Below are 121,896 nucleotides of genomic sequence, written 5' to 3' on the forward strand. Positions count from 1 at the left end.
TAAAAATTACGAACAGAACCGGTGACAAAGGGCAGCCCTGCCGGAGTCCAACATGCACAGGGAACAAGTCTGACTTACTGCCGGCAATGCGGACCAAGCTCCTGCTTCGGTCGTACAGGGACCTGACAGCCCTTAGCAAAGGACCCAGGACCCCATATTCCTGAAGCACTCTCCACAGGATGCCGCGAGGGACACAGTCGAATGCCTTCTCCAAATCCACAAAACACATGTGGACTGGTTGGGCAAACTCCCATGAACCCTCCATCACCCTGTAGAGGGTATAGAGTTGGTCCAGTGTTCCACGGCCTGGACGAAAACCACACTGTTCCTCCTGAATCCGAGGTTCTACTATCGGCCGTATTCTCCTCTCCAGAACCCTGGCATAGACTTTCCCGGGGAGGCTGAGAAGTGTGATCCCCCTATAGTTGGAACACACCCTCCGGTCCCCCTTCTTATAAAGAGGGACCACCACCCCGGTCTGCCATCCCAGAGGCACTGTCCCCGACTGCCACGCGATGTTGCACAGGCGTGTCAACCAAGACAGCCCCACAACATCCAGAGACTTGAGGTACTCAGGGCGGATCTCATCCACCCCCGGTGCCTTGCCACCGAGGAGTTTCTTAACCACCTCGGTGACTTCAGCCCGGGTGATGGACGAGTCCACCTCTGAGCCCTCATCCTCTGCTTCCTCAATGGAAGACGGGACGGCGGGATTGAGGAGATCCTCGAAGTACTCCTTCCACCGCACGACGACATCCCCAGTTGAGGTCAACAGCTGCCCACCTCTACTGTAAACAGCGTTGGTAGGGCACTGTTTCCCTCTCCTGAGGCGCCGGATGGTTTGCCAGAATCTCTTCGAGGCCAGCCAATAGTCCTTCTCCAAGGCCTCACCGAACTCCTCCCAGGCCCGAGTTTTTGCCTCCACAACCACCCGGGCTGCAGTCCGCTTGGCCTGTCGGTACCCGTCAGCTGCCTCTGGAGTCCCACAAGCCAACCAGGCCTGATAGGACTCCTTCTTCAGCTTGACAGCATCCCTTACTTCCGGTGTCCACCACCGGGTTCGGGGATTGCCGCCTCGACAGGCACCGGAGACCTTACGGCCACAGCTCCGAGCGGCCGCTTCGACAATGGCGGTGGAGAACATGGTCCACTCGGACTCAATATCTCCAGCCTCCCTCGGGATCCAGTCAAAGCTCTGCCGGAGGTGGGAGTTAAAGATCTGTCTGACAGGAGACTCGGCCAGACGTTCCCAGCAGACCCTTACAGTACGCTTGGGCCTGCCGAGTCTGTCCAGCTTCCTCCCCCGCCATCGGATCCAACTCACAACCAGGTGGTGATCAGTTGACAGCTCCGCCCCTCTCTTCACCCGAGTGTCCAAGACATGTGGCCGCAAGTCAGATGAAACGACAACAAAGTCGATCATCGACCTGCGGCCTAGGGTGTCCTGGTGCCACGTGCACTGATGGACACCCTTATGCTTGAACATGGTGTTCGTTATGGACAAACTGTGACTAGCACAGAAGTCCAATAACTGAACACCACTCGGGTTCAGATCAGGGGGGCCGTTCCTCCCAATCACGCCCCTCCAGGTGTCACTGTCGTTGCCCACGTGGGCGTTGAAGTCCCCCAGTAGAACAATAGAGTCCCCAGTCGGAGCACTTTCCAGCACCCCTCCCAGAGACTCCAAGAAGGTCGGGTACTCTGCACTGCCGTTCGGCCCGTAGGCACAAACAACAGTGAGAGACCTATCCCCGACCCGTAGGCGCAGGGAAACGACCCTCTCGTTCACCGGGGTAAACTCCAACACATGGCGGCAGAGCTGGGGAGCTATAAGCAAACCCACACCAGCCCGCCGCCTCTCACCATGGGCAACTCCAGAGTGGTGAAGAGTCCATCCTCTCTCAAGGAGTGTGGTTCCAGTCCCCAAGCCGTGCGTAGAGGTGATCCCGACTATCTCTAGTCGGAACCTCTCAACCTCACGCACCATCTCAGGCTCCTTCCCCGCCAGCGAGGTGACATTCCACGTCCCTAGAGCTAGTTTCCGTGTCCGGGGATCGGGTTGTCTAGGCCCCCGCCTTCGACTGCTGCCCGATCCTCTCTGCACCGGCCCCTTATGGTCCCTCCTGTGGGTGGTGAGCCCACGGGAGGGCGGCCCCATGTCGCTTGTTCGGGCTGGGCCCGGCCGGGCCCCATGGGGAAAGGCTCGGCCACCAGGCGCTCGCGAACGAGCCCCAACCCCGGGCCTGGCTCCAGGGTGGGGCCCCGGCTGCGCCATGCCGGGCGACGTCACAGGACACAAATTATTTATCATCATTAAGGGGTTTTTGAACCGCTCTTAGTCTGACCCGTCGCCTAGGACCTGTTTGCCTTGGGAGACCCTACCAGGGGCATATAGCCCCAGACAACATAGCTCCTAGGGTCACTCGGGTACTCAAACCCCTCCACCACGTTAAGGTGGCAGTTCAAGGAGAGGGATTACATAAATTTGATTTTGCCACATCATTCCCTCCTTCACATGTATTACAATAAACCAGAAATGTGTGTCTCTTCATCACAAATCCCATCTCAAACTAGATTGTGTCAGTCTGCCCTTGGCAGAAACATTCAAATCAGGAAGCAGTCAGTGGTTTCTTCACACGTATCACTCCAATCCAGGGTCTTATCAAATAAAAGCCACTAAACTGATGTTTGCTCTGATGACTTCCTTCAAAAGAGAAATCACATACAGTACATCTGTCGGAGACTATGGCTGGGTGTGTGTGCAGGGACGCCGACAGGAAGCCAAGGGCCTGGGACAGAATTGAACGTTTAGGACCCAAACTACAGGCCAACAAATAAATAAATAGTAATGATATTACTGTCCAAAAAACAGTTCATAAACGTTTTATTGTTTAATGTTTAAATTGATAATAACTAGGCCATATACAAATCACTTTGTTTTCAACACAGGTAATTTATTAGGCTATGTCACTTTCAATTCCTAACCTACTCAGTCACAATCAGCTGTTACTTAACTGGTACATATATTTTGATGTCCTCTCTTAGATTTGTCCTTCCGTTTCTGTCCATTTCTATTTTGGTTGCATGGTGGCAATGTTTGAGCCAGATATCTACTGTAGTTAGACACTTATGTTAGTTAAAAATGAACTTTTTATTTTACAGAAGTTGCCCTAGGTAGGGTTTTTTCAGTAAAAAACAATTACACAGTTTTGCATTTACTCCCCGGTCAGAAAGCAATTCCACACCAATGCCTGATAGAGAATGTTACGAATAAAACTATGAAAAATATAATTATCCAAAAACACACTAATTCAGAGTTTGATGTTGTTTTTTGCCTTCCTAGCGTTAGCTTAGGGTTCCTGGTAGCTAGCTACAGAGAGTTGGTCTAAGTCTTCTTTCGCTTCTTTGCTGTTTTCGTAGTGTATGCTGTAGTAGACAAGGGAGGAATTGACAGTGTGTCACCCTAATCTCTTGCTGCCAATATAGTTTCTTACTGGAAGGGAACTTTGCTCCCTATGGCGTACTTATGCTATATATTTCATCCAGGTAAAATGTGCATTAACAAAATAAGCCAAGGAGGAAAGCCTGCATCACAGAAGGCGATTGGCTGGACCAGAATTGTCTAGAAAATAGCGGCATGTTCATGGTGTTGGGCTATTACTCTGATTGGCTTTTGGTGTTAGGGTATCTCTGATTGGCTTTTGGTGTTAATAGAAAAAAACAATGGTGTATAAAAAACAGCAAAGAGATAAAACATGAATCCCTTGATCATTGCAATTCTTCTGTTTAATAACTGTGTAGTTCTCGATAGTACTGAATACTTACATTGAAATACTGACTAACAAATTATATTTAAGACAACCAAATGGGCCCCCCCAGGCCTGGGCCAACGTTCATGGTTGTTGTGTGTGTGTGTGTGTGTGTGTGTGTGTGTGTGTGTGTGTGTGTGTGTGTGTGTGTGTGGGAACAAGGGTGTGTTTTCGCTCACTGGGATGAAGGTCAGGGACTTACTCAGAATCCTCTCTACAGAAACCTTATCCCGTATAAGCGCACAAAGACACACACATAAAAACACAAATAAACACTCAGCCAACACTAAGATCACACACAGACATAAAGGCTATTTTATATAGATTGTACATGATGTGGTAGCTGAGCGTGACATCTTTCTGCTACACAATAAAGTGGTCTAATTTACTGCACTACAGCTGTGTCAGTTCTGCCAGGAGTTTGTAACAAATAAATAAATCCCCTGGTTGTCTGACAGTGTTTTGATTATATGAACTACCAGTTAGTAGAATCTACCAGCGTTTAGAATCTGACATGATATTTGTCATCAAGACTGTTGTGTCTATTTAGAAAACCGAAATATGTTTGGTCTTAGCTAAACAGCCCGGGTATTAGGCAGTCCACTAAATACTCTTTATGTCTGACCCCAAAGGTTATCTACTCTATTGCCTTTGATGATTTTCTGGGCATATAAGGCCAGTGGCACAGAACTGGACTAGCCTGTCTTGTGATTAGTTGTTTGGTCACAGAAATTGACAACCCGGCTATGTGATTTGCTGTTTGGTCTCAGAAATGGACTGACCTGTCAAGTGATTTGTTGTTTGGTCACAGTACTGGACTGACCTGTCAAGTGATTTGTTGTTTGGTCACAGTACTGGACTGCTCTGCTGTGTGAAACTGGCATCTGTAGATAATTCTTCAAATGACCTTTTCAGACAAAAACCCTGCTAATGCAGGATTCTCATTTGCTCTCTGCTCTTCCTCCTCTCTTCTTCTCTCCCTCACTCCATTTCTCTTACTCTTTCCTTTAAATGTGGGCTGTGGTTCTGTGGGATCTTCTCATGTAAACAGACATGTTTTACCACTCTGCTTTCTGCCAAAAGTACGTGTTTGTGGGTGCAGGGAGGCAGAGGAGGGAAGAGGGAGAGATGGGCAGGGATAAGTGTTGAATGAGGTGTAGGAGGGGGGCAGATGTGGGAATGGAATGTGGAGGAATTTGGAGGAGGGTGGAGGAAAATGGAGAGGTGGAGAAGAGATGGAGGGGTTGAGGTTTTTGGGGATGGAGTGTTCTCAGGGACCTTGAAGGAGATGAAGGTTTGTGGTCCAACAGACCCCACGGTGACTGCGGACATTATGATACTTGACCACATTTATGTTACTGTTAATTGATGGAACACGTCCACTAACTGTTAATTGATGGAACACGTCCACTAACTGTTAATTGATGGAACACGTCCACTAACTGTTAATTGATGGAACACGTCCACTAACTGTTAATTGATGGAACACGTCCACTAACTGTTAATTGATGGAACACGTCCACTAACTGTTAATTGATGGAACACGTCCATTAGCTGTTAATTGAAGGAACACGTCCATTAGCTGTTAATTGATGGAACACGTCCATTAGCTGTTAATTGATGGAACACGTCCATTAGCTGTTAATTGATGGAACACGTCCATTAGCTGTTAATTGATGGAACACGTCCATTAGCTGTTAATTGATGGAACACGTCCATTAGCTGTTAATTGATGGAAAACGTCCACTAGCTGTTAATTGATGGAACACGTCCACTAGCTGTTAATTGATGGAACACGTCCACTAGCTGTTAATTGATGGAACACGTCCACTAGCTGTTAATTGATGGAACACGTCCACTAACTGTTAATTGATGGAACACGTCCATTAGCTGTTAATTGATGGAACACGTCCATTAGCTGTTAATTGATGGAACACATCTAGTTTACACATTTATTAAACAGTTTTTTGGGACCATTGTTATCAAGCAAACATAAGTGCAAACTAATCACCTTTAGAAAAACAAATAACTGACTTATTTGTCAGTTATAATAACTGACAAATAACATATTGATACACAATATCAATATGACTTAAATAGGTATATTCTCAGTTGTCCTGAGAATGTCCTGAACCTCCCTGACCTGGTGTCAATGGGGACACTTGAATTGTTGATCCTGTATTGTTTTAAACCCATTAATTGTCAACCCACTAATTGCCCCGAATCCAACAAAACTACTAAAGGAGCTATTTCCTGTGCTAGGTCAGCCAATGTTGAACATAATGAATTGCCCCCTATCCTCCAGATGTGTACCAAACTCACAAAAAATTTAAATTAAGCCTAATTTGAAAAAATCTAATCTGGATCCAGACAGTCCGGTTTCAAACCCTATCATAGTACTGAGACTGCACTCGTGAAGGTAACAAATGAGCTTCTATTGGCCTCATACAAAGGTTTCGCTACCGTCCTGTTGCTTCTTGATCTTAGTGCTGCCTTTGACACGATTGATCACTCCCTTCTCTTAGAGAGACTGGAAACCCATATTGGGCTTCGTGGACATGTTCAAACCTGGTTTAAATATTATTTATCTGAAAGATATCAGTTTGTATGTGTGGATGGCATACCTTCTAAAAAATCAATGGTATGTTTTGGTGTTCCTCAAGGCTCGGTTCTGGGCCCATTATTGTTCTCACTAAATATGCTGCCTCTGGGTGATGTCATCCGGAATCACAATGTCAATTTTCACTGTTATGCTGATGACACACAGTTGTGTATTTCGATTAATTCATGGAGAAGTCCCAAAATTAACTACTATGGAAGCATGCGTTTCAGATATTAAGAAGTGGATGACAGAAAACGTCTTGCTTTTAAACTCAAGAAAAACATAAATGCTTGTTTTAGGACCCAAGAAACAGTTTTGTTGGCAGATCTTACTGATCTTATGGTCGTATACCAAAAAACTGTAAGAAACTTCATGTTACCCACAATCATAACCTCTCCTTTGATGAACGTATAAAGTATATCTCGAGTTGCTTATTTTCATAAAATATTTTTCCCTGTCCTTGTCCATCTTGTCATGCTTCTGACCTGGACTAGGTTTAATAGACTCTGGACTGATCCCACTTGCATTTATTAATTATTACAACTTAAAATGTTCACCCGGCACAACCAGAAGAGGACTGGTCACTGCTCTGTGCCTGGTTCATCTCTAGGATTCTTCCTAAATTTCAGCCTTATTAGAGAGTTTTTCCTAGCCACTGAAATTCAACAATGTTGTTGTTTTGCTCCTTGGGGTTTCAGACTGGGTGTTTTGTAAAAGCATTTTGTGACAACTGCTGATGTAAAAAGGGCTTTATAAATAAATATGAGTGATTGTGCGTAAACCATACATGCAATAATTTCTACGTAGAGTGTGGAATTTATCAATATGAACACTTGCTTGACAATGTTTGTACATTTACAAAAATCGATTTACGTGTATTCACAATGTTGAGTGGTGGAATACGGGAACTGCTTCTCAAAGGTAAAGTAGGTAATGTGGAAACTACATTTTACATTAAAATATTATAACAATAACTAATAAATGTGTAACTGTCATTGTTTTTCCATTGTGAATAAATTAAATGCTCCAGGCTTCGATGTTTCGTGTAATTTGACCACGTCAGTTAATTTGTACTAATAATAATTATGCAAGGTTTGCCATTGACTGCATTCACCCCAATTTAAGTATAGTGGCTCAGCAGACATTTTTCATAGTGTAGTGGTGATTTAGCCTGTGGACTTGTGAGGATGCTTTAGGAAGAAAGTGTTGTGGGGGGTGTTGTGAAGGGTCTTGCAGTAGGGAGTCAGGGGACTTTGGACTCTGCTGAAGAGGATCCAGATGACAGATACCTTTTTTTGATGAAGAGATGATTGTGAGGTCTGATGTGGTGTTACAAAAAACTGTGGGGTTCGACGACCGGAGTGTGAACAAGTGTTTCTGTTTGAAGTTTGTTATTGGTGTCACGACAGATGAAGGTTTTGGGAAACGTGGCAAGATTACTGATTTGATTTCCAAGGTGTTACGCTGCTATATTATTGTGCTGGGGGGTATGAGGGATGTACTTCTAACTTTTCTCAGTCTCCTCCAGTTTTAAATTTTAGGAGGAGATGAGGTCCTGGTCCACACCTGCGGATTACCCTGTCCTTGTCCACCTGGTCATACTTCTGACCTAGTCTAAAATCAAATAGACTCTGGATTTAGCCCAGAGAAATGTATTTATTATTCCAATTGGACTCTTAATATCTCACCCGGCACAGCCAGAAGAGGACTGGTCACCCCTCTGAACCTGGGTCCTCTCTAGGTTTCTTCCTATAATTCGACCTTCATAGGGAGTTTTTCCTAGCCACTGAAATTCAACACTACTGTTTGCTCCTTGGGGTTTAAGGCCGGGTGTCTCTGTAAAGCACTTTGTGACAACTGCTGTTGTAAAAAGGGCTTTATAAATACATTTGATTGATTGATTGATTGATCTGTGTCATGCCTCATAGGGTCCTTTTCTGTTTCCTCTCTCTTTTCTGTATGGAGGTGCTTAGGGTTGGTTCTCTTTATATTAATGGGGGAAGGAATATGAATAAGAGTGCTTGGGTATTACAAAAAGGTTAATGTTTTTCTACAGGAGAGGTGCATGACAGCAGTGGATAGTTCCTGCAGAAAAATCTCTGACTCCAAAACAGCTCTCTGCTCAGGGCCCAGATGAGGAAGTCCATGTAGTAACTGTTCAGCAAAGAGTATCGCAGTCCTCTGCCTTTTGGAGGGCTGGGTAAAAATCTACAGTATCACCATATCACTGTTTTAAAAGTATTTTTGGTGGTCAGTTGGGGGTGATTTCTATGAAGTACTATGAGAGTCCTTTCATGGGGGTTGTCTTCCTTTGTCCTGTCAATGAGCTGTGCGTTCATTTGACCAGTACCATAATTGTGTGCAGAACACACTATCAAATTTTCTCTCAAACAGTTTGAAGGTGCAGAAGTGAGTACACACTTCACATTTTTGCAAATACTTCATTATATATTTTCATGTGACAACACTGAAGAAATGACACTTTGCTACAATGTAAACTGTTATACAAGCTGTACACTCACTGCCCTATACCAGTCCATAAAGGTTTGAGGCAGGGTTGCCCGATCTGAGGACAAAGCTATTGTCTGGCAATTGAACCAATGCTTTGTTTCTTACGACACAAGGCTTGTGGTTTTTTCTGTGCTAGGGGTTGTTCATTGTCCAAGAATGGTGTTTGTATATGCAGTGATGACGTTGAGGTTCTCTGAGACAGATGATATGACGGTGTTCATCAGAGGGAGTGATGACGTTGAGGTTCTCTGAGACAGATGATATGACGGTGTTCATCAGAGGGAGTGATGACGTTGAGGTTCTCTGAGACATGATATGACGGTGTTCATCAGAGGGAGTGATGACGTTGAGGTTCTCTGAGACAGATGATATGACGGTGTTCATCAGAGGGAGTGATGACATTGAGGTTCTCTGAGACAGATGATATGACGGTGTTCATCAGAGGGAGTGATGACGTTGAGGTTCTCTGAGACAGATGATATGACGGTGTTCATCAGAGGGAGTGATGACGTTGAGGTTCAGTGGGGCAGATGGGCTGAAGACATTGAGAGTTTTCTAGGATCTGATGTATTTCAGAAATTAACTGGGAGGGTATTGTGGAGAGGGTGTGTGCTAGACTGTCTCGGTGGAAATGATTGCTACCTCAGGTATCCTTTAGAGGAAAAGGGTTTGGTAGTCAAGGCACTCTGTGGGTTTGATTCAAGATCTGCAGTGGACACTCAATTTCCCTACCAGGTGGGGCAGGCCTGGTGGAAATTTCTTTAAGGATCTTTACTTCTTGCCTTCAATGAGTCTCCTTTCAATGAGTTTGTGTTGCATGCTGGGGAGGTGTTGGATGTGTTCCAGTAGGACGACACGCCACCTGGATGGAGGCTTTTTCAAGAGCCACTGTTTCATTACATTGTCTTCCAAACGCATGATTTAGGTTCAGCCAGCCAATGCTCACATCTGTTGTGTGCAGTCTGTGAAGGACAATTTTATAAAACCCTTTATGTACTTTTACAAAAGCTAGGTCATAGGATGCAGAGTAACAGCAGGTCATTGGAGGAGCTAGAAGAAAGATAATCCTGCCTGCTAAGGAAAGTTGCAGGTCTGAATGTCGTTGCCAGTACCTGAACTTTAATCTGACTGACACTTGTTACTCGTACCAGTGGACGGAGGGAGCTTCTGCTCTCCTTTAACACCCCAGAACTGGGGGATGTTAAGGCCATGGGGAAAAAGGCAATGTACACCATTTGTGTAGAAGTGTGCTATGCTTCTACACACATTAACAAGATGGGCAGGTGCTTCATTTAGTCCTGGAGATTCCCTTATAGATCATTGGTGGTCTTTATATAAACTGATATTTGATAAGAGGGCAGCTGACCTCCAATGCGGGATTATACATGGAGCTGTAGCCATGACTCGCATTGGGTACACCTGGATCCTAGTGTGAATAACTATCTGTTACACCTGGATCCTAGTGTGAATAACCATCTGGTACACCTGCATCCTAGTGTGAATAACCATCTGTTACACCTGGATCCTAGTGTGAATAACCATCTGTTACACCTGGATCCTAGTGTGAATAACCATCTGTTACACCTGGATCCTAGTGTGAATAACCATCTGTTACACCTGCATCCTAGTGTGAATAACCATCTGTTACACCTGGACCCTAGTGTGAATAACCATCTGTTACACCTGGACCCTAGTGTGAATAACCATCTGTTACACCTGGACCCTAGTGTGAATAACCATCTGTTACACCTGGATCCTAGTGTGAATAACCATCTGTTACACCTGGATCCTAGTGTGAATAACCATCTGTTACACCTGGATCCTAGTGTGAATAACCATCTGTTACACCTGCATCCTAGTGTGAATAACCATCTGTTACACCTGGACCCTAGTGTGAATAACCACCTGTTACACCTGGACCCTAGTGTGAATAACCACCTGTTACACCTGGATCCTAGTGTGAATAACCATCTGTTACACCTGGATCCTAGTGTGAATAACCACCTGTTACACCTGGATCCTAGTGTGAATAACCATCTGTTACACCTGGATCCTAGTGTGAATAACCATCTGTTACACCTGGATCCTAGTATGAATAACCATCTGTTACACCTGGATCCTAGTGTGAATAACCATCTGTTACACCTGGATCCTAGTGTGAATAACCATCTGTTACACCTGATGGGGGCATGTTGCAGATTTCTTCAGTATCAGTATACTTCAGGTTCAGTATCTGTGGATGGGGAATTGGTGTTGTGCTTTTAAATTATGTTTAAATTTGTTTTTGTTTGTTTGAATATGTATTGTGTTGTGGGCTTCTAGACAGAATGTTTTTTTTTTTTTAAACTCAACTCTTACCTGACTGGCGCTGCCTGGTGCCATTGGTTTCAGAGGCCAGTGGGATATCCTGAGTCCTGGAGCCCTCTGGTGGTAGTCTGAGTAACTACACCTTGGACATCTCAGATTTCAGTGGAAAGCTTCCCTTGCAATCAGCAAGCCCTTCTCACTTGTATCAAGGCAGGTGTTGCAAGAATAATTGAGGCTGCTTTATCTCCCACCCAAGCTTCTCACAATTGTCCGGCTTCACTCTTTGAATCCAATTCCAAACAGATCATTGATGTGTAACAGCCTACAGTGCAAATAAATGTCTGCCAAATGCTTGCAGAATAATAAGACAAAATGAAGTACTACTACCTGAGTTAAAGTTTTCAATTTACCCAAATAACTGAGGGGACACAGAGCACTAATCAGTTGCTTTCACGGAAAGGTTCCTCTCTTTCCTTCTTTCATTTTACCCTGTTGCACTCCAAGTAATTAAAGCTATGCTTCCACACACACCCCTCCCTGCTGACTTGGGATAATTCTTATTAAGATGTGTATTCCAAAACAGACCCAATGCCGTTCTGGTTCTTGTCATGTTGCTTGCTCAACTTGTTGCTTGCTACATCAGAATGCTACACCAGAATCCTTACACGCATGAAGGAATGCACTCTCCAGTGTTCTATCTCACTGATGCATAAGCTGCCATTAGGAGTTGCTAAAGCACATTGAGGAAAGGTAAATAATCAGTTAAAACCCTCCTACCCGTATTGTACTGGCCTATTGCATTGACCTCTGTGAGCAACCCTGAGCTAATCTGCATGCAGGGTTAATACCTGGTTTTGCAATGATGCAGCTAAGGCCCCTAATAATTATATTTTGAATACCTTGGTAAGGTTTTCAAATACAAATTGAAATAGCAAAAAGATAATATTTGATGTCCCAGACCATCTCACTGACCCTAATAAATCAGACTTTGAGACGTGACACTTGATCAAGCCCGCAGGCTGAGATTGCAGAATTCATTATGAGTAGGCTGACTGGTAAGGCAAGACGTGGTAAAGTGTCTCTTCGCAGTAATCCACAGCTAACATCCAGGGATAGCCTGAAAGCAGTGTTTGACATCTTCAAGCGTAAGTGAACTTTCATCACCCCTCCACCACACTCCCCCTCTCCCCCTCCACCACGCTCCCCCTCTCCCCATCCACCACGCTCCCCCTCTCCCCCTCCATCACGCTCCCCCTCTCCCCCTCCATCACGCTCCCCCACTCTCCCTCCACCACGCTCCCCCTCTCCCCCTCCACCACGCTCCCCCTCCACCACGCTCCCCCTCTCCCCCTCCACCACCCTCCCCCTCCACCACACTCATCCCCTCTCCCCCTCCACCACGCTCACCCTCTCCCCCTCCACCACGCTCCCGCTCTCTCCCTCCACCACGCTCCCGCTCTCTCCCTCCACCACGCTCCCGCTCTCTCCCTCCACCACGCTCCCCCTCTCCCCCTCCACCACGCTCCCCCTCTCCCCCTCCACCACACTCACCCTCTCTCCCTCCACCCCTCTCCCCCCCTCCACCACGCTTCCCCCCTCCACTACGCTCCCCCCCTCCACCACGCTCCCCCCCTCCACCACGCTCCCCCTCTCCCCCCCTCCACCACGCTCCCTCTCCCCCCCTCCACCACGCTCCCCCTCTCCCCCTCCACCACGCTCATCCTCTCCCCCTCCACCACGCTCACCCTCTCCCCCTCCACCACACTCATCCCCTCTCCCCCTCCACCACACTCATCCCCTCCATCACATTATGTTTCTCACTGAAATGTGGCTAACAGAAGATTGTAGTGCTACTGTTCTTAACGAGACAGCACCTAAAAAATGTGGCTATATGAATACGTGTTGAAATGGTAGGAAATGAGGAGGAGTGGCTGACCTATTCAAAGATACATTCCAGTGCAAAGAAAATACACTAGGTCATTTTCTTTCTATTGAATACATTTCTGTGTGTTTTCTGAATCACTTATCACCCCGAATGTTCCAGTAAACTGTTTCTTTTAAGAAAAGGTACATTAATGAGATTACCAATGATCAGTTTATTGAAGCCATAGCTATCTCCACATTAATAAGTGCTGAGTTAGTTGATGTACTCCTGGATAATTGAAATGTCAAAATATTGAATATCATGGATCGTGTTGCACCGGTAAAGAAAACTATGAGCAAACAGAAAACACCATGGAGAACCACCATGATGGTAAGAACCCTGAAAAGAGAATGTAGGAAAGCAGAACGTAAGTGGAGGAAAACTAAACTTCAGATCCACTATGACATCTATAAACAAAGCCTTGGTAGCTTCAACAATGAGTTACACAGGGCCAGACAGCAACATTTATCAGGAATGATCAACAAGAATATCAACAATACCCGCACTCTATTTGTCATGGCCGACAAGCTTACAAACCCAATAAAGCAGACAGCATCAGATCCCATGTCCACTGTGAAATGTAATGAATTTGCGTGTTTCTTTATTGAAAATATTATATGTATTAGACGGAACATCAGAACAACACAGTCTAACAAGGACTCTGTACCGTCACCACGACCACCAAGACATAACTTGATTATTCAATCAATCAAATGTATTTATTATTATGTCGCATTTTAATACAATTGATCTAAAATCCCTAGAAGAAACAGTTCGACATCTTAAAGCTTCCACAGGTTGTCTTGACACACTGCCATCAGTATTTTTTTTAACTCTATAACAATGGACCTACATCAAAGAGTTAATAGCTCTCTACAATCAGTCAGGTTGCCGACCTCACCACAGTACTGAAACGGCCCTGATAAAAGTTTTATATGATATATGGCTGAATACTGATTCTGATAAAATAACAGTTCTGGTTCTATTAGATCTCAGTGCAGCATTTGATACTGTAGATCATAGAACACTTATAGACGGAAAATTAGGAAGGACTCTCCGGGACAGTCCTTAAATGGTTCAGATCTTATCTAGATGGCCGGAGTTACTATGACATGCAGAGTTCCCCAGGGATCAGTTCTTGGACTGCTTCTGTTCAATTTCTATATGCTACCTCTGGGCCAAATTCTACAGAACAACAACATTAACTACCGTAACTATGCCGACGATACTCAAATATATATTACTGTCGAACAGTAAGACAACAGCTCAATAGACTCATTGTGTCACTGTATAGAGCATATAAATACCTGGATGCACCAAAATTGGCTAAAGTTAAACCAACATGAAGCAGAAATTGTGTTTGGCAACAGAAATAAGAGAACTAGTATAAGTAAAGAGCTGGATTCTCTGGCCCTAAAAACCAGGTATCAAGTGCGTAATCTTGGTGTTCTGATAGACTCAAACCTCACATTAAACACTCATATCAAAGCAGTCACCGAAACAGCATTCTATCATCTAAAGAATATAGCCAGAATCAAAGGCCTGGTGTCCCAAAAAGACCAAGAGAAGCTCATCCATGCTTTTATCTCTAGTCGGGTTGAGTACTGCAATGGCCTCTTAACTGGACTCCACAAAAAGACTGTAAAACAGCTGCAGCTCATTCAGAATGCTGCTGCTAGAATGTTAACCAGGACCAAGAGAACAGAGCACATCACTCAGATTCTTAAATCTTTGCACTGGCTTCCAGTCAGTTACAGAATAGATTTCAAAGTTGTGTTTTTAGTTTATAAATCACTGAATGGTTTAGGCCCTGAATACATTTCTGATATGTTTGAAGAATATAAATTTGCCCCTAAACCCTAATATTATTCACCAGTAGTGATATGCGAAGTATACTAGGCTAGAGTGGGCCCTGAATACCCCATACTTGGAAAAAACTACCAATTCTCTTTAATTTAGGTTTCAACTAAGTGTTGAGCTTACATGTCTTACAGGCAAAATACAATAACCTCATTAACTTTCCCATATACAGTTGGGAGAACAAGTATTTGATACACTGCCGATTTTGCAGGTTTTCCCACTTACAAAGCATGTAGAAGGCCACTCCAGGACCTTGAGATGCTTCTTACGGAGCCACTCCTTAGTTGCCCTGTCTGTGTGTTTTGGGTCGTTGTCATGCTGGAAGACCCAGCCACGACCCATCTTCAATGCTCTTACTGAGGGAAGGAGGTTGTTGGCCAAGATCTCGCGATACATGGCCCCATCCATCCTCCCCTCAATACGGTGCAGTCGTCCTGTCCCATTTGCAGAAAAGCATCCCCAAAGAATGTTTCCACCTCCATGCTTCACGGTTGGGATGTTGTTCTTGGGGTTGTACTTATCCTTCTTCTTCCTCCAAACACGGCGAGTGGAGTTTAGACCAAAAAGCTCTATTTGGTTCTCATCAGACCACATGACCTTCTCCCATTCCTCCTCTGGATCATCCAGATGGTCATTGGCAAACTTCAGACGGATCTGGACATGCGCTAGATTGAGCAGGGGGGACCTTGCTTGCGCTGCAGGTTTTTAATCCATGACGGCGTAGTGTGTTACTAATGGTTTTCTTTGAGACTGTGGTCCCAGCTCTCTTCAGGTCATTGACCAGGTCCTGCTGTGTAGTTCTGGGCTGATCCCTCAACTTCCTCATGATCATTGATGCCCCACGAGTTGAGATCTTGCATGGAGCCCCAGACCGCGGGAGATTGACCGTCATCTTAAACTTCTTCCATTTTCTAATAATTGCACCAACAGTTGTTGCCTTCTGTGATGGCAATTTCTAAAATTCCAAAGTTCTATGAAAATGGTAGGTAAGACAGGAGAAATCAATTGCGCAATAAACGGTTTTAATCTTGCTTGCAAGGAGAAAGTATACAGGTTACAAAGTAACGGTGGATAGTTTCTAAATAAAAACATCATTTCGACAGTATTACATAGGAAGAAGGGGTGTGGTAAGATGCTGCCATCTGTTTCATGTCAATCAAACACCTTTCCCTTTGTTCTATCACACACGTCAAATGCTATCTTCCCCCACCTTATCCTTCCTGCAATAATGTTTACCCAAAGGGGCCAACTGACCTTACTGCCCCCTTGCTGTATCTTCTCCTATCCTGTCCTAAAACCCATTGATCTGCATCTGGACAGACAATAGATGTCCCCTATGCAAATACCAGGTCCCACACATTCCTGTACCTATCTTAACAGTGGGACTCAGTCCTTTATACAATCAGAATACATTGTATAAGAAATTTCCACAACACTTCTCACCAAGCTGTTTGCCTATTGTCCCGTAGCCCATCCCAGCCTTGTGCAGGTCTACAATTTTATCCCTGATGTCCTTACACAGCTCTCTGGTCTTTGCCATTGTGGAGAGGTTGGAGTCTGTTTGATTGTGTATGTGGACAGGTGTCTTTTATACAGGGAACTAGTTCAAACAGGTGCAGTTAATACAGGTAATGAGTGGAGAACAGGATGGCTTCATAAAGGAAAACTAACAGGTCTGTGAGAGCCAGAATTCCTACTGGTTGGTAGGTGATCATATACTTATGTCATGAAATAAAATGCTAATTAATAAAAAATCGTACAATATGATTTTCTAGATTTTTGTTTCAGATTCTGTCTCTCACAGTTGAAGTGTACCGATCATAAAAATGACAGACCTCTACATGCTTTGGTAGTAGGAAAACCTGCAAAATCAGCAGTGTATCAAATACTTGTTCTCCCCACTGTATTAATCAGACATCACATGCCATATACCGGCACATTGAGGTTTCTTTAATAAGCATATGGAAATATAGTCGTGTCAATTTCAATGTCATACCTCATAGGAATAATCCCTGATCGTCTTTATCGAACAACAAAACAACCATATGTAGTAGGCTATCAGCAGTTGTATGACGATTAATAAATCCAACATAGCCAGTGGAAATTTGGGCTTTTCCGGTCACCCAAATTGCTAACTGGTAGCTAATTGCCACCTAGCATACACAGTTTTCCCCTGAGCGCTCCTCTTAACTAAGCAGCGGGGAAAAAGTAACTGAAAATTCACTAGCCCTTTTATCCTTTTCTTTTTATTGACAATCTCTCTCACCTTCCCTTCCTGATCCTTCCCTCTCCGTCCAACCCTGATTCGCCAACAACATATTCTCGTCCAATCAGATCCCCTTACTACCCATTACCCACAGGTTAAATTGTTTTCGACCACATTTGTTTGGTAAGTACATTCTTAACAAACAACGAGAAAAACAGCATTATTTTAAGCAACAGTACTCTAGCAATAGTACTCCAGCAACAGTACTCCATTTTTCTTAAGTACTCCCTTTTATGAAAAAAAATTCACCCGGCTACATAAACCAAGCAGGACCTCTTAGATCCATGGACACAGGTAAGCTAGTAGAGTCCAAACCAAACATGGAGAAGATGTGTTTAGCAGTTATGCTGCACACAAATGGAATAAACTTCCAGAAGATCTTAGATGGGCCCCAAACGTTTCAATTTTTAAATACAGGTTAAAAACACTTCTCTTTTCACACACCTATGACTGAGCTCTTAAACAAAGCCTTACAGCTTTAATAGCTTCCCATGTTTTTATCACGTTTTATTCTTCTTCTATTTTCTTCTTCTATGTTTTATTATTATGATGTTGTTTTGATGTTTTCATTTGAGTATTTGTTTTTATGCAATTGTATTATTACATTTTTTCTTTGTAAAGCACATTGAATTGCTTCTATGTATGAATAGTGCTATATAAATGAACTTGCGTGCTAACCCTAAGTGTCAAGGAGTTTTGTTGTTGTGTGCGTGAAAAAAGGGAGCCAAACGCAGGGAGGTAGGTAATATAGCGGTTTCTTATTTTCAGAAAATAGCACGTATTGTAAAGGGCATACAAGTGCAAAAAACGAAAACGTGCCAACAGCTTACTCTTACAACACCAAACATAGAACAATACCTCACAAAGACGCCCCGGAACACAGGAACTAATATAGGTTACCTAACGAGGGAATGGACACCAGGTGTGTGCAATAACAAGACATGACAGTGCCGTGGGAGGAGGAGCGGCGTGACTAGAAGGCCGGTGACGACGCACGCCGAAACACCACGCCGGGGGAGAGGGCGTGTGTCTCCCTCGCGAGTCCTCGTTACACTAAGTTCCTAGTACTACTAACCCTAACCCTGACCCCAGGAGGAGAACCTGTTGCCTAGGCAGGGCTAAAAGAAATCCTCACAAACACAAAACTTTTTATTTATTTAGCTTGTAAATGTAAATAATTTGCATTGACTCATGTAATTTCAGCTGCCCCTGTCACTCCTGGTGATGTAAGTCTATCACTAGTTTCAGCCTGAATTCAGCCCACAGCCACACTGCTACATCGACTGCTGACATTTTAGGTTTCAAAAAAGAAAAATCACACACCCACTAAAATTAGACAGTTATGTTTTCAGAGAAGCATGACTTCTTAAACTAATACACAAACTAACATCCCTGAAGCACAACTAAGGTTTTGAAAATGAATGTGTGTGTAACCACGAAATAACAGAGTTGCATATCAATTTATACAGCTCTAAAACCTGTAATTATGTATTATGGTTGCATAAATACTGCCCTACCAAGAACAAGGACTTTCTGAGAAGCTAGATAACCTTAATGTTAAGTTGCTGCCATAAATTATGCTGCTGTGGTGAGATAAGCGTTTCTAAATAACAGGGTTGGGCTGTGAGAAACTTTGCCATAACACTGGAGCGTAGCGAGGGGAATTAATTGGTTTTGGTTAGGAATTTGTCAATAATACAGCTAAGCAAATCACCAAGGGAAACCCTGATGAATCTAACAGACTTCATCACAGATCTATTTAGCTTTTATTTGATTTAGTTAAATTACAGAATGGGCTTGTATTGATTTGATCTACTGAAGGGTTCACATGGAAAGTGTGATGTTGCTCCTCTCTCTCTGCATACGTGTGTGTGTGTGTGTGTGTGTGTGTGTGTGTGTGTGTGTGTGTGTGTGTGTGTGATCCATGTCTGTGTTGCTGCTGGGACCTGAATGTCCCCACAAAGATAGTAAAACATGACAAACATCCCTACCAAGGAAACAGTTGGTTTCTAGCTCAGGGGATTGATACAACTGGGCATTGTTTTAAAATTGGGGTTACTTTTTACGTTAAGGCATTAAGGTTAAGCTCAGCATTCAGGCATACATTTTTTTATATAGAGGTTAAGTTTAGGATAAGTGTAACAGGTAGGAAATAAGGAACATGGATTTCCGGGTCAGGTTTTGGTCTTAGATCCCAACAAAAATCTAAAGACATCCATCATCTTCCGCTTATCCAGGGCCGGGTCGTGGGGGCAGCAGTCTAAGCAGAGATGCCCAGACTTCCCTCTCCCCAGACACTTCCTCCAGCTCTTCCGGGGGGACACCGAGGCGTTCCCAGGCCAGCCGGGAGACATAGTCCCTCCAGCGTGTCCTAGGTCTTCCCCGGGGTCTCCTCCCGGTGGGACGGGACCAGAACACCTTCCCAGGAAGGCGTTCCGGAGGCATCTGAAACAGATGCCCAAGCCACCTCAGCTGACCCTTCTCGATGTGGAGGAGCAGCGGCTCTACTCTGAGCTCCTCCTGGGTGACCGAGCTTCTCACCCGATCTCTAAGGGATCGCCCAGCCACCCTGCGGAGAAAGCTCATTTTGGCCGCCTGTATCCGGGATCTTGTCCTTTTGGTCATGACCCAAAGCTCATGACCATAGGTGAGAGTAGGAACACAGGCACCAGAGACCTTACGGCCACAGCTCCGAGCGGCCGCTTCGACAATGACGGTGGAGCTCTGCCGGAGGTGGGAGTTAAAGATCTCTCTGACAGGAGACTAGGCCAGACGTTCCCAGCAGACCCTTACAAAACGCTTGGGTATTCCGAGTCTGTCCAGCTTCCTCCCCCGCCATCGGATCCAACTCACCACCAGGTGGTGATCAGTTGACAGCTCCACCCCTCTCTTCACCCGAGTGTCCAAGACATACGGCCGCAGGTCAAATGAAACGACAACAAAGTCGATTATCGACATACGGCCTAGGGTGTCCTGGTGCCACGTGCACTGAAGGACACCCTTATGCTTGAACATGGTGTTCGTTATGGACAAACTGTGACTAGCACAGAAGTCAAATAACTGAACACCGCTCGGGTTCAGATCAAGGGGGCCGTTCCTCCCAATCACGCCCCTCCAGGTGTCACTGTCATTGCCCACGTGGGCGTTGAAGTCCCCCAGTTGAACGATAGAGTCCGAGCACTTTCCAGCACCCCTCCTAGAGACTCCAAGAAGGTCGGGTACTCTGCACTGCCGTTCGGCCCGTAGGCACAAACAACAGTGAGAGACCTATCCCCGACCCGTAGGCGCAGGGAAACAACCCTCTCGTTCATCGGGGTAAACTCCAACACATGGCGGCAGAGCTGGGGAGCTATAAGCAAACCCACACCTGCCCGCCGCCTCTCACCATGGGCAAATCCAGAGTGGTGAAGAGTCCATCCTCTCTCAAGGAGTGTGGTTCCAGAGCCCAAGCCGTGCGTAGAGGTGATCCCGACTACCTCTAGTCGGAACCTCTCAACCTCACGCACAATCTCAGGCTCCTTCCTCCCCAGTAAGGTGACGTTCCACATCCCTAGAGCTAGTTTCCGTGTCCAGAGATCGGGTTGTCTAGGCCCCCGCCTTTGACTGCCGCCCGATCCTCTACGCACCGACCCCTTATGGTCCCTCCTGCAGGTGGTGAGCCAACAGTAAGGCGGCCCCAAGTCGCTCCTTCGGGCTGAGCCTGGCCGGGCCCCATGGGGAAAGGCCCGGCCACCAGGCGCTCGCGTACGAGCCCCAACCCCGGACCTGGCTCCAGGGTAGGGCCCCGGCTGCGCCATACGGGGCGACGTCACGGAACTCAACATTTTGCTCATCATTAAGGGGGTTTTGAACCGCTCTTAGTCTGACCCGTCGCCTAGGACCTGTTTGCCTTGGGAGACCCTACCAGGGGCATATAGCCCCAGACAACATAGCTCCTAGGGTCACTTGGGTACTCAAACCCCTCCACCACGTTAAGGTGGCAGTTCATGGAGGGGGAAAAAATAATTTAAAGACTATAATTTTTATTGATAAGGCAGTTTTTTGTAAAGGGTTAGGTTTAGAGCCAAATGTAAAATTGGGGTTAGGTTTAGAATTAGGGGTAGGCATTACCAGTTAAATAGTCCAGGGTGGTTTGGGGTGGGGGGATAGTACTGTGAGTATCTACAGCAAGTATAAGGAGATTACAACTCAGTGTAAACTGATGGAAGAACAGGCAATAATGTTTAAATGGGGAATATTGCTGACACACTAAACAATTAAGAAGAAAAATATTTGGAATATTTCAAGGGCATTCAACTTTGATGCCCCGTTTAGAAAAGTGTGTGTGTGTGTGTTTAATTTGTCTAAAGACAGGATGGAAAGGGGAGTGGGTAGCCTGCTTCATTACAACAGGATACAGTAAAACCAAATAAAGGACACTGACAGAGGTCTCAGTTTTGCCAGCTGACTGAATACACTACTAAATAACTAAGTAAATAACTAACAACTAATTCATTGGTTTAACACAGTTCTTTACTAGCAATATTAATACTTTGGCAATATTAGGTAGTAAACATCCATTGACAGAGAAGGTAAAGAACAGCCCGTTACAAACATACTTTTGTGTGTTTGTATGTGGGTGGAAATGTGTATGCCGCGTGTGTTAGCAGGACTCCTACAGCAGTCATGAGCACAAAAAGAGTCATGACAACAGAATGAGGATCAATGACACAACTACACGTTACTGGTTACAGTAATAACAGTTTATTCATCAAAATCTATGAGAATTCATGTCATACTGTTGAAACATGTACAATGCATTATTCTTTTCATTTTGTTGCACATTATCCACCCTTTAACAACAGGCTCCTGAATAAAGGTAAGGTTGGGGTTTTGGTTGGATAGTATCTTTGACAGTGATGCGTTTGGGGTCCCAGATGCAGTTCTCTTCCAGCCCACTGGGGACCATTCCACAGTTAGGAGGGACCCAGGCTGAGTCGTAACCATAGTCGTGCCACGTCTTCTGCCAACCTCCTTTGCAGGTGATTGTTTTCACTCTCCCAACATTTACCATGACTCTGATAACGACTCTCTGGTGTTCTGGAAGGTCCAGGGGATATCTGCTGGCTTTATCCAGGTCTCTGCTAAGATAGACACCAGGCCCCAGCATGCCGTCACTAGACGGACGGAAACCAGAGGCTAGGATTTGCGTTGCGCCCTGCCTAGAAGTGCCGTGGTACATTAGGTACTTTTGGTTATCTACTGGTTTGGGTTCAACCAGACGCCCCACCCCATATGGAAGAGTGAAGTCATCTTCAGCCCACATCATTCAGGTCCAAGCTGCTGTAAAGAACACACGTTGGTCAGCATTCTGTGAGGCACAACCCCTCCAGTTAGAAACTAGGGTACATTATGATGGTGTCTTAAGGAAAGTACAGCCCAGGGCAGATCTTTCAGGAGCTTATTGAATATTTTACAATTTGATGGTTCATCCCTCTCCAAGCAGTCTATGAGTACGAAAAGCTGAAATATATAATTGTTTTCTTTTAACAGCCTCAACTTAAACAAGTTCTTTTGAATTTGAACTGTTGTTTTTCATTGATTTCAGGTGACATGGACCTTAGGGAAACAGGATAGCCTAGTGGTCAAAACCTTTGGGTCTAAAGCTGAAAGGTTGCTAGTTTAAATCTCAGAGCCAGCCAGGTAACAAAACCCTGTACATATGCTCCACAGAAGTTGAAAAACCATGTCATGCCTTCTTGTTTAAAATATTATTTTAAGAGGTTCAGTTTGGCATCCTTTTAATCTTCTGAATGTTTTACAGACATAATTGACAAGACAAAGCAAGAATAAGCTAAAAAACAACCTAATGAACAGAAAAGGAGAAACAATAAAGAGAAATCATACCTAAGTCTGGAGGTGTGTTGACGTTGACCTCAGGAAACAAGTATGGTAATGTGACTCAACAGCTTTACATACATCATTTTATAAGTATACTTCAGGAAGTTGTGACAGGGGCGTGTTAAATGTACAAAGGAACAAGTTTCTACTTTTAGGTTTCGTTTCGTGTAGCATAGATTTTCAGGTAATGTAGTTGGTTTGTATATCTGGGGAAAGGCCACAGAAGACATCTGTTCTTTCCTGATATTTATAAATCATGGACATTTCTAACAAGCAGCAAATTATTACTTTCAAAAATAAATTACTGTATAGTGATTACAGATGGCTACAAATGACACTTTAACTTTTTTAATCTTAAAACATTGTAAGAATTAATATGTATGCAAAAATCTAAGCATTAAGATTTCATCTGCCTTTCAGATTGTTTAATTTTGTTGTCGATTTAGAGTGTGTGGAATTACACGCTGCCATGTCTGTAAAACATATTTTTGGAACATTAAAACTTTATTAATAATCAGATGAAACGCCTGCATGCGGGGTCTCTTGTGTGATTATTATACCTTGTCATTCATTCTTTAACTGCTTGCATGTTACAACGCTGCACAGAAATAGATTAGATTTATTCTTAATCTCTAGATTCCACCTCCAGTCAGGAGAAGAAAATGTTTCAGTTTCGGTTTCTCGTACACGCTCTGCAGCACAGAAAGAGTCATGACAATGGAATGTGGATCAATGACACAACTACGCGTTAATGGTTACAGTAATAACAGTTTATTCACCAAAATCAATGAGAATTCATGTCATACTGTTGAAACATGTACAATGCATTATTCTTTTCATTTTGTTGCACATTATCCACCCTTTAAAAACAGCATCTTGAATAAAGGTAAGGTTGGGGTTTTGGTTGGATAGTATCTTTGACAGTGATGCGTTTGGGGTCCCAGATGCAGTTCTCTTCCAGCCCACTGGGGACCATTCCACAGTTAGGAGGGACCCAGGCCGTGTCGTAACCATAGTTGTGCCACGTCTTCTGCCAACCTCCTTTGCAGGTGATTGTTTTCACTCTCCCAACATTTACCATGACTCTGATAACGACTCTCTGGTGTTCTGGAAGTTCCAGGGGATATCTGCTGGCTTTATCCAGGTCTCTGCTAAGATAGACACCAGGCCCCAGCATGCCGTCACACGACGGATGGAAACCAGAGGCTAGGATTTGCATTGCGGCCTGCCTAGAAGTGCCGTGGTACATTAGGTACTTTTGGTTATCCACTGGTTTGGGTTCAACCAGACGCACCACCCCATATGGAAGAGTGAAGTCATCTTCAGCCCACATCATTCAGGTCCAAGCTGCTGTAAAGAACACACGTTGGTCAGCATTGTGTGAGGCACAACCCCTCCAGTTAGTAACTAATGGTACATTATGATGGTGTCTTAAGGAGAGTACAGCCCAGGGCAGATCTTTCAGGAGCTTATTGAATATTTTACAATTTGATGGTTCATCCCTCTCCAAGCAGTCTATGAGTACGAAAAGCTGAAATCTATAATTATGTTTTCTTTTAACAGCCTTTCCAAACCTCAACTTAAACAAGTTCATTTGAATTTGAACTGTTGTTTTTCATTGATTTCAGGTGACATGGACCTTAGGGAAACAGGATAGCCTACTTGTCAAAACCTTTGGGTCCATAGATGAAAAGTTGTTGTTTCTTATCCTAGAGACAACCAAGTAAAAAACTCTGTCCAAATGCTCCAAAGAGCTTGAAATTAGAAAGCTGATGCTGACGCTAATTACTCCCAGGTCATTGCTGTAAAGAACAATGTTTTATTAGCATATTTCTTTGGTGAAATAACCTATTGTAGTGACTGCTTAAAATTAACTGAATCAAGGCCCACAGATTGGCTAGTTAACTTTTATTGTAAGGAACCTACAAAAAAAATTTATAAAATAGTGAACACTGTTATATTATATGAAAATGTCATAGGATATGTTGTTGATAAACATCTTATGGGCTAAATGTAACATGGGGTGTATTTGAGAATGTCTTATTCTTCTGTTCATGTCTCAAGAATTTGTCCTTTAGCAGAGAATTTCATGTAAGATAACTTGCAGTTATTTCAGATAGCAAACCCATGTCACAATCACAAATCAAGTAGAAAAACATTCAAAATATGGAAAACTGACATAAATTGTTTAAAATACTATTTTAAGGGTTACGGTTTTAGACCATTTTAATCTTCTGAACATTTTACAGACATGATTGACTATAAATAGCAAGGATCATCTAAACAACTTCATTACGAACAGCAAAAGGAAATCACCAAAAGCAATCATACCGTAGTAGGAGATTTCTTGATGTTGATCTCAGGATGCAGCTATTGTAAAAGTGACTGAACAGCTTTGTACGGTATATAGTTTATAACGTTCTACAGGAAACTTTAGTAGGTGGGGCTCAAATATGCAAAGGAATTTTCTACTTTTAAGTTTCGTTTCTAGAGTAGTGTACAGGATATTACATAATCAAGACTTGAAGGGGCCAGTTCTTACAGTAGATCTCATACAGAAGATGTTGCACTGTACAAAATCCCACCGAAGTACTCAGAGTACAACCACATTTCCCAAAAAAGTTGGGACACTGCCTAAAATGTAAATAAAAACAGAATTTAACAATGTGATTTTATTGTTTTTGGAAAAATACATGCCCATTTTGAATTTGATGCTAGCAATACATTTGAAAAAGGTTGGGACAGGGGCATGTTTGCCATTGTGTTGCATCACCTCTTCTTCTAACAAAACTCTGTAAGTGTTTGGGAACTGAGGAGACCAATTGCTTTAGTTTTGAAAGTGGAATGTATTCCCATTTTTTCTTGATATAGGATTGCAGCTGTTTAACAGTTCAGGGTCTCTTTTGTCGTATTTTTTGTTTCATAATGGGCCAAATGTTTTCAATCGCAATCAAGTTTATTTATACAGCACAATTTATACATAGAAGCAATTCAATATGCTTTACAAAAGAAAAATAAAATACAATAAAAATACAATCGGATAAAAACAAATACTAGAATAAAAACAATAAAACATCATAAGAAAACATAGAAGAAAATAGAAATAGAATAAAACCAAAATAATAACATAACTGCTAAATGCAGCTTTGTCATGTTTAGTTCGGACTCTGGGCTCTACTAGCTGACCTGAGTTCATGGATCTAAGAGTCCTGCTCGATTTCTACTCATTAAACAAGAATGGAAATGTAATCGGGGCCTAAACCATTCAGGGATTTATAGACTAAAAGCAACACTTTAAAATGTATTCTGTAACTGACTGGAAGCCAGTGCAAAGATTTAAGAACCGGAGTGATGTGCTCTGTTCTCTTGGTCCTGGGAAACATTCTAGCAGCAGCATTCTGAATGAGCTGCAGCTGTTTTACAGTATTTTTGTGGAGTCCAGTTAAGAGGCCATTACAGTACTCAACCCTACTAGAGATAAAAGCATGGATGAGCTTCTCTTGGTCTTTTTGGGTCACCAAGCCCTTGATTCTGGCTATGTTATTAAGATAATAGAATGCTGTTTTGGTGACTGCTTTGATATGACTGTTAAATGTGAGGTCTGAGTCTATCAGAACACCAAGATTGTGCACTTGATCCCTGGTTTTAAGGGCCCGAGAATCCAGCTCTTTACTAATACTAGTCTCTTATTTGTGTTGCCAAACACAATTTCTGCTTCATGTTGGTTTAATTGTGGACACTTGGTTCATCCAGATATTTATGTGCTCTATACAGTGACACATTGAGTCTATTGAGCTGTTGTCATACAATTCGAGAACCATATATATTTATGTATCGTTGGCATAGCTATGGTAGTTAATGTTGTTGTTCTGTAGAATTTGGTCCCAGAGGCAGCATATAGAGATTGAACAAAAGAAGTCCAAGAACTGATCCCTGGGGAACTCTGCATTGTCATAGCCACCCTATCAGATTCATGATTGCCAATGGTGACAAGGTAACTCTGGCCATCTAGATAAGATCTGAACCAATAAAGGACTGTCCCAGAGAGTCCGACCCAATTCTCCACCCTGTCCAGTAGGTGTCAAATGCTGCACTGAGATCTAATAGAACCAGAACTGTTATTTTATCCAAATCAATATTCAGCCGTATATCATTTGAAACTTTTATCAGAGCCGTTTCCGTAATGAGGTTGGAAGCCTGACTGAAATTTGTCCAAGAGACCATTTGAGTTCACAAAATTTCTGAGTTGATTGAAGACAACCTTCTCAATGATTTTCTTAAGTCTGATGGTAGTGTGTCGAGACAACATGTAGAAGCTTTAAGATGTTTCTTCTTGGGATTTTTGATCAATATTATTAAAATGCGACATAATAACCAAGTTATGTCTTGGTGGTCGTGGTGACGGTACAGAGTCCTTGTTAGACTGTGTAGTTCTGATGGTCTGTCAAATACTTTTTTTTCACTAAAGAAACACGCAAATTCATTACATTTCACAGTGGACATGAGTTCTGATGCTATCTGCTTTATTGGGTTTGTAAGCTTGTCGACCATGACAAATAGAGTGCGGGTATTGTTTATATTCTTGTTGATCATTCCCAGTAAATGTTGCTGTCTGGCCCTACGTAACTCATTGTTGAAGCTACCAAGGCTTTGTTTATAGATGTCATAGTGAATCCGCTTTCCTACATTCTCTTTTCAGGGTGCTTACCATCATGGTGGTTCTCCATGGTGTTTTCTGTTTGCTCATAGTTTTCTTTACCTTTACCGGTGTAACACGATCCATGATATTCAATATTTTGACATTAAAATTTAAATCAACTGACTCAGCACTTATTGTTGGAGGGATAGTAATGGCTTCCATAAACTGAGCACTGGTACTCTCATTAATGTACCTTATCTTAAAAGTGCCAGGGTTCTGGAGAGGAGAATACGGCCGATAGTAGAACCTCTGATTCAGGAGGAACAGTGTGGTTTTCGTCCGGGCCGTGGAACACTGGACCAACTCTATACCCTCTACGGGGTGTTGGAGGTTTCATGGGAGTTTGCCCAACCAATCCACATGTGTTTTGTGGATTTGGAGAAGGCATTCGACTGTGTCCCTCGCGGCATCTTGTGGAGGGTGCTTGGGGAATATGGGGTCCTGGGTCCTTTGCTAAGGGCTGTCAGGTCCCTGTACAACCGAAGCAGGAGCTTGGTCCACATTGCTGGCAGTAAGTCAGACTTGTTCCCAGTGCATGTTGGACTCCGGCAGGGCTGCCCTTTGTCACCGGTTCTGTTCATAATTTTTATGGACAGAATTTCTAGGCGCAGCCAGGGGCCGGAGGGTGTCAGGTTTGGGGACCACACAATTTCGTCTCTGCTCTTTGCAGATGATGTTGTCGTGTTGGCCCCTTCTAACCAGGACCTTCAGCATGCACTGGGACGGTTTGCAGCCGAGTGTGAAGCGGTGGGGATGAAAATCAGTACCTCCAAATCCGAGGCCATGGTCCTCAGTCGGAAAAGGGTGGCTTGCCCACTTCAGGTTGGTGGAGAGTGGAGGAGTTTAAGTATCTAGGGGTCTTGTTCACGAGTGAGGGAAGGATGGAACGGGAGATTGACAGACGGATCGGTGCAGCTTCTGCAGTAATGCAGTCGATGTATCGGTCTGTCTCCTCCCCACCGGGAGGAGACCCCGGGGAAGACCTAGGACACGCTGGAGGGACTATGTCTCCCGGCTGGCCTGGGATCGCCTCGGTGTCCCTCCGGAAGAGCTAGAGGAAGTGTCTGGGGAGAGGGAAGTCTGGGCATCCCTGCTTAGACTGCTGCCCCCGCGACCTGGCCCCGGATAAGCGGAAGAAGATGGATGGATCTTAAAAGTGAAATTCAACACTACTGTTGTTTGCTCCTTGGGGTTTAAGGCCGGGTGTCTCTGTAAAGCACTTTGTGACAACTGCTGTTGTAAAAAGGGCTTTATAAATACATTTGATTGATTGATTGATACTGGAACATTCAGGGTGATTAGTGATTCAAATACACAGAAATGATCACACAGGTCCAAGTCTTTAACGACAGAGGAAATATCGAGGCCTTTAGAGATAACCAGATCTAGAATGTGGCCTTGAGTGTGTGTGCTCTTTCACATGTTGAGTGCCCTAACATTAACCCTAACACCGCAACAAAGAAGTGGCTTCGTAAGAAGCATTTCAAGGTCCTGGAGTGGCTTAGCCAGTCACCAGATCACAAACCCATAGAAAATCTTTGGAGGGAGTTGAAAGTCTATGTTGCCCAGCGACAGCCCCAAAACATCACTGCTCTAGAGGAGTTGAAGTGTACCTATGATGAAAATTACAGGCCTCTCTCAGCTTGTTAAGTGGGAGAACTTGCACAATTGGTGGCTGACTAAATACTTTTTTGCCCCACTGTATGTTGCTCCAAAACCTGTATACATTGTTCAGCATTAATGGTGCCTTCACGGATGTGCAAGGATGTACGAGCTTGGGCCCAGAGAAGGCAGCAGTTGTTCTGGATCTTGTTTATATGTGGTTTCTACTTTGTACAGTAGAGTTTTCACTTGCGTTTGTGAATGCAGTGGTGTGCTTTGACAATGGTTTTCGGAAGTGTTCCAGAGCCTATGCAATGATTTCCACTACAGAATCGTGTCTTTAAAGTAATGTGGGTTCCTTGAGGGCCGAAGATCGCAGCCATCTAATATTGGTGTGTTTGACCTTGTGACTTGCATACAGAGATTTCTCCAGATTCTCTGAATCTTTTATTGATATTATGTACTATAGATAATGAGATCCCCAAACTCTTTGCACTTTTACATTGAGAAATGTTACTCTTGAAATGTGGCACTGTTTGCCCACACAATCTTTCACAGAGTGGTGAACCCCTCTCCATCCTCACTTTTAACAGATCCACCCTCCCTGGAATAATCTTTTAATAACCAATCATGTAACTAACCTGTTGTCTATTGACCTAATTTGTTGTGTGATATTTCACCAGGTTTAGATTTTTTGAATCACAAACCTTTTCTAGTCTTCTGTTGCCTCTGTCGAAAAGCTTTTGAAATGTGCTGCTAGAATCAAATTCAGAATGGGGAGAATGTTTTTACTGCTTTTATTGCATTGTTAACCATTTTAAAATAACAATAAGTGTTGTAGGATAGTGCCAATATAGGCATTCCATGATAAGGCAAGAAAATATACCACATATATAGCACAATATATCAGACCCCGAGCCATCTTTATGTTGGTCTGGGGGCGATAGTCAGGACCTGGCAGAAGAGATGCCTCTAGGCATCTCTGCACGTCATTTTTGGCTGTCCCCAATTAGAGGCAGATGCCCTGCGTTGCCTCTAATTGGCAACCTTATTTAAGTTGAGTTTGTCCATACCACTGGGTGGATTAATGTGTGCTGCAGATTGCGGTGTACCTCTCCTTTTTTGTTTTTGTATGAATGGAAGGAGGTTTCCCTACTCTTGCTCTGCACCTCGTGTCCTGCCCCACAGATGTGACACATTACCCATATTGCCTTTAACACATGTAACCTTTAACACATAACCTTTAACCCACAACATACAGACATAATAATCCTCACAAGATACCGACGTAATAATCCTCACAACAAGATACAGACATAATAATCCTCACAACATACAGACATAATAATCTTCACAACATACAGACATAATAATCCTCACAAGATACCGAGGTAATAATCCTCACAACAAGATACAGACATAATAATCCTCACAACATACAGACATAATAATCCTCACAACATACAGACATAATAATCCTCACAACATACCGACATAATAATCTTTAAAACATACAGACATAATAATCCTCACAACATACAGACATAATAATCCTCACAACATACTGACATAATAATCCTCACAACATACAGACATAATAATCCTCACAACATACAGAAATAATAATCTTCACAACATACAGACATAATAATCTTCACAACATACAGACATAATAATCCTAACAACATACTGACATAATAATCCTCACAACATACAGACATAATAATCTTCACAACATACAGACATAATAATCCTCACAACATACCGACATAATAATCCTAACAACATACAGACATAATAATCCTCACAACATACAGACATAATAATCTTCACAACATACAGACATAATAATCCTCACAACATACCGACATAATAATCCTAACAACATACAGACATAATAATCTGTGAGGTGCATATGGAACAGAGACACACTATTAACCAACATAATGAGTGATGGGGAACAGGTGTCTTTATGGGTTGTGTCCATGGTTTGTGTCCATGGGGTGTGTCCATGGGGTGTGTCCATGGGTTGTGTCCATGGGTTGTGTCCATGGGGTGTGTCCATGGGTTGTGTCCATGGGTTGTGTCCATGGGGTGTGTCCATGGGTTGTGTCCATGGTTTGTGTCCATGGGGTGTGTCCATGGGGTGTGTCCATGGGTTGTGTCCATGGGGTGTGTCCATGGGGTGTGTCCATGGGGCGTGTCCGTGGGTTGTGCCCGTGGGGTGTGTCCATGGGGTGTGTTGCTGCCATCACTTTCCTGCCAGCGGTTAGTATGCCGGGGAGGTGGAGCTCCAGAGAGGGAGAGGGCTGCAGCGCCACGCATGACAGTCTTTACAGTTCTCTCCTGACTTTTGCCTTATGATTTCGTTCACAAATCAAAGTGTATTATATTTAACAGTAACATGATGTCATTTCCTTGATGTCATACTTCTGGTCTTATATACAGAGGCTTTCAGCCAATCAGCATTTAGGTTGGGAATCAACCGGTGTATAATAAGTTGTGCTGTCTGTTAGCTTGTTGAAAATAATTCGTAACTTCCGTTTCGGTTACAATTGGTTACTATGTCTGTTAGTGTTATAATGGGTTGTAATATATATTTATATTTCAGTTTATGTCTGTTAGTGTTATGTATTTATATTTGTATTTATATTTCAGTTTAAGTCTGTTAGTATTATGTATTTATATTTGTATTTATATTTCAGTTTAAGTTTGTTAGTGTTAAGGGAAAAAAAGTACATTCTGGGGGAGTGTCATTCAATCACAGCTGAAAGCACTGTGACTGTTATATGAACCACAGTATTTACCTCCGCCACCAGATGGCGCCAATGTTCTGTGTTTTGTAAATCACACCAGCAAATACATTTTAGATCTGCAAAACATACAAACAGGCAAACAGGAAAAATGCTATCTGTGACTGTGACTCCAGGGTGGTGATGATAACTGTGACTCTGGATTCGGGGTGGGAATTATAGCTGTGATTCTGACTCCATGGTAGGGGTGATTGCTGTGATTCTGACTCCATGGTAGGGTTGATTGCTGTGATTCTGACTCCATGGTGGGGGTGATTGCTGTGATTCTGTCTCCATGGTAGGGTTGATTGCTGTGATTCTGACTCCATGGTGGGGGTGATTGCTGTGATTCTGTCTCCATGGTAGGGTTGATTGCTGTGATTCTGACTCCATGGTAGGGTTGATTGCTGTGATTCTGACTCCATGGTGGGGGTGATTGCTGTGATTCTGTCTCCATGGTGGGGGTGATTGCTGTGATTCTGTCTCCATGGTAGGGTTGATTGCTGTGATTCTGACTCCATGGTAGGGTTGATTGCTGTGATTCTGACTCCATGGTGGGGGTGATTGCTGTGATTCTGACTCCATGGTGGGGGTGATTGCTGTGATTCTGACTCCATGGTGGGGGTGATTGCTGTTATTCTGACTCCATGGTGGGGGTGATTGCTGTGATTCTGACTCCATGGTGGGGGTGATTGCTGTGATTCTGACTCCATGGTAGGGGTGATTGCTGTGATTCTGACTCCATGGTGGGGGTGATTGCTGTGATTCTGACCCTAACACTATCCATCTTTGTGCAAGTGTGGTGTCATTCTCATCTCACATTCTTACAAAGTGGTGTGATTTAGTTAAAAACATCACACATTGACGATCATCTCCCCTATAAAACAACCGATCAGACATCTATTGAAATAATGGATTCTTGCACTAAAAGCATCCCGCACCTGAACTTAACTCATAGATTGATGCATTAAAAACCTCACTCCCTCAACTGATGGGTTAACGTGTCAGTAGAAGTGGAGTCTGTTGCTGAACTGTACGGTGCTGTGGCCTCAGCCACAGAGATCAATATCTTTCCACCGGACTCTCTACAGCAGATCTGGATTGCTGCTTATGATGTGGTGTTTCAGATTCATTATGTACGATATGACATTTTCATCTCATCTCATCTTCATCCGCTTATCTGGTATCAGGTCATGGGGGCAGCAGCTCCAGCAGGGGACCCCAAACTTCCCTTTCCCGAGCCACATTTGCCAGCTCTGACTGGGGGATCCCGAGGCGTTCTAAATATAATCTCTCCACCTGGTCCTGGGCCTACCCCGAGGTCTCCTCCCAGCTGGACGTGCCTGGAACACCTCCCTAGGGAGACGTCCTCGGGGCATCCTTACCAAATGCCCGAACCACCTCAACTGGCTCCTTTCGACGCAAAGGAGCAGCGGCTCTACTCCGAGTTCCTCATGGATGGCTGAGCTTCTCACCCTATCCCTAAGGGAGAAGCCAGCCACCCTTCTGAGAAAACCCATTTCAGCCGCTTGTACTCGCGATCTTGTTCTTTCAATAAATTTTATTATACATTTTTCATAACAGTGTATTTATCTCTAACTCTAACTATGTCTGCAAACCCGATTCCAAACTCTTCTTTTTATAACAGGCTGCAAACGTCTGGGGACTGAGGAGACAAGTTGCTCAAGTTTATGAATAGGACTGTTGTCCCATTCTTGTCTAATACAGGCTCAACTGTCTCAACTGTCTTAGGTCTTCTTTGTCGCACCTTCCTTTTTATGATGCACCAAATGTTTTCTATGGGTGAAAGATCTGGACTGCAGGCTGGCCATTTCAGTACCCGGATCCTTCTTCTGTGCAGCCATGACATTGTAATTGATGCAGTATGTGGTCTGGCATTGTCATGTTGGAAAATGCAAGGTCTTCCCTGAAAGAGACGACGTCTGGATGGGAGCATATGTTGTTCTAGAACTTGGATATAACAGTCCGCATTGATGGTGCCTTTCCAGATGTGTAGGCTGCCCATGCCACACGTACTCATGCAACCCCATACCATCAGAGATGCAGGCTTCTGAAATGAGCGCTGATAACAACTTGGGTTGTCCTTGTTCTCTTTAGTCCGGACGACATGGCGTCCCAGTTTTCCAAAATGAACTTCAAATTTTTATTTGTCTGACCACAGAACATTTTCCACTTTGCCACAGTCCATTTTAAATGATCCTTGGCCCAGAGAAAACGCCTGCGCTTCTGGATCCTGTTTAGATACGGCTTCTTTTTTGACCTATAGAGTTTTAGCCGGCAACGGCGAATGGCACGGTGGATTGTGTTCACCGACAATGTTTTCTGGAAGTATTCCTGAGCCCATGTTGTGATTTCCATTACAGTATCATTCCTGTATGTGATGCAGTGCCGTCTGAGGGCCCGAAGATCACGGGCATCCAGTATGGTTTTCCGGCCTTGACCCTTACACACAGAGATTGTTCCAGATTCTCTGAATCTTTGGATGATATTATGCACTGTGGATGATGATTATGTATGTATTCAAACTGCATTGTGGGATTGTTGACGTGCTGTATTCTGCTTGTTGTTACCTACCTGGCTACCTGCCAAACTTTTTCGAATTTACTCTATATAAACTAATTGGTCAAAATTCTATTTTAAGAGTTTTACCAACGCAATATTTATCTGTTGACCTCTTACCCAACTTTACTACACCGGGACTCTTTTTGGACATAATTAACGGAACTACTCACCCCTGAACACCCGAGGCTAAGTATCATTACAATGCCTTATTACTGTAATTGTTGTAACAACAACACGGAGGAGAATGTTCGTCTTCCGTTAAAGATAGCAGAGTTAGAGGCTCGGCTTCTGACGCAAATGTCAGGCAAGGATTATGCTAGTGTAGAAATAGAAAAATCTGCGTCAGTGCCACCAGGTAGAAACGATAGTTTTGTTAGCCCCCCGGCACAGCTCCTGCAGCCGGGCAATAACTTTCTCTTGGTCACTGGGAAGAAATGCTGTCAACCAGTTAAACCTGAATCGTTGCTAAATCCAACTGAGACTTTGAACAGGTTTTCCCCACTGGAGTCGGAGTCAAGGCCCGAGCCGTCTTCGGAGGGGAATGATTGGGAGGCATGTTCTACCGGTGGCCTTGAAAAACTAGCAATGTGGTTAGATTGATTTCCTGCCTGTTGGGCCCTGTCCGGGGCCTCCCCCGAGCAGGGCCACAGTGTCACCGGACCCCCCCGTCTCAGTTCCAAGGTGTTACGCTGCTATATTATTGTGCTGGGGGGATATGAGGGATGTACTACTAACTTTTCTCAGTCTCCTCCAGTTTTAAATTTTAGGAGGAGATGAGGTTCTGGTCCACACCTGCGGATTACCTGGTTTGGGGGGCCCGTTGCTGTCCCTGTCCTTGTCCACCTGGTCATACTTCTGACCTAGTCTACAATCAAATAGACTCTGAATTTAGCCCAGAGAAATGTATTTATTATTCCAATTGGACTCTTAATATCTCACCCGGCACAGCCAGAAGAGGACTGGTCACCCCTCTGAACCTGGGTCCTCTCTAGGTTTCTTCCTAAAATTCGGCCTTCTTAGAGAGTTTTTCCTAGCCACTGAAATTCAACACTACTGTTGTTTGCTCCTTGGGGTTTAAGGCCGGGTGTCTCTGTAAAGCACTTTGTGACAACTGCTGTTGTAAAAAGGGCTTTATAAATACATTTTATTGATTGATTGATTTTTTGATGATAACTTCAAACTCTTTGTAATTTTTCTCTGAGAAACTCCTTTCTGATATTGCTCCACTATTTATCGCCGCAGCATTGGAGGAATTGGTGATCCTCTGCCCATCTTGACTTCTGAGAGACACTGCCACTCTGAGAGGCTCTTTTTATACCCAATCATGTTGCCAATTGACATAATAAGTTGCAAATTGGTCCTCCAGCTGTTCCTTATCTGTACATTTAACTTTTCCGGCCTCTTATTGCTACCTGTCCCAACTTTTTTGGAATGTGTAGCTCTCATGAAATCCAAAATGAGCCAATATTTGGCATGACTTTACAAAATCTCTCGCTTTCAACGTTCGATATGTAAATTAAATGTAAGTTTATGAGATTTGTAAATTATTCCATTCCTTTTTTACTCACAATTTGTACAGTGTCCCAACTTTTTGGGAATCGTGTTTGTACTAAAATATCTCATGCAGTCCAATCTTCACCATTAAGTTCCAAAATGTTGGCTCTGTTGCTGCTCCACAAAAACCAAACAGGCTTTTCATCATCATAACTTTAAACATTGCAATAATTAATACTGACAACAAATAACTTTAACGTGTAGGTAGCAGGAATTAAGAATGTAGTGTTTTCAAAGACGTAGTAATATTGATTTTTAGTATATCTTCAGAACTACCCACATTACACTACAGTGAATGTCATATAGAGGACCCGCTGTGTAGTCCAATGCTAGATAGCTTCCGCTGGCTTATGTTAGCCACTAGCCACAAACTGTGTTTTTGCATTGGAGGAGAACACATTCCCCAGCCAACAACCACTATCAAGCTCGCAGCCACACGGTCTACCACAAGGGGCACTAGAACTCCATCGAGACAAGGCAGCCCTGTCCTCCAGCCCAATCATCCAGCCTGGGCAGTGCAGAGCAAATTTGCACCTCTAGCTAGCTAGATCTGTCTTAAGGCTGGCTGTCTGATTCTCCTCTATTATGTCACATTATTTCTGCCATTACTTTGAAAATCTTTGCAATTCTGATTATGTAAAAACTGAGGTATGACTTGAAAATGGGACTTTTGGTGTGTATACAAAAATTGAGGTGTAACTTGGAATTTTTATGTGTGTACAACTGCAAACCAGTGTTACATGTGGTAATCTTATATATGACTCACTTTAGCCTAGCTGACAGGTTTTCCAGAAAGTATTTTTTTCCCCAAGAACTAAGGGAAAACCTTTTTAGGGAACATTAAGGGAACGTTTTGTGCTAGTTGGGAAACCATTGCAAGCAAGTATGTGCTGCCGCCCTGCGGCAGAATCGCTACTACCCTCACCTAACATTCAGCAAGCAGTAACACACACACACACACACGCTGTAGCCAGCTACATTGTTACGATTCCTTCTTCCATTTCCTGCAACATTCTGCTTTCATGTCAGAAAGGCGACGCTACATGGTTTCTACGCTTTGGACGAGAGATTATCCTGTTACATGGACACTGACTTATGGATAAATAGTAAGGCACTTTTTATTCTATCAACAGTACGTTGTTACAATGTTCTAACGAACACGTATAGTAGTCGGGGCTGTTATTCCGATGTGGGTGGTATAAGGGCCGAAATCCTTTTTAGTATATTCCTAGTCAACTTATATTATAACGCAGGTTGGCTATGTTCATGGTGGGGTTTTGTCTGCACGGCTAGGTACCTGCTCTAGGGGAGAAAATGAAGATTTCACTCGGCAGAATATACTGTAGTCACGTTTCTTTCTAGTGGCAGCGAGAGCTACTCCCGAACAGATACCAGTGGTGTTTCCTTGGCTACACCAAGCCTTCGAGTCCGCGGTGTGCCTCACCTGTAACCGACGATTGTACTAGGCCACTATTTTCCTTTTTAACGCACGTTATTGAAAAGGTGGGAGTGCTTAACGGAAAAACCATACAGAGAAACGGCGACGACTTGATATCGTGACGTTCAGAAAGCAATGTGTAGCTTCCCCGAAGTGATTTCTACATAATTTTTTTTTGTTAAATGCCTGTGTTAATTCTCTCTGTGGAACGTTTAACAGCTACACAACTGCACACTAAGCGTTTGCATTTTCCTATAGAATTGAAGGAGCGGATATGAGCATGGTACGCAGCCAGAGATCGTCGGGTAGATCTACCAGGACCGGGATGGGAGGCTGCTGAACGCCGCGGCATTGCGCGTGCTGCTGGATTGGAATCGTTGGCTCGGGAGCAAGGGTGCCCCATCCAACATGACCGGGTTAAACCAGGAGAATGTTGAGGACTATTACGAGATAGGAGATGAGCTGGGAAGGTATACTATATTAAATCCCTCTAATTATTCAAGATTTGGGCCGGGCTGTGAATGTTCTGCAGCTAGTCTGGTCTGTCTGTCGCGTCTGTCGATTGGTGTGCATTGTTTTATTGCGGCCCTTGCAACTATAAGAACATGACATTAGATGTGTGTTTGTATTTTTGTTCGATTGTGGCCACAGGTAAAAATTATGCAGAGAGCAACTCATAACTTCGTTATGCAAAGCTTTATGTGTTCTCCTGGAGTCTCATAACCTTGTCTAGATGTTGTTGTTACAATCAGAAAAACAATAGCTAGATGTTGATATTCAACCAGAAGAACATTAGTCTGAATTACATAATGAGGTGGTTTGTATTAATTTTGACCCAACAGTAACATTTTTGTTTCTCTAGTTTTGTGTGTGTGTGTGTGTGTGTGAGAGAGAGAGAGTGAGAAAGAGAGAGTGAGAGAGTGAGTGTCTGTCTGTTTTATGCGTGTGCATGTCTTTGTGTGTGTGTGTGTGTGTGTGTGTGTGTGTGTGTGTGTGTTAATAAGTGTGGTCTACTTCGACATGTGGTGCTTGCTTGGTAGATGAAGGTGGAATCATATGAGTAGAGGAAGGACGTCTCTACATGTAATTTATTTTCAGTGCGTATAAGAGCCAGGTCAGAGGGGGTTATGAAGCCACTGGTTTCAGTTCTCCTCAGGAATCTCATGTTCCTCTGCATGACCTAAAACACCAGGAACTCAATGTTCCATGTTACTATGGTAGTTATCATGGTTATGTTACCATGGCAGCAGACTGAAGCAGGGTTGTGACCAGATCCAGTACAGCTACAGACAAGACTCTTTCCTGTGACCTCTGCCAGGATTGAACTACAGTGCTTGACAAGTGGGAGCAAATAAAAAATGTTGCCTGTGTAAATGTAACATTTAAATGGTTCTGAATAGAAGGTATTCATTGTGTAGGCTGGTCTATCATTGTTATTGCATGGAAGGGGAAAAGCTGGCTACGTTAGTGCCCACGGCTAATAACATGTCCGCTGTCTGTCAGTACCTCTGTTGTGAGTCTTTACATCTCGCCGCATTGGTGAGTCTTTACATCTCACTATTGAATTTAGTTTTTACATCTCACCACTGTAGTGAATATTTACCTCTCACCACTGAATTGAGTCTTTACCTCTCACCACTGAATTGAGCCTTTACATCTCACGATTGAATTGAGTCTTTACCTCGCACCACTGGATTAAGCCCTTTATATCTCAACACTGTAATGAGTCTTTATCTCTTACGGCTGTTGTGAGTCTTTTCCTCTCACCACTGAAATAAGCCTTTACATCTCACCACGGTAGTGAGTCTTTACATCTCGCCACATTGGTGAGTCTTTACATTTCGCCACATTGGTGAGTCTTTACATCTCGCCGCATTGGTGAGTCTTTACATCTCGCCACATTGGTGAGTCTTTACATCTCGCCACATTGATGAGCCTTTACATCTCGCCACATTGGTGAGTCTTTACATCTCACTACTGAAATAAGCCTTTACTTCGCACCACTATAGTGAGTCTTTAAATCTCACCACTGAATTTAGTCTTTACATCTCATCACTATAGTGAATATTTACATCACACCACTATAGTGAATATTTACATCACACCACTGCATTGAGTCTTTACCTCTCACCACTGAATTAAGCCTTTACCTCTCACCACTCAATTGAGTTTTTACCTCTCACCACTGAATTTAGTCTTTACATCTCACCACTGAATTAAGCCTTTACATCTCACCACTGAATTTAGTCTTTACCTCTCACCACTGGATTAAGCCCTTTATATCTCAACACTGTAATGATTCTTTACCTCTCACTGCTGTTGTGAGTCTTTACCTCTCACCACTGAATCAAGCCTTTTCATCTCACCACTGTAGTGAATCTTTACATCTAGCCACTGTGATGAGCCTTTACGTCTCACCACTGTAGTGAGTCTTTACATCTCATCACTGTAGTGGGTCTTTACATCTCACCACTGTACTGAGGCTTTACATCTCACCACTGTAGTGAGGCTTTACATCTCACCACTGTAGTGAGGCTTTACATCTCACCACTGTAGTGAGGCTTTACATCTCACCACTGTAGTGAGGCTTTACATCTCACCACTGAAGTGGGTCTTTACATCTCACCACTGTAGTGAGGCTTTACATCTCACCACTGTAGTGAGGCTTTACATCTCACCACTGAAGTGGGTCTTTACATCTCACCACTGTAGTGGGTCTTTACATCTCATCACTGTAGTGGGTCTTTACATCTCACCACTGTAGTGAGGCTTTACATCTCACCACTGTAGTGAGGCTTTACATCTCACCACTGTAGTGAGGCTTTACATCTCACCACTGTAGTGAGGCTTTACATCTCACCACTGTAGTGAGGCTTTACATCTCACCACTGTAGTGGGTATTTACATCTCACCACTGTAGTGGGTATTTACATCTCACCACTGTAGTGGGTCTTTACATCTCACCACTATAGTGAGTCTTTACATCTAACCACTGTAGTGAGTCTTTACATCTCACCACTGTAGTGAGTCTTTACATCTCACCACTGTAGTGGGTCTTTACATCTCACCACTGTAGTGGGTCTTTACATCTCACCACTGTAGTGGGTCTTTACATCTCACCATTGTAGTGAGTCTTTACATCTAACCACTGCGATGAGTCTTCACCTTTCACAATAGTAGTTGTTCTTTATCTCTCATGACTGCAATGCTGTCTTGATCAATCACAGTTTTTACATAATTCCATGTCCATGTACACTCCATTAATCTCACCTTCCACTAGATATTTGTTGGGTCCCACATGGCACCCTGGTCCCTACATGTGCAGTACAGGTCTATGGCCATAGGGCTTCACAGAAAAATGGGTTCCATAATGTCTCTGGCTGTTTTTGTGGGGGGTCCCTAAAGAAGCATTTTGATTCCAAGGACAACAAGTTCTGGTTCCAGCTATAACATTGGTCTTATACTAAACCAAACCAGAGTTCACCCTGGAGCCAAATGGAGGGCCAGGGTGAACTGTGTGTGTGACTGTGTGTGTGATCCATTTCTATGTGTTGCTGCTGGTATCTGAAAGTCCCCCTAAAGATAGTAAAACCTGACAAACATCCCCACCAAGGATTCAGTCAGCAGTAAGTTACTATGTGTGTGTATGTGTATGGGTGGTGAGTCAGTACATTCTATACTGAAGGCTGGATCCTTGTCATGACACTAAGCAAAACCTCCCTCAAAGCATAGGAAGTAGAAGCCAACTGGATTTGGCGAAAACAATATTTGTTTTTAATTGAGTGCCAGTAAATACAGGGTTGCTGTAGGAAGCTTTCTCTGTAGTCAGCTGTTCCTGGGAGGCTTCTGGTTGGCTGTCTCAGAGACAGATATTTGAATATCTGGTCATTAGTTTTATACTGGATGGTGACCTGTGGTCTGGTCATTAGTTTTATACAGGATGGAAAGACAAGCCCATTTAATCGTTATTTACTTTGACTAAGTAATCACCCACAAAGACTTTCATCTAAAACTGGATTGTACCTTTATAAGTTGTGGGTCTTACTTTAGCCTCTCCTGCTAATTAAATCTGCTGAAGAAATTGAACATTTCATAATAAGTGTCAAACTTGTAGTGAATGTGGTGACCACAAAAACATCATTTGTTTTTGTGGTTATTTCAATCCTTAGATGAAAGAAGTTATTCATTTTCTTTCATTCAAATGAACATTTTCTTTCAAAAGTATTCACCCCCTTAGACTTTTCCACAATTTATTGTGTTACAGTAGGATATCAACTCCGTTATGACCCCCCCCCCCCCCCCCCCCATCATTACTGACTGCTAGGGTTTATTTTACAAACATGAATACTTCCACTATGAAAAGCATCTCATTTACATCTGTGAAATTGCTTTTCTAGTTTCATGACTTAATCTAAATGTATTTACACCCAAATAGCAATTCTGACGTGTAGGATCATTTAAACAATCACATATATTTTATAAAGCCTTTTCTTTACATCAGAAGTTGTGACAACAGATACAGAGCCTGAAACCCCAAAGTAGGGTTGCATGATATTGGAAATAACTGACATTGGGATATTTTGTTTTTCTGCAATATGAAAAAATACAGGATGTCTTCTGAAAGAGCTTTGGCTATCAACCTGACAGTATGTATCCTTCATTCTTCCCCAGCCCCATCCTCTACAATTAAAATGTATGAAACTCATGAAAATTTTTATATTTCAGAACAGGTTGCAACAGTAGTAAAATGGATTAGGCGCAATTGGGCATAATGGGATGGCAACTTGAGAAAAGTTGTTGCGTGATGACATTACATGTCACATTACTTGTTAAGCAAACGGATAATGTTTTTAAAAGCCTCTTTGGTAACTGTGTTAATTGGTACGGGAAATGTTATTGAATCTGTGATTTCTCTCTGCCGTTTGGAACCTTTCTCGTATGGTGTAATCCTGGCAAATGCATCCAAAATAGATGTGTGGTGCCGCCTTAAAGGATCGAATAAAGTACCTGTTCTTGGTCAACATCATCCCGTCTGTAGCCAAAATATTTCCATGTAATTGACAATGCATGTAATTGACGACCAAATAATTTGGTATTTTTTGCATGTTCCTCGCTCATCATTTCAAGCAGAGCCTGCATGTCAACTAAGTGCACCAACAAACTGTGTAATCATAATAATAATAAATAATATATTGTAGACTGATATATGTTTACCTTACTAAATCGCACGTTCTGTGATGTGACTATTGCAGATGTGTACATCGCAGTGTCGATGCTGAAACGATATATCATGCAGCCCTACCCCAAGGAGCTGGCAACAGGAATTGATGCATCGACTGCTCACACCTAGTCCCACCCCCTGTCACTTTGTTCTCACACCTAGTCCCACCTCCTGTCACTTTGTTCTCACACCTAGTCCCACCCCCTGTCACTTTGTTTTCACACCTAGTCCCACCCCCTGTCACTTTGTTCTCACACCTAGTCCCACCCCCTGTCACTTTGTTCTCACACCTAGTCCCACCCCCTGTCACTTTGTTCTCACACCTAGTCCCACCCCCTGTCACTTTGTTCTCACACCTAGTCCCACCCCCTGTCACTTTGTTCTCACACCTAGTCCCACCCCCTGTCACTTTGTTTTCACACCTAGCCCCACCCCCTGTCACTTTGTTCTCACACCTTGTCCCACCCCCTGTCACTTTGTTCTCACACCTAGTCCCACCCCCTGTCGCTTTGTTCTCACACCTAGTCCCACCCCCTGTCACTTTGTTTTCACACCTAGTCCCACCCCCTGTCACTTTGTTTTCACACCTAGCCCCACCCCCTGTCACTTTGTTTTCACACCTAGCCCCACCCCCTGTCACTTTGTTTTCACACCTAGTCCCACCCCCTGTCACTTTGTTTTCACACCTAGCCCCGCTCCCTGTCACTTTGTTCTCACACCTAGTCCCACCCCCTGTCACTTTGTTTTCACACCTAGTCCCACCCCCTGTCACTTTGTTTTCACACCTAGTCCCACCCCCTGTCACTTTGTGCTCACACCTAGTCCCACCCCCTGTCACTTTGTTTTCACACCTAGCCCCACCCCCTGTCACTTTGTTTTCACACCTAGTCCCACCCCCTGTCACTTTGTTTTCACACCTAGTCCCACCCCCTGTCACTTTGTTTTCACACCTAGCCCCGCTCCCATGTCACTTATCCAGTGCAGTTGCTGTTAGATTTATTTGCTGTTCTATTAGGTCAAAGTCAACAGATTGTTCCAGAGCAGATTCATGCTGCTGGCCTTTTTGTTTTTCAACATGATATTCTAATATGCAGTTCACTCAAGTATTTTGATCTAGAGAGCACAAAAATTAAAATGTTTTGCAGAAGTTGAGTCTTTGCTGGACTTTAGACACTGTGCTGAAGATTTAACACTGTTTTGGAGACAAGTTTACTGTCATGAAGACTAGACGCTGTGTTGGAGACTACTTACTGTCTTGAAGACTAGTTACTGTGCTAGGGACTAGACACATTGTGTTGCGGACTAGACACATTGTGTTGCGGACTAGACACATTGTGTTGCGGACTAGACACATTGTGTTGGGGACTAGACACATTGTGTTGCGGACTAGACACATTGTGTTGCGGACTAGACACATTGTGTTGGGGACTAGACACATTGTGTTGCGGACTAGACACATTGTGTTGGGGACTAGACACATTGTGTTGGGGACTAGACACATTGTGTTGGGGACTAGACACATTGTGTTGCGGACTAGATACATTGTGTTGCGGACTAGACACATTGTGTTGCGGACTAGACACATTGTGTTGCAGACTAGACACATTGTGTTGCAGACTAGACACATTGTGTTGCAGACTAGACACATTGTGTTGGAGGCTAGACACCGTGTTGGAGGCTAGACACCGTCTTGGAGGCTAGACACCGTCTTTGTGGCTAGACACCGTCTTTGTGGCTAGGCACCGTCTTGGAGGCTAGACACCGTCTTGGAGGCTAGACACCGTCTTGGAGGCTAGACACCGTCTTGAAGGCTAGACACCGTCTTGGAGGCTAGACACCGTCTTGGAGGCTAGGGACCGTCTTGGAGGCTAGGGACCGTCTTGGAGGCTAGGGACCGTCTTGGAGGCTAGACACTTTGTGAGAGAGTAGACGCTAGTTCAGTCTCGACACTGTGTTGGAGACTTCTAAATGTAGGGGCAGTAGACCTACTGTTGCTTATAAACTTTGAACGTTGTTTGTTTACCTTGCGTATTAGCTATGCTACAGCCATTGAGTGTTCAGCATTGCCGTCAGCCTTTATGGAATGCCCCCTAAATGACTGCTGCTACACTATTCACTTTGCATTACGTCCAATGGCAGCATCCAATCTTCACAAAATGCTAAGGTTCGATTCTTGTTCATTTTGTCTTGTGAATTTGGTTTTGGGGGCGGATCGGGTGTGTTGACTCATTACAAAACCTTGTGCTGGCCTATTATCTTGGGAAAAATGACTGATTTGTGGTAAATGTCTTCTTTAGATCTGTGGGCTACCGGTATTACTGTCGTCAGCCTGTTTTTTGGATGATGCTGCAGGTCAGCTGAGACACCAAGTTTGCTGTGGTAAAAGTTGATGATGAACGACTGATTATTGATGTGGTGAAGTATAGGCTTTTGTATGACCCAATTTACCCATTGTATAAAGACATTACCGTGAAGGAACAAGCATGGGATGGGATTGGCTCCCTCATTGGAATGCCAGTTAAACTGAATGAAGATGAATGAAGCCAGGACTACTGTAATGTAGCAAGTAGTAGGTTTGCTGCTAGCTAACAATGTTCACAATGTAAACAAAAAGCAATTTGTGTGTTAGAGGACGGTTTTAAAATCCACTAGGAGCAACGTAAAAATTGTGAATTGTGATATTTTACCTACCTATTATTAAAAATTAATCTTTGCACTCTTTGTAGCAGGTGAATCATCAGGTTGACGTGACACTGAATCCAATGCAACGCGTATAGTGTAGTTCATATGTTAGCGGATGCTTGTTGAATAATTTGGCAACAGATTTGGTCAGTACTGATACAAGATAAAAAGTTGTTGATGGCCCAGAAATAAATTTGTAAGCAAGATTTCTCAGAAATGTTTTAGACTTTTGATTCATAGTCTTTGGTTGGTTCTGGAATGTTGGCCAGGCAATGAGGCTGCAAAGTCAGGCATTGCAACCAAAAACTCCATCTTTGGCTCATCTGTTCAAACTTCAGAGAATATCGTTACAGTATTAGACCAAGTTTGTGCAGTCTTTTTGTGACAGTTGACTCGTGCACTTCAATATTGATTGTGGCAAGAGAGACGGGTAGATACTCTGCTTCTATAAACATCCTTCTGTCAGCTTTTCAGCTCAATTATCAATGAATGTGGTTGGAATTTAGCAAAAATATGTTTTCAAATATGTAAAAAAAAGGCTAAAACTATAAAAGGGTGTACTTTTTTACGTGACATGAACGATAAAGTCTCTCCTACTCATTGTGAGGTTCAGACACAGATAGCAGCCAAGTCCAGCATTTTATAGGTCACGTTAAGACTTGTAATAATGTGTTTTTCTCTGTGTGAGCAGGTCACTGTAATATACAGAATGTTGTCTCTGTATTTGTAGGTAACTATAATACAGTGTATTATCTCTGAATTAGTAGGTTACTGTAATACAGATAGTTGTCTCTGTATTAGCAGGTCACTACAATACAATGTGTTATCTCTGAATTAGCAGGTTGCTGCAATACAGTGGGTTATCTCTGTATTAGTTGGTCACTGTAATACAGTGGGTTGTTTCTGTACTAGTACTGTAGGTCACTGTAGTTTACAGTGTGCTGTCTATGTTTTACTAGGTCACTGTAAAACAATGTGTTGTCACTGTATTAGTTGGTCACTGTAATACAGTGTATTTTCACTATATTAGCATGTTTCTTTAATGCAGTGCATTGTCTCTGTGTTAGCATTTTACTGTAATACAGGGCCAGATCATTAGCTCTAGCTAATTGGGAGCCTTTTTTGTGTGTGTGTATGGGTGTGTGTGTTCGTGTGTGTGCGCAGTACACATGGAGGACTGAGCGGGGGGCTCCTGAACCCCTTTAAAACTCTCCCAGTAGTACCTTTAATGCTATGCATTTCCCACCCACTGACCTAGTTCCCGGACATGACAATGGAGAAGGCCTGGAAGAGGGCTGGGCCAGGTCTTTACCCCAGAGACTTGGGACTCCCGTCTCCCTGTCTATCTGCTTTGCCTGTCTGTGTCTGCCTGTCTGTCTGCTTTGCCTGTCTGTGTCTGCCTGTCTATCTGCTTTGCCTGTCTGTCTGCCTGTCTGTCTGTCTGCCTGTCTGACTGCCTTGCCTGTCTGTCTGTCTGCTTTGCCTGTCTGCCTGCCTGTCTTTATCTGTCAGTCTGTCTGTCTGTCTGCCTGCTTTGCCTGTCTGTCTGCCTGTCTGTCTGACTGCTTTGCCTGTATGTTTGTCTGCCTGTCTGTCTGCTTTGCCTGTCTGTTTGCCTGCCTGCCTGTCTGTCTGTCTGCCTGTCTGTCTGTTTATCTGTCAGTCTCATCCAGCCAGTTAATCAGTCAGCCAGTCATTCAGGCAAACAGTCAATTAGCCGGTCAGGATCCTCACAGCATAAAGTCACTGATGTAAAACCTCTGTCCATCCAAGCATGGAGGAGGTGGAGAGGAGTGTGTGTTAGCAGAGAGGAGTGTGTGTTAGCAGAGAGGAGTGTGTGTTAGCAGAGAGGAGTGTGTGTTAGCAGAGAGGAGTGTGTGATTGCAGAGAGGAGTGTGTGATTGCAGAGAGGAGTGTGTGATTGCAGAGAGGAGTGTGTGATTGCAGAGAGGAGTGTGTGATTGCAGAGAGGAGTGTGTGTGTTAGCAGAGGGGAGTGTGTGTGTTAGCAGAGGGGAGTGTGTGTGTTAGCAGAGGGGAGTGTGTGTGTTAGCAGAGGGGAGTGTGTGTGTTAGCAGAGGGGAGTGTGTGTGTTAGCAGAGGGGAGTGTGTGTGTTAGCAGAGGGGAGTGTGTGTGTTAGCAGAGGGGAGTGTGTGATGGCAGAGAGGAGTGCGCGATGGCAGAGAGGAGTGTGTACACGTGTTTGTGAATGTGTGTGTCTGAAGAACACCACAAACACACAATACCGATGTTGCCAGGTTACTAGCTGTAATAATGGGTTGATATAAATTCAGAGGATTTTCATCAGCTTTTAGAACATTGAAGTGCTGTTCAAGCTCACTCTGTCTGTATCTCAGTCTCTATTTTTCCATTTAAGTAATTTCGTAGATACAATGTGCATACATTTCTATATTTTTTAATTTTAACTACGAGCACCACGCTCAACAAACTGAACTATAAGCACCATTCTCTACTAACTGAACTACAATACAGTTCTCAATACAGTTCTCAATACAGTTCTCAACGCAGTTCTCAACGCAGTTATCAACACAGTTATCAACACAGTCACAATTCAGTTCTCAATACAGTTTCAATAAATTTCTCACTGTAGTCTCAATACAGTTCTCAATACAGTTTCAATACATTTCTCACTGTAGTCTCAATACAGTTTTCAGTAGAGTCTCAATAATGCCGGTATGGTATTGGAGCAATATTGAGCAACAGCTCTTCAGTCCACGCTGGAGTCAAGTTCAAGTTCAAAGTCTATTTATCAAATGCACTGAATAACACAGCGTCATCCTGCACAATGAAATTCTTGTGATATGGCACCCAACATCTATGAATTAAATATGTAAAGCAAAATATAGCAGCAATAATATACATACAATTGTATACTAGCGGCAATTATAAATAGAGTAGGAAGGGGAATATAAACAATAAGTGTAGAAGTGTTGAATATTATAGATACAGTAAGAGTGCAATATGCCCATGAATGGTACATACAAAAAATATTCTATTGTACTTTTAATGTTCATTGAAAGACATCAGAGCATCCATGTCTTTCCAGTCAAACTGGACAACTCACATGTTCTGTTTGGATTACTGGTCAGATTATCTAACCACCAGGAATCCCTGCCATCCCTGGATTCAGATCATCAATCTAGGAGGCTCTCATAATTCTCACAGTTATTTCTCAAAAGGGACTGCATTTTGAGTTCCTGGCAAAGAGGAGTGCATTGATGTTTGACTTTGAAAAGGAATGTATTTTGTTGTTAGAGGGACGGCATTGGCTCTTTGGAGCAGCTGCTTGGGCCAGAGACTCCCATCACCTTGTCTCTCTTGTAATGCTTCTTCTACGACAGACAACATGTCAGTGTAAAACCTACTAAACCAGTTTGTCTCTTAACTGTCAGTGTTGTGACAGAGAGGAGAAGCAGAAGGGGAGGATTTTGCCACCTGGAAATCAGGTAAAAGTCAGTTTCGGTATACACTAGCAACAGGGCGGGGCCTTTTCTGACCACTGTGAAGAAATAACTCTGTGGGTATGACAGATGTGTTGGGTTGCCATAGTAACTGTGTTTATCTTGGACAGCCTGTTGATACCATGGATACCCAGGTCTGCACTTTCCCTGATGTCCCTTTTAGATCCTTAATTTCTTCCTCTCTCCCCTTCACGCTCTCCTCTCCTGTCTAAAGTTCATGTTTAATTCTACAGTCCAGGGCTGTGTACATTTTTGACCAAACTGTGTTCTTTGTTTGTCTGATGTCCTGTGGACAGGGGCAGTGTAAGATCAGCTCCATTTGATATGTAGAAACATCAAAACTGGCTCACACATACGTTGTGTTTATATTTACTGAAAAATGTCTATTAGTTTGGTTGAAACCGGGCTTGGTTACTGGTTTGGTTTGAATCAGGGCTTGTCTACTGGTTTGGTTTGAAACTGGTTTTAGCTTATCTACTGGTTTGACAGACCTAAAGTAGTAGAACACTTTGACCTTCAGTAGTAGAATCACCTTTAATAGACTCCTTGCAGGCCTTGATCTGATGCTGACAGACATTCCGGAGTCGTTCCCTTTGAGTCCTGAGAATCGTATTCAAATCCCCCCTCCCTCTCTATCTCCCTGCTGGTCTCCCTCCCTCTCCCTTTCTCTCTCTGTCTCTCCCCCTTTCTCTCCCTCTCACCACATCTCCCTCCCTTCTTCTGCCTGGAGCTTCTGCAGTTGCTGTGGTAACTCCTGCTGTGGCACAATGGCGGAGTGAGGTGGCGTATGGTTATGTAATAGTAGTGGTTCGTTTGGCCTGTGTGTTGTGCTGTAGATTAGTGGGCGGTAGCCTCTCTCAGTCCTCCCACGACTGGACCACTGTCTCACACTGTAATTACATGTTGAGGGTGTGGTTTGTGTGGTGCTTCTCCCTGTGGTACCTGGCCCTACTGGCAGGGAAGATCTGAAGCTGTTTGGTTGTCTACTGTCTGTCAGTAAAAAGTAAGATGTTTTTAGAGCTGGCAGTGAGGAGTAAGATGTTTTTAGAGCTGGCAGTGAAGAGTAAGATGTTTTTAGAGCTGGCAGTGAAGAGTAAGATGTTTTAGAGCTGGCACTGAGGAGTAAGATGTTTTTAGAGCTGGCACTGAGGAGTAAGATGTTTTTAGAGCTGGCAGTGAGGAGTAAGATGTTTTTAGAGCTGGCACTGAGGAGTAAGATGTTTTTAGAGCTGGCAGTGAGGAGTAAGATGTTTTTAGAGCTGGCAGTGAGGAGTAAGATGTTTTTAGAGCTGGCAGTGAGGAGTAAGATGTTTTTAGAGCTGGCAGTGAGGAGTAAGATGTTTTTAGAGCTGGCAGTGAAGAGTAATATGTTTTTAGAGCTGGCAGTGAGGAGTAAGATTTTCTCAGAGCCCTCTGTTGGAGGTAAGGGTCAGTGTTTGTTCAGTGCTTTGTCTGCTGCCATGAATTAGGGTCTGGAGTCAGAACTTTGTCTTAGGAGGCACCACAAACAGCACCCTATACTCTGTTGAATGCACTAGGTTTCGACCAGGGCCCTGTTGGCCTAGGTTAGAACAGTGTACTATATAGGGAATAGGGAGGTATTTGGGATGCAAACAGATTCTCTTTGTATTCTCTGAACCAAACACAAATCAATTAACCAGAGCAGGGAAAGCACTGGTTCAGTCTGCCAAGTTACCAGGACAGTCCACCTAATAAACCAACAGCCTATCAAGTTACCAGGACCGTCCATCAAATAAACCAACAGCCTATCAATTTACCAGGACCATCCATCAAATAAACCAACAGCCTATCAATTTACCAGGACCGTCCATCAAATAAACCAACAGCCTATCAACTTACCAGGACTGTCCATCAAATAAACCAACAGCCTATCAACTTACCAGGACAGTCCATCAAATAAACCAACAGCCTATCAACTTACCAGGACAGCCCATCAAATAAACCAACAGCCTATCTGGCTGTATTGAGTCTCTCTGGCTGTATTGAGTCTCACTGGCTGTATTGAGTCTCTCTGTGTAGTGAGATCAGTGGAGTAGACAGTGGTATATTAAGCCAATATTTACTCACAATGTTGAGTTAAGCCAATGTTCAAACAGTAAGTGTTAAGCCAGTGTTTACTCAGACATTGTTAAGTTCAGCCAATGCTTACTCAATGTGTATGGGTGTTTGTGTGCACGCCTTCAGAGAGTGGACCTAAACCTCTCTAGAGATTAAGAACGCTTTGTTAATTATAGAGTATTAACAGGTGAGAAAGTAATTCTAATTTTACAGTTTTCTGACCATTTCATTTACGTTTGTATCACCACAGAAGCCTTGAGAGGTTTGAAAGCTGGAATTGAGCCGGTATGTGATCGCAGAGACATGACCTGCCCTTACCAGGTCTATTGTCCAGACGGCATTTCATAGCTCACATAATTAGCCTGTATAAGATAAATGTTGCTTTACAAAGCTGAATGATAACAGTACTTAATGATAACTTGCAGAGGCTTGGAGGGGTGTTCTGTGCCATAAACTAGTAGAATGAAGAGGTCTGCCACTACCACTCACTCTATTCTTGTCAAGAGTCTTGCAATAGGAATACTTCCTGTTTAACCAGCTACCTCATTGGGTACATACTTTAAACAACATTTAAAAAACCAACCCCAGGAGTTCTGGACCTGAGACATGTGGACCAACCCCAGGAGTTCTGGACCTGAGACACGTAGACCAGCCCCAGGAGTTATGGACCTGAGAAATGTTGACCAACCCCAAGAGTTATGGACCTGAGACATGTAGACCAGCCCCAGGAATTAGGGACATGAGACATGTGGACCAACCCCAAAAGTTTTGGACCTGAGACATGTGGACCAACCCCAGGAGTTTTGGACCTGAGACATGTGGACCAGCCCCAGGTGTTTTGGACCTGAGACATGTGGACCAACCCCAGGAGTTATGGACCTGAGACATGTGGACCAACCCCAGGAGTTATGGAACTGAGAAATGTAGACCAACCCCAGGAGTTTTGGACCTGAGACATGTTGACCAACCCTAGGAGTTTTGAACCTGAGACATGTGGACCAACCCCAGTAGTTTTGGACCTGAGACATGTTCTTTAAGATATTTGGGTAACTGTCTACAGCTTCCCTGATGACCCTCAGCAGATGCTCTCCTGTCTCCCGCCCTTCTTCCCTTCCTCATGTAGCTGCTTACTTCTGGTCTGACTTGGTGCATAGGGCCCCTCTGTGCTTACTTCTGGTCTGACTTGGTGCATAGGGCCCCTCTGTGCTTACTTCTGGTCTGACTTGGTGCAAAGGGCCCCTCTGTGCTTACTTCTGGTCTGACTTGGTGCATAGGGCCCCTCTGTGCTTACTTCTGGTCTGACTTGGTGCATAGGGCCCCTCTGTGCTTACTTCTGGTCTGACTTGGTGCATAGGGCCCTTCTGTGCTTACTTCTGGTCTGACTTGGTGCATAGGGCCCCTCTGTGCTTATTTCTGGTCTGACTTGGTGCATAGGGCCCCTCTGTGCTTATTTCTGGTCTGACTTGGTGCATAGGGCCCCTCTGTGTCTTGTTGAATGGAAGCACTGCAGCTGTTATTTACATGAGAAAGACCTCTCCATTGTAAGGGCTGTCTGTTTCCTTCTCCCTGCTCACTGTCTTTCTTCCTTCCTGCACCCTGTCCATCTGTCTCTCAATGCACCCTGTCCATCTGTCTCTCACTGCACCCTGTCTGTCTGTCTCTCACTGCACCCTGTCTGTCTGTCTCTCACTGCACCCTGTCTGTTTCTCTTCATCTCCGTATCCTGTCTTTCTGTTGGTCTCTGATCCCAAGCAGCTTTTCCATTGCTGTTATTTCCCACAATGGTGCTGCCTCAGACTCTGCCTTAGGCTCTGCTTCTATGTCTGCCTCTGTGTCTGCCTCTGTGTCTGCCTCTGTGTCTGCCTCTGTGTCTGCCTCCGTGTCTGCCTCCGTGTCTGCCTCTATATCTGCCTCTATGTCTGCCTCAGTCTCTGCCTCAGTCTTAGTGGTGGTCAGTCGCCACTTCCTCATAAATCTGCCTCTGCTAGTTGGTGTGGCCTTATCTGAACTAAGGATGGCTCCATTTCTTATTATATTTCAGAGGCAGATATTGTGAAACTGAAAGTACAATATTTGTGTCTTCCATTAACAGATTTCATAAGAATAAGCACTTGTATGTTTTCTCATTTTTCTCTCTTTCTGTATGTCTGTTTCCCCTCCTTCTCCCCCCATGTCTCTTGGTCTCTGTTTTGGTCAATCAATCAATCAAATGTATTTATAAAGCCCTTTTTACAACAGCAGTTGTCACAAAGTGCTTTACAGAGACACCCGGCCTTAAACCCCAAGGAGCAAACAACAGTAGTGTTGAATTTCAGTGGCTAGGAAAAGCTCCCTAAGAAGTCTGAATTTTAGGAAGAAACCTAGAGAGGACCCAGGCTAAACCTCTGGTGTTTTGTGAAGACATCCATGTGTATCCGTCAGGGGCGAATTGGTTAAGGGCATACTCAGTGTGTGACTGTGCGTGTGTTAACTAGTGCGTGTGTGTTAACTAGTGCGTGTGTGTTAACTAGTGCATGTGTGTTAACTAGTGCGTGTGTGTTAACTAGTGCGTGTGTGTTAACTAGTGCGTGTGTGTTAACTAGTGCATGTGTGTTAACTAGTGCGTGTGTGTGTTAACTAGTGCGTGTGTGTTAACTAGTGTGTGTGTGTGTGTGTGTTAACTAGTGTGTGTGTGTGTGTGTGTGTGTGTGTGTGTGTGTGTGTTAACTAGTGCGTGTATGTTAACTAGTGCGTGTGTGTTAACTAGTGTGTGTGTGTTAACTAGTGTGTGTGTGTGTGTTAACTAGTGTGTGTGTGTTAACTAGTGTGTGTGTGTGTGTGTGTTAACTAGTGCGTGTGTGTTAACTAGTGCGTGTGTGTTAACTAGTGTGTGTGCGTGTGTGCATATGTGTGTGTGTGTGTGTGTGCATATGCACGTCTGTCTGTTTACAGTTTGTGCTAAACGGTCTTGGTTGACTGGTCTTGGTTGACTGGTCTTGGTTGACTGGTCTTGGTCAGGACCAACAGCAGGGGAACAAGCATGATCCAGGAAACTCACTATGGAAAGTTCCAATGGAGCTGGAATGTCTGTTTGTTTAAAAACATGGAAAGCATAGGGGCTCATCCAGGATTAATTTAATGTCAGCTAGTTACAGATCCAAGATCTGATTTCAAGGTTATAATAAAAGCACCCTGCACATGACGTCTGTTACAGCATCAGAATTGTGTTTACAGCTCAAGTTTCAAGTTCCTCTTTCATCACGTCTTTCCTCATCCCAATGTAACCAGCTGAAACTAGAACTGACCTCATATAAGTCAGTACTGACCAAAATGTTTAGAAGAATCCGAATCACCTTTATTCGCCTCGTTCATTCATACATGCACAGAACTTTACTTAGTGTTCTGAACTCAAGCATTGTGCTTCTGAAATGTTTTGTGAACCCTTTTACACATTCAGAATGTGAATAAAAAATATTTGGTTAAAAATATGTCAAATCTGTTGTTGTTGGTATAACATGAAGAATACTCAGAACCCTGCAAGCACCTTGGTTTCAAATCAACAGCTCTTGGAACATTGCGTCACATCCTGTGGTGATATCGGTCTCTGGTATTTCCTACACTCCACAACAAGGGCACATTTCAAATGGAAACAAAGTTTAGCTTTTTGTGGAATTGGCTGGGAAGAGGAAATCAATCACGTTCAGTCATGAATTGGGCCAAGTGAGCAGGGTATTTTTAACTGAATAGAAAACATGTCTGATGTGGTGTGGGAATGTGACTGACTGATCCTATTTCTTCTACCTTTAATCTCAGTGGTCAGTTTGCGGTGGTGAAGAAGTGTCGTGAGCGTAACTCCGGACTGGAGTTTGCCGCCAAGTTCATCCGTAAGCGCCGCAGCAAGTCAAGCCGGAGGGGAGTGACCCGGGAGGACATTGAGAGGGAGGTTAGCATCCTGAAGGAGATTCAGCACCCTAATGTCATCACGCTGTACAATGTGTTTGAAAACAAGGCTGATGTCATCCTCATTCTGGAGCTGTAAGTACCCCAAACCCTGACCCCTATACCATGACCTCTAAACTCTAACCCTGACCCAATGTAATCACTGTACACAACATGTTCAAGAGTACCTAGAATAACTCTAGAGCCACCTACTCTGTTGCCTTTGTGAGCAGACGTTTGCTATTGATTTCCTGCACTAACTTATCCTGATAACTAACATATATTGAGTAGAATGTATTTACTACTACTGAGTTGTTCCTAGTAGCATCTTAAAATATACCCTAACTGTATATCACTCAGGCTTAGAAACTTTGGGTCTGTACTGCATGTACTGTACACACCTGGATCACACACATACTCAGTGGTTTACGGCCTGGTAATGGTGTATGAAATGTGACTGTTTGACATGTTATAATAACCTGTTGCAGCATCTAGCTGACTGAGGATTGTTCATGGTGACTTTATGGCCTGTACAGTCAGGCCAGAGGTTCAGCTGTGGATTCTGGTTGCCTGACACTCCAAGCTGGTTATACCAGTTAGGCCAGTTGGATCTGATATGTTGAGCTTCATCTCTCGGTTGGAAAAGGAGACATTCTCTCTATCTCTTTTTCTCCAAATGGTTTGCTACAGAGTTCATTACAGATCAATTTTAAAAGTTATATCATGTTTCTTTTTAGGAAGTTTCTAGCTAGGACAATGTTCCAAAGAACCATCCAAAAACAACATCCCAGAATCCCTATGCAGCATTAGGAGGAAGCAGCACTGATGTGATCATTGGGGCTAAACAACTGCCAGACATAGTCCAGTACCAGAACCACTGGCAGACATAGTCCAGTACCAGAACAACTGCCGGACATATTCCAGTACCAGAACAACAGTCGGACATAGTCAAGTACCAGAACAACTGCCGGACATAGTCCAGTACCAGAACAACTGCCGGATATAGTCCAGTACCAGAACAACTGCCGGACATAGTCCAGTACCAAAACAAAGCGGCCTATTTTGACCTCCTAACCACAGTCAACCCGGAGGAACAGCGAGCTACTGTTGTGCATGTTTCTGACCAAACTGTCAAAAACAGACTCTATGAGGGTGGCATGAGGGCTCGACATCCTCTAGTGGGACCTGTGCTCACAGCCCAACATCGTGGAGCTCGATTGATTTTCAACAGAGAACACCAGAATTGGCAGGTCCACCATTGGTGCCCTGTTCTCAGATGAGAGCAGGTTCACACTGATCATGTGGCAAATGTGAGATCCTGTGACAAATGTGAGATCCTGTGAGACATCCTGATACTTCAAAGACAGTCTGACACCCTGTGAAACATCCTCACACACCAGAGAATCTGAGACCCTGTGAGACATCCTGATACACCAGACAGTCTGAGACCCTGTGAGACATCCTGATACACCAGAGAGTCTGAGACCCTGTGAGACATCCTGATACACCAGAGAGTCTGAGACCCTGTGAGACATCCTGATACTTCAAAGACAGTCTGACACCCTGTGAGACATCCTGATACACCAGAGTCTGAGACCCTGTGAGACATCCTGATACACAAGAGAGTCTGACACCCTGTGAGACATCCTGATACACCAGAGAGTCTGACACCCTGTGAGACATCCTGATACACCAGAGAGTCTGACACCCTGTGAGACATCCTGATACACCAGAGAGTCTGACACCCTGTGAGACATCCTGATACACCAGAGAGTCTGAAACCCTGTGAGACATCCTGATACACCAGAGAGTCTGAAACCCTGTGAGACATCCTGATACACCAGAGAGTCTGAAACCCTGTGAGACATCCTGATACACCAGAGAGTCTGAAACCCTGTGAGACATCCTGATACACCAGAGAGTCTGAGACCCTGTGAGACATCCTGATACACCAGAGACAGCCAGACACACCCTGACACACTTTGACACCCTGAGACAGTTTGAGAAATGAATCTACAGCGGGGATGACACCGTTTGACTTCCAACACTTGCGACCCAGTTGTAAACTGTGTACATCTCACCTCTCACTCATCGGCCTCCACAGTCACCTGAAGTGGCATTAGTAGCCATAGCTGGGACTGTGATATTCATATGTTATTTATGATATTGAACAGGCATGGATTATCATTGTTCCTTGTTGATTTCAAACAGTTTTCAACCCAGGCCCTCTAACCACACCTAATGTGGATGGAGTGTCTCACTACCGCCATCTACTGGAAACTTTCAATACATACATTTTAGAAGAAAGGACATTTTCATAAGCTCCTTACCATGTCATATTGCGGGAACAGAATACTGACTATACGTGGATCCTCATCTTATTACGGGAAAGAATACTGACTATACGTGGATCCTTGTCTTATTACGGGAACAGAATACTGACTACATGGATCCTCATCTTATTACGGGAACAGAATACTGACTATACATGGATCCTCATCTTATTACGGGAAAGAATACTAACTATACGTGGATCCTTGTCTTATTACGGGAACAGAATACTGACTACATGGATCCTCATCTTATTACGGGAACAGAATACTGACTACATGGATCCTCATCTTATTACGGGAACAGAATACTGACTATACATGGATCCTCATCTTATTACGGGAAAGAATACTAACTATACGTGGATCCTCATCTTATTACGGGAAAGAATACTGACTATACGTGGATCCTTGTCTTATTACGGGAACAGAATACTGACTACATGGATCCTCATCTTATTACGGGAACAGAATACTGACTATACATGGATCCTCATCTTATTACGGGAAAGAATACTAACTATACGTGGATCCTTGTCTTATTACGGGAACAGAATACTGACTACATGGATCCTCATCTTATTACGGGAACAGAATACTGACTACATGGATCCTCATCTTATTACGGGAACAGAATACTGACTATACATGGATCCTCATCTTATTACAGGAACAGAATACTGACTATACATGGATCCTCATCTTATTACGGGAAAGAATACTAACTATACGTGGATCCTTGTCTTATTACGGGAACAGAATACTGACTATACGTGGATCCTTGTCTTATTACGGGAACAGAATACTGACTACATGGATCCTCATCTTATTACGGGAACAGAATACTGACTATACATGGATCCTCATCTTATTACGGGAAAGAATACTAACTATACGTGGATCCTTGTCTTATTACGGGAACAGAATACTGACTATACGTGGATCCTTGTCTTATTACGGGAACAGAATACTGACTACATGGATCCTCATCTTATTACGGGAACAGAATACTGACTACATGGATCCTCATCTTATTACGGGAACAGAATACTGACTACATGGATCCTCATCTTATTACGGGAACAGAATACTGACTACATGGATCCTCATCTTATTACGGGAACAGAATACTGACTATACATGGATCCTCATCTTATTACAGGAACAGAATACTGACTATACATGGATCCTCATCTTATTACGGGAAAGAATACTAACTATACGTGGATCCTTGTCTTATTACGGGAACAGAATACTGACTATACGTGGATCCTTGTCTTATTACGGGAACAGAATACTGACTACATGGATCCTCATCTTATTACGGGAACAGAATACTGACTATACATGGATCCTCATCTTATTACGGGAAAGAATACTAACTATACGTGGATCCTTGTCTTATTACGGGAACAGAATACTGACTATACGTGGATCCTTGTCTTATTACGGGAACAGAATACTGACTACATGGATCCTCATCTTATTACGGGAACAGAATACTGACTACATGGATCCTCATCTTATTACGGGAAAGAATACTAACTATACGTGGATCCTTGTCTTATCAGGGGGGTTGCGGTTGGTGGGTGTCCCTTTTAGGAGGAGATGAGGTCCTGGTCCACACCTGCGGAGTACCTGGTTTGGGGGGCCCGTTGCTGTCCCTGTCCTTGTCCACCTGGTCATACTTTTGACCTAGTCTAGAATCAAATAGACTCTGGATTTAGCCCAGAGAAATGTATTTATTATTCCAATTGGACTCTTAATATCACCCGGCACAGCCAGAAGAGGACTGGGCACCCCTCTGAGACTGGGTCCTCTCTAGGTTTTTTCCTAAAATTCGGCCTTCTTAGGGAGTTTTTCCTAGCCACTGAAATCCAACACTACTGTTGTTTGCTCCTTGGGGTTTAAGGCCGGGTGTCTCTGTAAAGCACTTTGTGACAACTGCGGTTGTAAAAAGGGCTTTATAAATCAATACTGATTCTGAGTGGATCCTCGTCATATTGCGGGAACAGAATACTGATTATACGTGGATCCTCGTCATATTAAAGGAACAGAATATTGATTATACGTGGATCCTCGTCTTATTACGGAAACAGAATATTGATTATACGTGGATCCTCGTCATATTAAAGAAACAGAATATTGATTATACGTGGATCCTCGTCATATTAAAGGAACAGAATATTGATTATACGTGGATCCTCGTCTTATTACAGGAACAGAATATTGATTATACGTGGATCCTCGTCATATTAAAGGAACAGAATATTGATTATACGTGGATCCTCATCTTATTACGGGAACAGAATATTGATTATACGTGGATCCTCATCTTATTACGGGAACAGAATACTGATTATTCGTGGATCCTCGTCTTATTACGGGAACAGAATATTGATTATACGTGGATCCTCGTCATATTACAGGAACAGAATACTGTGTTGTCAAAGGGGTTCACAAAAACACCTGCTTTATTCACAGGATTAGAAATGAAGATGTCCCCCACATCCATTCATCTTTTCTCTCCATCTCTCCTTTGCTCCCTTCTTACTCTTGTTTTTCTTCTCTCCTTTGCCCTGTCCTCCCTATTTCCCTTTCCTCTTCTCCCTGCTCCTCCTTTCCTCCTTCACTATTGTAGGGTGTCTGGAGGAGAGCTGTTTGATTTCTTAGCAGAGAAGGAGTCTTTAACAGAAGAGGAGGCTACAGAGTTCCTGAAACAGATCCTAGAAGGAGTCCACTACCTCCATTCCAAACACATTGCACATTTTGACCTCAAGGTAAACACACACAAAAGCGCTTCTACGTTTTTTAATCCACTTTAAATATTATACTTGATTTGCCCTAATAAAAAATAGTTTAACCCATACTAAATAAATGTCCATTAATTATATTCCAAACTTATTTTATCTAACTTCTGGATGACCCCCTGAAAAGGGATTAGGATTGAAACTGGTGTAAATGTATCTTTAATCCTGATGATGGGGACAATCTCTAATAGACACAAAAAGCCTTTAGGTAAATACTAACGAATAAGAAACCCCATAGTAGACAAACAACTTATACAGGTTATGTTAAAGTATCAGATGTCATACTGGATTTAATGGCTCAAGGAATATTACTAAGAGGGTGTCGCGGTTAAGAGGCAGGACACGAGGCGCAGAGCTGGAATACATACTTTAAATTGTATCCACAAAACAGAAAAAGGAGCGGCAAACCCGAGAACTGAAGCACCGCAAACACAGACAGCTGGAACTGTGACAACCACAAACAATGATCCACAAAGGGCCAAAAAGGGCAACTTAAACAGTTGTATACCAAATCTATAGTATGTTTCTCGTTATTTATCCGTCTGTCTGTCGTTCTCAGTCTGCCTGTCTCTATCTGACTCTAGAGAGGATGTACTTTTTGCATATTATTTCCATGTTTGATGGTCCTCTCTCTCTCTGCCCTTCTCCCCAGCCGGAGAACATCATGCTATTAAACCGGGCTGTGGCCCATCCTCGCATCAAGCTCATTGACTTTGGCCTGGCTCACAAGATTGATTTTGGCAATGATTTCAAAAACATCTTTGGCACTCCGGAATTTGTAGGTCAGTCTCTTTGGCCATCTGCTCCATCTGTGTGGGAGCTGTTGGCTGGTACTTGTGTTTTTAAAGAACCTTAACATCGCATATAACGAGTTAGCTCAGCTTGATATCAAATACACACTGTCACAGCCCAGTGCCCTGCCACGCGGTCAAAGATGAGATGGGGTGACAAAGGGAATTCAGATCAACAAACACACACACTCACAAACACACACGCACACAGCTTTCCCTGCTCTATAACAACTAAACATCTACAACAGTTAATTTATTAATTTGGGATTCACTGTTATTAAAACATGGGGTTGCTACTATTGTATTTCATTGTTATTCATTTAAATAAGAAGTTATTATTGAAGTATTATATAATATATTGAAGTATTATTGTTATTTAATGGTGTTTCTAATTGAAGAAGATTTAGATGGAGGCTTTATGATTTTTTTTTTACTTAAATAAGTTCTCATGATATTTAATAGTTTCTTGTTAAATTTTGTAATAGGAAATGTAATGTTTCATTTTATTAAGAAATTAATTAGTATGCTATATAATAGTGTTTTTAATTTAATTAAGATGTTTAGAAGTCTGATATTAAATTGTTTTTTTTTATCAAGATTTGAATGTATCATATGTAATAGTTTATTGTTTTAATAAGATGTTTACTGCTGGATGCTATACACGAAGTTTGTCATTTATATACAGGGTAGGAAAGTGTGATTGTTTATTGTTTTTATGAAGTAGTATGCAATATTATACTGTTTTTATATTTATATTTTAGAAGTATTTAATGGTGTGTTTTTATCCCTGCAGCTCCAGAAGTAGTGAATTATGAACCACTTGGCCTGGAGGCAGATATGTGGTGAGACAGACAACGTAAAATACTCACACACCTTACAACACACACACTATACAACACAACACACACACTATACAACACACCACACACTATACAAAACACACCATACAACACACACACCATACAACACACACACCATACTACACACACCATACAACACTATACAACACACACACCATACAACACACACACCATACTACACACACCATACTACACACACACACCATACAACACACACACCATACTACACACACACCATACTACACACACACCATACTACTCACCAAACACTATACAACACACACACCATACTCCACACACACACCATACTACACACACACACCATACAACACACACACCAAACACTATACAACACACACACACCATACTACACACACACACCATACTACACACCACACACCATACTACACACCACACACCATACAACACACACACCATACTACACACACAACATACAACACACACACCATACATTACACACAACACACACTATTCAACATGCATGCACACACATACCAATACACACAAATGTGTTGCTACACAAAAGGTTCAAGATCCTATTTTCTTTAACCGCAAAGAACGTAACCATAACCCTAACTCCAACTTTGACCTTGAACCTTAACCTTTGTCCTGCGGTAGTGCAGTGTTCCCCTGCCTCTGCTACACATTACTGCTGCAGCAGGGATTTGAATCTAGCTGACTGCTCTTTTAGCAAAACCTCTCACGACTCTCCTCTGCAGTAAAACAAAACATCAGAAAAAATATATATATTGCAAAGAATACATAGAAATAAACATTTCCCCTAAACAATTTCCAGTCATCACCAGGTTAAAGTTGCACCCTGAATGACAGCCCTGCTAATGTGCTAGGAAACAATCAATATAGATTGAATCTGCTGAACACCTCCTCTGTCCTTCCAGGAGTGTTGGAGTGATCACCTACATCCTGTAAGTACATAATTCCTAACCCATCCGTCCTAACCCTAACCCATCTGTCCTAACCCTAACTCATCTGTCCTAACCCTAACTCATCTGTCCTAACTCTAACTCATCTGTCCTAACCCTAACCCATCCTAACCCTAACCCATCCTATCCCTAACCCATCCGTCCTAACCCATCCTAACCCTAACAACACTAATCACCATTCATCACTGCCTTCATATTAAACCCTGTTATTCATTCATAATTCCACACAGGATTAATGGCACTGCTATGTTTCAGACAGCATGTCATATTAATTCTTCTGACCAACCCAGTTAAGTGAATGAATGTGGCAGTAATCATTTCATTGCATTACTTGGCCAGGGCTTGTCAGTCCCAGCAATGAGGGCACTGTCACTGATGTATTTTACTGACCTCTGGACTATTATGTTAGTTTACAGTTGTGCTCAAAAATGTGCATACTCTTGGAGAAAAGGTAATATATGTACCATTTGTATAGAAAACCTGCACGAGTGAGCCGGCAAAACGTCTTTTATTTCTTGTGGGATTCATATTCAACTGTAGGTTATAACAGATTGGCAAATTAATAAAACAAAACATGGCAACAAATTAAAAAAACTTGTGACCCCTGTTCAAAAGTCTGCACTGTGTATTGCCCCTTATAGCATCAATGACAGCGTGCAGTCTTTTGTAATAGTTGTCTATGAGGCCCTGAATTCTTGCAGGTGGTATAGCTGCCCATTCGTCTTGGCAAAATGCCTCCAGGTCATGCAAAATCTTGCATGAACCGTACATTTGAGATGTGTCACAGTGGGGAGGGTGTTCTGTTCACTATAGGCCTTGTTAACCCCTCTCCAAACATAGCGCTTATGGTTGTGACCATAGAGCTCTATTTTGGTCTTGTCACTCCAAATTACAGTTTGCCAGAAGTTGTGAGGTATGTCAAGGTGTTGTCGGGCATTTTGTGACCAGGCGTTTTTGTGGCATTAGGGTCTTCTTTCTGGCAACCATGCAGCTCATTTTTGTTGAAGTATCGTCGTATTGTGCTCCTTGAAACAACCACACCATCTTTTTCCAGAGCAGCCTGTATTTCTCCTGAGGTTACCTGTGGGTTTTTCTTTGTATCCCAAACAATTCTTCTGGCAGTTTTGGCTGAAATCTTTCTTGGTTTACCTGACCTTGGCTTGGTATCAAGAGATCCCCAGATGTTCCACTTCTTAATAAGTGATTGAACAGTACTGACTGGCATTTGCAAGGCTTTGGATTTCTTTTTAGATCCTTTTCCATCTTTATGAAGTTCCATTACCTTGTTACACAGGTCTTTTGACAGTTCTTTTCTTCTCCCCATGGCTCAGTATCTAGTCTGCTCAGTGCATCCATGTGAGAGCTGACAAACTAATTGAATATTTATACACAGACACTAATTGCAATTTTAAAAGCTACAGGTATGGGAAATTCACCTTTCATTGCCATTTTCACCTGTGTGTGTCAACTTGTGTGTCTGTAACAAGGCCAAACATTCATGGGTGTGTAAACTTTTGATCAGGGCCATTTGGGTGACTTCTGTTATAATTATGATTTACAAAGGAGACAAACAACTATGTGATGATTAATGGCTTCATATGATAACTATCAGTCATATTATCCAAATCAATGCCAAAATTTCACAATTTCTGCCATGGTATGCAATCTTATGAGCACAACTGTTTGTATCACAAATATCAAAAACCTGAATATGCATTTTAAAATACTTTACATTCACTTCTGTTTCTGTGAGATCTGTGGTGTCATTTGCATATGTCTATCAGCACAAAGAATCAGTTTGCTCTAGTTCAGAGCCCTGAAATCCTGCATGGTATGAAGCCAACGTTGTGGAAGACTTTAGAGCAACAATGGAGTTTGCATTTTGCTGACATATTCCTAACTTAATTTGTAGCTATAAAGAAAAAGAAAAAAAAACGTATAGAATTTAAAGACCACTTTCTTTTAGTAACTGAGGGTTTTGAGACTAGACTTAATATAATTAATGTGTCTGCTAATGTTGGTGGAAAACATTGTCTCGGGTGTTCATCCAGAATCTTCCATTTGTTTTAAACTAGTTTGAGATCTGGTGATTGATATGGCCATGTCATATTGTGAAACATCTGTACATTGGGCAGTCTTTCTGGGCTGTCATGGAATCTAAAATAACGGACAGGGGCTGACCAGCGTCTTTATACATGACCCCTATGCATGATGGCATGTTTCTATAATTCAGCTTAGTCAATTAATTGCACATTCAGGTAACCAATCAAAAATGTTACATCTCACTGTTTCTCCTAATCGCTCCCTCCCTCTACCTCACCAAAACCTCCCTCCCTCTACCTCACCAAAACCTCCCTCCCTCTACCTCACCAAACCTTCCTCCCTCTACCTCACCAAACCTTCCTCCCTCTACCTCACCAAACCTCCCTCCCTCCCTCTACCTCACCAAAACCTCCCTCCCTCTACCTCACCAAAACCTCCCTCCCTTTACCTCACCAAAACCTCCCTCCCTTTACCTCACCAAAACCTCCCTCCATCTACCTCACCAAAACCTCCCTCCCTCTACCTCACCAAACCTTCCTCACTCTACTTCCCCAAAACCTCCCTCCCTTTACCTCACCAAAACCTCCTTCCCTCTGCCTCACCAAAACCTCCCTCCCTCTACCTCACCAAAACCTCCCTCCCTCTACCTCACCAAAACCTCCCTCCCTCTACCTCACCAAACCTTCCTCCCTCCCTTTACCTCACCAAAACCTCCCTCCCTTTACCTCACCAAAACCTCCCTCCCTTTACCTCACCAAAACCTCCCTCCCTCTACCTCACCAAAACCTCCCTTCCTCTACCTCACCAAACCTCCCTCCCTCCCTTTACCTCACCAAAACCTCCCTCCCTTTACCTCACCAAAACCTCCCTCCCTCTACCTCACCAAAACCTCCCTCCCTCTACCTCACCAAAACCTCCCTCCCTCCCTCTACCTCACCAAAACCTCCCTCCCTCTACCTCACCAAAACCTCCCTCCCTCTACCTCACCAAAACCTTCCTCCCTCTACCTCACCAAAACCTCCCTCTCTTTCCCCCACCAAAACCTTCCTCCCTCTACCTCACCAAAACCTCCCTCTCTTTCCCCCACCAAAACCTCCCTCCCTCAATGAAGACTTAGTGGTGCCTCTCCGTTCCTGGGAGATAATAAACAGGAGACTCTAGCTAATGTGTCGGCAGTGGACTACAGCTTCGATGACGAGTTCTTCAGCAACACCAGCCATCTGGCCAAAGACTTCATCTCCAGGCTGCTAATCAAAGACCCCAAGTATGTAATCTGTCAATACAGCACAGCAGCCTGCTTGGCTTCACCTAGGACAAGGGTTGGGTCGGGGACATTTCAAATAAAATACTTGTATATGGTGTAAAAGAAATGGGAGGAGCTATGATGAACTTTTTTTATTTAAAGTGAAATAAATATTGTTCTCTGGTGATATATTGAATGGACTACCTACCCAAATAAATTTGTGCAGTACCTAGAAAAAATGAAATCTAGCAATATTGATTATAATCAATATCTGTTAGGTTGCTTTAAAGGGGTATTATGTAAAGGGCTTGCAATGTAATATAAGACAATGTCCATGTACTGAGTATTTATAATGAATAGATATGTTCACCAGAAATGATATTGGGTGCATACAAAGCACATTCTTTAATGTGGAGTTTCTCTCTGGACACACTGGATTGTTGTCAAAAGGACAATCTGCACCCTCCCTCCACTAAGATACGAGGCGCATTTTATATTTATAATTATAATCAAATACTGTATATCAGAAAATACCATTTTATAGGTTCGACCAAAAGTTAAAGTTTAGTGAGTGGATAGGAAAGTTGTTTTGAAATGCACTATAGCTGTAATTCAGATAACATCCACAAGGTTAGTAAATTAGAGAGATATTTTTTTATTTATATTTTCTTAAATTTACTTATGTAACTTGTCACTGGTGGTTAGGCCCAACTCAAACCTGGTAGTAAATCATAATACTCAAATAGTTTCCTCCAGTTATGACTTAATCCATTGCATTTGTCCTCTATGTAAATGGTCCACTATGTCACGTATGTGCTGATTTGTGCCCATGTCTTCAAAACCACCCGCTTTCAAACTGGGAATTTCATGGCTGACTGAGGTACAGTATGATAGAGAAACTACAGATTTATAAACAAACCACATTGGATGGTTTAATTCATTACACTGTTAATCACCTAAATCCCAGACTGCATTTTTAACTGAACTGGTGATCTGGTCCACCAAACACAGGAAGTTACAGCAAACTTTTATGTATTTCTTTTATCTCACACACTTATTACCCTAAAAAAAAAACATATAATCATCACAGCACACTGTGACCGGAGGATGGGATGTGTTATCATCATCCCTGTCAGCGCACTGTGACCGGAGGATGGGATGTGTTATCATCATCCCTGTCAGCGCACTGTGACCGGAGGATGGGATGTGTTATCATCATCCCTGTCAGCGCACTGTGACCGGAGGATGGGATGTGTTATCATCATCCCTGTCAGCGCACTGTGACCGGAGGATGGGATGTGTTATCATCTTCCCTGTCAGCGCACTGTGACTGGAGGATGGGAAGTGTTATCATCATCCCTGTCAGCGCACTGTGACTGGAGGATGGGATGTGTTATCATCATCCCTGACTGCTACTAAAGAGGCTTTTTACAGACATGAAACATGTATTAGTAAGAAGTATGTTATGAAATACTAGTTACTGACATCAGTCATCTAGTCTGTATTTAGGGGCTACTTACTAACCTACCACATTAAGTCTGTTATTAGAGGCTAGTTACTAACCTACCACATTTAGTCTGTTATTAGAGGCTAGTTACTAACCTACCACATTTAGTCTGTTATTAGAGGCTACTTACTAACCTACCACATTTAGTCTGTTATTAGAGGCTAGTTACTAACCTACCACATTTAGTCTGTTATTAGAGGCTAGTTACTAACCTACCACATTTAGTCTGTTATTAGAGGCTAGTTACTAACCTACCACATTTAGTCTGTTATTAGAGGCTACTTACTAACCTACCACATTTAGTCTGTTATTAAAGTCTAGTTACTAACCTACCACATTTAGTCTGTTATTAGAGGCTAGTTACTAACCTACCACATTTAGTCTGTTATTAGAGGCTAGTTACTAACCTACCACATTTAGTCTGTTATTAGAGGCTAGTTACTGACTTGAAAAATAAAATCTGTTATTAAAGGACAGTTACTGACTTTAAACATGAAGCGTGTTGTTTGGAAGGTTTGTTATTAGAGGCTAGGTAGTGACTCACATCTTGTCTGTTATTAGAGGCTAGTTACTAACCTACTACATCTAGTCTGTTATTAGAATCTAGTTAAAGACCTGGAAAATCTAGACTGTTAGGAGGCTAGTTACTGACCTAAAACATGAAGTTCTTACAAAGGCTTTTAACTGACCTGAAACATTAAATTATGTTATTAGAAGCTAGGTACTGACTCACATCTAGTCTGTTATTTGAGGCTAGCTACTGACCTGTGTCAGTGTGTGTGGCTGAAGGAGCAAACAGACAATACAGACAGTTTGTGTTTCTGTCTCTAGGTCTGAAGCTTTTAAGAGTTACTATCATACTAATGAAAGATGTGATATTTTTCCCTACTATAACAGATATGTTATTGTACATAGCCTACCTGCACTCATTGGATCTCAACTACAAAAATGAGCTAAATAATTTGTCTATTAAGGCCCTGACCTTGTTCCCTCCTCTCTGACCCCTGACCTTGTTCCCTCCTCTCTGACCCCTGACCTTGTTCCCTCCTGTTGTTTCAGAAAGAGAATGACCATTCAGGACAGCCTGCTCCATCCCTGGATAAAGGTACAGTATGTGTAACACACCCACCTGACTTAGTTCTGCTGAATCAGTCACTGCATGTTATCAGTAGTAAAAAATGATCCCAATTGCCTGATCAAATTTTATCTTAAAATGTTCGTATGATCATTTCACCGACAGAGCTGGTATTCATCAATATTATCTTTGTCATATACTTCTGATTAAACTCATGTCAGGACAGAGACCGTGTAAACCAATGTAAAAAATAAGATTATGCTTGATTCATAATAACAACGTAATTATAAGGAAAAACCACAACTGTAACAGCCTCAGTAACAACATTCACAGTTATACAGTGGGGAGAACAAGTATTTGATACACTGACGATTTTGCAGGTTTTCCGACTTACAAAGCATGTAGAGGTCTGTCATTTTTATCATAGGTACTCTTCAACTGTGAGTGACGGAATCTAAAACAAAAATCCAGAAAATCTCATTGTATGATTTTTAAGTAATTAATTTGCATTTTATTGCATGACATAAGTATTTGATACATCAAAAAAGCAGTACTTAATATTTCTGGTACAGAAACCTTTGTTTGCAATTACAGAGATCATACGTTTCCTGTAGTTCTTGAGCAGGTTTGCACACACTGCAGCAGGGATTTTGGCCCACTCCTCCATACAGACCTTCTCCAGAACATTCAGGTTTCGGGGCTGTCGCTGGGCAATACGAACTTTCAGCTTCCTCCAAAGATTTTCTATTGGGTTCAGGTCTGGAGACTGGCTAGGCCACTCCAGGACCTTGAGATGCTTCTTACGGAGCCAGTCCTTAGTTGCCCTGGCTGTGTGTTTCGGGTCGTTGTCATGCTGGAAGACCCAGCCACGACCCATCTTCAATGCTCTTACTGAGGGAAGGAGGTTGTTGGCCAAGATCTCACGATACATGGCCCCATCCATCCTCCCCTCAATACGGTGCAGTCGTCCTGTCCCCTTTGCAGAAAAGCATCTCCAGAGAAGGATGTTTCCACCTCCATGCTTCACGGTTGGGATGGTGTTCTTGGGGTTGTACTCATCCTTCTTCCTCCAAACACGGCGAGTGGAGTTTAGAACAAAAAGCTCTATTTATGTCCCATCAGACCACATGACCTTCTCCCATTCCTCTTCTGGATCATCCAGATGGTCATTGGCAAACTTCAGATGGGCCTGGACATGCGCTGGCTTGAGCAGGGGGACCTTGCGTGCGCTGCAGGATTTTAATCCATGAAGGCGTAGTGTGTTACTAATGGTTTTCTTTGAGACTGTGGTCCCAGCTCTCTTCAGGTCATTGACCAGGTCCTGCTGTGTAGTTCTGGGCTGATCCCTCAACTTCCTCATGATCATTGATATCCCACGAGGTGAGATCTTGCATGGAGCCCCAGACCGAAGGAAATTGACCATCATTTTGAACTTCTTCCATTTTCTAATAATTCAACAGTTGTTGCATTCTCACCAAGCTGATTGCCTATTGTCCTATAGCCCATCCCAGTCTTGTGCAGGTCTACAATATTATTCCTGATGTCCTTACACAGCTCTTGGCCATTGTGGAGAGGTTGGAGTTTGTTTGATTGATTGAGTGTGTGGACAGGTGTCTTTTATACAGGTAATGAGTTTAAACAGGTGCAGTTAATACAGAAAATACAAGAAAAACTAACAGGTCTGTGAGAGCCAGAATTCCTACTGGTTGTTAGGTGATCAAATACTTATGTCATGCAATAAAATGCAAATTCATTATTTAAAAATCGTACAATGTGATTTTCTGGATTTTCTTTTTGAAGTGTACCTATGATAAAAAGGACAGACCTCTACATGCTTTTTAAGTAGGAAAACCAGCAAAATCGGCAGAGTATCAAATACTTGTTCTCCCCACTGTATAATACTGTTGACTTTATATGGATGATTTTGCACTATATAATACTGTTGACTTTATATGGATGATATTGTACCAGGTTCAACTAACCTTAATCATCTTATAAATGGAACTCTCTGAAACAGTGATAATATGTAAATCTGATTGGTCATGTGTTTCCCTCTCTATCCAATCAGCCAAAGGATCCCCAGCAGGCCATCAGCAGGAAGGAGTCTGCCGTCAACATGGAGAAGTTTAAGAAATTTGCTGCTCGAAGGAAATGGAAGGTAATTATTACATAAGATTTCACAAACATGAATTATTAAAACCAACTGAAAAAAGATTATGGACTTATTTTCAAATAATAGCTTATAATATTTGAAAACTTAGAATAAAAAAGATAAACAATCAAGCCCTCACTGAAAACAGAACACAACATGAATATGAGTTGAATTGCTGAAGAGTTTGTTTAATACCAGAAATTGCCTGGATTTTTCCCTTCTTTTCATATTCTTTGGTCTGTACGTATGTTTGTTCAGCTCTCACCCTTTATGGTGGATGATGGCTCGCTCTTTCTCCCACTGTCACGGACCCTCTTATTTTGATAAGAAATGGTAAAAAACAGAAAACAACCAAACATATCTAGTATCGCCTGAAGGTCAGAGCCTACAACTGACATTATCTGTTTAGCTTAGTCACTCCGGTGTTGTGAGACTCAATCAGGGTCTGTCAGTCATGGACCGACCGACTGACTGGCTGATTGACTGACTGGCTGGCTGACTGAATTATTGACTGTCTGACTGACTGCTTGACTGACTGACTGGTCAAACGACTTTCTGGTTGACTGACTGGTTGACTGACAGACTGACTGATTGATTGGCTGAATGGTTTACTGGCTGACTGACTGCTTGACTGACTGGTTGACTGACTGGCTGGCTGGCTGGTTGACTGGCTGAATGATTTACTGGCTGACTGACTGCTTGACTGACTGACTGGTTGACTGGCTGACTGATTGACTGGCTGTCTGGCTGGTATCGGTGACTCACATTAGGAGGCCATGTGTGTTACATAATGTCAAACTGAGAAATGTGACAACGTTAGAGAGGTGTGACTGAGGACCTCCACCATCCTAATATTCTGCCTCTCTCATCTCTCCTCTAGCAATCAGTTCGTCTCATCTCGTTGTGTAACCGTCTTTCTCGCTCCTTCCTGTCTCGAAGCAACATCAGTGTGGCACGCAGTGATGACACGCTGGTAAGACCTCCATATCAACGCCTGTTACCATATCAACGCCTGTTACCATAACAACCCCTGTTACCATAGCAACCCCTGATACCATATCAACCCCTGTTGTTGTCCTAGCCTTCATTCCTCATTCCTTATAACTAGGTCAGGAGTCTCTGGGTCATGGTTCAGGGTAACTCTAAAGATCAGAAGCACCATTTCAAAACCACTATGTACTACTTTCTGTAATCCTTACACTCTTTTTAATGCTCACTCACAAACAGATACATGTAATGAACTCAAAAATATTTTGAGAATAAAAAATATTGTGACAATAAAAAAAAATGCTTTCATGCTATAACTGTTAGTTTGAGGGTAGTCACATCCATATCCTATTAACCATTTAGAAAGTACAGCATATTGTGTACATATTCATACACATTCATATGTACAGTACAGTAGTCATGTTTAGTACTTAGCAAAATATCCTGTGCTGCAATGATTGTGGGAAGTCACACCCCATGGACATCAGCAGTCACTGGGTGATAACCCTGGTGCTGCTCCACCAGGGCTAATCTGGCGTGTCTCCATCATCTAAACAAAACTATAGTGGTGTCAAAAATCTTCAAATACTTCTACTGTTTATATGTTTTTTTCCTGTCTGTAACAATACCAGTGGGATATGACATCAGCAAGTGATAACAGTATGTAATATGACATCAGCAAGTGATAACAGTATGTAATATGACATCAGCAAGTGATAACAGTGTGGAATATGACATCAGCAAGTGATAACAGTATGTAATATGACATCAGCAAGTGATAACAGTATGGGATGTGACATTGGCGAGTAATAAGAGTATGGGATATGACATTGGCGAGTAATAAGAGTATGGGATGTGACATCAGCAAGGGATAACAGTATGGGATTTGACATCGGCGAGTAATAAGAGTATGGGATGTGACATTGGCGAGTAATAAGAGTATGGGATGTGACATTGGCGAGTAATAAGAGTATGGGATTTGACATTGGCGAGTAATAAGAGTATGGGATGTGACATTGGCGAGTAATAAGAGTATGGGATGTGACATCATCAAGGGATAACAGTATGGGATGTGACATCGGCGAGTAATAATAGTATGGGATGTGACATTGGCGAGTAATAGGAGTATGGGATGTGACATCGGCGAGTAATATAAATATTGGATGTGACATCAGCGAGTAATATGAGTACTGGATGTGACATTGGCGAGTAATATGAATATTGGATGTGACATCGGCGGGTAATACGGGTATTGGATGTGACATTGGCGAGTAATATGAGTATGGGATGTGATATTGGCAAGTAATAAGAGTATGGGATGTGACATTGGAGGGTAATAAGAGTATGGGATGTGGGACACATCACTAGCCACCATTTTATGGTTGGGGAATTGCGTTTTATTTGAGGTCTGTAATTTTTATCATAGGTACACTTCAACTGTGAGAGGCGGAATCTAAAACAAAAATCCAGAAAATCACATTGTATGATTTTTAAATAATTAATTAGCATTTTATTGCAAAACGTAAGTATCTGATCACCTACCAACCATTAAGAATTCCGGCTCTCACAGACCTGTTAGTTTTTCTTTAAGAAGCCCTCCTGTTCTCCACTCATTACCTGTATTAACTGCACCTGTTTGAACTCATTACCTGTAAAAAAGACACCTGTCTACACACTCAATCTAACAGACTCCAAACTCTCCACAATGGCCAAGACCAGAGAGCTGTGTAAGGACATCAGGGATAAAGTGTAGACCTGCACAAGGCTGGGATGGGCTACAGGACAATAGGCAAGCAGCTTGGTGAGAATGCAACAACTGTTGGCGCAATTATTAGAAAATGGAAGAAGTTCAGGATGACGGTCAATCTCCCTCGGTCTTGGGCTCCATGCAAGATCTCACCTCGTGGGGCATCAATGATCATGAGGAAGGTGAAGGATCAGCCCAGAACTACACAGCAGGAACTGGTCAATGACCTGAAGAGAGCTGGGACCACTGTCTCAAAGAAAACCATTAGTAACACATTATGCCGTCATGGATTAAAATCCTGCAGCGCAAGCAAGGTCCCCCTGCTCAAGCCAGCGCATGTCCAGGTCCGTCTGAAGTTTGTCAATGACCAACTGGATCATCCAGAGGAGGAATGGGAGAAGGTCATGTGGTCTGATGAGACACAAATAGAGCTTTTTGGTCTAAACTCGCCGTGTTTGGCGGAAGAAGGATGAGTACAACCCCAAGAACACCATCCCAACCGTGAAGCATGGAGGTGGAAACATCATTCTTTGGGGATGCTTTTCTGCGAAGGGGACAGGACGACTGCATGTATCGCAAGATCTTGGCCATCAACCTCCTTTCCTCAGTAAGAGCATTGAAGATGGGTCGTGGCCGGGTCTTCCAGTATGACAACGACCCGAAACACACAGCCAGGTCAAGAACTACAGGAAACGTATGATCTCTGTAATTGCAAACAAAGGTTTCTGTACCAAATATTAAGTACTGCTTTTTTGATGTATCAAATACTTATGTCATGCAATAAAATGCAAATGAATTACTTAAAAATCATACAATGAGATTTTCTGGATTTTTTTTTTTATTCCGTCACTCACAGTCGAAGGTACTCACAGTACCTATGATAAAGATTACAGACCTCTACATGCTTTGTAAGTGAGAAATCCTGCAAAATCGCCAGTGTATCAAATACTTTTTCTCCCCACTGTATAGCCTATTGTTTTTGGTGATAGTACATACCCTAATCTGATGGACTTTTCACCTGTCATCTTCATTTTGTCTCGCAATCTCTCTTTAAAAACAAATATGACACCAGCGAGTGATAACACTATGTGATATGACATCAGTGAGTGATAATAGTATGTGATATAACATCGGCGAGTGATTACAGTATGTGATATGTTACACTCATACATTTACATCAGGCCTACGTAAATGTATTGTTGGAGTTTTACTAGATTATTTCATTGACTGTCATTAAATGGAGATGGTGCTTCCAGAGATCCAGGGCTGAACTCAGGGAGCCACTTTTCTCTCTTACTCCCTCTCTCCTCTCTTCTCTATCCATTTGTGATGAGTTGTGTTTCATCTGTCAACCATAATAACCCTGGAACTACACTACATCGTCCATTTTCATGTCACAGATCTTTGTGATGACAACACTCAGCCATGGGTTTCACACTTCCCTGCTTATTGGCTACATGTAGTGGCCTTGATGTGAGTGTTGGCTGGGGAAGGTATCTCCAGTTATCGAGCTACGCTCCACCGATCACACATCTCTGCCTGCCCTCACACACTCAGCCTGCTCCCCCCAGTGCTTTGTAGCATCCCCCAACCTCTCCAACCGTCAGATCCTGTTGAAGGTTAGAGACTCATGTGACTACATAACCAGGTTTCAGGGAGGGAAAATAAGCTGTGCATATTTGCAAAAGAAGATGGAGAGAAGGAGGAAATGAGGGAGGATGAGAAGGAAGATGGTGGAAAAGGCAGGAGTGAAGAAGGGGTTGAGATAGTTTACTGTATTTTTCATAATAATTATATACATTGCTGCCTGGTAGTAAGTGAAACCCTTGTGCAACAATGGATGTTTTTATTTTCACCTCTCAATCTCTATTTAATCAAGACCAGTCTTTTAATCGTGTGTAAACCAAATTGAAAAGGAATTGAATTAGATTAAGTAGAATCAGGTGGGTAAATAATTGGGTATAAAATGAATCAATCAAAGGAGGGCTCTGTTACCCATACAGATGAACGCAAAACACGCTGTGCCACAAGGAAAGGACATCTTGAAGGACATCTTGAAGGACATCAGGAAGGACATCAGGAAGGACATCTCAAAGGACATCAGGAAGGACATCAGGAAGGACATCTCGAAGGACATCTCGAAGGACATCTCGAAGGACATCAGGAAGGACATCAGGAAGGACATCTCAAAGGACATCAGGAAGGACATCTCAAAGGACATCTCAAAGGACATCTCAAAGGACATCTCGAAGGACATCTCAAAGGACATCTCAAAGGACATCAGGAAGGACATCAGGAAGTGGGAAATGGGAGCACATGCATCTGGTGATGGCTGTACAACCATCTCAAATAGATTTCAGCTCCATCAGACCACTGTAGGCAAATCATTTACAATTGGAGAGCATTTAACATGACAGTAACTCAGATCACAAGTGGACGTCCCTCTAAAATATCTCCAAGAGCCACAAGAAACATAATAAATCAGGTAAATGCCAACCCAAACATAACATCTGGAGATTTGCAGACTACCCTGTCTGCATCTCAGATTACTGTGCTTCAACAATAAGAAAACTGAATTGAAATGTCAATCATGGGAGGTTTTACCAGGAAGAAGCGTCTGTTCTCAAAACAGAACCAAACTGTCTAAACTCCCAGGGACCACATTCGTTCTAAGGGGTCAAGTGGATCCAAACCAGGAAAAGGTCCCCACAGCATAGAAGAGCCTCCGGACCCCCTGACTCTATCAATCAAATGAATTTAGAAAGCCCTTTTTACAACAGCAGTTGTCACAAAGTGCTTTTACAGAGACACCCGGCCCTATAATATCCCTCTCTGTGTAGTTCTACTATAATATCTCTCTCTGTGTAGTTCTACTATAATATCCCTCTGTGTAGTTCTACTATAATATCCCTCTGTGTAGTTCTACTATAATATCCCTCTGTGTAGTTCTACTATAATATATCTCTGTGTAGTTCTATTATAATATCCCTCTCTGTGTAGTTCTATTATAATATCCCTCTCTGTGTAGTTCTACTATAATATCTCTCTCTGTGTAGTTCTACTATAATATCCCTCTGTGTAGTTCTACTATAATATCCCTCTGTGTAGTTCTACTATAATATCCCTCTGTGTAGTTCTACTATAATATATCTCTGTGTAGTTCTATTATAATATCCCTCTCTGTGTAGTTCTATTATAATATCCCTCTCTGTGTAGTTCTACTATAATATCCCTCTCTGGTAAGTTCTACTATAATATCCCTCTCTGTGTAGTTCTACTATAATATATCTCTGTGTAGTTCTACTATAATATCCCTCTCTGTGTAGTTCTACTATAATATATCTATGTGTAGTTCTACTATAATATCCCTCTCTGTGTAGTTCTACTATAATATCCCTCTCTGTGTAGTTCCACTATAATATCTCTCTTTGTGTAGTTCTACTATAATATCCCTCTCTGTGTAGTTCTACTATAATATCTCTCTCTGTGTAGTTCTACTATAATATCCCTCTCTGTGTAGTTCTACTATAATATCTCTCTCTGTGTAGTTCTACTATAATATCCCTCTCTGTGTAGTTCTACTATAATATCCCTCTCTGTGTAGTTCTACTATAATATCCCTCTCTGTGTAGTTCTACTATAATATCCCTCTCTGTGTAGTTCTACTATAATATCTCTCTCTGTGTAGTTCTATTATAATATCCCTCTTTGTGTAGTTCTATTACAATATCTATTTCTGTGTAGTTAGACTATAATATCTCTCTCTGTGTAGTTCTACTATATTATCCATCTCTGTGTAGTTCTACTATAATATCCCTCTCTGTGTAGTTCTATTATAATATCCCTCTCTGTTTAGTTCTATTATAATATCCCTCTTTGTGTAGTTCTATTACAATATCTATTTCTGTGTAGTTCTACTATAATATCCCTCTGTGTAGTTCTATTATAATATCTCTCTCTGTGTAGTTCTATTATAATATCTCTCCCTGTGTAGTTCTATTATAATATCTCTCTCTGTGTAGTTCTACTATAATATCTCTCTCTGTGTAGTTCTATTATAATATCTCTCTCTGTGTAGTTCTACTATAATATCCCTCTGTGTTGTTCTATTATAATATCTCTCTCTGTGTAGTTCTATTATAATATCTCTCTCTGTGTAGTTCTATTATAATATCCCTCTGTGTAGTTCTACTATAATATCCCTCTGTGTAGTTCTATTATAATATCTCTCTCTGTGTAGTTCTATTATAATATCTCTCCCTGTGTAGTTCTATTATAATATCTCTCTCTGTGTAGTTCTACTATAATATCCCCCTGTGTAGTTCTACTATAATATCTCTCTCTGTGTAGTTCTATTATAATATCCCTCTCTGTGTAGTTCTATTATAATATCCCTCTCTGTGTAGTTCTACTATAATATCCCTCTCTGTGTAGTTCTATTATAATATCTCTCTCTGTGTAGTTCTATTATAATATCTCTCTCTGTGTAGTTCTATTATAATATCTCTCTCTGTGTAGTTCTATTATAATATCCCTCTCTGTGTAGTTCTATTATAATATCCCTCTCTGTGTAGTTCTATTATAATATCCCTCTCTGTGTAATTCCACTAATATCTCTCTGTGTAGTTCTATTATAATATCCCTCTCTGTGTAGTTCTACTATAATATCCCTCTCTGTGTAGTTCTACTATAATATCCCTCTCTGTGTAGTTCCACTAATATCACTCTGTGTAGTTCTATTATAAAATCCTTCATTGTGTAGTTGGCAACAGACTGGCCTTGCTGACTCAATCTGATCACATCTTGAATTTACATTCTCCGTCACCTGGGAAAGCAACCTGGAAGTTGCTTTTCTGTTTTTCTTTACATATCACAGACATTCACAACCATGACAATCAAATGTGTGGTTTCAAACTGAATTTCCAAGCCTATTTATTGCAGTCTGTCCAATAGAACTAAATGCAGATGTAATTTTAGTGACTGTTCCTATTGAAACACTAGCAAGTTGAGCAGTCATTGTGACTGAAGCTCCTGCCATCTGTGACCCAATAATGAACCCCCTTTCAAAGTTACTTAGATATTTTCCTTATGCCATCTTGATCCAAAACATAACATTAAATGTAAATACAAATGGACAACAAATTTAAAAAATATATATTTTTAGCTTTCATTTTAATTTAATTTGCTGTCCATTTGTATGTAAATCTAATGTTTATATGTATATATATATATATATATATATACAAATGGACAACCAATGCTAAAAATAAATTATTGGTGGAACAATGCAGATGCTTCCATACACTGTACTGGATGATATAATTATGCAATTAACAACCTATAGGAAGGCACAGTTGACTTTGTAATAATCAAATAACTATATATATATATATATATATATATATATATATATATATATATATATATATATATATATATATATATATATATATATATATATACGTCATGTTACGTCATGTTTATTTATTATTAATTGAATGTTACTCATAATTACTAATGTGCACTTTTGTGTTATGTTAAATAACATGGGAGAAGTAATTAATTATGTTTATTAATAACTGCTGTTATGTTATTACATGATAATAACAACATAATTTGTCATCAGGATGAGGAAGACTCATTTGTGATGAAGGCTATAATCCATGCTATAAATGATGACAATGTACCTGGCCTCCAGCACCTTTTGTCTTCACTGACCAGCTACGACATCAACCAACCCAACAAGGTCAGACAGCTGTGTTGTTCACCATTTAAACTACAACTGTATTCAACACTGTATAAACTAGAGCTGTATTCAACACTATATAAAATACAACTGTATTCAACACTATACTGTATAAACTACAGCTGTATTTTACATCACTTTAACTACAGCTGTATTCTTTGTGTGTGTGTATGTAGCATGGAACACCCCCTCTCCTGATCGCAGCTGGCTGTGGGAACATTCAAATAATCAATGTACTGATGAGGAAAGGAGCTGATATACAGGCCCACGACAAGGTATACAATCACATACACACACACACACACACACACACACACACACACACACACAGTCTTAACCCAGTAAGGGGGTGCTTATAGTTCATCCTGTAGAGGTCCTAAACTCAAACCTCATATAAACACTACATAGGACATTTCCTTAGAGACAGATTTAGTATTGGTTTAGTTTTGATTTAATACTGGTTTAGTATTGATTTAGTATTGGTTGTGTGTTGGTTTGATTATTGAGGCATCTGTGGTTTTGAGCCATTAGAAAATGGTTTACTCATCTAATACAATTCTTGTCCTTTACTTAATAATTATTTATAAGCCATTTATGCAAGTATGACTTGACTATGCAAGGTTCTTGCCTTCTCTGGCTATTTGAATGTGTAGAAGGCAACCAAAAAACTCCAGAAGTAGCTTGGATGTTCCCTGTAGTACTCAAACCTCTCAAGCCATTCCATATATTAGATGTATTCCTGACCTAGGACAACAACATTGGGAGACTGCTGGGGTCCCCAGAAGAACCACTGCTCTAGACACAAAAAGTGCACATGGCACAACAACCCAAGAACATCCTAAAATGTCCTCTGGGTTCCCCATGAACTAGACAAACCCACCCATGATAACATCATCTCAACATCATCCTCAGGTCTTCCTTAAGACCATCTGTAAACTAAATTACATACCGATTTAGGGAACCATTGAACATACTGAACATACTGAACCATTGTGTAACCGTGTCATTGTGTTATTAATGTTATTATATGTTTTATATATTTGTTTTCTTTATTTACTCCATTATTTCTATTGTTGTTGCACTGTCGTAAGGGAATTGGTGAGTAAGCCTTTTACTGACCGGTCCCTACCTTGTGTATCCAGCTCATCCGAATCAAAACTTGAAACAAAGGTCCCCCAGAGAACGTCTATTTGAGAAAAGCACTCAATGTCCAAAATACTCATAAAATGAAAGTCCTGAGAACGTTTCAAAAAGGTTCACGTGGTTCCGACATGGCCCTAAGTGACGTTCGGAGAACTTCCATGAGACTACACAAACGTCCTGAGAACGTTTCATAAAGGTTCACATGGTTCCGACATGGCCCTAAGTGACGTTCGGAGAACTTCCATGAGACTACACAAAAGTCCTGAGAACGTTTCATAAAGGTTCACGTGGTTCCGACATGACCCTAAGTGACGTTCGGAGAACTTCCATGAGACCACACAAAAGTCCTGCTGACAGTGTCACGCAAACATCAAACTTTGATCATTATGAAATGGACGTCATGCCAAAACTCTTTAAGGGAGATAATGTCTTTAGGACGTCCCCTGTTTGTAGGGTATGACTTCAAAAGTATTTACCATGAAATAATATTTTGTGCCAATATTGATGGTCCATTTTGTGATTTTCAATATCTGATTAAGGCCCTGCTTCATCCCAGCAACTACCAACGGACTCGGGACAGTAAATGTCGAGACGTGTGTCTTCCAAAGCACATCTGATGCCGTTCTGGTTGTTGAACCCTGCTCACTCAACCAGGAAGTTTAAACCTGAAGGAGTGCCCTCTTCAGCCTTATGCATGACTAAGCTCACAAGCGTCCAAATCTAATAGTTGCAAGAGCGACCGAATCTGACTACTAATGCCCACAAACCCAGACAATGCTTTCCAATTTGCATTCCTTCCACGGGACCACTGGCCTGACCCATGACTTTTAGGCAATTCCATTCAGAGACCCCAAGATCATTTTCTTAATACACATCTTTTTGGTTTCATTTGGATTTCTAATGGCATTAAAAAACAATGTTCCCTCGCAAATCTTTTGGGCCACTGAGCACATTTTGACTGTTTTGAGCAGGGAAAACACCTTTCCTGTCCCTGTCATTCATTTGAGTTGCATTGAATGAAACAAATTGCAAAAGACCTTTAAGCTTGATACTTTTATCACACCACAAAATGTATTTTTAGTATAAATGCATCTTTATTGTTTATTCCCTGGCATTGTATTTATATTTTATGAGCATATTTATAAGTATTTATTTATAGTATTTATGTCTTGTATGTGGTTCTGTGTGTTGTTTTGTCCTCTTGCAACTAATGTATCTGGTTAAATCAAGGTGCTATAAAATGAATGAATTAAACCTAAGGCTTTACCAACTGCAAGTTATAGACAGTAGCCATTATGCTATAAGAGCTATTTGAACATAAATTATGCATATCAGAGTGCCCCACCAACAAATCAAATAGAGTTAAGTGGCCTATGTTTTATATCTAAATCATTCAGCAGATGCTATTATCCAGGGAGACTTAAAGTTAGTGGTCTTCAGTGCAGGCCTTCATCAAATAGTATAGGATACCCTCATCATCATCGTATTCCAGCCTGAACAAACCTTTTCCTGACTGGGGTTTCAGGGTCACATTGACACCCAACACCAACCGTAGAATTGGAGTAGTCATTCAGTGATTTGTTTTTCATCAGAGCTGTCTACTCAGGTTTGGCCTGTCACAACTCAAATTGGAATATTTGTTTAAAATGGCAGATTTCTGCTCATAGCACTCAACCAACGTGAAGTCTTTACCATTTTAAAACAAACAAAAAGGATCAGTAAATCTCCTTCAGGGGATGTGCTTCAAAAGAACCATGCTATCATGACTTGTGCTTTTCATTTTGTTCTCTAAGAAACATTTATCAGCACAGACCATTTCCATGGGGGTCAGGGGTGATAGGATGAGCACCTGTAAATGCAATTAACCATTTCAAAGGTTTGACACCTATTGGTGCTCCAGCAACACTAATGTGTTTTTCCATTGCCTCAGTGTGGAGCAAACGCTATTTACTACGCAGGAAGACATGGGCACGTGGAGACACTCAGGTTTCTGCATGAAAGTAACTGTCCTCTGGATGTACAAGATAAGGTACACATACACAAAACACAACAACACGCAACACCATAACACGCAAAACACATTCTCTCTTTTACTATTGTATTTTTAAAATGTAATAACTGTGCTGTTCTCTACTGACATCCTGGTCTACACTTTCAGCATTGTATGTTGTATGTGTGTGTTGTGGATTTGTGTGGATGTTCACTGTATATTCTGTATGTGTGTGTTGTGTATTTGTGTAGTTGTTCACTGTATATTCTGTATGTGTGTGTTGTGGATTTGTGTGGATTTTCACTGTATATTCTGTATGTGTGTGTTGTGTATTTGTGTAGTTGTTCACTGTATATTCTGTATGTGTGTGTTGTGGATTTGTGTGGATGTTCACTGGATATTCTGTATGTGTGTGTTGTGGATTTGTGTGGATGTTCACTGGATATTCTGTATGTGTGTGTTGTGGATTTGTGTGGATGTTCACTGGATATTCTGTATGTGTGTGTTGTGGATTTGTGTGGATGTTCACTGGATATTCTGTATGTGTGTGTTGTGGATTTGTGTGGATGTTCACTGTATATTCTGTATGTGTGTGTTGTGGATTTGTGTGGATGTTCACTGTATATTCTGTATGTGTGTGTTGTGGATTTGTGTGGATGTTCACTGGATATTCTGTATGTGTGTGTTGTGGATTTGTGTGGATGTTCACTGTATATTCTGTATGTGTGTGTTGTGGATTTGTGTGGATGTTCACTGGATATTCTGTATGTGTGTGTTGTGGATTTGTGTGGATGTTCACTGTATATTCTGTATGTGTGTGTTGTGGATTTGTGTGGATGTTCACTGTATATTCTATGTGTGTGTTGTGTATTTGTGTGGATATTCACTGTATAAATGTGTGTGTTGTGTATTTGTGTGGATGTTCACTGTATATATGTGTGTGTTGTGTATTTGTGTGTATGTTCACTGTATATGTGTGTGTTGTGTATTTGTGTGTATGTTCACTGTATATGTGTGTGTTGTGTATTTGTGTGGATGTTCACTGTATATGTGTGTGTTGTGGATTTGTGTGGATGTTCACTGTATATTCTATGTGTGTGTTGTGTATTTGTGTGGATATTCACTGTATAAATGTGTGTGTTGTGTATTTGTGTGGATGTTCACTGTATATATGTGTGTGTTGTGTATTTGTGTGTATGTTCACTGTATATGTGTGTGTTGTGTATTTGTGTGTATGTTCACTGTATATGTGTGTGTTGTGTATTTGTGTGGATGTTCACTGTATATGTGTGTGTTGTGAATTTGTGTGGATGTTCACTGTATATATGTGTGTGTTGTGTATTTGTGTGGATGTTCACTGTATATATATGTGTGTTGTGTATTTGTGTGTATGTTCACTGTATATGTGTGTGTTGTGTATTTGTGTGTATGTTCACTGTATATGTGTGTGTTGTGTATTTGTGTGGATGTTCACTGTATATGTGTGTGTTGTGTATTTGTGTGGATGTTCACTGTATATATGTGTGTGTTGTGTATTTGTGTGGATATTTAACTCTTCACTGTGTGGTTATTGCAGAGTGGAGAGACAGCCCTTCATGTGGCAGCTCGCTATGGCAACGTTGACGTGATCCAATACCTCTGTAGTATTCATGCCAACCCTGACCTCTCGGACAGGGTATGTACAGCTCACACATACACACACACACACACATATATTTTGTCATAAAAAACACATGTTCACCTTAACATAAAACATGTTTTCCCATTTCAAGAGGTTAATTTGTAAGATGGTTGACAATTACAGGGGTGATGAAACAGGTTTGACTGTAACAGGGTTGACATGAACAGAATTAACTGCAACATAATTGACCGTAACACGGTTGACAGTAACATGATTAACTGTAACACGGTGGACAGTAACATGGTGGACAATAACACGGTAGATGGTCACACCGTGGACAGTAACATGGTTGACAGTTACAGGATGGCCAGTATCACAATGGACAGTAACAGGGTTGATGCTAATAGGGATCCGGTTAATCAGATTTTAGAAAACACTTTAAAAAAGGTCACTAATCTAATGGTGAAAAGGCTTTCTCTGAGATATGGACAAATGAAATTTCATCTTGTGCTCTGTACCCCTTGAAGTGTAGCAACTGCCTTAAACAAAATACTCATTGTAATAAAATGCTAAAGGGAGTCAAAAGGCACTGAGTTTGTACAAATACCTTTGTAGTGAGTATTGTGGTTGTGAGTACCGGAGTTGTTTAAGTCTGTGAGTTGTGTGTGTTTAACTGCCCCCCCGCATCAGGAGCAGGAAACCCCTCTTCATTGTGCGTCGTGGCATGGTTACTCTGCAGTGGCCAGGGCTCTGTGCCAGGCTGGATGCCACGTCGATGCCAGGAACAGGGAGGGTGAGAGTCCCCTCCTGACGGCCTCTGCCAGGGGGTTTGCTGACATTGTGGAATGTCTGGTAGAACATGGAGCTGACCTCACTTCTACTGACAAGGTAAAACTAATCAAAACTGACCTACAGGGCATCTAAAAAGTATTTAGCCCCCTTCAAATGTTCAGCTTTTTATAATTTTACAACATGACATCAAAATGAATTTAATTAGGAGTTTCGGATCCACCCAAAAGTCAATAATGTCAAAGTAAATCTAATCAAATTCTATAAATTGTTAAAAATAATTAAAATAATTGATTGCAGAAACAACTCTCTGAATGAAAAAACATTGGAGGGAGGATGCCCTCCCTCCAATGCCCTTCGGGGGAAGAGTCACTGGCTTGTTGTTGACTCTCTATTGCGCACTTGTGCAGTTGGGCTGTACGCTACTAACAATACTCGGCCCTCATTCAGGGGGGTTGCGGTTGGTGGGTGTCCCTTTGGTTGATGCCTGGCAATGTGGTTGGATTGATTTCCTGCCTGTTGGGCCCTGTCCGGGGCCTCCCCCGGGTAGGGCCACAGTGTCACCGGACCCCCCCCGTCTCAGTCTCAGTTTCCAAGGTGTTACGCTGCTATATTATTGTGCTGGGGGACATGAGGGATGTACTACTAACTTTTCTCAGTTTCCTCCAATTTTAAATTTTAGAAGGAGATGAGGTCCTGGTCCACACCTGCGGATTACCTGGTTTGGGGGGACCATTGCTGTTCCTGTCCTTGTCCACCTGGTCATACTTCTGACCTAGTCTAAAATCAAATATACTCTTGATTTAGCCAAGAGAAATGTATTTATTATTCCAATTGGACTCTTAATATCTCACCCGGCACAGCCAGAAGAGGACTGGTCACCCCTCTGAGCCTGGGTCCTCTCTAGGTTTCTTCCTAAAATTCGACCTTCTTAGGGAGTTTTTCCTAGCCACTGAAATTCAACACTACTGTTGTTTGCTCCTTGGGGTTTAAGGCCGGGTGTCTCTGTAAAGCACTTTGTGACAACTGCTGTTGTAAAAAGCGCTTTATAAATAAATTTTGATTGATTGATTGATTGATTGACAACTAACAAAATAAGGTGTTACCAGAAACTTTGGCACCAATTACAGTTATAAGTATAAGTCCCTCCCAGCTTTGCCCATCTGGACACAGCTATTTTAGCCCAAGCTCAGTCAAATTGGATGGGACCTTTGCTCAGTCAAATTGGTTGGGACCTTTGCTCAGTCAAGTTGGATGGGACCTTTGCTCAGTCAAGTTGGATGGGACCTTTGGTGGACAGAAATTCTGGGCTTTGACTAGTCCGCTCCAGGACATTAACCTTTTTGTTTTTAAACCACTCCAGTCTGGCTTTGGCTGTATTTTTAGGGTAATTGTCCTGGATTGGCCTAGTCAAAGCCCAGAATTGCTGTTCTCCAAAGTTACTTAATGTATTGGTTCCAGAATGTCCTACAGAAATCTTCATTTGTGTGTGTGTATGTGTGTGTGTGTGTGTGTGTGTGTGTGTAGGACGGCCACATTGCGCTCCACCTGGCTGTAAGGCGTTGTCAGCTGGAAGTTGTCAGGTGCCTCCTCCGTCACCGCTGCCCGATCGACCATCAAGATCGCCACGGCAATACACCGCTGCATATAGCCTGTAAGGATGGCAACCTACCCATCGTCATGGCACTTTGTGCTGCCAAGGCAACCCTAGACCTGCCCAACAAGGTAAAGATACTCTATCAATTAGTTGGCAATAGCTGTCTTCACTCTTTACCAACTCAGTAGTTAATATTTTTCTTTACTATTTACCTACTATGTAATCAATAGCTTTCTTTACCATTTACCAATTCAGTGATCAATAACTGTCTTTACTGTTTACCAAATTACCACAGACTTTAGACTTTGACTTTTGACAAGGCTCCTTATGTACTGCATGTCTGCTTCAATTGAACAAATGACTGTCCTCTCTGTATCAACCAATTGAAAAGGCATAAATTCATTAATAAAATAAATTTCTACTAGTAAATGTTTTGTTGATTTTTGTATATTGTGGTATAAGTGGGATAAACATGTTCATTCTGTACATTAGCTTGGAAACAATGGACAACACAATGTCTGTGATTTGTATTAAAAACAGTGTTCTGATGTTACTGCATTCTGATTGTAACACCAGAATTCTTATATTAATGTTTTTAAGGGATTGAAGCTATTTCTGCTCTATTACTGACAAGATCTTTCCCCAAAAGGATTTTGGGAGGTGATGTGTATCGAGGAAGAGTGGTGTCCGAAAACCTAAGACTCTCCGATTTTATTATTTGGATTGAATTTAGTGGCATTATTTCCTTGTTTCCTCAAGCACAACAGCTGGCACAGTCATTTGTCAAGCTGAGATAAATGATTCTAGGAGAATTGAAAAGTAATGTCTTTCAATTCCTGCTTTACTCTTGAATTAATGGAAACGTATGGAAATCCATGCTACTAGTTCACATCAGGCTGCCTCCATTAGACTTTCAGTCTAATGATGTGGAAGGACTTTTGCCTTCCTGTAAACCAAACATGCCTTCCAAACTCTTAGACCTGTTATCCCTGACTTGTAACCCTGCTTTCTATATCTCTCTTCAGTATGGCAGAACCCCTCTCCACATCGCAGCTAACAATGGTCTATTGGAGGTAGTGAGACACCTTTGTGTAACGGGGGCTAACACAGACGTCCTCACCAATGTAAGATATTACACTTCACAAAGATATTACACAACACCGAAGATATTACGCTACATGATATTACACTACATCAAGATATTACACCACAACAGGATATTACATTCTACCAGGATATTACACTTCACAAAGATATTACACAACACCAAAGATATTATGCTACAAGATATTACACTACATCAAGATATTACACTACACCATTATATTACATTACACCATTATATTATATTACACCCAGATATTACACTACACCAATATATTGCACCACACCAACATAAAACACTAGAACAAGATATTACATTACACCAACATATTACCATAATCCCAGATATTAAACTACACCAAGACATTACGATCTCTCTCAGTACATCTCACTATCTCTCCATATCGCTTCCTCAAATTGTCTCCCTTCATCTCTCTCCTTCATTCAGGATGGGAAGACACCAGAGGACCTGGCAGTGCAGGAACAGCAGGAGCATGTAGCTGTGTTGCTGGGGAAAATAAAGAAGGTATCAACACACATCCCTGTGGTGCCTCACAATATATTACACATACACATCCCTGTGGTGCCCCACAATATATTACACATACACATCCCTGTGGTGCCCCACAATATATTACACATACACATCCCTGTGGTGCTCCACAATATATTACACACACACATCCCTGTGGTGCTCCACAATATATTACACACACACATCCCTGTGGTGCTCCACAATATATTACACATACACATCCCTGTGGTGCCCCACAATATATTACACATACACATCCCTGTGGTGCTCCACAATATATTACACACACACATCCCTGTGGTGCTCCACAATATATTACACACACACATCCCTGTGGTGCTCCACAATATATTACACACACACATCCCTGTGGTGCCCCACAATATATTACACACACACATCCCTGTGGTGCCCCACAATATATTACACACACACATCCCTGTGGTGCTCCACAATATATTACACATACGCATCCCTGTGGTGCTCCACAATATATTACACACACACATCCCTGTGGTGCTCCACAATATATTACACATACACATCCCTGTGGTGCTCCACAATATATTAGACACACACATCCCTGTGGTGCTCCACAATATATTACACACACACATCCCTGTGGTGCTCCACAATATATTACACACACACACACACACACACATCCCTGTGGTGCCCCACAATATATTACACACACACATCCCTGTGGTGCTCCACAATATATTACACACACACATCCCTGTGGTGCTCCACAATATATTACACACACACATCCCTGTGGTGCTCCACAATATATTACACACACACATCCCTGTGGTGCCCCACAATATATTACACACACACATCCCTGTGGTGCCCCACAATATATTACACACACATCCCTGTGGTGCTCCACAATATATTACACACACACACACACACACATCCCTGTGGTGCTCCACAATGTATTACACACACACACACATCCCTGTGGTGCCCCACAATATATTACACACACACATCCCTGTGGTGCCCCACAATATATTACACACACACATCCCTGTGGTGCTCCACAATAGATTACACACACACATCCCTGTGGTGCTCCACAATATATTACACACACACACACACACACACACACATCCCTGTGGTGCTCCACAATGTATTACACACACACACACACAAATCCCTGTGGTGCCCAACAATATATTACACACACACATCCCTGTGGTGCCCCACAATATATTACACACACATCCCTGTGGTGCTCCACAATATATTACACACACACATCCCTGTGGTGCCCCACAATATATTACACACACACATCCCTGTGGTGCTCCACAATGTATTACACACACACACACACACACACACACACACACATCCCTGTGGTGCCCCACAATATATTACACACACACATCCCTGTGGTGTCCCACAATATATAACATGTCCTCTAGCATTAGTTCCATCTGAGGATAAATCCTATGACCCCCGCAGGCTGATAACGTGGGAAATCTGTTACTGTGAACAACATTCATCTTCACTTCATATGATCTGCTAATCAGAGGACTGTTGGCATGTGCTTCATCACACTAAGTCACTTCACCAATCTGAGTCTCTGTCAGTCATTGTCTAAGGCTCTGGTTAACTCTGCTCCCTTTATGTCTCCACTGAGTGTTTGGGTTAGTCTGTCTGTCTATTTCTACCACTGAGTGTTTGGGTTAGTCTGTCTGTCTATTTCTACCACTGAGTGTTTGGGTTAGTCTGTCTGTCTATTTCTACCACTGAGTGTTAGTTTTTTCTTGTATGTACAGTATTTCTCATTCAAGATGTGATGTCTAGTTGTGATATTAGGGTTGGGGTCTGGATGTAGATGTCTTGTTTTAGATTTAAAATGTCACGACTAAAATGTGCTTATCGATAAATGTCAACATTATTTACAAATGTATTGTTTTAGATTTTGGTTTTCTTAGCCAGTGTAAATGGTCCTCCCTCTGGCCTGATGTCCTTCCTCTTCCCAGGACAACCATAAAGGCAGCTACATCCAGGCCCTGCGCCCTACCAGTACCCCACAGCCGCGGATCAAGCTGAAGCTGCTGGGCCACTCTGGCTCTGGGAAGAGCAGCCTCCTGGAGAGTCTGAAATGTGGAATACTACGAAGTTTCTTCAGGAGGAGAAGACCTCGCGTCAACAACAATGTACGACACCCAAACTCACCCATGGCTAACAAAGCTGCAGGTAGGTTTCCAAACCATGTTGTATTGGTGTCACAGATGCACCAATGTCTGCTAATAGATCCATCCAAAAAATTGTCATTGTGCCTCCATAAAGGTCATGTTCATGTCGCTGTCCAAATAATCTATCATATTTATCCACTGAACAGTATTGCACATTATGTACAGTTGTTTCCAGGATAGCATTTCATTGTGTTACTCCATGGTTTATTTAAAAGTGCAGTAGGTAGTATTTCTTCATTTGTTTTGTCTATATAAACATGGTGTTTAAGTTAAATGAGGCCCTGTGAGAGACGGCTAGCACCACAGACTATTGGACGTTATATCTATCAGTAGTTCATTGGTAAACTGGTCCTATTAGATGTTATGTCTGTCAGTAGTTGCTTGGTAACTGTTCCTATTGGACGTTTTATCTATCAGTAGTTCATTGTTTAGTGGTCCTATTAGATGTTATTTCTGTCAGTAGTTTATTGATTACTGGTTCTGCTGGATGTTATTTCTGTCAGTAGTTCATTGATTACTGGTTCTGCTGGATGTTATTTCTGTCAGTAGTTCATTGATTACTGGTTCTGCTGGATGTTATTTCTGTCAGTAGTTCATTGATTACTGGTTCTGCTGGATGTTATTTCTGTCAGTAGTTCATTGATTACTGGTTCTGCTGGATGTTATTTCTGTCAGTAGTTCATTGATTACTGGTTCTGCTGGATGTTATTTCTGTCAGTAGTTCATTGATTACTGGTTCTGCTGGGTGTTATGTCTGTCAGTACTCGGTTGTTTTGTACAGTGGAGAATGTTCTAACAGTGAACAGCCCCATCTGCTGGTTAGAAAGTATTTCCTTTTTTCCACTAGAACAAGACTGGGATGTCTGTTTATATTGTAGGTGACTGACATTGACATGTTTCCTCTGTGTGTCTTTGTCTCTCTGTCTTTAGTTTCCGTGAGCATCTCCAATCTGTACCCCGGCTGTGAGAATGTCAGTGTGCGTAGTCGAAGCATGATGTTTGAGCCCAGCCTCACCAAGGGAGTCCTGGAGGTCTTCTCCCCCGTCACCAACGTACTCTCCTCAGCTGACGACATCGCCACCCGTGCCATCGAAATCCAGAACACTAACATCAATGGTGAGTCTCCCTGGTAATGCACAGCCCCACACCTTTCATCCTTAACTACTGACACTTATTAGACAACATCCCCATAGACATCCATAATACTAACGTGAGTGGTGGCTGGGATATATAACATCCCCATTGACATCCATAATGCTAACGTGAGGGGTGCTGGGATATATAACATCCCCATAAACATCCATAATGCTAACGTGAGTGGTGGCTGGGATATATAACATCCCCATTGACATCCATAATGCTAACGTGAGGGGTGCTGGGATATATAACATCCCCATAGACATCCATAATGCTAACGTGAGTGGTGGCTGGGACATATAACATCCCCATAGACATCCATAATGCTAACGTGAGTGGTGGCTGGGACATATAACATCCCCATAGACATCCGTAATGCTAACGTGAGTGGTGGCTGGGATATATAACATCCCCATTGACATCCATAATGCTAACGTGAGTGGTGGCTGGGATATATAACATCCCCATAGACATCCATAATGCTAACGTGAGTGGTGGGTGGGATATATAACATCCCCATTGACATCCATAATGCTAACGTGAGTTGTGGCTGGGATATATAACATCCCCATAGACATCCATAATGCTAACGTGAGTTGTGGCTGGGATATATAACATCCCCATAGACATCCATAATGCTAACGTGAGTGGTGGCTGGGATATATAACATACCCATTGACATCCATAATGCTAACGTGAGTGGTGGCTGGGATATATAACATCCCCATTGACATCCATAATGCTAACGTGAGTGGTGGCTGGGATATATAACATCCCATTAGACAACCATAATGCTAAAAAGTAAGAGACTGCTCCAAATTTTTCTTAAATCAGCATTATGGATGTCTACATGTATGGCAGCCATTCCATTCCAGTGTCTGTGAAATTCCATTAATTAATTAATGGGGTACTGATAAGGTGATTACCTGTTAACTCGTTATTTAAAAAAATAACTTCCAGGTGTTTCCAGATTACTATAAAGCATGTGACTGAAATCCTTCCCGCAATAAAATGGTTTAAGTGACTAATTTAAACATGAATTTAGACCACTGATTGGCCAGCTCTTCATGACGTCATACTTTTTAGAACAGTTGGAGTTTTTTGCTTCAAATTATGTTTTTGCCAGAAGTATGAGGGTCAAGTCAACTTCACCATTTTAGTAGGAACAGAATATTACCTTTTTTTAATTTTTATATGGATGGAATATTACCGTTTAAAGGGAGATCGTCACAGTACAGTTCCTTTAATATCCCTCTGTCTCTTTGTCTGTCTGTCTGTTGGCAGGTGTTGGAGACTTTAGTGTTTGGGAGTTCAGTGGTAACTCTGTGTACCACTGTTTCTATGACTACTTTGCTGCCAATGACCCCACAGCCATCCACCTGGTTGTGTTCAGTCTCGAGGAGCCGTATGAGTCCCAGCTCAGCCAGGTCACCTACTGGCTCAACATGTTAAAGGCCTTAACTCCACCACAAAATAACATTGGTATGTAACCTGATCGGTGAACTCTAACCTCTTAACCTTGCATGTTGAAGTCCTTCCACCCTGCAACTGGATAACATCAGCTGAGCACATACAGACTGAGCCTTCAATAAATAATTCTGCTGATCCACAGCAATATTCGATATGAATCACTACGTTTCTCTGATATTACCTTTGACCCCTCCCACCATCTTCACCTCAACTCTCCTCTGTTGTCGTGGTTTCAGTTGGCCTTGTCTTAACTGTTACATGACAGATTTTATTATTGCTGTAAGTACTGTAGTGAACACCTCGTATACTAGAACATGTTATGGATGTACTGGTGTAAGTACTGTAGTGAACACCTCGTATACTAGAACATGTTATGGATGTACTGGTGTAAGTACTGTAGTGAACACCTCGAATACTAGAACATGTTATGGATGTACTGGTGTAAGTACTGTAGTGAACACCTCGAATACTAGAACATGTTATGGATGTACTGGTGTAAGTACTGTAGTGAACACCTCGAATACTAGAACATGTTATGGATGTACTGGTGTAAGTACTGTAGTGAACACCTCGAATACTAGAACATGTTATGGATGTACTGGTGTAAGTACTGTAGTGAACACCTCGAATACTAGAACATGTTATGGATGTACTGGTGTTAGTACTGTAGTGAACACCTCGAATACTAGAACATGTTATGGATGTACTGGTGTAAGTACTGTAGTGAACACCTCGAATACTAGAACATGTTATGGATGTACTGGTGTAAGTACTGTAGTGAACAGCTCGTATACTAGAACATGTTATGGATCTATTGGTGTAAGTACTGTAGTGAACACCTCGTATACTAGAGCATGTTATGGATCTATTGGTGTAAGTACTGTAGTGAACACCTCGAATACTAGAACATGTTATGGATGTACTGGTGTAAGTACTGTAGTGAACACCTCGTATACTAGAACATGTTATGGATGTACTGGTGTAAGTACTGTAGTGAACACCTCGAATACTAGAACATGTTATGGATGTACTGGTGTAAGTACTGTAGTGAACAGCTCGTATACTAGAACATGTTATGGATCTATTGGTGTAAGTACTGTAGTGAACACCTCGTATACTAGAACATGTTATGGATCTATTGGTGTAAGTACTGTAGTGAACACCTCAAATACTAGAACATGTTATGGATGTACTGGTGTAAGTACTGTAGTGAACACCTCGAATACTAGAACATGTTATGGATGTACTGGTGTAAGTACTGTAGTGAACACCTCGAATACTAGAACATGTTATGGATGTACTGGTGTAAGTACTGTAGTGAACAGCTCGTATACTAGAACATGTTATGGATGTACTGGTGTAAGTACTGTAGTGAAAACCTTGTATACTGATGTGTAATTTGGAGATATATTTGGAAGTAGTATAGCTGTGTATTGTAGCCTATAGCCGCATACCTGGAGATATGGGTTAGGTTTTCTGTATATAAATGATTCACAGATGATGGTGTGGTTCTGTCCTCAGCGTTTGGTGGTCGTCTCCAGAACCCTCTGACGGTGGTCCTCATCGGGACTCATGCTGATGTGGCGGGCCTGCCACGGGGGCCAGGGGGGGAGTTTGGCTATGACAAGGAGAAATCTCTCCTTAAGGAGGTCCGGAACAGATTTGGTTTGGACCTGCAGATCTCGGAGAGGCTGTTTGTGATGGATGCTGGGGCCTCTAACTCTAAAGACATCAAACTGCTCCGGAGCCACCTGCTAGAGCTACGCAGCAACATCATCTCAGTAGGTTCCCCACACACCTTCAAATACATACCATCTACAGACACACATGTCTACCAGAGCTACGCAGCAACATCATCTCAGTAGGTTCCCCACACACCTTCAAATACATACCATCTACAGACACACATGTCTACCAGAGCTACGCAGCAACATCATCTCAGTAGGTTCCCCACACACCTTCAAATACATACCATCTACAGACACACATGTCTACCAGAGCTACGCAGCAACATCATCTCAGTAGGTTCCCCACACACCTTCAAATACATACCATCTACAGACACACATGTCTACCAGAGCTACGCAGCAACATCATCTCAGTAGGTTCCCCACACACCTTCAAATACATACCATCTACAGACACACATGTCTACCAGAGCTACGCAGCAACATCATCTCAGTAGGTTCCCCACAGACCTTCAAATACATACCATCTACACACACACATGTCTACCAGAGCTACACAACAACATTATCTCAGTAGGTTCCCCACAGACCTTCAAATACATACCATCTACAGACACACGTCTACCAGAGCTACGCAGCAACATCATCTCAGTAGGTTCCCCACAGACCTTCAAATACATACCATCTACACACACACATGTCTACCAGAGCTACACAACAACATTATCTCAGTAGGTTCCCCACACACCTTCAAATACATACCATCTACAGACACATGTCTACGAGAGCTATGCAAGAACATTGTCAAAACGCATTGGCACTTGTGATGGCAATCCATACAGTTTACAAAAATGGTAGGTAAGACAGAGGGACACTTTGTTGCACAATCATCAGCTTTATTTCTTGCAAGGAGAGAGGTATCAAAGCTTACAGAGCAAACCGTGACAAATCTCTAAAGCATTTGGAAGTACGTCCAATACTTATACATCTGTATGTTCGTACTACAAAAACAACATTATGTTCCTAATCCTTCCCATCCCTGTTGTTGTCTTTGCCGTTTTCACATGTTCCTTTGCTAAATCTCCAACAAATCTCACATGTATCAGACACTAGAGCAGGGGTGGGCAATATCTTTCACTGGGGGGCCACACTGAAAATGCCAGAGAGCATCGTGGGCCGGATTACTTTTTTAACCAACATGCCTGAAAAACCCACAAAATAGCTTACTCTGTTAACTTGCATATTATATTTGTGCATATTTATTTTCCATGCAACACCGTTTTCATAATTGAACTTAATTTACTTTAACAATGTTTTTTTTATTATTTTCTGTTAACAACTGTTATTATGGCAGGCAAAGGCCTAAACAATCCTCTGCAAAAGTCTATGGTGCACATGTTTGATACTCAGCAGATAGGAGCTACAGGGTTTGCCTGTGGGCAACCAATAAAAGTTACATCAGGGCACAAATTATACCTGCTACATCGCAACCGGAAACAGAGTTAGAACATCACTTGGATCTACTTCTTTTTTGTTAACCATTTGGACCATTTCCTTTATGCCTTGTCTCGTAGAATAACACAATCTATTTTTCCGATCTCTCTCAAGGCCTGTAGTCCCATGTCAGCACTGACAGAGCGTCTTGTGTCCACACTGCCGTCCTGGAGGAAGCTGAGTGGTCCTAACCAGCTGATGTCATGGCAACAGTTTATTGCTGATGTCCAGGAGCACATCAACCCGTTAGTCAGCGAGGAGCATCTCAGAGGGGTCACGCAACAGCTCCACAGCATGGGAGAGGTACGCTATGACCCAGAGCCATTTGGAGAATCTATTAGGTTTACTGTCTTACAGGATCTATTAGGTTTGATGTCTTAAAGGATCTATACATTTAACTGTCTTAAAGAATCTATAAGTTTAACTGTCTTACAAGATCTATAAGATTAACTGTTTTACTGGATCTATAAGATTAACTGTCTTACTGGATGTATTAGGTTAACTGTCTTACAGGATCACTTCGGTTAACTGTCTTACAGGATCTATTAGGTTAATTGTCTTACAGGATCTATTAGGTTTACTGTTTTACAGGATCTATTAGGTTAACTATCTTACAGGATCTCTTAGATTAACTGTTTTACAGGATCTAAAAGTTTAACAGTCTGACAGGATCTATTCGGTTTAACTGTCTTACTGGATCTATTAGGTTAACAGTCTTACAGGATCTATTAGGTTAACTGTCTCACAGGATCTATAAGGTTAGCTGTTTTACAGGATCTGTTAGGTTAACTGTCTTACTGGATCTATTAGGTTAACAGTCTTACAGGATCTATAAGTTCAACAGTCTGACAGGATCTATTAGGTTAACTGTCTCACAAGATCTATAAGGTTAGCTGTCTTACAGGATCTGTTAGGTTAACTGTCTTACAGGATCTATTAGGTTTAATTTCTTACATGATCTGATAGGTTAACTGTCTTACATGATCTATTAGGTTTACTGTCTTACAGGATCTATAAGTTAAATAGTCTGACAGGATCTATTAGGTTTACTGTCTTACAAGATCTATTAGGTTAACTCTCACTGCAAGAGGGAGCATTCTTTACCTCCAAAATAACACAGTATATAATGTACACTGGCCCTAGTCTTCCGTCTGACATGTGAGCAGTGAATTAGCCTGTCCTTTAACTACATACACATCAAATTCTAGTTAACCAGTAAAAGCTGTTGTCTTAGATTTGAGTGGAAGGTCTGTACCTACACACATAGGAGCTCTGTACCTACACACATAGGAGCTCTGTATCTACACACATAGGAGCTCTGTACCTACACACATAGGAGCTCTGTACCTACACACATAGGAGCTCTGTACCTACACACATAGGAGCTCTGTACCTACACACATAGGAGCTCTGTACCTACACACATAGGAGCTCTGTATCTACACACATAGGAGCTCTGTACCTACACACATAGGAGCTCTGTACCTACACACATAGGAGCTCTGTATCTACACACATAGGAGCTCTGTATCTACACACATAGGAGCTCTGTACCTACACACATAGGAGCTCTGTACCTACACACATAGGAGCTCTGTACCTACACACATAGGAGCTCTGTACCTACACACATAGGAGCTCTGTACCTACACACATAGGAGCTCTGTATCTACACACATAGGAGCTCTGTACCTACACACATAGGAGCTCTGTATCTACACACATAGGAGCTCTGTACCTACACACATAGGAGCTCTGTACCTACACACATAGGAGCTCTGTATCTACACACATAGGAGCTCTGTACCTACACACATAGGAGCTCTGTACCTACACACATAGGAGCTCTGTACCTACACACATAGGAGCTCTGTATCTACACACATAGGAGCTCTGTACCTACACACATAGGAGCTCTGTATCTACACACATAGGAGCTCTGTACCTACACACATAGGAGCTCTGTACCTACACACATAGGAGCTCTGTACCTACACACATAGGAGCTCTGTACCTACACACATAGGAGCTCTGTCCCTACACACATAGAGGACTATGCAGCTCATTTAGTGTGTGTCTGTGTTATGTCAAAGGCTATTAGTTCCACCTTTCTCCAATGACCTTGTCACTTCTTATTACTCTGTCCTACAGGTTCTGATGTGTGCTCCCTACAGTACTGAATCAAGCAACAATATTTAAATGCTAAGATGGATACTTTAACATGTTTTGTAGAGTGTTGACTGGCATGAACTAGATGGTGTATGTATTTCATCACCAAGACACTGACCAGCCCAACCCTCCAAACTGTCAGAGAGGCTACCAAGACACCAATGGCACTTTGACAAAGCTACAGGCAGTTATGGCCAAGACTGGTCGAAGTGTACATTTGACCAAAGTATCCCAAACACAAATCAGGGGCTGTATGGAATGGTGGCAAGAAAGAAGCCATTACTGTAGAAGGCTAACCACGAATCCTGTTTGAAGAATGCCAGGAAACACTCTAAACGCTTAGTCAAATGTTTTGAGGTATGACAAATAATAGAAAATGATGGCCTAAATACAAAGCACTAGATTTGTTGCTGTGAAGTATGGAGGTGGCAGCATCAGAGATGAAGAGAAAACGAATGTAATGCTTAAGGAAAACCTGCTGCCATCTGCAGGAAATCTGAACGTGGGACTGAGCTTTCACCATGACATCGACCTAAAACACGGTCTAAACCTATTCCGGAGTGATTGAGGAATAAAAAAGTAAATGTCCTGAAGTGGCTCAGTTAGAGATGAAACATATTCCAATTGAAACATAGATTTCTTTTCACAATAATAAATGTTGCGTATGTAGATGGTGGGTTGATACTGTAAGTGGAAAAAGTCATAATTTACTTGCAAAGCTTCTTAGGGACTGACCTGACAAGATGTGAAAAGTTCAAGTGGACTTCTATAGGCACTGTATGTGGTGGCCTGGTGGGTGGGTGTCAAAGCGATAGGAACAGAGTAATCACCACACTGTGTTGCTTGGAAGATTATCTGTGTAGGACCATACAGTACCTCGATCTGTAGCTGGAGTAGAATCAGCTTTCAAAGCGCTTCTTCACTGAAGATTTTAAAGCTATAGGGTGGCAGTCATTGTAGAGCAGAACCATCTTTAGCAGCTATTCACTAAATATGTTAAAGGGATAGGAATTATTATCTGTTTTGTTGTAATCACATGACAATTTCTGTATGCTTTGGCAATATGTAAAGTCTTTTTTATGCCAAAACAAAGTAACTTTTTTTTTTCTCTTCTCTCTCATTGACTCACTCTCCCAGTCTGTATGTCATCCTTCCAGATTAACCTGATGGAGTCAATCACTGTCTGTATGTCATCCTTCCAGATTAACCTGATGGAGTCAATCACTGTCTGTATGTCATCCTTCCAGATTACACTGATGCAGTCTGTCCCTGTCTGTATGTCATCTTTCCAGATTAACCTGATGCAGTATGTCCCTGTCTGTGTCATCCTTCCAGATTAACTTGGAGTCTGTCCCTGTCTGTATGTCATCCTTCCCGATTAACCTGATGCAGTATGTCCCTGTCTCTGTCATCCTTCCAGATTAACCTGATGCAGTCTGTCCCTGTCTCTGTCATCCTTCCAGATTAACCTGATGCAGTCTGTCCCTGTCTCTGTCATCCTTCCAGATTAACCTGATGCAGTATGTCCCTGTCTGTGTCATCCTTCCAGATTAACCTGATGCAGTATGTCCCTGTCTGTGTCATCCTTCCAGATTAACCTGATGCAGTATGTCCCTGTCTGTGTCATCCTTCCAGATTAACCTGATGCAGTATGTCCCTGTCTGTATGTCATCCTTCCAGATTAACCTGATGCAGTCTGAGACGGTGCAGGACGTTGTGTTGTTGGAGCCTCGCTGGCTGTGTAGCGGGGTGCTAGCCCGTCTCCTCTCGATGGACACTCCTAAAGCCATCCACCATTACAGGGGTCGCTACCGGTTGGAGGAGATTCAGGCTTTGGCACCAGAGAGTGATGTGGAGGAGCTGCTTCAGGTCAGATACACAGCACTAAAAACACTTGGACCTGTTATTGCAAAACATGTCTCACTTTGCGTCCATACTAAGGGGAACTGTTTTAGGAGAAGGGGTTATTTGGCATCAAAGAGGAGGTTGTCCATTTTGGACCTATGCGAAACAAGCAACCTGTTCCTGTTGTAAGAACAAAACTTCAATGGTCCATTTGTAGTTCTGTTCAGGGTTAATAATCAGGTCATAACATGAACAAGGTTTACTTAACTGTTATTAAAAAGCTTGATTTGTACATAATGTTATGTATATCACATGATTTGTACATAATGTTATGTATATCACATGATTTGTACATAACAACATATAATAATCGGAATATAATGTATTTCATATGATTTGTACATAACACAATAATAATCATAATAAATATTATATGACTTGTAATAAACAATAATAATCAAAATATAATGTATATCATATGACCTGATATGTGATAACACAATAATAATCATAATAAATATTATATGACTTAATAAACATGTATATCATGTTGTATATGTATATATGTATATCATATGACCTGATGTGTGATAACACCATAATAATCATTATGTATATGTTCTTACAGGTGCTGGATGCCATGGATGTGTGTGCCCGTGACCTGATCAACCCTGGCATGGTGGACGTACCAGCCCTCATCAAGACCAACGGTCTGCACCGCTCCTGGACCGAGGAAGAGGAGGACCAAGATGTTCTGATCTATGGAGGAGTCCGGCTGGTCCCTGCTGAACACCTCACACCTTTCCCCTGTGGACTGTTCCATAAGCTACAGGTAGACATGGACCTCCTAAACACATTTCTTTGTCTGTCATTGTGGAGGCCATTAAACCAATTTTCAATCTCCTAACCCTAACATTAACTTCAATAACCTAATCTTAATGCCTAAACTCCATGTTTTGTCAATAGTGGTTATGTGATCAGGTCCTTCTCACTGACCTTGGTTTTACAGTTACTAACAGTCATTAGACCAACACCGACCTTGGTTTTACAGTAACTGACAGACATTAGACCTACATAGACCTTGGTTTTTAGGTAACTGACAGACATTAAGCCTACACAGACCTTGGTTTTTAGAGAACTGACAGACATTAAGCCTACACAGACCTGGTTTTTAGAGAACTGACAGACATTAAGCCTACACAGACCTGGTTTTTAGAGAACTAACAGACATTAAGCCTACACAGACCTGGTTTTTAGAGAACTGACAGACATTAAGCCTACACAGACCTTGGTTTTTAGAGAACTAACAGACATTAAGCCTACACAGACCTTGGTTTTTAGAGAACTGACAGACATTAAGCCTACACAGACCTGGTTTTTAGAGAACTGACAGACATTAGGGTTAGGGTATTAAAGTAGATGTTTAGCAGTAGGTTCTAAATTACTCTCTGTCAGAATACGGTGGCTATGGTATTGACTAACGTCTTAAAATTGAACTGAAGTCATTCACCTTAAAAACTCTGGGATCTAACCCTTGACCTCAAGGTGAACCTGTGTCGCTGGAGTCACCAGCATCACCCCGAGGATGAAACAGAGGATGAGCCAGATGGAGACATCCGCCTCTGGACCAATGGGGTGAAGGTCAGCCAGGGTGGAGCTGAGGCCATGGTCCTACTGGTCAACCACGGCCAGGGAGTAGAGATTCAGGTCAGAGGTCACGAAAGCCAACGGGCAAAGTGCTACGCCCTCCTGGACACCATGGTAACCATCACTGAATCGTTGCTGTCCTCCACTCTCCCGGGCCTCATGACGGCCCGATACTACCTCAGCCCGCAGCAGCTGAAGGAGCACCACGGGCCCATCATGGTCTACCAACCCAAAGACTTCCTGAGGGCCCAGGCCCAGAGGGACAACAGCCTGAGCAACACCATGGGAGGCTACAAGGAGAGCTTCAGCAGTATCCTGGCCTTTGGCTGTGCTGAGGTCTACAGCCGCAGTCATCTGGGAAGAGATGTCCACATCTCACAGGTACAGTCCAATTGTCCGTCTCATCTGCCCTAAACCTGCCTAGGAGATAACTGCAGAAATATGCCTTCAGGCATTGATGTGGAAGCTGTGATGTTATAATCAATGTCCCCCTCAGATGTCTCTGACCAGGAGGAAGCTGTAATGTTATAATACATGTCTCCTTTAGGTGTCTCTGACCAGGAGGAAGCTGTAATGTTATAATAGATGTCTCCTTTAGGTGTCTCTGACCAGGAGGAAGCTGTAATGTTATAATACATGTCCCCCTCAGGTGTCTCTGCTGGCCAGGAGGAAGCTGTGTCGTCTGCTGGACCCTCCTGATGCCCTGGGGAAGGACTGGTGTTTGTTAGCCATGAACCTGGGACTGACCGACCTTGTTGCCAAACACAGCTCCACCACAACCAATGACCCGTCCCTCCAGGCCAGCCCCACGGCAGAGCTGCTCCAAGATTGGTCAGTCCGGCCAGACAGCACTGTAGGAGTATTAATGGGGAAGCTTCGTGAGCTGGGGAGACGTGATGCTGCCGACTTCCTACTGAAGACATCACCTGTGTTCAGAGTTCATATGGAGGGTGAATCGAGGGGGGAGGGCGGGGCCTCGGGGGGAAACCTCCACATCTGCAATGGAGGAACTTCTTACCATTCCATCAGCTCTGTGATCTCCCGTTGAGACATTCTACAACCTCCCGTCTCCCTCCTCTCCCTCCCCCTCCTCCCCCTCCCTCACCTCTCTGACTGTTTTAATCATTTGGCTGTCCTGAGCTCCAGAGGAGTGTGGAGTGCCTGTAAGGTCACTGTGTCCTGTACTGTGGTTGCACAGCCATGAACTTCACCAGACACTGCTCCTTGTCAGTCCTTTGGTACAGCTCAACTTCTCCACAATAGAAGGACACCACTCTGGGTGGAAAGGTTCATATCCGTCTGATCTGAGATCATTTTATATGCTGAGATTTCACTTCCCTAAAGTCCCTGGTGATCTCCTTCCAACATGTCAACCAGTGGCATCTAAGTGTTCACTTCCAACAACAGCTACAACTGTTTTAACTAAGTTGTCAGTCTCTGTCATTAGCTGTTGTCAGTCTGACAGCTCTCTGATTAGGTAAGCCTTCTACCTCCCCTGAAAAGCACAACAACCTGACACCCTGACCAGCCCCTCCTAGTGCTGGACCCGTGTTCACAAAGCGCCTCAGAAAAAGTCTTAGGAATGAAAAAATGTCTTAACAAATGTGCAGCTCAGTAAGTTTATGTGAAATTAGTCAAATCAAAGTTCATTTAAGCTGGTGTTCACAACAGTTGAAAGAGATAGTGAAGTTCATTATTGTTGTATATAATGTGGAATAATCAATCAGAATTAGGTGTCACAAGGTTAACTTGAAGCAACAGGATGTACAGAATTAAATATCAAAATCAAAAGTAAAACATGCTTAATTATTAGCCTAGTGGGTGTAAGCATTTTGGCACATCATGGGAATGTTTTGTCTGAAAGACTAGAGATGCTACTGTGATTTATGGATTGCCCAAATAGAAATATCTCCTTTCAACACCTCCAAAGCAATTGCCTGTTTGCGGCACAGGAACTCTTGACTCAGTGCCTTTTTGCATTCCCAAGACACTCACTGGGTCCCCTGTTCTGGACCTCTCGTCAGCATGCTAATTGTGGACTAGATGGATCTCTTATAACAAAAAAAGCTTCTTACAGAGTTTTTATTTACCTAGGACATGTTTTCTACTCTGAGATGCTTTGTCAATACAGGCCTGAGTGAGTCCACAATGGAACACTATCCCTTCCAAAGTGGACTACTAATACTGAATAGTATGCTGTGAAGGGCTCCATTTGGGACAGGCTCTAAGAGCCTAACAGCCTGGCCTAAGGGTTAGAGAAACAGCATTATTTTTGAAATAGCTAGGCTAACAATGTGTTCCAGTGGAGACAACACTGGGGTTAACCTATATAGGAACTGAGAGGTCTTTAAAAATACCCAGGGGCCTTCACTTCCTAGCAGAAAGAACATATCCATCCTACCCAGGGGCCTTCACTTCCTAGCAAAAAGAATATTTTTCATCCTACCCAGAGGCCTTCACTTCCCAGCAGAAAGAACATATCCATCCTACCCAGGGGCCTTCACTTCCTAGCAAAAATAATATGTCCATCCTACCCAGGGGCCTTCACTTCCCAGCAGAAAGAACATGTCCATCCTACCCAGAGGCCTTCACTTCCCAGCAGAAAGAACTTGTCCATCCTACCCAGAGGCCTTCACTTCCCAGCAGAAAGAACATGTCCATCCTACCCAGAGGCCTTCACTTCCCAGCAGAAAGAACATGTCCATCCTACCCAGAGGCCTTCACTTTACCATTTTCTACAACTGTTACACCCTCCCTCCCCCTCGACACTCCTCCCCAGTTTTATGGGTCAGACTACTGACATAAAATGACAATTATGTAAATATATAGGCGGTCAGTTGTCTACCTCCATGTGGTCCTCAGTGTGGGTCTGAAACATTGAATGTACTGGCTGTCTAAGGGTTCTTTAAGATTGTGGGTGTGGGAGAGGAAATAACGAAGGAATAGAGTGCTGTCAGAGTGTTTATGTGGCTTCTCCTGAACAACAACACAGAATCACATGATGTTTGTTACAGTGGAAACGGACCCGAGACACACATGCAGGGATCAGCCCTCTTGTTGCCAAGCCAAGCTGAAGAACTGTGTTTGTGAAGGAAAGTGTATATTGTACACTATGGTATTTTCTCTGTTAAAAAAGTAACTTTTTTATTGTGTTGAATCATCATGTATTACTGAACTTAAAGATCTCTTGTTAACGTACGTTCTGTTGTTTTTGTGACTTCTTGATTTTGACAGTGATTTTGGCACAGACCTGTTTGTCCCCAAACACACCCTATTCTCTGTGGCTCCCTATTCTCTGTGGCTCCCTATTCTCTGTGGCTCAGAGGTCCAAACTGGTGCTCTAGATAGGGAATAGGGTGCCATTAAGGGGCCGTCTGTCTGTCTCTAGGAGATTATTGTATTTAAGACTTTGTATAAACAGAAAGTCTCTTTGCACAACAACCTTGGTTTGTATTGATTATCCTGATCATTTGGTTCCCACAGCATGACTGGGAATAACGCCATGTTGTCGCTCCATCCTGATCTGGCCTTCAAGTCTAGGAGGTCCATTTTATAATAAAGTATTTACCTGAAAATAAATTTTTTCTGTGTACTTGATCTACTTTCTGTCCAATCCTGGTTCTACACTTTCTTTCAAAATTGTCCATTAAAATAACTGTTAATGTTGTAAATGACTATTGTAGCTGAAAAGGGCAGATTTTTTATGGATTATTATGGAGTTAAATATCTTCCAAAAGGTTGAGTGTCAATATTGGTAAGAAAATACATTTGTATATTGGCATGATCGTAAAAAACAGTCATATGTAAAACAGGAAAGGCAAGTGTGAAATTAGATCTGTGAACGTATGGACACCCTTTTAAGACTTTTTACATGTTAAATTTTTACTTTACGCCATTCATTAATTTATGAATCATATCTCTACATTTAATCTCTTGTCAGTAATCTGGCATCTTCGAAACTGTAAAGCAAGAGTTGGACCGCTAGCCCAGTGCTCTACCATAGAGGTGCGATTCATGATTTCTTGTTCAAAATAAAAGTCCATAGCTGTTTTTTGAAGACCACATAACGATATTACACCAGTAAGCACACAATACTTCTGTGTGAAAATTACAAGGACAAAGAATAGCCTTGCATAGAATATCTGAGATACAAATTATAATTAACTGATTTAATCATCATTTAAGTCAAGATATCCCTTTAAATATTACAGTCTGGCATGTGCTATTTAATAGCTGTGTCCGGTGCATAATTTTTATGATGGCTGTATCTGGCCTGGAACGTCTGTAGTGATTGCGTAACATTTTGTTTTAGTTATTCGTATTTTTACAAGTTCTCATTTTACAGCAACAACCCAGGGGGAAGGAACCAAGTGGATGTTTGAGTATTTGGGACCACAACAAGTGTGTAGGCATACCCAATAGTACAATTTATTTTAGTTTAAGTGATTTTTTTTTTACGCGTGAAACTTATGCACAAATAAAGAACAGTAACTCACATGAAAATTAGTTTTCACGATGCATGAATGAAGAGGGAAGAGAATTTTAAATTGAAAACATGCAGGATACCTATTTCTGGTTTCCCTGATTTCATAATAGCTCTCCTGGAAAGGTTCGGTTACAGTTTTAGGAGGGCCCCTGTTGGGCCCTGTCCGGGGCCTCCCCCGGGTAGGGCCACAGTGTCGCTGGACCCCCCCGTCTCAGTTCCAAGGTGTTACGCTGCTATATTATTGTGCTGGGGGATATGAAGAATGCACTTTCTAACTTTTCTCAGTCTCCAGTTTTACATTTTAGGAGGAGATGAGGTCCTGGTCCACACCTGCGGAGTACCTGGTTTGGGGGGCCCGTTGCTGTCCCTGTCCTTGTCCACCTGGTCATACTTTTGAGCTAGTCTAAAATCAAATATACTCTGGATTTAGCCCAGAGAAATGTATTTATTATTCCAATTGGACTCTTAATATCACCCGGCACAGCCAGAAGAGGACTGGGCACCCCTCTGAGACTGGGTCCTCTCTAGGTTTCTTCCTAAAATCCAGCCTTCTTAGGGAGTTTTTCCTAGCCACTGAAATTCAACACTACTGTTGTTTGCTCCTTGGGGTTTAAGGCCGGGTTTCTCTGTAAAGCACTTTGTGACCACTGCTGGAGGGACGGGTCATCAGACCACATGACCTTCTCCCATTCCTCCTCTGGATCATCCAGATGGTCATTGGCAAACTTCAAATGGGCCTGGACATGCACTGGCTTGAGCAGGGGGACCTTGCTTGCGCTGCAGGATTTTAATCCATGACGGCGTAGTGTGTTACTAATGGTTTTCTTTGAGACTGTGGTCCCAGCTCTCTCCAGGTCATTGAGCAGGTTCTGCTATGTAGTTCTAGGCTGATCCCTCACCTTACTCATGATCATTGATGCCCCACGAGGTGAGATCTTGCATGGAGCCCTAGACCGAGGGAGATTGACCATCATCTTGAACTTCTTCCATTTTCTAATAATTGCGCCAACAGTTGTTGCTTTCTCACCAAGCTGCTTGCCTATTGTCCTGTAGCCCATCCCAGCCTTGTGCAGGTCTACAATTTTATCCCTGATGTCCTTACACAGCTATCTGGTCTTGGCCATTTTGGAGAGGTTGCAGTCTGTTTGAGTGTGTGGACAGGTGTCTTTTATACAGGTAACAAGTTCAAACAGGTGCAGTTAATACAGGTAATGAGTGGAGAACAGGAGGGCTTCTTAAAGAAAAACTAACAGGTCTGTGAGAGACAGAATTCTTACTGGTTGGTAGGTGATTAAATACTTATGTCATGCAATAAAATGCAAATTCTTTAAAAATCATACAATGTGATTTTCTGGATTTTTGTTTTAGATTCTGTCTCTCACAGTTGAAGTGTACCTATGATAAGAATTACAAACCTCTACATGCTTTGTAAGTAGGAAAACCTGCAAAATTGGCAATGTATCAAATACTTGTTCTCCCCACTGTATATTTTATGCTGTACACACTTTTTTATGATCATACCACTATGTATGAATTTCTTACAATACCAACAATATGTATACTTAACCTTTTGGCAGATATGTAACCCCATAGAATATCTACATTGGCATACAGGGGTCCATTATCAGCAACCATCAGTCCAAAGCAAAAAATGAACTTTCCAGGGAAACTCATGAAATGAAGGCTATTCCATGAGAGAAACTGCCAAGGAACTGAAGATCTCGGACAACGCTGTGTACTACTCCCTTTACAGAACAGCGCAAGAGGGCTCAAACTAAAATAGTTCGAGCCCTATACATACAGACGCCCTATACATACAGAGGCCCCGTTGCACAACTGAGCAAGAGGACACATACATTAGAGTGTCTTGTTTGAGAAACAGGTGCTTCACAGGTCCTCAACTGTCAGCTTCATTAAATAGTACCTGCAAAACACCAGTCTCACCATTAGAAGAGGTTATTCCGGGATGCTGTCCTTCTAGGCAGAGTTGCAAAGAAAAAGCCATGTCTCAGATTGGCCAATTAAAAGAAAATATTAAGATGGTCAAAAGAATATAGACACTGGACAGAGTAATAGAGAAATATTGGAAAAAAGTGTTATGGACAGACAAATCCAGGTTTGAGGTGTTCAGATCACAAAGATGAACATTTGTGAGATGCAGACCAACTAAAATATGCTGGAGGAGTGCTTGACTCCATCTACCAAGCATGGTGGAGGCAATGTTGATGGTCTGGGGGAGATTTGGGGGTGGTAAAGTGGGAGATTTGTATGGGGTAAAAGGGACCTTGAAGAAAAGCTATACCTCCATGTTGAAGCCATTTGGAGGATTATTGTTTGATTTTGTTTTATTGGGTAAAGTGATTGAAGCCACACAGGACTGGCATGAAGTCAAAACTCAAACCTCTGGAATATGCAGAATCATCAAAAAACTGTGTCTCCTAGTGGAAGCTCCAGATGCACCAAATTAAAGTAAGACATTTTATTTTATTATTGGACATTGACTCCACTTTTGTATCATAACCTGAAAATATATCCATCCATCATCCATCCATCATCTTCCGCTTATCCGGGGCCGGGTCGCGGGGGCAGCAGTCTAAGCAGGGGTGCCCAGACTTCCCTCTCCCCAGACACTTCCTCCAGCTCTTCCGGGGGGACACCGAGGCGTTCCCAGGCCAGCCGGGAGACATAGTCCCTCCAGCGTGTCCTAGGTCTTCCCCGGGGTCTCCTCCCGGTGGGACGGGACCGGAACACCTTCCCAGGAAGGCGTTCCGGAGGCATCCGAAACAGATGCCCAAGCCACCTCAGCTGACCCCTCTCGATGTGGAGGAGCAGCGGCTCTACTCTGAGCTCCTCCTGGGTGACCGAGCTTCTCACCCTGTCTCTAAGGGATCGCCCAGCCACCCTGCGGAGAAAGCTCATTTCGGCCGCCTGTATCCGGGATCTTGTCCTTTCGGTCATTACCCAAAGCTCATGACCATAGGTGAGAGTAGGAACGTAGATTGACTGGTAAATCGAGAGCTTCGCCTTGCGGCTCAGCTCTTTCTTCACCACGACAGACCGATACATCGACCGCATTGCTGCAGAAGCTGCACTGATCCATCTGTCAATCTCCTGTTCCATCCTTCCCTCACTCGTGAACAGGACCCCTAGATACTTAAACTCCTCCACTTGAGGCAGGCACTCTCCACCAACCTGAAGTGGGCAAGCCACCCTTTTCCGACTGAGGACCATGGCCTCGGATTTGGAGGTACTGATTTTCATCCCCACCGCTTCACACTCGGCTGCAAACCATCCAAGTGCATGCTGAAGGTCCTGGCTTGAAGGGGCCAACACGACAACATCATTCGCAAAGAGCAGAGACGAAATCGTGTGGTCCCCAAACCTGACACCCTCCGACCCTTGGCTGCGCCTAGAAATTCTGTCCATAAAAATTACAAACAGAACCGGTGACAAAGGGCAGCCCTGCCGGAGTCCAACATACACAGGGAACAAGTCTGACTTACTGCCGGCAATGCGGACCAAGCTCCTGCTTCGGTCGTACAGGGACCGGACAGCCGGATGGTTTGCCAGAATCTCTTCGAGGCCAGCCGATAGTCCTTCTCCATGGCCTCACCGAACTCCTCCCAGGCCCGAGTTTTTGCCTCCACAACCACCCGGGCTGCAGTCCGCTTGGCCTGTCGGTACCCGTCAGCTGCCTCAAGAGTCCCACAAGCCAACCAAACCTGATAGGACTCCTTCTTCAGTTTGACAGCATCCCTTACTTCCGGTGTCCACCACCGGGTTCGGGGATTGCCGCCTCGACAGGCACTGGAGACCTTACGGCCACAGCCGCTTCGACAATGGCGGTGGCGAACATGGTCCAATCGGACTCAATATCTCCAGCCTCCCTCGGGATCCAGTCGAAGCTCTGCCGGAGATGGGAGTTAAAAATCTCTCTGACAGGAGACTCGGCCAGACGTTCCCAGCAGACCCTTACAGTACGCTTGGGCCTGCCGAGTCTGTCCAGCTTTCTCCCCCGCCATCAGATCCAACTCACCACCAGATGGTGATCAGTTGACAGCTCCGCCCCTCTCTTCACCCGAGTGGCCCCTTATGGTCCCTCCTGTCGGTGGTGAGTCCACGGGAAGGCGGCCCCATGTCGCTCCTTCGGGCTGAGACAATCCACCAAAAGAAAGATAAAAAACCCAAACTCAATGCCCATTATACCCTGTAGATGGCGCTTAATTGGAGCTTATTTCCTTCTACAACAGGACAATGACCCAAAGTACAGCTCCAAACTATGCAAGAACTATTTAGGGAAGAAGCAGTCTGGTATTCTGTCTGTAATGGAGAGGCCAGTACAGTCACCAGATCTCAACCTTATTGAGCCTGTTGTGGGACCAGCTTGACTGTATGCTACCTAACAAGTGTCCATCAAGCCAATCCACCTTGTGGGAGGTGCTTCAAGAAGCATGGGGTGCAATCTCTTCAGATTACCTCAACAAATTGACAACAAGCATGCCAAAAGTCTGCAATGCTGTAATTGCTGGATATGGAGGATTTTTCAGTGAAAGCAATGTTAGAAGTATTATTTCACATTTCTAACCTTGACGATGATTAGATTTCCTATTCTTTTTGCTATATTTCCTGTTCAAACTCATTTCATTTATGTTTTCATGGAAAACAAGGAAAGTTCTAAGTCACCCCAAACCTTTGAACAGTAGTTTATGTTGGAAGTGTGTATGTTTGAAATGTCTTCAACATCCAGAACACCTAAACATTATATTGTGTCTGGACATCGTCTGACTAGCAGCAAAATACTAACTTGGTTATGTGAAGGTTGTGTGATAAAGTATGTAATGGGTTAACAGGACATGGAGAAAGGCATTATAGCTGCTTGTAGTGGACAGAGTGCAATTCCAGGCAGTGTTTGGTGATGCTCTTCAGATTATATTGTGAGAGAAGACCCAGCAGAGTGGAGCCAAAAACAACAGGAGGAAACTTCTCTATCAGTCCTTAAAGGATTGTATTGAGGGTCAATCAACAGTGATCAATGTGTGTTTTGTTGGTGGTAACAGTAGATTGAGACCAGCCATTCTACTGCTAATTACTGGCTGAATAACACTTAGTCAAAACCCTTCAGAACCCATCAGTGGATTCCAGAAACATGTCATCATGCCCTTTGACCTGTGATGACTGAGGTCGTTATTACTTAGTGTGTTGGAAGTTTCTCCGGGCACTGTTATGTTATGTCATTCTGGTCATTTGTAAGACGTTGGTTGTGTATAGATTACACTGTGGATCCTTGCCAGTAGACTGAACTAAGCCTAACATCCTTCTGATATGATGCAAACCCCTTTACCAAATAAGTCAGACGACAAGAGTTATCTTTTCCGGGGTCTTTGCTGTCAGACTGAATCAATGTAGTGAATCAATGTGTTTACAAGGAGGAGTGATTCCTTCAGTATTTTTAAATAGGTGCTAATCATCTTAAATCTTCTGTTTACGAACCCCAATCAATTATAGTGATTGAAATGAAACTAATCAATGGAGGTGAAAAGTGTGCTCCTGAAAAACGCTCTACCGCCAATGAGTTCACTGGAATGGAAAGGAATTTGTTTGTCAGTATTTCTCCATACTGTGTTACAGCCATTTACTTATTTAGAAAACATCATGGAGTTAGCATGAAGAGTATTCTAGTGTTCTGCAGCACGTCATTCAGATTTTACATCACTGTTACCATGTTTTGGCTTTAGAAGCTATGTACTATTGTACTAATGTACTATTTGAAACTAGGTTCATTTTAGTTTTTTCTCACATTACTCTCTTGCGTGTCTTCTGTGTTTAGGGTTAATATTGGTTAACAGTCCAAGAAAACATGTTTAAAGTTCAACATTTAAAATAGACATGGCAGAGGAGATAACAATACCAGAAGTTCAGAGTGACAAATAGCTAGACTACACACAGAAAACCCTGTCTACCAGAAACAACAATATCAGTCACATGACTAGACCTGACCCAGAACACCCTGGTTTGATAACAGATTTGTTCATGTATTGGTCATATTTCATTGTGTGATGGATTATGAAGCCTCCTGAAACTGACTCTCTGAAGACACGCCATAAAGAGCTGAAAAGCTCTTGTTCAGCTGTCGAGGTGATGCTGCGACAAGTACTCAGCGTGTTGGTGAAGCTACTATGAAAATATCATTTACAAGCTACCAACATTTTCTGTTTTTATTTCTATTTGTTATATTTTGCAAGTCCTATTCCTCAGCAGTTTTCCAAAACAGTGGGTGTGTCATATAGTTTTCCAGATATATTTTTATTTTTATTATCTTTCAAATAATTTGGTATGTTATACACATAACCATTTAATAACTCAAAGAGTCAAATAAAATGTATGGTTTTAGTGTATTTAAACACATGCATGTATACGGAAACATTTTTACATTACAGATAACCCAATACCAATGTATGTGAACCCTGGTATGCATCCGCTAGAACTGTTGTATAGGTTGGTAATCGTGTGATGTCATACATTTACACAACACCTGATCTGTAGACAGTGCAACCCTTCCGTTTTATTGCGTGTGAAAGGTGTTCTTAAAAGAAATGCATCACCAATATTAAATAATTATTTTCATTATGTGACTCGAAGACATCATACATGCAAACCATACAAAACCCGCCGTTTAACTCAGGTTTAACATCCCAAGTATTAATCAGCGCGGAATCGATCCGATTCTGCCAGATCACATGCTTCGATGACCTCACAGAGGGGCAGGGTTATTTACATGCATACAACAAGAAACTTCGCGACCAATCAGAGACAACTTTCATGGTTAACGTGATGTGCATACAAGCCTTATAAACTTCGTGCATTCTGCAGAAAACCGAATTACTCTTCTTCAAGGACCAACATAGAAGTAAGTGTCAATTGGAGTGATGAGGTACAGCGTCTTTATTCAGCAGGGTTTTAGTAAGGTTATAGAGCTGAAACGTGTTAATTTCTTTAACTTTCTAACGCTTAGTATACTTTTTCCGCCATTTACATTGAAAATAGCGTTTTTCGGGATGATTGAATTTCACAGTCGTTTTGGTCAAACTCTTTTTAATGTAAATGTTAAGTTCTAGTCATTACTACATGTAGTTACTTGGGTAACTTGTTTAAAACCATGTTCGCTTGAATCTGAATTAGTTATCAAAATCGTAGAGGCCATAATTAAATCAAAGGGCAAAGGCCATTATGCCAATCGGCTGGGGTATCCCCATGTCAGTAATATAGCTCCCTAGTCGGCTTTGATTGAAATACATGTCGGTGTTTCGGCAGCCTACGGATATTTTATATCATAAATATCTAAAATGTTTTTTTATATGTATGATTTGTATACCTCTATTGGAACCGAAGTGTGCCTCCCCGACCCCCCCAAAAAAGATATGTTGCTCAGCCCAACAGAACAACAAATGTGGAGTTGGTCAAGCACGTGGGAGGATTCGATTATATGGTTCGGGTTTTCACGATTGTGTGTGTGTGTGTGTGTGTGTGTGTGTGTGTGTGTGTGTGTGTGTGTGTGTGTGTGTGTGTGTGTGTGTGTGTGTGTGTGTGTGTGTGTGTGTGTGTGTGTGTGTGTGTGTGTGTGTACACAATTGAATTAAAAGGGGTATTGCGGTACACGTCAGGGCGAGATACATTCAGTATGCTTAATTCGGTAGTTCACTTAAACTGACCTAAACTTTAGACAGAATCCACTTAACTACCATGATAAAGAATCCTCAAAGTAACAAATGTATGTGCCCTCGGTGTGTTTTGCACCAGGGGACGTTGGAATCGTAATGGAACTGCTTCCAAGATGTAAATTAGATCCCGGGGAAAGGGAATGCCCTTCTCAAATCAAATGTGAATCTGTCTGCTTGGTCATGTCAACAAAGGAAACATTCCTTCTGGACATTTTTTCTTTTTTTTGCCATCTTCACAATGAAACTAGTTTAAACTCACAAAATTTTACATTTCCCTATTAACTAGTACAGATTTGGTTCACAACAAAGTTTAAAACAAATGTGTGATCTGGGCCTGTGTCTCTTTTCAGGCCGCCATGTTGCCTCTCCTGACCGTGTTTACACTGTGTCTCTCCGCTGTCCTCTCGGCTCCCAGCCTGGATCCACAGCTGGACGAACACTGGAACCTGTGGAAGAACTGGCACAGCAAGGACTATCATGAGGTCAGACACCAGCAGGGCTGTAGCCACAAATCCTAATAGGAGTGTTGATCTGGGTTGTCCAGTGATCTGTTGTGAAGTGGACTTTCTTTTACTAGAGAATCAACTCCAAAATAGTTGCTGAAACCCTTGATAATGCAATGTACTAATTCTAAAGTGGGTTGCTTCCATGTGAGTTGTGGACCAGATCTGATGGTGTCATTTGTATCTGTTTCAGAAGGAGGAGGGCTGGAGGAGGATGGTTTGGGAGAAAAACCTCAAGAAGATTGAGATGCACAACCTGGAGCACTCCATGGGCAAACATACCTACCGTTTGGGCATGAACCACTTTGGAGACAAGGTATGAGCAAACCAACCAGAAAAAGTATTTGTTGGTTTTGCTGACAACCCAATAATCCCAATGTGTAATATTAGCAATTACATTTCTGCAGATGTTTTATTAGGGCATGAATATGCCAAGTACATCATACATTTATCATGATACTTAGGTCATGATACAATGTGTTTAGGCTCATGATTTCAGTGGCTGAATATCATGACCCAATACTGTGAATTTACTGTGATCTAAATATGTTGAGCAACATTTGGAATATGTCTGCTACAAAAGGACAGGGGCACAATAGTTTTGATCTTGTAAGAGTGCAGAGAACCAATTGATTCCTTATTTCAGAAGTCATCTTTGGTGACAGGGCATTCTCTATGGTTGCTCCTCGTCTCTGGAACTCTGTCCCCAAAACCATCCATGACCCTGAGACTGTCCCCATCTTCCAGCAACGCCTCAAGTCTCATCTGTTCAAAATCCCCTACCCATAGCCACGCCAAATCCCACACTCTCAATCTTAGTAGTTTTCTCATAGTATTTATTTTGTTTTCTGTTCCATGTCACTTTTGTACAGTGTCTTTGGGTCCCTGAAAAGTTCAATATAAATATAATGTCTTATTAAGTCTAGAAGGAAACCCTCTTTAGTTTTGATTCATATTTAGCAAGCTACTAAAAATATGTTATCTTTTTAATTATGGCATGATATGTAACAATCAATTGTCCCTTTCTCTACTCTGTAGAGCTAGGCTTATTGCTTCCCCACTGCTGTATAACCATGTTAATGTGTTTATTGAAGAGTCAGCACCTTTTAACCTGTACTTCTGAAACTGAGGCTTTTCAATGTCCTTGTCTCCCTTTCCCCAGACCACAGGGTTAGAGGTCAGGGTTACACCTTTTGGTTTGTGAATGGTAACTGTTGAACTCCATGATTCTGCTCTCCTCAGACCAACGAGGAGTTCCGTCAGCTGATGAACGGGTACCGGCAGAAGGCTGCCAACCAGAGGAAGTTCAGGGGATCCGTGTTCTTGGAGCCCAACTTCCTGGAGGCTCCCCGTCAGGTGGACTGGAGGGAGAAGGGGTATGTTACCCCTGTTAAAGACCAGGTGAGAGGCCTCGATCAGTACATTAATGACTCATTCAATGGGTGCATTAGTCTGCTGTCCTGAAAGGGACGTTCACCTTGTATGAAGACAAGGGCCAAAGTGTGACTTGGCAATTTTTGTTGTTGTATGCAACATTACTGCATGCTTGTTATTGATGTCATGATTACTTACTTTTTGAAGTTAAAGGAAAGGTTTGCTATTTTTGATCCTGGGGCCTTTTTTCGTATTATCTAGACTAATCCTGGACTGTGGAGAGATTATCTTTTGGAATTAATACAGTTTTGAGAGTTTAAGGTTTTTCCTACTGTCTCTCTCTAAGCTAAAATTGAACTGAACAGGGCAACCAATGTAGTGTTTGAAAATATGAAACATTTGGTTTTCCAAAATGGGAAGGCCACGGTGTATGGATATAGGTCTCTGAATGTTCTCCTGAAAGAAATTGCCAAAGCAAGCGTTGTATTAATGGTTATGTTCTACATTTTTCCATAAACAATGCTCTACCTCACAACATAATCTGTAAACCTCTGCACTGGAGATAACAGCGCCGTGCTGTTTCAAAACAGCTGAACTATGGTGCTGACCTCATTGGAGGAGTACTAGCTGGCAACAAGCACAATTTATGGTATTTCAGTCCCCTATTTTGTTAATAAAATGAAGTCTAACTGTCTAAAAGACAGACCGGCATTCCAGAATGTTATCAGTCAGGGAAAATAACTGACATGGTTGTTCCCAACAGTATCAAAATCGTGCTAATGCTCCGTAGTAGAAATAATTTCAGTACTTCCCCATACTATTCCTGCAGAACGGGACTTGAGAATAAACATTGATAACCATTGAAACAATGCTCGTTTTGACACATTGTTTTTGGAGACCTATATCCATATACCCTGGCCTTCCTGGTTTGGGAAAACCAAATGTATCATTTCCCATGCTATATCCATTGCCACAGTTACTTTCATTGTAGCCAGGAGAGGCTTAAATTAAGAAAATCTTAAACTCTCAACTTGGTTAATTCCAAAAAAGTCTCCACAGTCCATGATTAGGCTAGATAATCTGTAAAAAGTAAAACATTTAAAACCTTTCCTTTAAGCCAGGCAGTGATCTTTGATTGTCTTAAGGTCTTGCAATGAGGTTGATCAGGACCTTATTTTGGTGTTGCTTTGTGACACAGCGTCAGGGCTGCAGTGTGGGAGTATTGGTGTGAAGTTAATCCAACACAGCTCTGCCTGAATAAGGACCGTAGAAAAACCGCCTGTAAAATTCTAACCATGTTGATCCATCAACCAGCAGGGGGAGCTACAGATTTCTATCATTCCTCTGGCTGATAGTGCTAACAGGTTCTTCTCCCTCCTCAGTGTCTAATACTTTACAACATCCTGCAGCTGTAGGTGATCTTCTAAAACATCTGTTATCCGTGCCCCTGCAGGGCTCTTTGGTTGACTAGTTGCATCTGCTTTCAAGGTTACTTGTGTTAATAGTGTTTTCTGTTTGAAGGGACACTGTGGGTCTTGTTGGGCCTTCAGCACCACAGGCGCCATGGAGGGTCAAGTGTTCAGGAAGACCGGTACTCTGGTGTCCCTCAGTGAACAGAACCTTGTTGACTGCTCCCGTCCAGAGGGCAATGAGGGCTGCAACGGTGGTCTGATGGACCAGGCCTTCCAGTACATCAAAGACAACAATGGACTGGACTCCGACGATGTGTACCCATACCTGGGAATTGTACGTATTATTCCTGACCCTGTGGATGACACCATTTAGGCTTCTATTTTGTGTTCTCCTACTACATATGTAAATTTGTGAACAACCTGAAAGGTTGCCTAATGCCACCTAGTGTTTTTTGAACCTGTGTGAATCCAAGGTTGGGGATTTTACTGCTACATACATTTTAAGGGTTGTTTGAATTCTAACAAGAGTTGGCTTTTCTGTACTGATGATCTAGAGGGACTTGTAATCATTAACACAAGAAGCCCCAGCCAGTTGAAGACTTCATAAGGGTGAAGGAATGCCATGGTGCTGTGGCTGCTGAAACTGATGTGATTTTGGGCTGTAGTGACCTCTTGACCCCCATGTGTATGCTCCCCTCAGGACGACGGGCCATGTAACTATGACCCCAAGTACAACTCTGCCAACAACACGGGCTTCGTAGACATCCCCAGAGGCAAGGAGCACGCTCTGATGAAGGCCGTGGCAGCGGTCGGGCCGGTGTCTGTTGCCATCGATGCCAGCCAGAGGTCCTTCCAGTTCTACCAGTCAGGTCATTAGAGTTACTGGATTATTAGTTCCAGGATTGAGGTCACTTCTAAATGAAACCATAGATGAGAATTGTTATTTCTGTACTTCCTTGATTGAAACTGAACAATTCTGACAGCAAATAGTCAGGTTCAGGGTAAATTCAGAGTTCACTGTATTTCCAGTGACTGCTAGTAGTGAACAGTTGAAAGTATGTGCATGTTATGCGCTGTTGTCACATTCATCAGTGACCTCTGTAGGTTTTCCAAGTGTCTTAACATGGTGGTCATCTGTTTCTAGGTATTTACTATGATGAGGACTGCAGCAGTGATGCCCTGGACCACGGGGTCTTGGTGGTTGGCTACGGGTTCGAGGGGGAGGATGTCGAAGGGAAGAAGTACTGGATTGTCAAGAACAGGTAATGTCTTTACTGCACTGCAGAAAATGCTACTTCAAAAGTAGTAAAATGGGATTTAAAGTTATTAAATCAAGCAAAACTTGATTTTACATAGACATTACCCGTTTCCATGTAGAACATGCCTACATAGATAATAAGACATTGGACTCTTTAAATATAAGAATTGTTTTTAAAGTGCATCTCCGCTGACTGACATCTCCCTTCCTGTTTCCTCCAGCTGGAGTGAGAAGTGGGGAAACAAGGGTTTTATCTACATGGCCAAAGACCGGAAGAACCACTGTGGCATCGCCTCATCCGCCAGCTACCCTCTGGTCTAGTGTGGACCAGACCAGCATGCCTCAGCAAGAGCTTACAAAACAGGATCCTGTGAGCTGTACAACTAACTGAAACTACTAAAAATTACTGGATGTCTAACAGCCTGAATGAGATTCAGGATTTGACTGAGTTTCTGGCTGATAGTCTGGGTCTCTACATGAATGACAAGTGGGCTGTGAAGAGTTCTATATGGATTTCAAGGTTAAACAACAAACAGTTTGGGTTTATTGCCTTTTATGTTGGTTGTGAAATTCCAAGCCATCTTTGTTTTAACTGACTTCAATTTGCTTTTAGTTTTTGGTCTTATGTCTGATTTTAATTTCTTACCATTGCTCTGCTAATTATTGTGCTTATTATGATTAATTAAACCTGAAGGTTTTGTTTCACTGAATTTTATTAACTGACCTCATGGAGTTGTTGCACAAGGCAAGTCATGCCACAAACATATTTCCGCTGACGTTTTTGAAAGGGCTGTTTGAGTTTGTTCATTTCATCACTAACAATCTAGATGCACTGGGAACTGTTATTCCTTAACCTTTAATAAGAAATATGCTTGAATTCAGCAAAAATCGCTTGAAATGTGAGACACAATCTGAAAACAAGCTACATAGTCACTTTCAAAAACCACAAATCTGTCTTTGACAAAGAACCGTAACTTGTGTTCAGACTATTGGCACATTCGTTTTTGTATCTCTATTCCTGTGTTGATTAGACAAGTTTACTTTATGGGTTGCATGCTCACGGTTCCTTTTATTTCTAATCTGTTAACTGTAACATGTTAACCTACTAGTCCAGGAACCCTTATTGTATCTAAGCTGGCTTTACTTAACATGATCGCTCACCAACAAATTATTCTTGGTAAATTACATTATAATATCCTACAACCTAGACTTTGTTTCTCACTGAATTGTGGCTAACAGAAGATTGCAGTGCTACTGATCTTAACGAGACAGCACCCGAAAAATGTGGTTATATGAATACGTGTCGAAATGGTAGGAAAGGAAGAGTGGCTGCCCTATTCAAAGATACATTCCAGTGCAAAGAAAATTCACTAGGTCATTTTATTTTTTTAAATATCTGTTTTACATTTAAGGGTACCCCCAACATTTTGTTTTTAACCATTTACACGCCATGATATTCTGCACATTTTATTGATGGTTTTGCTGATCTACTCTGTTATATCAGTTGATTATAACTTGTTAATTATTACAGGGGATTTAAACATCCACATAGATAATAGTACAGACAATAGTGCCCAATAACTTTTGGCACTACTTGACAATTTTGATCTCACTCAACATGTGAAAGAGCATACACATACTCAAGGCCACATTCTAGATCTGGTTCTCTAAAAGTCTGTCATGGTTAAAGACTTGGCCCTGTCTGAGCATTTCTGGGTCTTTTTTGATTCACTTATCATCCCAAATGTTCCTGTAAACTCTGTTTCTGTTAAGAAAAGGTACATTAGAGTACCAATGATCAGTTTATGGAAGACATAATTATCTCTCCAACAATAAGTGCTGAGTCAGTTGATGTACTCCTGGACAATTTTAATGCCAAAATATTGAATGTCATGGATCGTGTTGCACCGGTAAAGAAAACTGAGCATACAGAAAACACCATGATAAGAACCCTGAAAAGAGAATATAGGAAAGCAGAACGTAAGTGGAGGAAAACTAAACTTCAGATCCACTATGACATCTATAAACAAAGCCTTGGTAGCTTCAACAATGAGTTACACAGGGCCAGACAGCAACATTTATCAGGAATGATCAACAAGAATATCAACAATACCCAAACTCTATTTGTCATGGTCGACAAGCTTACAAACCCAATAAAGCAGATAGCATCAGATCCCATGTCCACTGTGAAATGTAATGAATTTGCATGTTTCTTTAGTGAAAAAATTATAAGTATTAGACGGAACATCAGAACTACACAGTCTAACAAGGACTCTGTACCGTCACCACGACCACCAAGACATAACATGGTTATGACGCATTTTAATAATATTGATCAAAAATCCTTAGAAGAAACAGTTCGACATCTTAAAGCTTCCACATGCTGACTCACACTGCCATCAGACTTAAAAATACAAAAATGTAACTCTATAACAATGGACCTACAGCAAATAGTTAATAGCTCTCTGCAATCAGGCATTTTCCCAAAGTCTCTAAAAACAGCTGCCATTAAGCCCCTATTAAAAAAGAAAACACTGGATGCATCTATAATGAACAACTATAGACCTGTATCAAATCTCCCTTTTATAGCCAAGATCATTGAGAAGGTTGTCTTCAATCAACTCAGCACTTTTGTGAACTCAAGCGGTCACTTAAACAAATTTCAGTCAGGTTTCCGACCTCACCACAGTACTGAAACAGCCCTGATTAATGTTTTAAATGACATACGTCTGAATACTGATTCTGATAAAATAACAGTTCTGGTTCTATAAGATCTCAGTGCAGCATTTGACACTGTAGATCATAGAACACTTATAGATAGTCTGGAAAATTGGGTAGGACTCTCCGGGACAGTCTTTGATTGGTTCAGATCTTATCTAGATGGCCGGAGTTACTTTGTCACCATTGGTAATCATGAATCTGATAGGGTGGCAGTGACAAGCGGAGTTCCACAGGGATCAGTTCTCAGACCGATCTGTTCAATCTCTATATGCTACCTCTGGGCCAAATTCTACAGAACAACAACATTAACTACCACAGCTATGCCGATGATACATAAATATATATGTCTCTCAAACCATATGACAACAGCTCAATAGACTCTCTGTGTCACTGTACAGAGCATATAAACTGTCTACAAGTAAACCAAGATAAAACAGAGATGATTGTGTTTGGCAACAAAAATAAAATAACTAGTATTAGTAAAGAGCCAGGTTAAATCCAGGTTAAA

The 121,896-nt window shown here is 42.3% G+C and overlaps 3 protein-coding genes across 4 annotated transcripts; 2 read left to right on the forward strand and 1 right to left on the reverse strand.

Annotated features, from left to right (window-relative positions):
• Positions 1-22,006: 22,006 nt before the first annotated feature.
• On the reverse strand, positions 22,007-25,617 carry LOC114840677. The gene is made up of 3 exons (XM_034296295.1): positions 25,491-25,617; positions 24,057-24,509; positions 22,007-22,547 (listed from the first exon to the last, which is right to left on the reverse strand). The coding sequence occupies exons 2-3, from the start codon at positions 24,493-24,495 to the stop codon at positions 22,114-22,116; spliced, it is 873 nt and encodes a 290-aa protein (XP_034152186.1). The 5' UTR covers positions 24,496-24,509; positions 25,491-25,617; the 3' UTR covers positions 22,007-22,113.
• Positions 25,618-37,290: 11,673 nt separating this feature from the next.
• On the forward strand, positions 37,291-105,495 carry dapk1 (death-associated protein kinase 1). 2 transcript variants are annotated; one of them, XM_029124627.2, is made up of 28 exons: positions 37,296-37,495; positions 38,086-38,297; positions 55,084-55,305; positions 60,181-60,319; positions 61,002-61,131; positions 61,934-61,982; positions 62,921-62,947; positions 66,120-66,272; positions 68,818-68,863; positions 70,902-70,991; positions 71,866-71,958; positions 79,346-79,465; positions 79,642-79,740; positions 82,539-82,637; positions 84,175-84,273; positions 84,910-85,107; positions 86,536-86,733; positions 87,631-87,729; positions 88,158-88,235; positions 90,251-90,467; positions 91,397-91,582; positions 92,888-93,085; positions 94,595-94,854; positions 96,370-96,558; positions 100,105-100,293; positions 100,898-101,101; positions 101,815-102,297; positions 102,566-105,495. In XM_029124627.2, the coding sequence occupies exons 2-28, from the start codon at positions 38,236-38,238 to the stop codon at positions 102,962-102,964; spliced, it is 4,326 nt and encodes a 1,441-aa protein (XP_028980460.1). In that variant the 5' UTR covers positions 37,296-37,495; positions 38,086-38,235; the 3' UTR covers positions 102,965-105,495. The 2 variants fall into 2 exon arrangements, with proteins under 2 accessions (XP_028980461.1, XP_028980460.1); XM_029124628.2 differs by lacking the exons at positions 100,105-100,293; positions 100,898-101,101; positions 101,815-102,297; positions 102,566-105,495 and adding an exon at positions 99,717-100,097 and having other exon boundaries at positions 37,291-37,495.
• Positions 105,496-113,214: 7,719 nt separating this feature from the next.
• LOC109614643 (cathepsin L1-like) lies at positions 113,215-119,380 on the forward strand. Its single transcript, XM_020052474.3, has 8 exons — positions 113,215-113,309; positions 114,471-114,602; positions 114,817-114,939; positions 115,866-116,024; positions 117,519-117,743; positions 118,110-118,278; positions 118,554-118,671; positions 118,889-119,380. Exons 2-8 carry the CDS (start codon positions 114,477-114,479, stop codon positions 118,986-118,988), a joined length of 1,020 nt encoding a protein of 339 aa, XP_019908033.2. The 5' UTR covers positions 113,215-113,309; positions 114,471-114,476; the 3' UTR covers positions 118,989-119,380.
• Positions 119,381-121,896: the final 2,516 nt, after the last annotated feature.

The sequence above is a fragment of the Esox lucius genome, chromosome 13, assembly GCF_011004845.1.
Source record: "Esox lucius isolate fEsoLuc1 chromosome 13, fEsoLuc1.pri, whole genome shotgun sequence".
Taxonomy (NCBI): Eukaryota; Metazoa; Chordata; class Actinopteri; order Esociformes; family Esocidae; genus Esox; species Esox lucius.

Bases quoted from the DNA above. Each gene is read 5' to 3' on its own strand.
- LOC114840677 (XM_034296295.1), bottom strand. From the start codon at position 24,495: ATGATGTGGGCTGAAGATGACTTCACTCTTCCATATGGGGTGGTGCGT. The intron at 22,548-24,056 runs CCCAACCTTACC...TTCCATATGGGG, and splicing joins AGATACTATCCAACCAAAAC to TGGGGCGTCTGGTTGAACCC.
- dapk1 (XM_029124627.2), top strand. From the start codon at position 38,236: ATGACCGGGTTAAACCAGGAGAATGTTGAGGACTATTACGAGATAGGA. The intron at 66,273-68,817 runs GTATGTAATCTG...CTGTTGTTTCAG, and splicing joins CTGCTAATCAAAGACCCCAA to AAAGAGAATGACCATTCAGG. The intron at 96,559-100,104 runs GTACGCTATGAC...TCATCCTTCCAG, and splicing joins AGCTCCACAGCATGGGAGAG to ATTAACCTGATGCAGTCTGA.
- LOC109614643 (XM_020052474.3), top strand. From the start codon at position 114,477: ATGTTGCCTCTCCTGACCGTGTTTACACTGTGTCTCTCCGCTGTCCTC. The intron at 117,744-118,109 runs GTACGTATTATT...TGCTCCCCTCAG, and splicing joins TGTACCCATACCTGGGAATT to GACGACGGGCCATGTAACTA. The intron at 118,672-118,888 runs GTAATGTCTTTA...TGTTTCCTCCAG, and splicing joins TACTGGATTGTCAAGAACAG to CTGGAGTGAGAAGTGGGGAA.